Source organism: Eurytemora carolleeae, unplaced genomic scaffold (assembly GCF_000591075.1).
Source record: "Eurytemora carolleeae unplaced genomic scaffold, Eaff_2.0 scaffold450, whole genome shotgun sequence".
Taxonomy (NCBI): domain Eukaryota; kingdom Metazoa; phylum Arthropoda; class Copepoda; order Calanoida; family Temoridae; genus Eurytemora; species Eurytemora carolleeae.
The window spans coordinates 103,616-247,794 of NW_019396352.1; the positions used below are offsets into that span (position 1 = coordinate 103,616).

The 144,179-nt window shown below is 32.7% G+C and overlaps 12 protein-coding genes and 1 long non-coding RNA gene across 19 annotated transcripts; 7 read left to right on the forward strand and 6 right to left on the reverse strand.

Annotated features, from left to right (window-relative positions):
* Positions 1–2,331: 2,331 nt before the first annotated feature.
* On the forward strand, positions 2,332–12,844 carry LOC111701549 (beta-1,3-galactosyltransferase 4). Its single transcript, XM_023472879.1, has 13 exons — positions 2,332–2,620; positions 3,142–3,251; positions 3,820–3,914; positions 4,959–5,050; positions 5,475–5,566; positions 5,928–5,989; positions 6,628–6,753; positions 9,176–9,275; positions 9,798–9,883; positions 10,309–10,381; positions 10,609–10,707; positions 11,317–11,415; positions 12,782–12,844. Exons 1-13 carry the CDS (start codon positions 2,563–2,565, stop codon positions 12,842–12,844), a joined length of 1,155 nt encoding a protein of 384 aa, XP_023328647.1. The 5' UTR covers positions 2,332–2,562.
* A 527-nt stretch (positions 12,845–13,371) lies between these two features.
* On the forward strand, positions 13,372–14,819 carry LOC111701552 (uncharacterized). The gene is made up of 2 exons (XR_002765219.1): positions 13,372–13,407; positions 13,487–14,819. It is a non-coding gene; the product is annotated as an uncharacterized LOC111701552 (long non-coding RNA).
* A 2,416-nt stretch (positions 14,820–17,235) lies between these two features.
* On the reverse strand, positions 17,236–28,116 carry LOC111701541 (glycine receptor subunit beta-type 4). Its single transcript, XM_023472867.1, has 10 exons — positions 27,894–28,116; positions 23,441–23,610; positions 23,084–23,248; positions 22,182–22,338; positions 21,483–21,571; positions 20,892–21,029; positions 19,036–19,195; positions 18,050–18,262; positions 17,503–17,564; positions 17,236–17,337 (listed from the first exon to the last, which is right to left on the reverse strand). Exons 2-10 carry the CDS (start codon positions 23,576–23,578, stop codon positions 17,251–17,253), a joined length of 1,209 nt encoding a protein of 402 aa, XP_023328635.1. The 5' UTR covers positions 23,579–23,610; positions 27,894–28,116; the 3' UTR covers positions 17,236–17,250.
* A 2,196-nt stretch (positions 28,117–30,312) lies between these two features.
* Positions 30,313–37,615, reverse strand: LOC111701556 (aquaporin-11). 3 transcript variants are annotated; one of them, XM_023472887.1, is made up of 5 exons: positions 37,514–37,615; positions 33,451–33,626; positions 31,477–31,612; positions 31,246–31,302; positions 30,313–31,189 (listed from the first exon to the last, which is right to left on the reverse strand). In XM_023472887.1, exons 2-5 carry the CDS (start codon positions 33,623–33,625, stop codon positions 30,769–30,771), a joined length of 789 nt encoding a protein of 262 aa, XP_023328655.1. In that variant the 5' UTR covers position 33,626; positions 37,514–37,615; the 3' UTR covers positions 30,313–30,768. The 3 variants fall into 3 exon arrangements, with proteins under 3 accessions (XP_023328655.1, XP_023328657.1, XP_023328654.1); XM_023472889.1 differs by lacking the exon at positions 37,514–37,615 and adding an exon at positions 36,246–36,316; XM_023472886.1 differs by lacking the exon at positions 37,514–37,615 and adding an exon at positions 35,861–35,966.
* A 4,997-nt stretch (positions 37,616–42,612) lies between these two features.
* Positions 42,613–53,993, reverse strand: LOC111701542 (alpha,alpha-trehalose-phosphate synthase [UDP-forming]). 4 transcript variants are annotated; one of them, XM_023472872.1, is made up of 13 exons: positions 53,809–53,993; positions 50,706–50,854; positions 50,160–50,287; positions 49,347–49,514; positions 48,982–49,053; positions 48,569–48,901; positions 47,980–48,399; positions 47,735–47,918; positions 47,329–47,654; positions 46,519–46,829; positions 45,563–45,788; positions 43,335–43,395; positions 42,613–42,908 (listed from the first exon to the last, which is right to left on the reverse strand). In XM_023472872.1, the coding sequence occupies exons 2-12, from the start codon at positions 50,848–50,850 to the stop codon at positions 43,360–43,362; spliced, it is 2,349 nt and encodes a 782-aa protein (XP_023328640.1). In that variant the 5' UTR covers positions 50,851–50,854; positions 53,809–53,993; the 3' UTR covers positions 42,613–42,908; positions 43,335–43,359. The 4 variants fall into 4 exon arrangements, with proteins under 4 accessions (XP_023328640.1, XP_023328638.1, XP_023328639.1 ...); XM_023472870.1 differs by having other exon boundaries at positions 45,536–45,788; XM_023472871.1 differs by having other exon boundaries at positions 42,616–43,395.
* A 3,212-nt stretch (positions 53,994–57,205) lies between these two features.
* On the forward strand, positions 57,206–59,469 carry LOC111701550 (sporozoite surface protein 2; the record flags this gene model as incomplete). Its single annotated transcript, XM_023472880.1, has 1 exon — positions 57,206–59,469. A coding segment is annotated over one exon (894 nt), but the record flags the coding sequence as incomplete, so codon positions are not given.
* A 1,889-nt stretch (positions 59,470–61,358) lies between these two features.
* Positions 61,359–67,452, forward strand: LOC111701543 (EF-hand domain-containing protein D2 homolog). Its single transcript, XM_023472873.1, has 5 exons — positions 61,359–61,465; positions 62,849–62,983; positions 63,741–63,884; positions 65,662–65,800; positions 66,543–67,452. Exons 1-5 carry the CDS (start codon positions 61,431–61,433, stop codon positions 66,675–66,677), a joined length of 588 nt encoding a protein of 195 aa, XP_023328641.1. The 5' UTR covers positions 61,359–61,430; the 3' UTR covers positions 66,678–67,452.
* A 2,680-nt stretch (positions 67,453–70,132) lies between these two features.
* Positions 70,133–75,755, forward strand: LOC111701544 (arrestin homolog). The gene is made up of 3 exons (XM_023472874.1): positions 70,133–70,234; positions 72,271–72,438; positions 74,872–75,755. Exons 1-3 carry the CDS (start codon positions 70,187–70,189, stop codon positions 75,004–75,006), a joined length of 351 nt encoding a protein of 116 aa, XP_023328642.1. The 5' UTR covers positions 70,133–70,186; the 3' UTR covers positions 75,007–75,755.
* Positions 75,756–76,712: 957 nt separating this feature from the next.
* On the forward strand, positions 76,713–81,576 carry LOC111701545 (arrestin homolog). Of its 2 annotated transcripts, XM_023472876.1 has the most exons (8): positions 76,713–76,949; positions 77,647–77,727; positions 78,243–78,311; positions 78,777–78,859; positions 79,170–79,228; positions 79,547–79,626; positions 80,558–80,670; positions 80,855–81,576. In XM_023472876.1, exons 1-7 carry the CDS (start codon positions 76,842–76,844, stop codon positions 80,627–80,629), a joined length of 552 nt encoding a protein of 183 aa, XP_023328644.1. In that variant the 5' UTR covers positions 76,713–76,841; the 3' UTR covers positions 80,630–80,670; positions 80,855–81,576. The 2 variants fall into 2 exon arrangements, with proteins under 2 accessions (XP_023328644.1, XP_023328643.1); XM_023472875.1 differs by having other exon boundaries at positions 80,558–81,576.
* Positions 81,577–83,931: 2,355 nt separating this feature from the next.
* On the reverse strand, positions 83,932–91,285 carry LOC111701558 (forkhead box protein J3). Its single transcript, XM_023472891.1, has 9 exons — positions 90,528–91,285; positions 89,879–89,962; positions 89,754–89,817; positions 88,757–88,918; positions 87,625–87,708; positions 86,355–86,452; positions 86,108–86,300; positions 85,861–86,042; positions 83,932–84,108 (listed from the first exon to the last, which is right to left on the reverse strand). The coding sequence occupies exons 1-9, from the start codon at positions 90,743–90,745 to the stop codon at positions 84,033–84,035; spliced, it is 1,161 nt and encodes a 386-aa protein (XP_023328659.1). The 5' UTR covers positions 90,746–91,285; the 3' UTR covers positions 83,932–84,032.
* Positions 91,286–94,037: 2,752 nt separating this feature from the next.
* On the reverse strand, positions 94,038–95,366 carry LOC111701554 (uncharacterized). The gene is made up of 3 exons (XM_023472884.1): positions 95,287–95,366; positions 94,723–94,851; positions 94,038–94,315 (listed from the first exon to the last, which is right to left on the reverse strand). The coding sequence occupies exons 1-3, from the start codon at positions 95,335–95,337 to the stop codon at positions 94,142–94,144; spliced, it is 354 nt and encodes a 117-aa protein (XP_023328652.1). The 5' UTR covers positions 95,338–95,366; the 3' UTR covers positions 94,038–94,141.
* A 1,602-nt stretch (positions 95,367–96,968) lies between these two features.
* LOC111701551 (glutamate receptor ionotropic, kainate 2) lies at positions 96,969–120,866 on the reverse strand. The gene is made up of 19 exons (XM_023472882.1): positions 120,768–120,866; positions 120,093–120,139; positions 115,873–115,967; positions 115,107–115,235; positions 112,238–112,350; positions 110,416–110,489; positions 110,031–110,169; positions 109,188–109,658; positions 108,414–108,536; positions 106,524–106,560; positions 106,031–106,302; positions 105,283–105,504; positions 103,058–103,162; positions 102,181–102,290; positions 101,134–101,263; positions 99,911–100,010; positions 98,244–98,383; positions 97,920–98,090; positions 96,969–97,091 (listed from the first exon to the last, which is right to left on the reverse strand). The coding sequence occupies exons 1-19, from the start codon at positions 120,864–120,866 to the stop codon at positions 96,969–96,971; spliced, it is 2,700 nt and encodes an 899-aa protein (XP_023328650.1).
* Positions 120,867–127,487: 6,621 nt separating this feature from the next.
* On the forward strand, positions 127,488–131,690 carry LOC111701557 (uncharacterized). Its single transcript, XM_023472890.1, has 5 exons — positions 127,488–128,474; positions 129,053–129,170; positions 130,255–130,356; positions 130,534–130,610; positions 130,874–131,690. Exons 1-5 carry the CDS (start codon positions 128,248–128,250, stop codon positions 131,664–131,666), a joined length of 1,317 nt encoding a protein of 438 aa, XP_023328658.1. The 5' UTR covers positions 127,488–128,247; the 3' UTR covers positions 131,667–131,690.
* Positions 131,691–144,179: the final 12,489 nt, after the last annotated feature.

A 144,179-nucleotide genomic window follows, 5' to 3' on the forward strand; every position in this document is an offset into this window, starting at 1 on the left:
AAGAATCATGAATTATATTTTAGACAAGGACCATAAATTATATTATAGACAAGAATCACAATTTACACAAGAGACGAGGATCATGAATTGTACAATATAAAAGGATCATGAAATATTCAATCGACAAAGATCATGAATTAAACAAAAAGGATCTTGAATTATACAATAAAAATGATCATGAATTATCCAATAGACAAGGATCATGACTTATACAATAAACGATGATCATGAATTGTACAATAGAAATGAATCAGAATTATACAATCGAGACAAAGATCATACAATAGACAAGGATCGTGAATTATACAAAAGACAAGGATCATGACTAATACAACAGACGAGAATCATGACTTATACATAGACAAGGATCATGAATTATGCAATAAACAAGGATCATGATTTATACAATAGACGATGATCATGAATTGTACAATAGAAAGGGATCATGAAATATTCAATTGACAAAGATCATGAATTATAAAAAAGACATGGTTCATGAAATATACAATGCACAAGGATCATGAATTATAAGTCGAAGATCATGAATTATACAAAAGACAAGAATCGTGCATTTTTTTTCAGTGGTTAGGACTTTAAATTATTTTCACATTTTTCATGCTCTATGGAAACCAACATTTTGTTTGTAACTTTTCATGTAAGGATGGCAATGCCCGATTCACAACGCGCAGAAACCTTGAAACCTTTATCTGATCAATAATGTGGAAGATATTGTCGGTTTATAGTTAATTCTGTTAATTCGTATGTTTCTTCCTGCAGTTTAAATGCGCAAATTATTTTTGTAGAGAAACCACAAATGAAAATAATTATTTTTCAAAATTAAAAACATTGATATCTATTTCAAACTTCACCAGACAAATCTTTTAAGGATATTGTTGTGAATCGGGCATTGCCATCTTTGCGTGGAGGGTTACTTGAAATCATTTCTTTGTTGCCACCTAAGACGCTGGTTCAAATGTCGTCGTAATCATGGTAAATGAAGAGTTTTTGATTTAAAATTACTTTTCAATTGCAGCAAATGTAATTATAAAATATTATTATATTATTGAAACATTTGACGGTTTGATACGTTCTCTCTACTTCCCCAGGAATCCCCGTGATTTATTGAAGAGTTGGAATCTAAGAAATGATTTTTCTGAAAGAGAAAGTCGTCTTTGTATAAACGTGTTAATTTGTTAAATCATGTTTGAGCTGACACATGATGTCATTGAAATATGATAATTTCAGATTTTATCGGTCTGTTGTATACTGAAAAAATGTTTAAATCAGTGTCTATGCAAAGGTATCTTACAGTTCCGCTGGAATTCTAAACGATAAATCGGTTTTTTCTCCGGTCATAGATATCTTTGAAAAGTAAGACTAATACCAATGAATAGCTAAAACCCAAATAAGTGAACGGTCCCGTTAAGTATTGCTATAATAGCGTCTTCCTAATCCAGAGTTTTCTGGTCCTCCCTGAATAGCTAAATGATAATATTGAACCCAGACCTGGAGACAGCCCTTTGAATATTAGTTTAAAACATGTATCTTGTACTTTCTCAAGAAAATAGCTTCAAACCTAGAGTTTCATACCATCAGTATCTAGGCTAAATTTTGGGTGAAAAGAATGGAACTTAAGGATTATCTAAAATTCGTCGGTCCAGTCAGTCCAGTATTTTCTACAGAGAAAGTCCTAATTGTTTTATTTTATAAACAATGGAATTTAGAATTATGAATTTCTAATCTTAGACCTTAGACATTTCAAACTATGAATTCTGTTAGATGAAAAAATCTAAGTTAGAAATATCAAAGGTTTACACCATCAGGTGGAAAAATATATGTATTAGAAAATCAGAGTTTGTTACGAGAGTTACGAAGACTCAATTCCTTTCACAAATTCTTCATCTAAGCAATAACCTTAATACTAAACATAATGATCAACTTTTAAACATGGTTTTATCGGAACAATCTAAATGACAATGAAGATGTCTTTTTTTATATCTTAAGAATAAAATTTTGATTCAGTATTTCCAGAATCTTTTTCATTTTTCACAATGATTTTACTCATCTTTTCAAACTATAAACTTCATAAACCTATTTTTCTGAGGCATTTTGAAAGTCTTGATTCTGTTCAGGCGCACTAAGTTTCATTTCAAATATAATTAAACGAAAGTAGAAAACCATTAGTATATTGGAGTAGTGTAAAGTAAAATAATAAGAAAACAATTTAAAAAAATATATATTTAAGATTAAACATATTTTTAAACAGCTTAGCATCTGGATACGATCTGGCCTAAATACTGTACACCTGTGTTTTCTATAGGTAATCTTCATTTTCTTCAGATTAGTTGAAAAATATTCTCATCTGTTTAATACCGTCTGTTGAATCTCTAGATTCAGAAGAATCTGGAGAATATGTAGAATCTGGAGAATCTGGAGAATCTGTAGAATCTGGAGAATCTGTAGATTCAGTAGAATCTGTAGAATCTGGAGAATCTGTAGATTCAGTAGAATCTGTAGATTCAGTAGAATCTGTAGATTCAGTAGAATCTGTAGACTAAGTTTATGATAAAGAATTCAGTTTTGAATTATTATCCTGAAGAAAACATGAAGAAAAGCAGCGGTATTATATTTATATTATTATATTTAAATATTGTAATATCTCTTAAAGGGACTATCGACGTAATTTCAAGGGACTCGTTGTTTAAAGTGGGACATGTTCATTAACCTTTATCTGAGCAAATATGATGAAGATATCATTTGGAATCTATCTAAAAATTGATAATTCTCAGACAGTGACTTGAGGAAGGTAAGGGAGGAAGTTTTAATCTTTTAATGGTAGAAAAACGATATCTTTCTCCAAAGAACGAAATTGTTAACATTCTTTTTTTTTTCGTCATCGCAAAGTTTTCTCTCCCATAAAACAATCTTGATGATATGAGACCCATTAACAGTTCAAGATTAAGAGAGTTTTTAAATGTTTTAAGAGTTTCCGCCATAATAATAAAGAAAAGGACGACGAATAGTCGACAGTAAAAAAATATGTGCATTACATTTTTATGCCTAAATGAAATGAAATTATCATCACACTTACTATCACTTTATATTATCTTTAATCTCTGATTACGTATACTTACATTACAGGATCTCTGTTTTTAAATCGGAAGAACAGGAAAATAGTGAAACCTATTCTGGCTTTTTTTGTTCTTTTAATGCTGATATATTGGACTCGTGTTGAGAGGAACACATCTCAGGTATACCTATATCACTTTATGCTTAATTCATAAAAAGCCGAGGTAAGGACCTGGGGGGGTCACGGAAAAATTTGAAAGAGTGTAAAACTTTAATAACTTAAGCTACGAGTTTATAGTTAACATTTTTGAAAAACCCTTAAAAAAGTGAGATTCATTTTTTTTATTTCTCTGCTAACCAAAGAGAATAGAATATATATTAGAGTGGAATTTAGACAATCCCTCGGTATTTTCAGGTTTCTTGGTTTTATTTTATTTTAGGATACTGTAACATTCTGTCCTTGTCATTCGAAAATTTAAGATTGTCGGCCATTTTGAAAACTATCTTTACTTTGAAATTAAGTTTTTTGAAGTAAAAGAGATTTTACCGTCTCATTGCTCCGAATTTACAAACCAATTTTGTATTCTCATCTTTTATTGTTGGGATGCAAGTTCTGAATATTAAACAATAAAAGATCTATAATAAGCTTAAATTCCGATACAACTACTTACCTCGGATTCAAGGAATAAAAATGTTGATGATATTTATTGTAAAACGTAAAGATTTTTTTCAAACCTTGTATATATTTAGACAACCGTCTCCACCGGAGAAAATCCTTTTATACGAGGAAGATGCGGAGCTGGATTCTTAACTCCCACTGGAGCTGTTCCTGCCTGCGACAAACGGTATTAAATACTTTTTCACTTTTACTGAGCAAAACCTATTACTAAGAATATCTACCAGTATTGATGTTACACCAGGTTACTAAAAATATCTACCAGTATTGATGTTACACCGGATTACTAAGAATATCTACCAGTATTAATGTCAAACCAGATTTATTGATCAATATTTGATCCAAACCAGGGTTTCACTAGAATATCACTAGTGTTGAATGATTTGAAACCGGTTTATCTAGAATATCTAAATTTCTAAATGATTTTAAACAGGTTTCTCTAGAATATCTCTTATACTATTGAACGATTTAAACTGGGTTTTCTAGAATACCTCTATTATTGAATGATTTAAAACCGGGTTTTCTAGAATATCTCTATTATTGAATGATTTAAAACCGGGTTTTCTCTATTATTGAAAGATTTAAAATCGGGTTATCTAGAATATCTATGATATTGAATGATTTAAAACCGGCTTCTCTAAAATAACTTTAATATTGAATGATTTAAAAACCGATGTTTCTAGAATATCTCCATTTTTGAATGATTTAAATCCGGATATCTTAGAATATACATATATCAATTTAAAACCGCTTTCTATAGAATATCTCCAATATTGAATGATTTCAACCCGGTTTATCTAGAATATCTCCAATATTGAATGGTTTAAAACCGGTCTCTCTAGAATATCTCCAATGTTGAATGATTTAAAACCGGTTTCTTTAGAATATCTCCAATATTGAATGATTTCAAACCGGTTTATCTAGAATATCTCCCAATATTGAATGATTTCAAACCGGTTTATCTGGAATATCTCCCAATATTGAATGATTTCAAACCGGTTTATCTGGAATATCTCCAATATTGAATGATTTCAAACCGATTTATCTAGAATATCTCCAATATTGAATGATTTAAAACCGGTTTATCTAGAATATCTCCAATATTGAATGATTTAAAACCGGTTTATCTAGAATATCTCCAATATTGAATGATTTAAAACCGGTTTATCTAGAATATCTCTAATATTGAATGATTTAAAACCGGTTTATCTAGAATATCTACCTGCTGTTCCCCACGTGGTTGGTGCTCCAACTCTCCTGAAGATTGCTTGTGTGATGAATGTGAATACTATGAATGGGATGCAGGTAATATTTTTAATTCCATCTTTTAGAGACAGAAATTAAAATCCATGATTCCTTTATAGAATTTTCATTTAAACTTAAACTTAACATCGATTTGAGTTTAAAATTCTAATTTTTCTTTTTACGGGAAACTTCTGGGAGTAAATTTTAATGAAAAACATAACATTTAAATCAAGTAACATTTAAATCTTTGCCCCAATCTAAAATTTTTAAATTCCTATATCTTTGTCACCTGATAGTGTAAGTCTTGATATTAAAACCTTATCCAACAAAATGTGAAATATCTAAGGTCTACGACATTTTGTTGTAAAGATATAGGGATTAGAAAATCGGAGTTTGTGGCAAAGACTCAATTACTTAGATTATGGACAGATATTATATTTGATGTGTATTGATTGAACATTAAGAAAAATGTAAAATATTCTAGTTAGTCCGTCAATGCCAGAAAATGGGGTACAAGAAGATGATAATAGTGTTTTTGAGCTACAGGGATATAAAAATATTATTATTTCACCTCAGGTAAGATCACAAATTATTGTATTTTAACAATTTAGAAATATCTCTAAACATTAAAGGGAGTGTTCGCAACGAATAAATGTATAGGCTAAATCAGAATTAAATTTGGAGAAGATCACTCCACTTTGAAGTGTCGCAACTCCTTGGGCTCTGATTTTACTGCTTTAACTCACTCCTGCCTTTTTGAAGCCATATACTATACATATTCAACCTTTAAAACACTTGTTTTAAGCTTTAATTTTTAAGAAGTAATTGGCAAAATTCTTATTGTTTTTTTTTGTGTGAGAGTTTGCAACCTTTAACTCACAGGGATTAGAAGTAGAAAAGTTCTGAGTTGAGATTATTTATAACTATATTGGTTTAGGCTGATTGTAACGCGAACACTTTAATTGTGGTTTATTCAGCAATGGCTAACTTTGCTTACAGGTTAGTTCAGGAAAGGAAAAGGGACTGTAAGCGTAATTTCAATTGACCCTTTATGCAAAGATGGGAATGCCTTTGTGGAGAAACCACAATTGAAAATAATTAGTTTACAAAATTATAAACATTGATATCTAATTCATAATTCTGAATCGGACATTGGTTCATTGATAGTACGTTTATAATAGTCCATTTAAACTGCAAAGATAACGTCAAAGTACACTCCAAAGATAACGTCAAGGTAAACTCCAAAGATAACGTCAAGGTAAACTCCAAAAAGAAAAGAAAGTTGAAATGTAAGAAAAGGGCGAATAATTCCTTACTTTTAGTTTCATATATTGGCTAAATAAACATTTCAGTGTTTGGTAAAATTTGGTAAAAAGAATTAATTTTTTTCCAAATTTTTTTTCAAATCCACATATCTTTGCAACCTGTTGGTGTAAACCTTTGACATTTCAAACTTAGATTGTTTAATCTATTAGAATTCATAGTTTGAAATATCTATTGAAATATTTCCTTAGTAGAAAAATGTTAAACATTCTGTCCAAATTTTTTTTTTTTTTCTAGTTTAATGTTTCACATAGCTATTACTAAACAACAAAAATTTTTTACTTTCATAAGATCTTGAATTTTTTGTTGTTTAGACAATTAGTTCGGTTGACCTGGGGGAACAGAAAATATTTAAAACAGATGAACGCAACCTTGATCTTTGCACTGGGTCGGTTTCCAAATCTCAAGCTTCAATGGAGAGTGGAAAGAGAAGCTGAAAGGTGAGAAGTATTGTTTAGTAAAAGGGCCTAATTACAGATCGTATTTAGATAGTTCACAAAATTTACTGTTCTGTCGTTTCAGATTTTTCTTCTTGTACCTCCATTTTCGGACATAAACGAACTAACTAGAAAATTATATATTTTTCTGAGTTTCTAAATGTTCAATTAAAACAAATCAAATCAAATATCTGTGTCCGTAACCAACGGAATTGAGTTTTTTTCTTTATCGTTTGATCTTTCAATTCTGTCTGATAATTAACATTAACAGAAGAAATTGTATTTATCCATGGAACAACTAGACAGGAAGCAGGGTTGACGCGTACCGGTGTCCGACAATCCGGTACGCGTCGTTTGAAAGTGATCAATGCCGGAACCTTTTTTACAGGATAAACAGTGGGTGTATACAGTGCAGAGCGGTATCTCAATCTTTTTTGAAAATTAAAAACTAAGTTTGTGCCAGGCGCGTAGCTAGGAATTAAAGAAGGATGGGGCACAAACAGAAAAAAATAGCATAGATAGATAAGTAGTGGGCATGCCGCAGGCGAAAACTTTTTTGACCTGAAAAACTTAAAAAGGGTCAACATTAATGAATGAAGAATAAAAACTAGATTTTAACCTATCACAAATTATAGTTTATTAAGATAGATATTTTTCCTGTTTTCTTTCCCTTGTGCTATTGAGAAGCTATTTGCATCAAAACTGGAAGTATCAGATGTAGAAATTTAAGTTTAACTATAAATTGATGTACTACTGAAATTTTTGAATTATGAATGGCCAAGACTTATTCTTAATAAAGGGAAAGTAAAGGATGTAAATGCCTGTAAAGATCAAGAAAAGCTCAAGCATGAACATCTTCAGTTTTCTTAAAACTAAAATTCGAAAAAAGACTCACCTGCTAGCTTGAGGATGAGTACAAATTGGGATGGGCAAAAACCAGATTTGTTTTACAGAAACTTATGCTTTTAGACTTTTAAAATGTTTTACAGCAATATGAGAATATAGAAGAAAAAAGCAGGCAAAAACTAACGATTTAAAACGATAGTTTTTGGTTTGTTTTTGCATTATATTTTCACGTAGGATATAACAAATTTGCATGTTTGATATAAGCAAACGTCTACAGAATTTTAAATCGTTTGAACCCTCACAGATAGTCGTAAACCTTAATCTTAAAAAAGTCTAAAAATATAATTTTTAAGTTTCTCTAAAACGAATCTAGCTATTTGCCACAATTATAAATTTTCTAATTTATATATCTCTGCATCCGAAAAGTTTAAACCTTTAATATTTCAAATTTAGTTTATTTGATCTAACAGAATTCATAGTTGAAAAGATATAGGGATCGGAAAATCTGATTTTGTGGCAAAAACTCAATTTCTTTATTTAAACCCTATTATTTCATAAGACAGAATTGAAATAAACATTCCCAAATAATTTATTTCAGAAAGCACTAAGTTTTCCTTTAATTTGAAGAAAAAATATTCCTTTCCAAAAACTGTGTAAATTCAGAACATTTGTTTTGAATCTCAGGCATATGTTTAGAACACTTTAAATGCACACGCGTAGAACAATTAACTTGCACTTGCCACTTAATCTTCCACTTAAACGATAAAAAAAAACATTTTCTAAAAAAAATTTCTATTCAATTTAATTCAATTCAATAAAATAAACACATTTTGAAAATGAATAACTCATCTTAAACTTTAAATCTTTGAAGTCAAAAACTATTAAATTTTTCACTGTGCATTAAAAACTGCAGTTGTCTAAACGGCGGCTGTGCTATGCATGAAGTAAAAATTATAAATTATAAATTCAAGGCCTGTTTCTTTCTTAGTTCTTGACAAAGAGAAAGGAAACGAAGAGGTAAGGCTTACTTCATATGACACAACCGACCACCCTATTAATTAATTTAAAGGGTGGTCATTTGTGTACACCACGATATGTTGATGTTTTTTTTCTGTATGGTAAACTTAGGAAGCTTTATACATTGTACATAAATATACAAAGGGGGGGCGGGGGAGGGAGAAGGCCTTTTCCTCCTGATGTATTTCTGAATCTCAGAAAAAAAACAGAAAAAAATTGTCAAATCCTCATCCTCGAATTCTCTTTATATAAAGAAAGAAAATCTAAAATTTATTAATTCCATAAAATCCCCCCCAGATATAGGGTGGTCGGTTGTGTACATCTGAAGTAAGCTTTGCCTTTTCGGTTTCTTTCTCTATGGTTCTTGAGTTTAAAGTAAAGATATCTAAGTTCTAGGGGGTGGAGGCCCACCCCCATGCCCTTCAAAATTCTTGAAGGGGGAGGGAGTGACTTCCTTGCCCCCTACCCCTCCCGGTATAAGCTCTGTCAGTTAAAACTACAATGGAGAGAATGTCAGTTTTTTATTTGAAGTTAAGTTCTCCAAAGATTTTATTTATTTTAGGTATAAGGATATTTTACAAGGAGATTTCTTTGAGGATTATTTCCTGCTGGCGTACAAGTCTCTCACTTGGATGGATTGGAGTAGAGAACACTGCTCTAAGGTAAAGTTTTAGCTGGGAGTCTGAACTGGTCTGAAATCCTTGTTGTGCGAAGACCGCACATGCCAACATAAAATTGGCGCATTTCGACACGAACACTAGCTTATATAGTAATGCAAACAAATCCCCTGACTGTTAAAAATAAAATACTCAGTCCTAAGGAACAGGCAAATAATGTTTTTTTTTATAATTGTTGTTAATTATTGATATATTTATTTTCATATACAAATACAAAATATACAAATATAAATTTTAACAACAAATAATGTCCATATATAACCCTAAATTACAATAAGGAACCACTCCCTCTAATACGGAATATCGCCCATCTCCCTTAGATTACAAAATATAGACCACCCCCTTTAGTTACAAATATTGTTCAGATTCTTTAGATTGTAAATTGGACTACTCCCTTTAGTTTTAATATCAAATATTGTGGAGGTCCCATATATATACAAACATGAACCCCTCCCTTTATAAAATATTGTCAATGTATCACTCCCTTTAAAACCGAATATTATTTAGGTTCCCTGGATAGTGAAAACTGATGACGATATGGTAAACAACATTTGGAGGCTTGGGGCTTACATTAACTCACTCCCAAAAGAAATGTAAAATATTAAATTTAACCATTAATTTTAGTAAAATTTAGTTTAAAAGGGACTGTGGGCTGTATTCTAAGTGACCCTCCTTCTACAAAATAGTATACCCGATTCGCAAAGATACCGTTTATACATTTTTAGAGTAATTTTGAGGAAGATATCGTCGTATTTCGGACATTTTTCTGAATCGTTTCTGCCGTAAAAATCCGAAAACACATTTTTTTAGATAAACCACAATTAAAAATAATAAACTTTTAGCAAGAAAAGCAAGAATATCTCGTGAACTCCTGCTGAAGGTTGGAAAACTCGAACATGCCACCCTTCAGGAAGAGCTCGCTTAAAATTACGCCCAATTGGTCCCTTTAACCTTGTTTTCCAGATGTTTGGAACTTTGAATAATTTGACAGGATAATAACGGAGTAAATATGTTTAAGGGATGCTATTTCATGTTCGACAAAAACTGAGAAAGTGATTCGTCAGAAGGTCGGCGGAAGACAAGATAAGTGGGTAATGTTATTATTAACATGTTCTCTACAACAAACCAACCAAATAACAAGTGCGGGCAATAGATGTCTTATTATTAACATGTTCTCTACAACAAACCAAACAAATAACAAGTGCGGGCAATAGATGTCTTTTATTAAGGAACAAGTGTGGCGTTAACTTTTCTACATTTAAACTTAAATTATTTTTAATTTTAGAAATAACAATTAAATACTAAGAATTAAATGTAGGTTATTCCATTTGATGAATGGCCTGAGGAGTACTTTCCAACCAACTGCTGGGGAGTTGTTTATATTTTTAATTCTCAAGTTAGAAACCGTCTTCTCAAGGTTAGTTTATATATAAAGGGTGTTCCATTGAACTAGGAAGTTAACAGACGAGTTTGGAATCGTCTTTGTTAATAGTTAACGTTGTATAATACCAAATTTTCAACTATCAAAATAAGTTACGTCGGCTAGTGTATATTTTATGTAAGCGATTAAATTAAACGGTTAGCTAAACGTTGCATGATGTTCTGTAACATAAGAAGATCTGTACTGTGTTTGTATAAGGTAATTCTGAATTTTACCAAGTACAACAGAATGCAAGATAAGCAAAAACAAATAAATTCTTAACTATATAGCTGACGAAATATCTACGGATTATATCCTCTCCATGACTAAATCAAAAATCATTTACAAAGACGATATCAAAATCGTCACTAAATTCCTAGCTGTTATAACTCTCAAATGAACCCTGACATGAGACTATTGTGTGGTAAATATCCGGATTAAGCATTGATCTTAATCTTATTCAGATCTACGGATTTATACAAATAACAAGTGCGGGCAATAGATGTCTTTTATTAAGGAACAAGTGTGGCGTTAACTTTTCTACATTTAAACTTAAATTATTTTTAATTTTAGAAATAACAATTAAATACTAAGAATTAAATGTAGGTTATTCCATTTGATGAATGGCCTGAGGAGTACTTTCCAACCAACTGCTGGGGAGTTGTTTATATTTTTAATTCTCAAGTTAGAAACCGTCTTCTCAAGGTTAGTTTATATATAAAGGGTGTTCCATTGAACTAGGAAGTTAACAGACGAGTTTGGAATCGTCTTTGTTAAGAGTTAACGTTGTATAATACCAAATTTTCAACTATCAAAATAAGTTACGTCGGCTAGTGTATATTTTATGTAAGCGATTAAATTAAACGGTTAGCTAAACGTTGCATGATGTTCTGTAACATAAGAAGATCTGTACTGTGTTTGTATAAGGTAATTCTGAATTTTACCAAGTACAACAGAATGCAAGATAAGCAAAAACAAATAAATTCTTAACTATATAGCTGACGAAATATCTACGGATTATATCCTCTCCATGACTAAATCAAAAATCATTTACAAAGACGATATCAAAATCGTCACTAAATTCCTAGCTGTTATAACTCTCAAATGAACCCTGACATGAGACTATTGTGTGGTAAATATCCGGATTAAGCATTGATCTTAATCTTATTCAGATCTACGGATTTATTTTATTCCTTTCCGATATATTGTGATGTTCATACCCTGCACAACTTTAATCGAGAGATAAAGCACTGATCATAAAATTGAAAAGTGTCCACATCGGATATTCAGATCTCAAGATTAATAATATCCATTATTCACAAAAAGTTCCGATCTCCATGCTAACATTCAGAGATATATCAGTTCAATTTTAATTTACAAATATTTAGAGATGTTTCAAAACAGAAGATTTAACGTAATTATTACTTAATCATCAATAATATATAATGTTTCTGCATCAGACTATACATACAGTTTTTCTATTTTGTTTTTTAGATTTTATGTTTAGTTTGTTTAGATTTTATGTTTAGTTTGTTCAGGTTTTATATTTAGTTTGTTTAGGTTTTATATTTAGTTTGTTTAGGTTTTATATTTAGTTTGTTTAAGTTTTATATTTAGTATGTCTAAGTTTTATATTTAGTATGTCTAGGTTTTATATTTAGTATATTTAGCTTGTTTAGGTTTTATATTTAGTTTGTTTAGGTTTTATATTTAGTTTGTTTAGGTTTTATATTTAGTTTGTTTAGGTTTTATATTCATTGTTTAGGTTTTATATTTAGTTTGTTTAGGTTTTATATTTTGTTTGTTAGGTTTTATATTTAGTTTGTTTAGGTTTTATATTTAGTATGTCTAAGTTTTATATTCAGTATGTCTAGGTTTTATATTTAGTTTGTTTAGGTTTTATATTTAGTTTATTTAGGTTTTATATTTAGTTTGTTTAGGTTTTATATTTAGTTTGTTAGGCTTTATATTTAGTTTGTTTAGGTTTTATATTTAGTATGTCTAAGTTTTATATTTAGTATGTCTAGGTTTTATATTTAGTTTGTTTAGGTTTTATATTTAGTTTGTTTAGGTTTTATATTTAGTTTGTTTAGNAGGAATACTAGCAGATAAAGCAAATATAACACACAGGTAATAGGAATACTAGCAGATAAAGCAAATATAACACACAGGTAAATGGAATACTAGCAGATAAAGCAAATATAACTCACAGGTAAAAGGAATAATAGTAGATAAATCAACTATAACACACAGGTAAAAGGAATACTAGCAGATAAAGCAAATATAACACACAGGTAAATGGAATACTAGCAGATAAATCAAATATAACTCACAGGTAAAAGGAATACTAGTAGCAACTATAACACACAGGTAATAGAAATACTAGCAGATAGAGCTAATATAACACACAGGTAAAAGGAATACTAGCAGATAAAGCTAATATAACGCACAGGTAAAAGGAATACTAGCAAATAAAGCAAATATAACACACAGGTAAATGGAATACTAGCAGATAAAGCAAATATAACACACAGGTAAATGGAATACTAGCAGATAAAGCAAATATAACACACAGGTAAAAGGAATACTAGTAGATAAAGCTAATATAACACACAGGTAAAATAATACTAGCAGATAAAGCAAATATAACACACAGGTAAAAGGAATACTAGCAGATAAAGCAAATATAACACACATGTAAATGGAATGCCAGCAGGTAAATAATCAATTGATATTATTCTGGACTGGATATCATACTAAAATTATCCTAATTCAGAGATATCAGTGACTGGATATCTAAATATGAAGAGTGGGATGAGGAGGAGATATTGACTGGAAATGTTTGGTTTGGCCATATTCCCCCTGACCTAGAGAACTTGCGCAAGAAGAGATACTGGCTCTGGCGTAGACTGGTAGAACATGAATTTATGGAAAACTGGGAATCCGTTTCAGAAATAGACACCTCGTATTTATAGTTGTACAATGGTGTACAATTATGGACAATGTTGTACTCAATATTGTACATAATTGTACTATATTGTTTAGAGTTGTAGAATATGGTACAATATTGTACACTACTGTAAAATATTGTACTTTATTATTTAGGGTTGTACAATATAGTACAATGTTGTACAATATTGTACTTTATTGTTTAGAGTCGTACAATATGATACTGATTCAATGTTGTACAATGATGTATAATGCTGAAAAAAGTGAACAATGTTCCACAATGCTGTACAATGTTGTACAACATTGTACAATATGTACAATATTTAAAGATGTTGTACAAACCACATTTACAAATACGGGTGTATACAATACATAGAAAACTAGGACATTTAACTTGCCAGTGCTCAGTGCTATATGTCTATAACTGAACATGATAATTTATTTTTAAAAGCTTAAACCCGAGTAAAAACCTGGCTTTATTGTCTGTTTACCCCAAGTGAAGACTGAATACTCGAGTTTTAGTTAATCTTATTTTAAATCTCTACTTGGACTTAAAGCCGCAGATTGTGAATTTCTTAAAAGCTTTTTATATTAAAAATCATAATTGTCTAGATTTTAAAAATAATTTATCTATATGAAGTTTGAATTTTCGAAATTTACATTTGGTAAATCTACCTTTTTACAGACAGCAATCGCTCATTGGTGGATTCAGAACCAATCAGAAACCATCAAATGTAGCTTTATACTTGACTTTAAGGTCTTGATGTTTCAGAAGGTCGAGCCTTACTTTTAAAATCTCAGCTCAGTTATGAAGCAACATTTAATATGCCTTGCTATTGCTTTCATTTTCTGAGTATTTATTAAAATTATAAAACAAAATGCAACCTGTAGGGACCCTTCTTTTAAAAAATAAAAGATGAATTTTAAAATTATTGAAGATGACATATAAAAGTTTTACAAATTATCATGTTTGGTGGAATTCACTGCAGCACTTGCTCATTTTTTATCTCTTTATTTTTCCCAGTCACGTAGATTTAGACGAATAGACTTTAAGACGGGGTCGACTTCAAGGTGTCGCTACGCCAAGACCTTTGATTTTACCTTACTAACTCATTTATACTTTTTTGTATCCCTGGACAATTAAATTTTAAAACGTTAAAGCTTCAGTATTTAACTTAAATTTTTCAGTAGTGATTTTTTCATATGTTTTTACAACCTTTGTGTAACTGGTATTACTGCGCAGTTTATTACATTTGTTCTACAATTATGACTTAAGTGTCTTTAATGTGTTTTTTTGAAGGAAGTGCTCGCAAAAAATTAAAGGGGGTACCCAAGAACGTAGTCTATACAAATTCAGAAAGTTTCAACATTCGACTCAGATCGTAAAAAATATATTTAATTCCAAACAAATCATTCAGATATTATACAACCTATAATCGTCGATTATTTTCGACACATTCGTATATAGTTGATATTTCAGAATATTTTTTACTTGTTTCATATATACTTCATACTTTATACTTTATAGGACGTTTATTTGGACGCTATAGGTGTCTCTGTCTCGATGCTTCTTAAGTTCCACGTGGAATTGAGATGATCCAACGAAACCTAGCGACAAAAAAATAGTCGTTTAAAGTACATTGTTTATGAAACAAGTAAAAAATATTGTGAAATATTAACTATATACGAATGCGTCGAAAAATTGTCGATGATTATAGGTTGTAATATCTTTAATATCTGAATGATTTGTTTGGAATTAAATTGATTTTTTACGATCCTTGTCGAATTTTTAAACTTTCTGAATTTGCATGAACGCTACGTTCTTCGGTATGAGTCGTTTTTAACAAATTTCTCCTTAACATTCCCTTTAAGTAGAACATGACTAAACCTATACGTAATACAAAATAAAAAAATATAAAGATTTTAAAAAAATGTTCGCACTTTTATTTCTGAGTTTTAAGTCTAGGCTTGAAAGTTATTGTTTAGGCATTTTAAAATACTTCTTTACTTTTAAAAGAAGGCACACATTCGTTCCCACAGGCCGAAATTTAAACCTTTTGTTTTGAAAGTTTGCTCTGACAACGACGACATTTGAAAATTGGTCAAAAAATTTCTGGTTTTCTAATTTTTTGGGACGAAAAACTCGGCAAATCGAAAAAAATAGCAAATAATCGATTTTCACAATCGTGACTTGAATTCGGAAACATAAAATGCTCCACGCTAAATCGTGTTTTTATTGTCCAAATAAATATATAAATTTTCAAGTAACTACACAATTCCCTTCTACTTTAACATATTTTGTACAGTGAAACCCTTAATAATGAATACATCGGAAGAACTTATCAAATGTCGTCTTGATAATTTTTCAATGAGTTTTATACTCTATTTGGTAAATTTCCGTATTTGCGAAAATAAATGAATAGCCATGAATATGTGGGAACAGTTTTAAAGAGTTTCATGTAATCATTTAATTAAAAAACTAAATATCTGCAACATTCCATTATCAGAAAGTGAAGAATACGACATTTGATGAATTCTTTCGATGTATTCGTTATTAAGGGTTTCACTGTATTTATTTGATATATCAATTTAAAACCACAAAAAGTTCATAAATAAAAATAGTTAGAAACAGTTTTGTTTCTATTGAACCATAGCTCATCTAAAATAGTTTCAACTGTAAATTCTATTTTTTTCATGAGTAGCATGGTAGCAAAAATATTTTAATAGGAGGATAAATTATACATGCTATCACAAATATTATAAAACATGGTTCTTAAACCCCAGCGACTGTTTGATACTTAGATTTGAGCTAAGGAATTTTTGTTATAATGTATAAAAACAGCACTCTGGGGCCTGGACTTACCAGAGCTAGATCCGTTCGGTTTCTTCAAAATTGAATTCATTCGCGTGTTGCATGTGGTTTATAATTCAACAATCTTAAAACTTTTATATTTGTCTTTTTATTCTTTTCATACTTTTTTATTTACAACGCATCCACTAACAATACACGAGAAAAGGCTAAAAATCTTGATTCAATATGTCAAATTGTGATCGAAAGACACTGATTGGTATGACAAAGACCAAACTGTTAAAGAAAAATGAAAGGGGGTACAGGCTGAAACCTAAGAACTTCAGGAGTTGATCGAGATCTAAAAGAGATCTGATGTTCATGTCTCGAGAAATTGACATAAAACTGTTTCAAAATCACACCAAAACTTAAATATATATATATTTGGTTTAGTATGTCTAAGTGTTAAAGAGATCATATTCAGTTAATCAGTTTTTCGGGCTCCTTTGGGATATCGTCGTTTTGAGATTGGTTGCGTATTTGCTTAATATGATCTGTTCTTAGGTTTCAGCCTATAGCCCTTTTCATTTTTCCTTGACAGTCCCTTTAAATCAGTGTGACTATATAAAACGTCATTTTTTCTAAATGGAATTTAAGCCTCTAAGCAGTCTACAAAAGGAGCGATGTGATAGGAGCAGGCTAGGGACGTTTAATAGAATGTAAACAATTATAAAGCAAGAATGACGATAAGTAATTAAAATAAATTGTTCTGAACTGAATGTTCCAAAAATAAATATTTTTGTTTATTTTGAAACCAAAAAATGAACCCAATATCCAGTATTAAAGAGAAGACAGACAATAGGGAACACTATCAAGGATCTTCTATCCACCTGAATTCATGATAATAATGATAAAAATATTAATAATAATAATAATAATAATGATAAAAATATTAATAATAATAATAATAAATATCACAGTTAAAATCATAATGATGGTATTGATAAAAATAATAATAGAGATGATAATTATGATAAAAACAGCAATGATAATACCTTAATGATAATTTCTTTTAACTCTTTTCGTTTAGCTTGAACAGCCTGATGACGAAGGGAAACTAAAATATTTCTTTTTTAGTGAAAATTTCATAGATATAGGACATGATTTTGTTATCATGGTATAATTATACGAGAATGGAAGTATCAGCAGAAAAAGAGATTTTTAGAATAGTGATAAGCATTACTTAGTATTTGATCTAAAAGCCTGCAGTTCTTAAACTTAAAAACTGCTAAATCAATTGTTTTGGTAAGATTCCGAGGGTTTCTTGACTTTTAAAAAGTTACACAAAAATCTGAGAAGTTTTACAAATCTGCGTTTCTTACACTTATACCAAATAATATGACCCTAAGAAAAATATATGCCAAAAACGAACCCCAAAAAAATATTGTTTTTTTTCCGTTCTATATTCTGTTAGAATAAAGATATTTCAAAGTAAAATTAAAACACAGTTTTGAAATGTTGGAAGTCTTGATAAAAGTTTATTTTTTTTAAATGAGCAAAAATAATTAACAAGTTTAAAAAAAATGATATTTGTTAAAAAACCTGAATCTACAGTAGAACTTCCAGGTAAAGACTGTAGGGAGAGGGGTAAACCCCGCCCCCTTTCCTCCTTCACCTTCTCCTCCTGCGCCATAGTAAAGAGCAGGAAGGAGAACTGGAGAAGGTTGAGAAGGATCTGAATATGACAGCCCAGGAGCCAGATATGTGCAGCTGTCATGTTAGAACAGATCGGAATATCTTTCTCAACAGAGATTCCTAGATTTAAAATGTTAATTGCAGATACAATTGCTGAAACATGATTTATAGAGATGGAGTTACTAGAAACNCTGTAAAACAGTATTGTAAGGGGTGGGGGGTCGTAATTAAATGCATTTAAAATTAAATATTTGGTTGGTGTTAACTGAATTATGTTCAGTATTTATTGTTTTTCTTTTGTTAAAACATTTAAGCAACTAATGGAGCTAATAAATGTTTAAATAAATCTTCTCAAGGCTCTTTTGAACTTCTTCATATGTGAATGTATTAAAGAGCATGTAAAGAAAATATCTGATTCAATGACTGTGATTGCTTATATTCAATATGAAACCAGGCTGTCACAAAAATCTAAGTATCTAAGTATCCAAGGTACTAATGCAAGGAAAGTTATTTCAGAGGAGTGCGCATTTTTTTTATGTCTTTTNCCTCTAAATATCAAGAACCCGGTTTTCAGATGTAGTGAAAACAATAAATGCTCTATTTTCCCAGTGAATGCATATGAAAAAGTAGAAAACTATTATGTGAATTATCAAAATTTAATGCTTTTAACCTTCTCGGATACTAAACGAACACTGATGCATCTATTCTTGTTTACAAATTCCGCCCAGAGAGAACTGGTTTCAATAGGTACGCAGAGTATACGTGACCGCAATTAACTTTCCTTGCATTAATCCCTTGGGTTGGTCCAACTTCAATCTAGTGCAGGATATTTCGAAGTAAAAATTCTAAAAATTGGACGGGCACGGTATTCCAGACAGTATTTAATTATTTACCTATATTTATAATCATGAGGAAGAGAGTGACGAGGAGAACCATTCGTCCTGATACAACCTCAGGAGGGACAAAGAAGGCCAGCCAGGACGTGAAGACTAGAAGCTGGGTTGGAATATACATTCTTGTCAGCATTGGAGCTAATCTTCGGTCCAACCGAACCTAGATATTTTAAAATTTCTTAGATGGGATTTCAATATAGAGTTTCCCATTAAAAACTGTACTTTACTGTAACTATGAAACCCATAATCCCGATGGCTTGATCTCGATATCCACAGTGGGAGCTTTTGAATTTTTCGCATGTGACACTCTGATTGGTTGAATTTTAGGCCTTAGCTTTCCCTAGCTGGCACCTTCAGCTGAGGGGAGAGGAACCAGTTTTCCCTCTCTCTTCATCCTACCTGTTACCTAGCTGGCACCTTCAGCTGTTGCCATGGCTGGAAATTTTACACCTAACCTGCAGCTTCAACTCATCATACAGTGAGGTTTAAACATAAACTCCTAGGACTGTACTAGTAGGAGGAGGAGGAGGTAATGAGTGTTTTATCTTTTCAACCCTCAAGAAACCATGCTCCCAGTCCTGGAAGCCACGAAGAAGGAGGAGAAACAGAAAGAGGTTTCGGAGAGGCAAGCCAGATGAGAGGTCTGCTAAAAACCATGCTTTAACCCCCCAGGCTGATGAGAGGTCTGCTTTAACCCTCCAGACAGAGGTGAAGTCTGCTGTAACCCCCCCAGTCCGAGGAGAGGTCTGCCACTTCAGTTTCAGTAGAATTAAATATTTCCATTTACTGTTATAGCGCCGATATAAGGATTCATCTCTAATTGAATGATAAGTATAGATAGAAAAATAGATGTTACCGCCATACTATTTCTATTGGTTCAGAATAGACACCAAACACATGACTGAACCCTGATTGGATTAGGCGCTTATGGACTCGACAAACAGGAGTGCTACTGTAACCCCCCAGTCCAAGGAGAGGTCTACTGTAACCCCCAAGTCCGAGGAGAGGTCTAATGTAACCCCCCAGTCCAAAGAGAGGTCTAATGTAACCCCCCATGAGAGGTCTAATGTAACCCCTGAGTCTGAGTCTGCGGAGAGGTCTGTTAGAACACTCAAGACCATTTCTGTGATTCCTTCAAATGAAAAAGTGAACTCTTTGTCCCCGAGAAAAAGAGAAAAACACAATTTTTAGCTGCATCGCCTATTCCTCAACTGGACGGTAACAATGTCTTCAAGTCTGAACCTGAACCAAATCCTGTAACCGAACCAGATCCTGATCAAACCGAACCAGACCCCTGCCCCACTTCTACTGCCCCTCTAAATATCAAGAACCCGGTTTTCAGATGTAGTGAAAACAATAAATGCTCTATTTTCCCAGTGAATGCATATGAAAAAGTAGAAAACTATTATGCATGTTACGCAGCACCAAATTATATATCTATACACACTGGCATGCAAAAGCAGAAATCTGTTTCTCATATAATGATATAATAAATATAAAAGATTAAATTGTAATACGTAATTCATGCTATAGTTGTAATATAAATGTAATGTGTAATCAATGATTATTTTTTTTGGAATCTTGATTTGATGTATTTTTACAATCTATACGTATTTTAAACAAACGTTTGAATCTTAAATTAATATGTAGATTAACAAACGATCGACACCAATCTCGATATCAGCAATTTAAAAATTCCGAGTTTATCTAAAATCTGATTGGTCTAGATTGGCGAGATTGGCCGAATCCTGAAACTTAAAGTTATACAACCAAAAAGGGACAATTCATTTAAACAGCTTGTGGCTTAAATTTATCTGCCAACCTAAAGTTCTAGATGAAGCATTTAATCTATTTACCTCAAACCCTTGAACCGAGTACATTGCATCCTCCATAACCATAAATGTATAATTATCAGGTAGATGTCTCAGCTCCAGCTTGTACTGCAGAGGACGCTGAAACTCAGTGTTGTAGGAGATAGAACCACGGAGTACAACCAACAAATAATATATTATTAGTAAATAAATAAGTTTTAGATCAAAAAATATAAATCATTAATTTTAACATGATTGTCTTGAATCTTGCACTCTTAGAACACTCTTCAGACGAATGTAGAATTCCAAGTGATCCTCCATTTTCTAAAGATAAATTCTCAACAACTATCGTTTAAAGAAACCTTCGTCTGAGCAAACACAATTTAATTAGATAACCTCGTTTTTAGATCTGAAAATTTAAAATTTCCGATTTCTCTAAAAAACTGAAGAAAATTGTCAAAATTTAGCAGTTAGAAAAAAGACAATGTCTACACCATTGTTTCTCAGATTAAGGTTTAAAACTACCAGAGAGAATCTGACATGCAGCTCTGTGAATGGGGGCTGTCTGTAATTACAATGTCAATGAGAGTCTTCAGTTTAAGTTTTCCTGGATGATATCTGCTAGAATTTCTATACCTCGTGAATAGAATTCGAATGAGAGACGGACAGAACCCGACACAGTTGAGAATCCATTGGATAATTCTGGTAGGACATCACACAGGTACCTGAGATGTAATGACGACTTTAAATAAGTAATTGAGTCTTAGCCACAAACTCTTATTTTCTAATCACTATATCTTTGCAACCCAATGTTGCAGTTAGATTATGTTGGGTCAAATTATTTTAGTTTAAAATATCAAAGGTTTACATCATCAAGTTGAAAATATAAAGGGATTAGAAAATTTGAGTTTGTGGCAAGGATTCAATTTCTTTAGCAGGATTGTAGATAGACTTCTATTTCAGTTTTTTCTAAGGACTACTGTATTGATATTGAAGGGGTTGTATACTTTGATGACTTTCAAGACTTTTTATAAAAGAGATTCACCGATCTTATACCCTCTTTCATCTTTCGGGAATAACCCCATTTAATAAAACGTTTTGAACGTTTTAGGAACATTTAATATGATAAGTAAGAATCTTAAAGTTTGAGCAAGAATTGATCAAGTTTGAATAAAATATCAATGTTTATAATTTTGAAAACTGATTATTTTCAAATGTGGTTTCTTTACAAAATTGACTTGCGCAAATCTACTGCAGTTGTGAATCGAGCATTGACATCTTCACATGGTGCAGGTTCCTTACAGTCGCTTGATGTCTAGAGTTTTAAATACTTACCGACTGTAAGTCTAATAGAACTGTCGTAGATAACAGTTCCGTTACGGAATATAGTAACAGTTCCAGTATTCTTCAAGGTGGAGATCTTCTCCATTCTTTCTGTAGAAAGGAAATGGAGGTTTGGAGCCCAAAGATGTTGGATCAGCTGATCGCTTGTCTAAATATAGTTAAACCATTTTATTAATTAGATAAAAGCTGACATTTTTAATATAATGAAATAAATACAGTAATAACCAGAAAACCCTGAATTAGGAAGACGACTTTTAGACTTTAAATAGTCCAATGAGCATGGGACACTTAAATAGTCCAATGAGCATGGGACACTTAAATAGTCCAATGAGCAAGGGACACTGAAATCTTGCCGTGTAAACAGACCCATTCCAATTAATTAGTGATTTAATTAGGGTCTAGTAAAACTATTTGCATAGTAACAACATCAAATACAATTAAGTATGGCTGTAATGTCGTCTTTCTATTCGAATTTTTTGTTATTTTGTACAAATGCACAAATGTTTTAGATAAAATATTTTTGGAAAATTTCTTCAGCGCTTGTATTGCTTGATTTTTAAAGAGGGGGGGGGTGTGTCTTGTTTTTTTTTATTTGGGAGTATAGGGCAGGCATTAAAATTCTTTTCATAGCTTATATTTTTTCCAACTTATTTCCAAATTCCGAACAATCAGAACGCTAATGAGATATTCGGAAAATCTGAGAGAATCAAAATAATTTTTTCCGCCCTCCAAAATTTAGAAAGTAAAAATTATTCTTATTTTCTTTATCTTTATTTTCTGGTAAATCCTTTTGTCATTTACATCTTGGGTTGGTTGGTTTTATAATTGGCATATCTGGCAATTAAGATAAATATTGAATCTTTTTTCTTTCAAACACATCTTTTAGCTCCTACCTTTATTAATTTTCTTGACTCCCAGTCAAAAATATTGTTGAATAAAAGTCTTGGTTCGGTCCAAGTTAGCCCCACTGACATCTCTACAGTCATAGTTTGAGAGTTGTCATTAATCTCTGCAATCTGGAGAACTCGCAACCTCAGATCTACTGGCACTGGTCCGCCCTGGACATAATTTATTATCAAATTTAAATATCCCTGTTGAACGTTTTAGGTTCTGACCTTTAATCATTTTGGCAGACTTCTATTCTTTTTTTCTTAACCAGTTAGATGATGAAAAAATTTGATTAAGTCATAAGGAAAGCACAGAAATAAAGCGGAGAAATTTGAATTAGAAGTGTAAATGAAATAGCTTACCTGTGCAGGAGGTAGGTCTGAGTTGTAATCATCGGGAAGATAAACTCCTCGGTCATTCATTGAATGGTAAATTGTTTCCCTTGTAAATTGAGCGGAGATGAGCACAATGCCGCTGAACCAGACAAACAGAAAAAGCATTGTTCATCCTGTCGTCTTCATTACATCCTCGCCTGAACACGTGGAAAGTAATGGAGTCGTTGCCAAAACCTCAAATTTTCTAATCCCTAAATTTTTGCGACTCGTTTTCAATTTCAAACTTAGATGTCATAGAATAGCAAACACAACTAAGCTAGCTAATAATATGAAATCTAATATTTCGCTTCAAAAGTTTCTTCAATTTAAAAAAAATGGGAATCATGGGGATTGTAACAATCAAAATAACGTGAAATTATAAATATCTTAACCAACACTACAACATTGATGTCCATATAAATCTTATAAGTTCAGTATTAATGAGGGGCAAGCGGCAGAATTAACAGAGTGACCCCCAAGCATCTCAAAACGGGCTCCGAGCCCTGAAAAAGGGCTCCATTCTTGCTCCACATGTGGATTTTTAGTCTTTTATTGACATTAGTGGTTTGATAAACCGAATACCACCATATAGCTCTCTACAGTGAAAACCAGAATGGTTTGAAATGCATGAATTTTAAGTATTCATTCAGTCGATTGATTATAAAGTTATAATCAGAAAGACATGGAGTTATTTTACAAATAATCAGACGACTTTACAATCCAGTTTTACAAATATGATTGATGAAATGATATTCACTAAATATCCTTAGTCCTGCAATTTCCAAAATGTGTTCTGCCTTTTTTTGAGCATTTAAAATTGGCAGAGATATATAATTAAAGTCGCCTGATAAATGTCAATCAACTCCGGGTCTTTCTGATTATGACTGTAACATATTTTCCCAAGAAAAACTGGATATTATTGATAAGCCTTAAACAATGAATATATATGAGAATATATATTAAAGATATAATTTATAAAACTAATAAAATAGTTGGGCGATGTTTTCTGGAATTTAAAAAAAAAAACACATCAAAATGTTTAGGTTTTGTGAATCAGTGATAGTATTGCTAAAAACATATGACAGAAAACTTATAAATGATATAAAAAGAATTATCTTTTGATTAAGAACAGTTAAATTTTAGAAATTAACGAAATTTTGAAAAACATAATCGGCATCTTAAGTTAAATAAATATTTAAAAATAAACTTTTGACCCTGGTTGACACTGTAAAGATTTTTGATTTCTTGAGCTACCAAAAAAAATTGTTTGATCTTGGATCTAGCAGTTCATAAATGAGAGGTATTTTCCAATTTGATCATCTGGTAAATCTATATATAAATTTGGCTTGTTTGTCTGTCTGTTTGTTTGTCTGTTTGTTTGTTTGTATCCAATAAACGTCAAAACGGCTGAACCGATCGGGCCCAAATTTTTTGTGGGACATCTAGGGAGCCCAGGGAAGGTTTATGAATCATCAAAATTTCAAATATTTGTCTCTATCAAAATTCGATCATTCCGCCCCGGGCCATGAATATTTCAATATTTTGTACAACATTTAAAAGTGTTCTTTTTTCTATATCAACCAGACTTGTCCTGTGACTGAGCCGGTTTTATACAACTATCTGATGTGTTTAACAGGGTTTAGATCCATTTTTGTGAGGCTCAGAGGTCACTTTGCGAATCCTGAGGCTTAGAGACCATTTCGCGGTGCTCTTGGCAGCCCTGCACCCCCTTCTTTAAGGATAGTTGTGATCTCATTCTCAAAGTTGTGAAAATAAACTTTTAATGAAAAGTCTAATTCTAGACTGGAGACACAGTTGAATAATAAGATAAACTCAAGTATATATCGCTGGATGTGTATCGTATCATCCCGGATAAAAGTGTGAAATGGATGATGACCTAAATCAATCTCAATTGTAGTTAATGCTTTGATATTTGTCAATGATTTAGAAAAAGTCATTAAGACTAACGTTTTGAATTATATTAAAAAATGTATCTTTGAAATGTTTTAACAAATTGAAAAACAAGAAATTTAACCTTTTTTGCTAGAAAACTTTTTATTGTTGCTAGGATATACAAATAGAAATACAAATTTATTAGAAAAAATCTAAAAAGCAATTATGTCTAGTGTAACAACAACTTAGTTTGTATGTATTAATTAAAGATAGAATAAATAACGTACACTAAACATGCAAACTTACTATATTTCATCAAATTTCTTTGAATTGTAGGTTTAAACAAAATATTTAACTCAAAGTATTAAAAAGAACATTTTCAACACTGCAATATTCAAAATTTACACACAAAAAATCATACAAAACATTTTATATATATGTAACATTTTGCACAGAACATTTTACAAAGTACATTTACATACGTAGACATTTTACAAAGAACATTATACAAAATACGTTTATATCTGTAGACATTTTAAAAAGTACATTTACATTTGTAGACATTTTACACAGACATTTTACAAAGTACATTTACATACGTAGACATTTTACAAAGAACATTATACAAAATACGTTTATATCTGTAGACATTTTACACAGACCTTTTACAAAGTATATTTATATCTGTAGACATTTTACACAGACATTTTACAAAGTACATTTGCATTTGTAGACATTTCAAATAGAACATTTTACAAAGTACATTTATATATGTAGATATTTTACACAGAACATTTTACAAAGTACAATTATATATGTAGACATTTTACGCAGAACATTTTACTAAGTATATTTTTTTATGTAGACATTTTGCACAGAACATTTTACTAAGTATATATATATATGTAGACATTTTACACTGAACATTTTACAAAGTACATTTATATATGTAGACATTTTACACACAGCATTTTACAAAGTATATTTATATATGTAGACATTTTACACAGAACATTTTACAAAGTACATTTATATATGTAGACATTTTACACAGAACATTTTACAAAGTACATTTATATATGTAGACATTTTACACAGAATATTTTACAAAATACATTTATATATGTGGACATTTTAAACTTACACAATACATTTACATAGTAATTTTACGCATGAACCTTTTACAAATGATATTTTACCAAATGTATTTTACTGCAGGACATTTTATACAATATATTTTATACAGTACATTTTACACAGAACATTTTACACAGAACATTTTACACAAAACATTTTACACAGAACATTTCACTCAGAACATTTTACACAGAACATTTTAGACAATGAAATATTTACAACTAGAACATTTTAAGCAAAACAGTTTTCACAGAACTTTTTATACAGCACAATACATTTTACGCAATACATTTTGTACAGAACATTTCACACACATGTACATTTTTGAAAAACTTATTTCAAACACTAAGTTTTACACATTAAATTTAACAGGGTACATTTTATGCAGTGTATTTTACACCGTTACCTTTACATTTTACTCAGTATATTTAGTTTACATGGTACATTTTACACAGAACATTTAAAATTGTACACAATACATTTGTATACAGTACATTGAATGCAGTACATTTTACACTGTACATTTTACACGGTACATTTTACACTGTACATTTTACACAATACTTTTAAGCAGTATATTTATTTTACACAGAATATTTACACAATACATTTGATACCGAACATTTTATACAAGACATACAATACATACAGAACATTTTATTCATGTACATTATGCAAAATTAATTTTAAACTGTAAATTTTACTAAGAATATTTTACAGAGTACTTTTTACATAAAACATTTTAAACAGAATATTTTACAGAGTACAGTTTACATAGAACATTTTTCAGAAAATATTTTACACAGAACAGTAACATAAAACATTTTACAGTATACTGTGCACATTTTTTATGAAAAATGTAAAATTTTACACAGTATACATATTTTATACTGAACATTTTACACAGACCATTAAACTTATTTCAAACAGCACATTTTACACAGTACATTTCAAACAGTACATTTTACACAGTACATTTTACACGGTACAGTTACACGGTACATTTTACACAGAACATTTTACACTGTACATTTTATACAGAACATTTTACTCAGTATAGTATTTTACAAGGTACATTTTACACAGAACATTTAAGTACATTTTATACAGTACAATTTATACAGAATTCTTTACACTGTACATTTTACACAGAACATTTTATACAATACATTATACACCTGTACTTTTTGCAAAATTAATTTCAAACTGTACATTTTATACAGAATATTTTATGCACAGTACTATTTACATAAAACATTTTAAACAGAAAACTTTACAAAAAAATATTTTACAGAGTACATTTTACGTACAGAAAATTTGACACAGAACATTTACATAGAACATTTTACAAAAAAACATTGTGTAGAGTATATTTTTTAATTGTGGAAATTGTGAAAAACTAATTACTTACTTTATTCCACATTCTTTTTAATCACTTTATTTCACAAATACAGGAATTTTTAGATATTTTCTACAGCATATTTTACATTTTCACTTTTCACATGTTTTCCTATTATTCAGCTTCAACTCTTCACATGTATACAGTTTTATAGTTTGAAGGTTATATACTGGTAAATGGTTTACAAGATGGTAAGGATATGGTTTTACTCAGTTTCAGAAACAAACTGAACTCTCATCTTACAATTTTCTCATCAGGGGCTTCAAGAATATTAACATTTGATATAAAGACAAGACTGTTTGTCCCTTTAGATATCTATAAAGACAAGACTGTTTGTCCCTTTAGATATCTATAAAGACAAGACTGTTTGTCCCTTTTGTTAAACTGATCAAGCCTATAGTTTGTCTTAACTCCCTTGACAACACAGACATATAATGGCGGTCGAAATAAACATGTTAATTGCCCCAATATACAATTAATGAAATGGTGAATGAGCTAAATCCTAATCAAAATAATTGAGTATTTGCAACAAACTCTGGTTTTCTAATTCCTATATTTTGGCAATCCAATAACGTAGATCTTAGATATTTTAAAATAAGAATTCTGTTGGATCAAATAATCTAAGTTTGAAATTTCAAAGGTTTGCACCATCAGGTTACAACGATATAGGTATTAGAAAATCTGAGCCTGTGACAAAGATTAAATTTCTTTGAGAAGCCTGTTTGTCAGTTTGTAGTTGTTGTTGTGTCCAATAAACGTCCAAACGGTTGAATTAATCAACCACAGACCCCAGGGAAGTTTTACGGCCGGTCAAAATAAAATGTGTTGCCTCAGTCAAAATTGTAGAAAATCTTCCATTAGAAAAATTTGAAAAATTATTTTATTATGCATAATTAAAACGATCGTTGCAATTAAAGGGTGTGTTCTCGTAAAATTAAAGGAGGATAGGCTGTATCCGGATAAAAATTTGATTCGATCACTACTTATTTTTTTAATTTTGCTTGTATTCATAGCGTCTATAAGGATCCAGGAAATGAAAACGCTTAATGTTAAGAGCGGAGAGTCTATGTAAGTTCACAACGTTGCATTATACGGCAATCAAACCGTAAACTATTCAATTCTAGTTATAACTAATTCTTTAAATATGAGGACACAAGTTTGACATTTTAAATTCCAATTTTTTTAATATAAAAGACGACATTTCCAATCAATTCCCTCAAGAGCAGCTGATTGTGTTTTATTGGACTTCCCCGTTCCTAACATTAGCTGGGCGTTTTCAATCATTTCCTCCTTACAGGCGGTAAAGGAAGTAAAATTACTAGTGATCGAACCAGAATTTGATTCTGATCCCCTTTCTCTGCTTTACACCTAACCTTTCTCTGTTTTACATCTAACATTTCTTAACTTATCTGCTTTAAACCAAACCTTTTATGCTTTACATCTAATCGTTCTCTACTTTACATCTAACCTTTCTCTGCTTTACACCTAACCTTTATCTGTTTTACATCTAACATTTCTTAACTTATCTGCTTTAAACCAAACCTTTTATGCTTTACATCTAATCGTTCTCTACTTTACATCTAACCTTTCTCTGCTTTACACCTAACCTTTATCTGTTTTACATCTAACATTTCTTAACTTATCTGCTTTAAACCAAACCTTTTATGCTTTACATCTAATCGTTCTCTACTTTACATCTAACCTTTCTCTGCTTTACACCTAACCTTTCTCTACTTTAAACCTAACCTTTCTCTGCTTTACACCTAATCTTTCTCTACTTTACACCTAACCTTTCTCTGCTTTACACATAACCTTTCTTTGCTTTACATTAAACCCTTCTCTGCATTACACCTAACCTTTCTCTACTTTATACCTATCCTTTCTCTACTTTACATCTATGCTTTACAATAACCTTTCTCGCTTTACACCTAACAATTCTCTGCATTACATATAACCTTTCTCTGCTTTACATCAAGCCCTTCTCTGCTTTACACCTAACCTTTCTCTACTTTACACCTATCCTTTCTCTACTTTACATCTATGCTTTACACCTAACCTTTCTCTTTTTAACATCTAACCTTTCTTTCCTTTACACCTAACCTTTCTCTGCTTTATATTCAACCTTTCTCTACTTTACACTTAATATTTATTTAATTAAAATCTAACCTTTCTCTGCTTTACATCTGACCTTTCTCTGCTTTACACCTAACCTGTCTCTACTTTACATCCAACCCTTCTCTGCTTTACATCTAACCTTTCTCTGATTTACATCTAACCTTTCTTTGCTTTACATCTAACCTTTCTCTACTTAAAATCTAACCTTTCTTTGTTTTACACAAACCTTTCTCTGCTTAACGTTTAATCTTTCTTTCCTCTACACCAAACCTTTCTCTACTTTTCTATTATCTGATTAACACCAAAAATAAAATAATTTTTTTTAATAAATATATATTTAATATGATTTAAGGAAGAAAAAACACACTGGTCTAATGAAATGGGAAGGGGGTAAAAATGATAAATTGTAAAAACAATGTTTTCTGGTCAAATCTTCCTAAACTAATATGAGCAGGGGCTGGGGGAGAGGAACTTCTTTGGGAAGCACGTAACATTAATGAAATAATGAATTTCAATAGTTTTTAAAATTAATTAGCTAATAATTTAAGTCAATTTATAAACATTTGTACAGTTTATGCCTAATATTTTTTTCATAAAGACGGAGTAAGTTATAATTGAAAGCTTGATTTCTAGAAAGCCAACAAGTTGAGATTGGCGAGAATAATAGCTTTGCTTTAAGAAGATTTAAAAATTTATGTGAATATTTAAATGTTCAAAATATTTTGGTAAATAGTGATGGCTGATGAGGGAATTTTAATATCAAGAAAAATATTTATTCAGCTTTTTCTTTAACAGCCAGGGCTTCCTCCACGTGAGGCCAAACCAGAAGAGAACCAATAGATCCAAGTGAAGCTCCGATCCAGTAAACAACAAAATGTTCCATAGGTGTATGTCCTTTGCACCCAAACTTGAGCGATGTTGCAAGAACAGGGTTCAAGTATCCACCGCTCGTCGTGAAAGCGGCGCACACCATCGCCGTCGCTACAAAGCTGTCGATCGCGGTAGCGTATTTGGGTTCCCTTTGAGCGATGAGACGGGACCCCAATCGGCAGATCATAGTTGCTACTCCTTCAATAATAGCGCCGTGGAGAACAGGGACCGTTAGATCGGCGGTACAGACGTTATAAATGGCGGAGTGGGACCGCCCAACATGGGTCTCAGCGATTTCCAATGACCAGAGGATCTGTATTAATCTATAAAAAAAGATAAATTGAACTAATGTCGTCTTCATTGATCGTTTATATTTTACCTAAAAACTCCAACTCCACCAATTATCTCAGCGACAGTTCTGACAATGGTTTCTTGCCTAAATGAAAAATTATGATCAAATCATCATCATTTGCAAAAATATTAATGTTAATAATTATAACTGTAATAATAGTAAAAACAATAATAATAATATAGTAACTATCAATAATAGGAGTAATTATAACTATAATAATGATAATAATAATAATAATAATAATAATACTAGGCCTACCTAGTAAGAGCCCCCTTGTACCACTCCTCGAAGTGGTTGTAAGGACAAGCGGTTGCATCTCCCCAGTGGTCTGACCACCAGATGGTTAACAAGAACAGGACAACAGCATACGCAATCAGACCATAGTTGTCAGCAACTTTAATAAATATAGTTGTCAGCAACTTTACCAAACATAGTTGTCAGCAACTTTACCAAACATAGTTGTCAGCAACTTTAACAAACATAAATTTCAGCAACTTTAACTAAAATAGTTGTCAGCAACTTTAACTAGAATAGTTGTCAGCAACTTTAATAAACATTGTTGTCAGCAACTTTAGCAAACACAAATGCCAGCAACTTTAACAAACATAGTTGTCAGCAACTTTAACAAACATGGTTGTCAGCAACTTTAGCAAACATAAATGTCAGCAACTTTAACAAACATAATTGTCAGAAACTTTAACAAACATAGTTGTCAGCAACCTTAAAAAACATAGTTGTCAGCAACTTTAACAAACATAGTTGTCAGCAACTTTAATAAACATAGTTGTCAGCAACTTTGATAAAATGATAATTAATAGACGTTACAGAAAAAAAGTAAAATAAGTGACCATTGAAACCAAATTTTCAGTACTTCTTCAGAACAAATTTTACAATTTTGACAGGTTATAGTATTATACTGAAAATTCTTGAATTACATGGTTTAAATGCTTTAAAAAACTTAGTTTTTTTTCAATTTACAAAATTGTTAACTTTAAAAACTCTTGTTAAGTCGCATACGTTTAGTTCACGCTGGGTCTAGAAAAAATGATATAATTAAGTAAATATGAATGATTGTTACTATAACCTCTCAAATTATTTAGATTAGATAAATTCATAACATTTTTGGTCTTCTTTAAAGCTCTTCAAAAAGAGTAGGTTTTAGTAAAAACGTGTAAGATTTAAATCTAACGTGCAATTTACTTTAATATGACGTGTATCATAAATCTGTGGAAGCGAATGAAGTTTCTCATAAAACTTTAGACTTTCTCTTTAAAAAAATCATTTAATAATTTCTAAACGAGGAAAATGATTTGGATAAGAATCTTTTACAAGGCATTTAAAATGTATCTTTAAAGGGAGTGACCGGCTATATAAGGTAGTTGAACTGAGTATGCAGTGTTGTGGAAAACTTTTCGGATTCATTTGAGACATATAAAATATAATATATAATATAAATCCTAAGTTTGAACGCAAATTCGACGTTCAAAACTCCTACTTTGGGGGTGGATACGTTTTCAGAATTAGTTTTTTTTTAAATCATTGAATAACGAAATCGAAACATAAAGTAAAAATTATACAGTAATCTAATTAGATGGTTAGGAACATATTTCTCAAAAGAAATTTGTCAATAAATCAATGCTAAGATCGATTATTTCGTTTTCATTATTATATTGAATTTCTTATCTTCTTTGAATTTATTCGCAGATTTCTTCAAATTCTTCAAATGTCGTTTTTTCAATAAAAATTTTAGAAAATCTGCGAAAATCTTTGTGAATAATGAGAAAATAGAAACTAATAATTGAACAAGATTACTTATTTTCGATGATAAAATTCCTATACATGACGTCTGTATAGTTTATTGTAGAACTTTTTTTACATTTTATGCCGTCGTTATTTAATAATTTAAAAAAAACTAATTCTGAAAGTAGGAGTTTTGAACGTCGAATTTGCGCTCAAACTCAGGATTTATAGATCTTTAAAATGTTTTATATGTCTCAAATGAATTCGAGCACTGCACTGCATACTCAGTTCAACTACCTTACATAGCCGGTCACTCCCTTTAACAAAAGAATTGAAACCACCACATTAGGAATTATATGAATTTTTGTTGTAAAACACTTGCCCAAAAATTAGTATTAATTTAAAAGAAGATAAACTGAAAAAAACTGAAAAACTTAATGTGCTCTGATTATTTTAATAATTATACATTTTGTTTCATGTAAGAAAACTTACTGATAATGAGCTCAAAACAAGCTCCACACAGTTCAGCTGATGCAATAGCCTCATGGAGGCCGATCTTAACGAGGCCAGGGTTCAAGGGTGCGACCAGCCTCCTGGCAGCCTCAGCTAGGAAGAGGATGAGGAGGATGTATCCAATAGATACTGCTATACAAGGGACCAGACCCATCCTAGACAGGGAGAAATAACATATTTTGAAACAAATTAAAGCAGAATTTCATTCATAGATTTTTAAACTTCCAAATTTTCTTCAATTCTAAACTTCTCCGTAATCTTTTTTTCTTCTCTTCTCTCCTTATGCTCTTTTCATCCTAGAATCCTTAATTCTGAACTCTCCTCAATACTAAACAAATCAACAATTGTCAACCCCTAACATCTTCTTACCCCTAAAGGAATTGAGTCTTTGTCACAAACTCTGATTTTCTAATCACTATATCTTTGGAACCAAATGTTGTAGACCTTAGATATTTCAAACTATGAATTCTGTTAATTCAAATAATCAGAGTTTGAAATATCAAAGGTTTACAACATCGGGTTCTAAAGATATTGGGAGTTAAATATTTGATTTTGTTACAAAGACTCAATTCCTTTGTATAAACCATAAATATGAACTTGTCTGTAATCCTAAGCTTGTCAAAAATCCTAAATTTCTCTGTAATCATAAACTTCTCTCTGTAATCATAAACTTCTCTCTGTAATCCTAATCTTCTCAGCAATCATAAACTTCTCTGTAATCATAAACTTCCCTGTAATCCTAATCTTCTCAGTAATCATAAACTTCTCTGTAATCATAAACTTCTCTCTGTAATCCTAATCTTCCCTGTAATCCTAAAATTTTCTGTAAACATAAACTTCTCTGTAATCCTAAACTTCTCTATAATCCTAAACTTCTCTGTAATCCTAAGCTTATCAAAAATCATAAGCTTCTCTGTAATCATAAACTTCTCTCTGTAATCCTAAACTTCTCTGCAATCATAAACTTCTCTCTGTAATCCTAATCTTCTCTGCAATCATAAACTTCTTTCTTTAATCCTAATCTTCTCAGTGATCATAAACTTCTCTGTAATCATAAACTTCCCTGTAATCCTAAACTTCTCTGTAATCCTAAACTTCTCTGTAATCCTAAACTTCTCTGTAATCCTAAACTTCTCTGTAATCCCAAACTTCTCTGTAATCCTAAACTTCTCTGTAATCCTAAACTTCTCTGTAATCCTAAACTTCTCTGTAATCCTAAATTTCTCCAAACGAAAATTCAACCTACTAAACTTTTTTGAAACCAAGCTAAAAACATTCCCGTGGTTATTCCAAGTTCCCCCATCAAAATTTGCAGATACAAATCGGTTAAGGGGTTCATGAGTTGTGATCGGACATACAAAAAGAAAGACAAACAGAGATTAAAACTTTATATATAAAGATAGAAGATATCTAGCTTGAGAACCCTGCTATGTCTGCATTACAAACTGTTTCTATTAAAGTCAACCCAAATTGATTTAGAATTGTTAAACCAAGCTCAGAACATTCCCGTGGTTATACCGAGTTCCCCAATCAAAATTTGAGTCACATCGGTCAAGGGGTTCATGAGTTGTGATCGGACATACAAACAAACAGAGATTTCTACTATATATATAAAAGTATACAGTGGCTTAATGAATTTAAGCCACGTCTCAAATCTCCCAAACACCGGTTTTAATTTACAGCCGGCTTAAATATTGAAAAATTTAATACAAAGGAATTGAGTCTTTGCCACAAATTCTGCTTTTCTATAGCCCTATATCTTTGGATTCCAATGTCGTAGACCTCAGATATTTCAAATTCTATGAATTCTGTTAGATCAAATAATATAAGTTTGAAATATCAAAGATTTATGACATTGGGTTCCAAAGAAATAGGGATTATAAATTCCGAGTTTGTGACAAAGACTCAATTCCTTTAAGTGGAACCAACCATATTTAAACCGCGACTTAAATTCAAACCGCGGCTTTAATTCTTTAAATTCGGCCTCAGAGCTTATTAAATAATTCCGTTATTATAAACAATAAATATACCGGTGTTGCCAAGCAGCTCCTAGACATAGAAAACTAGGCTTTTAGACCACATCGCGCATATCTCCTATTTCAAATATTAATTGTGGCCTAGTCCCTGAGTATTTTTTCTTTGTACAGTATAAAAAATAACAAAAAAAATAGATATTTTTTTTCGTGGTTTTTCAGAATTTTACCAAAATCAAATTTTTTTGTAATTTTGAGCATTCATAAACATTCCCTGGGATTATTTAGGGGCCACAAAAGATTTGGGCCCGATCGGTACAGCCGTTTTGACGTTTATTGGATACAGACAAACAAACTATGTAGATAGATTATATAATATACTATCTAGAAAATAGATAGATATATTCAATTCTTACTTTTTCAAATCTATTTTATAAAAACATTTCACCAGGATTTACTCCGGTGTTTGAGTCCACCGGGTTGGTTCCTATAGTATTTAACTAGAACTACAGTATAGCTAACTATGAATTCGTGTATGAACTGACTTGAACTTGAAAACTAGAGAACTCAGCCCACATTAATAATTCTTGCTTTCAAACCAGTTCTACAAGCAGTTTTAGTCGGAAATCTAGAGAACCAAGGATAAAGGAGTACAAGATAAAAGGAGCGGCTATGTGTATAACCACGGAGTATTATAAAAGGAACAGTGATTTGACATTCTTGGTATATCTATATATATAAAGTAGTAATCTATTTTGTTGTTTTTCTGTCTGTTTGTTTGGATTCTGATCATAACTTCACCTATTTGCTTCAAAATGTGATTGGGGAACTCGGTAGAACCACGGGGATGTTCTTAGTTCGGTTTAAAAATTCTAAATTGAGTAAGTTTACTTTTATAGAGAAAACTACAGACGAGCTGGGTTCTCAGGCTAGGAGCTGATCTCTGTAGTGTATATGTCTAGGGTGTATTAATATGAAGAAGTTCTAGCTTTATAAACAGGAGTGTTTCTATATTAAACCAGAGACTAGATTTAATGAATCGCAAAAAGTGGTTCAACTTTGTCTCTTCAACTACTTCTCGCTTTTCATAAAGTCTGGGTCCAAGTAAAGTCAAGTTTTAACGAAGTTTTCCCTGAACTTTGCTAAATACTTATTTAAAGTTTTGCCTAAACTTTAAATAAGTATTTAGCAAAGTTCTGAGCGATTATCACGTAAAAAATGTTGTATTGCCATGGATTATAATTTATATGTTATAATTTTTGCAAGAATTCTCATGTACATTTGCTATTTCTCCCTCAAAAATGTAAATAAACTTAGTGCCCATACAATCTCTAACCTATAGGCTCAAGTGGATTTTATGCAAACAAAATGTTGTGGGTTTCTCAATCATTCTTGCATAAGAAGAATTTGCATTGAAACTAAAGAATTCAAGTATATTCTACTCAGCAAAGCATTTTCAGATTCAATACGATTTCAAAAAGGGCTTTTTCTAAAATGGACAAATCTGAAAACACAAAAGTATTAGACTTGTGAGAAAGCAGCAAGAAGTGTGTTTATATATTGAAATCAGACAATGGAATTAAGTCTTTGCAATAAACTCAACATTTATAATCCGTATATCTTTGCAACCCAATGTCGTAGACCTAAGAAATTTCAAGCTAAGAATTCTGTTGAATCAACTAATCTAAGTTTAAAATATCAGAGGTTTACACCATTAGGTTACAGTTATACGGGGATTAGAAATTTGAGTTTGTGTCAAAGGCTCAATTCCTTTATTCGAAAATGTAATACAAAGTAAAAACTCTCACGAAAAAGACGACGAAAGGATGTAAGTTAATTTTTTACAATCTTTAATCTTTCTTGACAAAGTACAGAATCTAACATATTTTAAGAATACATTCGAGGATATCTCAAAATGAAAAATCAATCGTATATTTTGAACATTTCCTTATTCGATTAGGATTAAGATTCTAGTTGCCGAAAAAAAATTAGAATGATGATCGGACTCACGATCAGAATGTTTTTATGTTTCTGCGACATTGAATACGTTGTTGTTGAGCAGGATGTACCTGGCTAGCCGGTGAGCTGTGTCGGTCAACTGGAGTGTGTGACCGGTTCAACACTATACCTCCAGCTTCTAGCTTTCCTTTCAATATCCAGCGTAATGTTTCCATTTTTATTTTATATTTTAAAATCAAGGAAGAGATATGTTGATAAAAATTCATTTGATTTATTTACAGTTCTTTAAAAGTTTTGAATATAATGGAATAAATGTTAATGAAAACCCAATTTTCCTGAGAAGCAAGGAATCTGAAAATAAATGATTGTGATCTGAGTAGTTGTTGATTGGGGGAAACCCTGACAATTCCATCTTCAGTGGTTCGTCTAGGGTACCTGATCTCGCCCCCCCCCCCTGCCCCTCTACTGCTGACGATCAGCAAATGATGTCAATCAAGAAAAAAGCTCAGCGCATCATAATTATTAAATTATCACTATTTTGTGTAATTTGAGGGTAAACTAAATAACCTATTAGCTATTCATTGGTATTAGTTTTACTTTTCAAAGACAACTATGGCCTGAGAAAATTTTAATTATCATTCAGAATTCCAGAATACCTTTGCATTTATAAAATTTGATGCTTTTTGTCATACTCATGAATTTTTAAACATTTTCAAATATTGAGTTAAATTCTAAAATCTAATAGTTAATTGTAGATATCTTTAGTTTTTTTAAAGATTATTTTAAAATTGTCTATTTTTAAAATAAAACTTATTTCAAACATGTGATACGTTTTCCCGTTTTCCCTGAGGAATCCCCGTGATTTATTGAAGAGTTGGAATCTAGGAACCGGGTTGTTTGAGAGAGAAAGTCATCTTTGTATGAATGTGTTACATCATTTTTTAAAACGAAATTAGTTAATTCTAAAATCAAATTTCTTGCTAATAATTCAAATTTATATTTTATTATATAATGACTGACACATGATATCATTGAAATATGATAATTTTAGAATTTATTGGACTGCTGTTATTGAAAAAACGTTTAAATTTTAAACGCTCAGTCGGGTTTTTCTCCGGTAAGTTTAGAAAGTAAGACTAATACTGCAATGATCATAGCTTATAGGCTAATTAGTTTACCATGAATTACTAATTACCCGAATAAGTGAACGGTCCCTTTAATTAAAGGATTTACTTTCAGGGACTATAAAGAACTTGATTTCTCCTCTCTTTTATAGTTACTTCGGATTAGGTTAACTATGGGGCTTTACATTAGAAGGTTACAGAAAACAGAGAACAAAAGAAACAGATTAATATTAAGAATATTAAGGACTAATAAGAATTATGACGGACTTTTCTACGCTACTGGCATCCTAACGAAATGCATCCTATCTGTGTAACAAAAATTTGGTTCAGGATATAGAATTTTTTTGATTTTGATTCACAATGCAGAACTTATCAGATTTATGTTCAAAATACAAAAGTATCAAGAGAGTATCAGAAATTAATAGGTCATAACACAAAAATTATATGGTTAGGTTTAGAACATAGAAATCTCAGGTTAGGTTCAGGAAACAGATATTATCAGGTGTAGGCTCAGAATAAGAAATTTCAGGTTAGGTTCAGGAAACAGATACTATCAGGTTTAGGTTCATGACACAGAAATTATCAGGATAGAGAAATATTATCCAGGTTTAGGATCAGGATACAGAAATTATCAGGTTAGGATCAGGTTAGAGAAATATTATCAAGCTAAGTTTAGGGCAAAGAATTATCATAAGATTAGGTTAAGGATAGGGAAACATTATCAGGTTAGGTTTAGGATAAAGACATATTACCAGGTTAGGTTCAGGAAGCAGATACTATATCAGGTTCATGATACAGAAATTATCAGGATAAAGAAATATTATCAGGTTTAGGATCAGGATACAGAAATTATCAGGTTAGGAAATATTATCAAGTTATGGTTTAGGATATCGAGAGATATCATCAGATTAGGTTAAGGATAGAGAAATATTATCAGGTTAGGTTTACGATAGATAAATATTATCAGGTTAGGTTTAGGATAGAGAAATATTACTAGGTTAGGTTTTGGATAGAGAAATATTATCAGGTTAGGTTTAGGATAGAGAAATATTATCAGGTTAGGTTTAGGATAGAGAAATATTATCAGGTTAGATTCGCTAAAACTCCGTGTCAGTACAGCAATTCACTGCAGTACGCACCGAAAGATTAAATTATGGTAAAATGATCAGTTTTTTAAATTTATTTCGATATATTTCATATTCTTCTTAATTCTTAAGTTTTACAGGATCAAGAAACAATTAACAACTGTACAATTTTACAAAAAGAACAATTAGTTGAGACATCTTTATTTTTAAAACTGGAAATTGATCTTTTGCGAGAAACGGTCAGATCTACATATTCAATGGGGTACTGCCGGCAACAAATAAAAAATATATTAGAAATGAAAAACCGACGATAAATGAGATATAAGTTTAAAGGGTGCAGGCGAGAAGCAGTAAAATTTGTAATTGTAAAATTGTAAACTTTAGGAAATGCGCGAAAAAATATTGTTAAATCCGGAAACTTTTTTTATTGTTTTATATTGTACAAAGAGAAGATGCTCACAGATAACGCCAAAATTAAAAGTTGAAACAGAAAAAGTCTAGTATCAGAAATCACAGACTATGTCTGTGCACAATATCAAAAAAGTTACAAATATCAATTTCTGATTATCAATCTGATAAACTTGGTACTGACTACGATAAAATGCTAAACTAGAATATCCGCAGCCTCGCCCATATCCGCCCAGTTCCCCATTCTCTTCTCATCCTCCGTATTATTACCAGACAAGAAAATCTACCAAAATTTTACAAATATTTGATCAATCCTTATTAAAAGAAATAATCTGTATTTCTAATGATGCATTATAGATATTTTGGTTAAAATTTCGGAGAAACTGAAATTTAAAGAAAGAATGCAGGTAAGCAGTGGTCTAATTGTTACCAAGGCTCCAGAAAAAATATAAAAAGTTAAGTCCCCTCCTGCTGATATTTTCTGCATGGTTTTAAATTTTATATAATTAAACTGTGGAATAGAAGACGACTGTTAAACTCAAATTTTAACTTTTAAATAGTCCAATGAACATGAACATCAATTCTCCATTTCTCTTAAAAAGTTGATTTTCAAACTACATATGGTGAAACAATTTTTCCTTTAAAAAACATCAAATACAAATTAGATTGCTTAAATGTCGTCTTGATGTTCCAACATTTTATGGGTTCCACTGTACACCATGATTTTCATTGTTAGAAAGGAATTCTCTCCGATCCAGTAGATTATTAAACATTCCAGAGAAGCATATCTAATGTGCATCAAACATACGAATATAGACAAGAAATTAAATATGAATAAATAAAGTCGTAAAATTTTATCATTAATTAGAAGTTTTTTATCATTCAGATGTATTGAATTGGTTGGTCTTAATATTAAAGTTTTTTTGTAGTTATTCTAATTTTGTAGTTTTAAAATTACAATAAAATATATGTAGACGTAAAGGAATTGAGTCTTGGCCACCAACTCTGCTTTTAAAATAACTATATCTTTGGAACCCAATGTCTTAAATCTTTAACATTTCAAACTCATATTATTTGATCTAACAGAATTCATAGTTTGAAATATCTAAGGTCTACGGCATTAAAATCTAAAGATATAGTGGTTAGAAAATCAGAGTTGGTGGCCAAGACTCAATTCCTTTAAGTGACCCTCCATTTAAAAAATAGTAGAATGCCCGATTCACAGTGGCACACTTTAAATCTTCATCTGACAACAAAGATATTTCGTTTTTCCTTCTAAAAATGATTAAATTACGTTGCTGCATAAAATCTGCAAAATTCCTTAATAAAAAAACCACATTTACTTTCAACTTTAATAATTTTTTATTCTAATTAAATTTTACAATATTTTTAAATTTCTATATGATATCAGATTGAAATATTTTGAGACTTCTATATTTCTTGTTTTTCATTCTTTCTTCTTGATCGTCCATTCCTCGGCCATCCTTCAATTATACTTCGGCTAATTTTGAAAATAAAAATAAATGCATTTTTTGGATGATCCTTGTTTAGTTTCCTATTTTGCTTGAATCAGTTGTAACACATTTAGCTTGCGTAAGTTGCTGTTCTACATACTTTCCACGATATTTTCTTGGAGGCAGGAAAGAGGGGTTACACATTTTTCAGTTTTTTATTTCGAGTAGGACATATAAGGGGGGGGGGGAATAGGATGTCTGCCATCCTGTGTATTTGTATTTTCTATCTGTGAACAAAATTAGATAGTGCAAAGCTCAAATCCCCTAGTAACTTTCCTGTTCAAAGTTTTCTTCTTCTTTCTTGTTTATTTTGTTTTAAACCCCCATCTCTACTGTAAAGAGATTTCCTTCCACAGTTTCTGTTCTATTTCTTTTTTCTTCTAGCTTCTTGTTTCTTGTTTTTACACTTTAAGGCCTTTCCCATAGTTATTTTGACATTGAGTTGTGGAGCAGGTAGGAGAGAGATAAGGAGGTTTGTAGGAATAAGGGTATAGGAGATGTCTCCCTGTGTTCCTTCATTTTATGCTGTTTCCCAGTTAAAGGGGATTAAGAAAACACATAATTGCACCCCTTATGCAAAATGGGGAGTTGTGAGTCCGGAAAGCTCTCTTGAGAGGAATCTTCCATAGCAGTCCAGTCCTCACATTTGGTCGAGTAAAAAAACTGGTTTGATTGTGTATGGCTTGTACGAGGGGTCAAACTTCTTCTTTCAGTGCACCAAGCGCTAGCTAAAGATGAAGTTTTGTTTTAATCTATGTACAATCCTTGCTTCCCCTGTAGGATACAAGATGCGTAACTAAACTCAGCGCTTCTTCAGTTGTAATTCTGGGACCACATAGGATAGGTCCGCTCTGCTTGAAGCAGTCAGACAACTGAACAACCCACACTTATAGATTACAAACTTTTAAAAAGAAAAGAGAAGATATTTTTATTTTTTTTCCTCCGACAAAGGTTTACTGAGTCCTATTGTGAATCAGGTATGCCCCTTTTTTAAAATGAAATGTCACTAAAAATTATGTCTCATACACTTTACTTAAAAGTCCTAATAAGGAGGAAAAACCAAACATAAAATTTCATCTTCTAACGCGTAAAATGTTTATTGTCATGCTATACATAATACTATTATTACATAAAGTCCAAAATGTACATAATATCACATGTTTAGGTAAACAAATGAACTTGTATATATAAATACATTTTACAATGTACGTATATACATATTTTGTATATATATTATACATTATTCCAGTCATTTTCAACATTTTTGTTTTTTACAATTATTCTTTAGGGAATGTTTTCCAGTTTTCCAGTGTTCCCTCACAAGACATAGGACAGGGGGGTGGTTAAAGGCCAAATTGTCCAAGTTCTTCCAAACTAGAAATTGTCCAAATAAAACAAAATCGTTTACATAGGAATTGATCACTTGTCTCAAACTCTAATTTTCTAATCCCCAAATTTGTGCAACCTAATGGTGTTAACCTTTGATATTTATCAACTATGAGAATTGACAGAATTCATAGTTTGAACAAGCAGACGTCTATAACGCCACCAAGGTTGCAAGATATAAGGATGATATATTAGATTATGAAAAGAGGTATCAGATCTTTTGTCGTCCTTTGAATGATTAAATCCACGAATTCATTTCTAGAATTAAAATCTCCGCAAGATGTTGTATTTCACAACTATTCTAAAGGACAGTAAAATAATATAATATCCCGCCACTGCACTGCAGGGCAAGAAAGTTAATCCTGGATCAATAATATCTCTCGGATGATGGTAAATATATTTATATATTCTAACCATGTTTAGGAATATATCAGTTGGATTATGAAGGGATGTGGCAGATAGAGCTGGTCGGGGCCTGAAACAGAGAATTTATCATGAAATATATTTGTTATCAGTACAATGGTCCCCGAAATAATATAATTACGTTCTAAACTGTATATCCATGTGAATGAAGTCGATGTACACCGTACACTGTACAATTTTTACTTCAACACCCTGTATTATTAACATGATAACTTAAAGTCCCGAGGTATAGTGATAACCAGAAAGCTCTGACAAGTATGAGGTGTGATCAATAAGTTTCGCTAAATTATCTATATCGGATACATTTTTGGCTAGGTTGGCGTCAAGTAGATTGTTGTTGTGATGTAAGGACTGTTCTCCTGAAGGTGGATAAAAGGGAATAGGAATAAAGGGAAAGGAAATGGCGCTGGTCTGGTTTGAGAAAGCCAGTCGCACCGCTATGCAGACCAGTACGGTAACCTTACACACACTCTTCTGGTACAGACACACAACATGATTACAGTCAAGGAAATTGCTGAACAATGTTGTCAATTATAATTAAACTTGAATAACGACTTTATTTGTTGTAAACTTTAATCAAGTTATATTCTTTGCATGAACATTTGGCTTATAGTGTTGACTTAAATATATAAATAATATGCTACATGTACATTAAACTTATTTCTAAGTAAACAATTAACAATAAACAAATGTACTCTCCTAGACTGTACACATACCGAGATTCGTATGTACTCTATATACCTACAGTGCACACCTTTGGTACTTTAAACTAACACATACTCTTTTAGAATACAGACACACCCCCATGACGTTTCCGCTGATGGATAAGCCTTCGTTGTCACAGCATAGGAATATCTGGAAAATTAACCAGAGAAAGGGGACATTTTGGAGGCTCGGTTACCAAAAAATATATTTTTTAGAGGATGCAAAAACCAAGCAGAACCCTGAAACATGACCCAGAACTCATTTAAAAATGATTTATGAACTTTAATGGTGGTTTAATGGTGATTAAAAAGGAAAAAATGAATATTTGAAGACTTATAACATGTCCGGGCAGGAAAAGACCAACAACACCCCAAAAATGGCCGAAAATAATTAAAACTGTTTAAACAATATTAGCAGGGGTTCAGGAAGTATGTTTGCCAGACAGCTTGATAATGCTTCTACACTGTAAACAAAGTTGTAAAGAAATATTTAAAAATGACAAAGATCTGGGTTAGTCCAAAAGTCTCTGACATAGGACCATAGAGAATAGAATATATATTAGAGGGGAATTTAAAGAATCTCTTGGTATGAATCTTTTCAGTCCCTTTCAGCCTGAAAGAGAGTTCAAAGTGTACAAATCATGTAAACGTTTACAAATTATATGCAGTAGAGTACATTAATACAGTATGTTCCCTAGACTATTCATTTCAATTTCGAATTTTTTAACTGTTAAATAAACTTTATAATGAATTAGGTGAATAAAAAACATCATTTGATTTATAGTTATAACGGAAAATCATCGTTTGTAAAGTGGAAGGCATAGACTCTATGTGAAATGATCATTGGTCAATTATGAAACCAGCCTATTTCATAATTTGGTTTTCTTTTAACATAATTTTAGATTTTCTATAAAATGTTATTCCAGGGCCCAAAAGGGTATATAGCATAAATATGTGAAGTACACCTGCAGTATGGAAACAGTACAACAAAATGGCAGTTTTACACTTTTTTGTAGTAAATATATATTCTATTCTCTATGCATAGGACCCAAGGGGTGACATTGATTATGAATCTCAAATGTAAATCAAAGCCAGAAAAATCCTCAAAAGTCTTTCCTTTTGATCGCTCTGAGAGGGTTTAAAACAAGTTTCAAGTGGATTAAGTTTGAGATCATTTTGAAAATTTTCTTGCTGTGACGAACCAAGCGATTTACTTTCGGAAGAACGCTTCTAACATTTACATCGCTGACACTGCAACAAGTACCACTATTTTTTTATCGAAACTTATGGATCACACCTAGTATTACAAATTTTAGACTCACGTTATGTCTTAAATAGTCCATAGAGCATGGGACCCTGCGCAATCGTGATTTAGAAAGTGTATAGTAAAACTATTTGCTTTGTAACAACATCAAATAAATGAAGTTTTGCTAAAAAGTCGTCTTCCTGTTTCAGAGTTTTCTGGTTATCACTGTATTATAAACAAACCTCAAACAAACCAGTTCCAGGCTCTACCTGACTTCTGTTTTCTCTGCTCTCCGAGCTCCTTGGTTTCCTCTCCGACATATGTTTCTCCACCCAGCGGAGCAGGGTTAGGACGGAGTCAGTACTAGGGAGCCGCTTGTCAGCTCCGGTCTGAGTTAGGTTGGAGTTGGAGATACGGAATGTAAAAGACATTCCCTTGAGCGCAGATATTGCGTCTTCATCCGTAACATCATCTCCAGCGTAGATTATTCGAATTCTAAACATAAAGAATATGATCTAGGTACATTGTACATTGTAACAGGAATCTAATTTTAGAGATATTTAAGTCAAAGAACAGTTTAACCCTAAACGACCCATACATAGAAAGAACTTATCAAATGCCGCCCTGAAAATTTTTCAATGGGTTTTATACTATTATACTATAGCAATAAATAAATAGCCATGAATATGCGGGAACAGTTTAAGAAAGCTCCATATAATCATTTAATTAAAAACTAAACATCTGCAACATTCCATTATCAGAAAGTGAAGAATACGACATTTGATGAATTCTTTCGATGTATGGCTTATTTAGGGTTTAACTGTATGAGCACTGTATGAACATATTTTGTGCTTTTTATTTGTTTAAGACTCATCAAAAATGTAACTAACCTACCCACCAGTAACTAACCTGTCCAACTAGTCTACTAAGAACTAACTTATCCACCAATTAGTCTACTAGTAGCTAACCTGTTTATCTAGTCTACTAGTACCTAACCTGTCCAACTAATCTACTAGTACCTAACCTGTCCAACTACCCTACTAGCCTAATTTACCTGTCCAACTAGTCTACTAGTAACTAACTTGTCCAACTAGCCATACTAGCTTAATTTACCTGTCCAACTAGTCTACTAGTAACTAACCTGTCCGACTAGTCTACTAGTAACTAACCTGTCCAACTAGTCTACTAGTAACTAACCTGTCCAACTAGTCTATTAGTAACTAACCTGTCCGACCAGTCTACTCCGAATGCTGTTCTAAGAATATAAATGGAAGCTCTCCCCTTGTCCCAAGCTACTGGAGGTTTACTCTCTAGAGCACAGTGAGCTGACCCAATCTTAAACCCAGCTGCGCTGATTAACTCCCGAGCCCGCTGTACAAGTGGTTCCTGTTTACTCCTCTCAACGTTTCTATAATGATATGTGAGGAGAACACCTTTATTCTCAACCCAAGCTCCGTCCCGACAACATTCTTCTTGAAGTTGCTGTAATAGTACTCCAACCTTCCCTTCCAGCTCACAGGGCATAGGATGAGTAAACTAAATATATTTGGATGAGTAAACTGAATACATTTGGATGAGTAAATTAAATACATTTGGATGAATAAGCTGAACATATTTGGTTGAGTAAACTAAATATATTCAGAAAAGTTAACTGAATATATTCAGAAAAGTTAACTGAATATATTCAGAAAAGTTAACTGAATATATTCAGAAAAGTTAACTGAATATATTTGGATGAGTGAACTGAATATATTTGGATGAGTAAACTGAATACATTTGGATGAGTAAACTAAATATATTTGGTTGAGTAAACTGAATATATTTGGATGAGTAAACTGAATAAATTTGGATGAGTAAACTGAGTACATTTGGATGAGTGAACAAAATATATTTGGATGAGGGAACTGAATACATTTGGATGAGTAAACTATATATATTCGGATGACTTAACTGAATATATTTGGATGAGTAAACTGAGTACAGTTGGATGAGTGAACTATGAATAGAAACAAACAATAAGATTAGTTTAGTATACCTTGCTACCGTCAGGATGAATAATCTCTAATCCATGGTTTCCAGCATACGTAATCCCTTCGATCCCAACCATCTCCTTCACGTTATTAACTCCACGACCACTAATTACTCCAATAAACACATCTGGAATAGTAGCTAACCTCTGCAGTACCTTCTTAGTCTCAGCAGGGATTGTTGCTAGATCTGGGTGAGAAGCTATAGGGCTCAAGGTCCCGTCATAGTCCAGGAGAAGAGCAAGGATGGAATTGTCTCCGACATACTTACCAAGATACTCCTCAAAATCCTGGATCCCTACCGGCTGCATCTGGGTTGGAAGGATTTCTTCTCCTGAAGCAAAAAAATCTTAGCAATATTATTTAAGTATCTGAAAGTCATGAAAAGAAAATGTTATGAATGAATTACAGTACCGTCTTCCTCTAGAAGAGCACCAATAGCTTTCAGAAAACTGTGCATCCAGAAATTAACATCATGTTTGCGTTCCCGGTTTCGTAAAGAATTCATCCTCAGTTCCCGTTCATCTCCGGGCATACACAGAGCTCGGTGGAGAACTTTAGCTACGTTCCCAATCTCATACGGGTTTACTAAAAGTGCCTTGACAAAAATAAAACTCAAAATAAGTTTTAATCATAACAATTAAACTTTTGAAGCTTACCTCATTCATCATTTCTCCGGCTCCAGCGAAAGGAGAGAGAACAAGAACTCCAGGTTCTTTTGTTCTACAGGCAACAAATTCCTTGGCCACCAAGTTCATCCCGTCCCGGAGTGGAGTAATCAGCGCCACGTCAGCATCCCTATAGAACCCTGCCAGTGCAGACTGTGGTAGACAACCATAAATATACCGGATTGGAGACCATTGAGCTGTTGAGAACCTACCGTTGATATTTCCAACTAATTGATCCATCTGCTCCTTCAGCTCCTGGTACTCCCGGACATCCGTCCTACTCGGGACTGCAACCTGGAATAGCATAACCTTCCCCAGGTATTCAGGGTGATCAGAGAGAAGACGTTCGAAGGATTTGAATCTGTTTACTAATCCCTTGGTATAATCTAATCTGTCCACACCAAGGATAACCTGGAAACAAATTAATTTATACATTTTTCTAATGAGATTATATGAAAAGACAATGTTTCTTTCTTCAAAAACAATGTATAACCTAAACCTTGTAAAAAGTGGTTATAACTGTAAAATATTCAAATATTCACCAAAAAAAACTGTTGTGTTAAAACAATGCTTAATCAACCTGAAGACTGGTCCATTGTGAGTCTGGAGCTTTGTTAGCCAACTCCTCGAACCTGAGATACGGAATACTGATCGGGAGAGGACGAACCCGAACCGTTCTCCCTCCATGCTCCACCAGGAACCCTATCCTGTCTATTCTGCATCCCAACCCTCTCTGGCAGCATTCAATAAAGTTGATACAATAATCCTCAATATGGAACCCGACCAGATCGCACCCCAGGATTCCCTGGAGTATATGATCGTGCCAGGGAAAGATCTTGATCATATCCCAAGGTGGGAAGGGTATGTGGAGAAAGAATCCAATTTTACAGAGCAGGTTTTCCTCCTCTGCAACCTACCAAAATATATAAAGTAATTTTCAAAGAAGACGACATTTTCAAACCGCAATTGTTGAAAATGTGAAAAAGATCATACCTGACGTATGGTTGTAGCTGCAATCATAAGATGATAATCGTGAATCCAAATTACAGGAATATTATCTGGATCCTAAACATTTATATTAATTCTCTTTATTCTTAGAACAGCTAAATAATATAAATATACTACATATATTTAAAATCTTATGATGACGTTTTCAAGTTAATTTTCAATTTAAAGAATTTGAAATTACGAGACGACATTGTGATCGTCTTTTAATTGGTTGTAGCTGATATATCAATCATTTATTTATCATCTTATCATTTATATGACATCTTTTTTTTACAATTTTATTTCAATTTATTGCTGATTCTAAATTTCAATTTATGATAATTTAAAAAAAGGAATTTTTCCATTTTAACCTTTTTAATATTTCTAAGAGCTTGAAGAGTGGAGGTCGCAAACTTGAGATTAACAAGCTTGTAAGCTTCCCAATAGGATTCATCAAATACAGCTCTGTCAGGCATACTGTGGAATAGAGGCCAGAAGGTTGCGTTGCAGCAACCATTGTAGTACAACTGGAACTCATCCTGCAAACATAAACTTTAAAAAATGTTTGGGAAGATCAGACAAAAGGAGAATGTAAAACTTATGCAATATTACTGGTTCGACGTTGTGACCTTTTAGCTCCTTAAGTTTTAATTTACACACATGTAGGAAGATAGGAGAAAAGCTAAATTATTCGGTTAAATAAAAAAAGATATGTTGTTAACAGCCACATTTATCCGTTCGATCAAACTTTTTTTTTTAAATAGGCCCAATTAGATAGCTGCGGGTTTCCTCATTGGAATTAAGCATTTTGATCCCTTTGGTTCAAAAAAGAAGAAAAAAAATTCAACATATCGGTTTCCTGTCTAAGGTTACAATTGAAAATTCATAACAGATGTTTGTACAGTGAGACTCATAAAACTGTGGAATAAGCGGAGGACTTTTAAACTCAAGTGATGGTTTTAAATAGTTCAATAAACACTGAGTAAGTTGATTAAGATACTAGTAAAACAACTAGCTTTACAGCAGCATAAAATGTCGTCAGAGGTATTCCAAAGTGTTATAGCTCAACTGTATATGTGTAGTTTTCCTACATTTTTTAAATCGAAATTATTCAAAAGTATTTTTTTGAATTTTGATCGGCTATGAACACTTTTAATTTTTTATCTGAAAGACTTGTAATTAACCTTTGTAAGATGTATTGGAATAATCTGATTACTGGTGAGTAGAGCTGCAGGACTAGTATCTGATATCTCAGATTCAGGAATACTATCTTCAGGAGATAAATCCAACCCAGGCCAACCCAACCATAAACCTACAGGTAGTCAGAGTACAGACGCTGTATTTAAGCTGGTTTTCAAAATTATTAGTTTTGACCATGTTTCAAAAGCTCACTGAAAGGGACTGTAACCCTCCATGTAAAGTTGGCAATGCCCGATTCACAGAGGTACTCTTGAAAACTTTAACTGATCAAAAATGTGGAAGATATTTTTGTTTTTCAAGGTTTTAAAGTGTTTAGTTCTTAGAATTCCTATATATGTTTTCCAGCAGTCACTTTTGTCGAGAAATCAAAATTAAAAATAATAGTTTTTTAGAATTTAAAACATCGATACCTAATTCATATTTGATCAGACAAAGCTTTTAAGGGTACCGTTGTGAATCAGGCATTGTCATCTTTGAATGGAGGGTAACTTGAAATTACGCTTACAGTCCCTTTGAAACCACAAACTAACCTTTACTTTGCACAACTACTGGAGCTACTGCTGTAACTAGACCACCTGCAGCCGGGACACGGAGAAGAGATCCGTCCGAGCCACGAGTTAGTGTGAATGGAAGACGGTTGGAGACGACAAGTAAACTAGAACTGGTCACCTTCATTCTTCTATACAATACACAATAGTATATTAAACAGTTTAAATAGAATAAATATAGTTACAAGCTGCTTTCTTTTAGATAATACTACCTTGCAAACCTAGCTTTGCCTAGAAAATAAACTTTAAATTAAAATCTAAATAAGAACACTCCCGTGGTTCTACCGAGTTCTCTAATCAAAGGAATAGAGCCTTTGTTACAAACTCAAATGTTCTAATACCTGATCGTGTGAAACTTCGATATTTCAAACTTAGAGTGTGTGGCAAAGACTCAATTCTTTTGAGACAAAATAGTCAAGATGTTTCTAATTTGTGATCGGGCATACAAACAAACAGACAAACAGACAAACAGATTACTACTTTATATATAGTTAGAATCAAATAGATTCTAGCACAATATAGATAGTAACGTAGAATTTGTACACTCTCAGTACAGCTTTATTCTGATGTCATGCACAAGTGTCAATTCAGTTTTTGTGTCCGACAAAATTATCAATGATGGCGATAATTTTAGAATAAATTGCTTATATTACAATAATATAAGTGCTATTTTATGTGTTCTTTAGTTTCTGCTTTTACCTTATTTTATTTAATCTTGAAAAACATGTCAACCAATGTGAGAACATTTCGTTTTCCTTGTAATATTTGACACTTGTAATGTCGTGTATAATTGGTCCATTGTAATATTTGACACTTGTGACGTTATGTAATTGGTCCATTTCTCTGTTGCCACCTATTGTACTTGGTTTGAACTAAATCAATAAATGAGACTTTGACATGGTGGAAATATTGACAGTCTACCCACATGGTTCAGATATCATAAAAAAGCCCATAATTGGTAATAACTGCATCAGCGTTTCGTGGTACGAGGAACGCAAATTCCAAAATGTTTTTCAGTTTTAATAACTCTAGGATAACACAAGTGGATTGGAGAGTTCGTATCAAAAGGTTTTAGACCGGTAGAAAATTTATTTCGAGGATTTCTAAAATGAATAAAATTTTGCTCATTCTATACAGAAAACTATAGAAGGGGAACTGTTGTGAATATCACTTATGCCTTTTTAAAAATAAAAATTTAACCCCGTTAACATACAGTGATAACCAGAAAACACTGGAATAAGAAAACGACAGTTCATGCTCATCAGACTTTTTAAAGTAATAACTTGATTCTAATAGTCGTCTTCCTACTCCAGAGTTTTCTGGTATCTGCACTGTATAATAAGACAATCTCGACAAAATAGCGATCTATCTTGCAGTTTTTATAAAGATTTTTAAAAATCGCGTTCAGATTAAAATAGATTTCTATTTAAAGCACAATCCCGCAATCCAGCTGTTAGATTCACTGTAATCTATAGTTTTGTATATTATGATGGAAGACAGATGGTAAACTGAACAAGATTTCATCTCAGCAACAGATTTTACAGAATTTTACAAGATTGTTAGTTTAATAGAAATAAAAAATAATTTTACCATGGTCTGGTTAAAGGATTATTTAATAGATAAAAATTGATAAGTTGTGTGAAATACATCCAACCCTGTTTACACAAGTTTTCAATTAAATCTTCTCGAAATAAAAAGGTCTGAAATTTGAACATGGACGAGCAATCGTTTCATCTTCATCCCTGGACAACAATTATTAGATTACAATCTCAGGTTCTCTTCATTGGCCTGGTTCTAGTTCAACGCAGTATATTATAACTATAATGTATTACCAAAGATAATATATATATAGATATGCAGGCAGGTATAAATTTTGAGGTCTTGAGAAAAGGTGCAAACAGCACCATCTCTGTAAATTCTAAAATTAATAATCGCAAAAAAAGTGTAGTTTTGCTTTCAATATTACCGGATATCTAAAGAATTTATTTTTGTGGTTTAATTAAATAAAATTAAAATCAAAATTCTTAATTTCTCCGGAAATACTGACAGCACAAAAAAGGCAGACCACATTTTGGAAATTTCTGGACCAGGAGAATTTTGTTGTTATTGTTTGAAAAATCATACATGATAAAGTAGGCTAAACGTCACAAATAAAATAAAGATCAAAGACGACTTTCAAGGGGTTTCAAGTCGTTTTGATATATTTCGTGTTTCGTGGAACACCCTGTACCTACAAATTGTTGAAATCTCCTGAGTAAATTAATAATAAAAAATAATGTAACTTTGCGATAATATCATCTCTCAGTTGTTTTTTCTTTGTTTTAAACTATTTAGCGGTTTATTACTTATCTAAATCATCGCAAGGGTCGATAGGGACAATATTTAAAAATAACAAATTGTAGAAATTTAGAAATTAAGGATAAAAAATGTAATGTGTAATGATAGTTATTGCAAAATGATATAATGCCCTAAAAAAGGAGTGGTTTTTGATCTAATCTGAAATTAGCTATTTTTAAACTAGTTTTAATGAAACATATTATATATTGAGGAAAAAGTCAATTTAATGAAACAGTTTCCATTTTCATGATTTTGTTTAGTTAAGAACATTCCCGTGGTTCTACCGAGATACCCAATCAAAATTTGAAGCCAAGGGGTTCATGATTGGAGATACAAACAGACATAAAAACAGATAATACTACTTTTTACAGTGAGATCCCTAAAAATGTGGAAAAGGAAGACGACTGTTAGACTCCAACACAGCAGTTATACAGTTTACACAGACCCATTTATAGACTACAAGTAAAACAATTTGCTTCATAACAATTTAAAATGCAAATTTCATTGCTAAAATGTCGTCTTCCTAATCCACAGTTTTAAGGGTCCCACTGCATGTTAAAGGGACAGACCGGCTATGTAAGGTAGTTAAACTGAGTATGAAGTGTTGTAGACAAATTCTTCAGGATTCATTTGAGACATATAAAACTGTTTAAAGATCTGTATATCCGGAGTCTGTCCCTTTAAGATGCAGCCCAGGAATAAACCTTGGCTTGAATAAAGATTAAGTTTAGGATAAATATTAACTTACCTTTTCTTTAATCAGTGTCTAGACTTCTGAGATTTCTGAACAATCTTTAAGTTTTACAGAATTTCGTAGCAAATAGTGTAAAACAGAATCACAAAAATCAGGTCTCTCATGTTCTCTAAAACTTTCTGTATGATCAGCAGTTTACAGGGGGAGGTGTTCTAGATAACAATTCTTGATAAATCATTTTTTCTGAAATCAAGCATTGTAGATTGTAGAAGTTTAAAAAGACGCTAAATAATGAATAAACCAAAAAATATTGATACTAACTATTCAATAAGAATATAAAGGGTGTCCTACAGAATAGGATTATCTTTTATATAATTAGCGGCCATTATTCGTAAACCAAAATTTGGAGGTAAATAGAGTTAATAGTCACAAAATACCCCTGGTTCTGGCAATTCCAAAATGTGATCTGTCTTTTTGGTGCTATATACTGGAGTTTTGTCCTTATTTCGACAGTTTTGGTTTTATTCAAATTGAAATCTGAACTAGATTCTCAATATTTCAGGTAACATTGACAGCACAAAAAAGGCAGACCAAATTTGGAAATCCCATGAATTGGAGAATTTTTTTAATCATACATGTGGAAGAAAGTTTAAGACTAACTTCATGAATCAAAGACCACTTTTAAATTGTCTATATTGTAATGATTTTATGCTATACTACTAGTATAAACTAGTGCAAAGTAACCCCTGAATGTACGCAAATTGTACTGTACTGTATGTGACACAAACAAAAATTTAGTGTTTCCAAAACCTGCGTAGGTGAAGAATCTCATCTTTGTCTAACAATTTAAACATATTTAAATACTTAAAACTTATGTTGTGACAGTGAATATCGAAACATAAGATTTCTGTCTTTTTGCTAATAATTCCTATTTATCGGATAAACTATCATTTTACATGGCACAATACTATCTCTGATCTACTACTGATTCGAATACAATTGTCATTTTTTAAGGGAATTAAGCGAAATTTTAAGTTGACCTTCATGTAAAGTTGACGATGCCCTGATTTACAAAGGTATTCTTAAGCTTTGTCTGATCAAGTATGAATTAGTTATTAATGTTTATAATTTAAAAACTGATAATATTAAATTGTGATTTCTCTTCAAAAGTGCGCATTTCTACTGTTGGAAAACATATATAGGAATTAGCAAAATTTAACACTAAAATTGTCTAGAAAATCGACAATATCTTCCATGTTATTGATCAAATTGATTCAAGGGTACCGTTGTTAATCGGGCATTGGTGCCTGTCAATGGAGGGTCACTTGAAATTACGCTTGCAGTCCCTTTAAGTAAAACAGTTGCTTATACTGTATACAACACACTTTTTTACAATTAAACAAATTGAAAAAAATGCAAGTTGTATAAAATCATTTAGTTAGCCACTTTTTAGCTTTCAAAATGCAAAAGGTCGAAAAAAAACTGTTTCAAAAACAGTTGCATAATTTTTCTTTTTGCTTTTTGCTTTTAACTTTTAACTTTTTATTAAGATACCAGTGTGCTTAAAAATGCGTATTTTACATATAATATTCACATTTAGTGTTGCGTAGGAAGGCAGCTAGACGAGGTGTATATGTATACTGTATACTATCTGTCAGCTGTTGAATAACTAGTCCTGGATCAGGGTATTCACTAGAACTGAGTATATTCAAGTATTATTGTAGAATTTATATATTCTCCATCTTCATAATATTATACAGAATACAACTACACACTAGACAATTAAAGCTTTCTCAGCTTTCATTACACTTCATTTTAAGGAGTGTAAAAACATTTTTAAGAATTATAGGATCAACGAAAAAGTTCTTAACTGGCTAAATGTAATATTTAGCTTGTCTAGCTGTTTGTTTGTTTTCATGTCTGTCATGGTGAATGCATGCAGTAAACACCTACTCCATAAAAAGTTCTCGAACGTATCTATCCAGGTACAATCCGTCCGCGATCAAACTCAAACAGGACTGAATCCCAGGCTCTAAATGCCGCACAAGGACAGAAGTGTAGCTATCAAAATGCAGCTACTAATACAGTGTTCAACCAGGACTGAATCCCAGGCTCTAAATGCCACACAGGGACAGAAGTGTAGCTATCAAAATGCAGCTACTAATACAGTGTTCATCCAGGACTGAATCCCAGGCTCTAAATGCCACACAAGGACAGAAGTGTAGCTATCAAAATGCAGCTACTAATACAGTGTTCAACCAGGACTGAAACCCAGGCTCTAAATGCCACACAGGGACAGAAGAGTAGCTATCAAAATGCAGCTACTAATAACCAGGACTGAAACCCAGGCTCTAAATGCCACACAGGGACAGAAGAGTAGCTATCAAAATGCAGCTACTAATACAGTGTTCAACCAGGACTGAATCCCAGGCTCTAAATGCCACACAAGCGTAGATATCAAACCCAGCTATTTATCCAATGCTTCAAATGCTACACAGGGATCCACAAGCTTAACTGTAAGCTATCTTTATAACAATCCCACATGATGGGGACGATCAGCTCTAAATGTCTAACAAGGACTCAAGCCTAGCTATATGTCAATTCCCAAATAATGGGGACGATCCGACCTGGTTTTATCAATGCACGGGTTCAGTGCTATAAATGCCACACAACGACACAAGCCTACCTATACAACAAGCTATATATCGATCCCAAATTGATTATAAAAACAGGACTTCAGGTTTACTCTCACACAGCAAACAGTCAAAAAGTTAACAGAAATTGACGTAGTTACAATTCCTACGATGTTATCTAAATTACGATTAAGACCATTGTATTATGTATTTATCGCACAGTTAAACATTTAGAGAAAATAGATATAACATAGTTAAGCTATCGCACATATTTTATAGTGTAATTTAAATATGTTACATGACTTAAGCTAATCATGTTATATTCAATTGAAACACAGTTTCAATGAATAATGTCATTGTGTCTAAGTTTACAACATAAAATCATTTATTATGTAAAACATACTGCAAGTCTACAGAATATCATGTTTACATGATTATGCTACATGCATGCCTGTATCATGCAAACCTGACCTCTATCAACCACCAATCAACCACACCATCCTGTTCTATACCTCTGCATTCAATGTGCCATCCAGGAGAATAACATCAGGACACTTTCAGTTCTCAACCATATGTACATCAAAAACATGAAAACGGAGTCGGATTTTTCCCTTCTTAAAGCTCCAACCTCCATGAAACCCAACAGACCACCATGAACATCCTCAAATCCCACCTCCAACCACCAGGTAATATCAATGACCTTCTCCTCAATGTGGCTTTCCAACACGCTATTAAGGAGAACGACATATGATACTATGAACTTTCGACAAGCTTTTCATCCTAAACAGGAAATCCAATTTAGACCTTTCCCTGTATGACTACTCCAAGCTCATGAAACCAGATATACTGCAGTGGACATCCTCAACTACATCCACAGCTCATATATTCCGGTCCCTTTCTGGGATTTCTACGACTTTCAGGAATTTACACCAAAATTTCCAACCAAACCAGACCCTTCAAACAAGCCTGATCCTTTAACAGAACCTGATTCTGCAACTGATTCAGGTCCTATAACCAAATCAGATCCTTCAACCAAACCAGATCCCCCAATCGAACCAGATTCTCCAACCAATCCAGATCCTCAAACCAATCCAGTTCCTCCAATCGAACCAAATTCTCTAACTAATTCAGATCCTCCAATTGAACCAGATCCATATACCAATCCAGAACCTCTGACCAATTCAGATCCTCCTACAACTCCAGATCCTCCAACCAGTCCAGAACCTCGGACTGATTCCGATTCTCCAATCAATATAGACCTTCCAGCCAAGCCTGATTCATCTACCAAACCAGATCCTCCAACCCATCCAGACCCTCCAATTGAACCAAATCCTCCTACCATTCTTGATCCTCCAATCGTACGAGATCCTCCAACCAATCTAGTTCCTGCAACCAATCCAGAGCCTCCATCCACTCCAGATCCTCCAATTAAACCTAATCATCCAATCAACCCAGAGTCTCCATCCCATCCAGACCCTTCATTTGGACCAGATCCTCTAATCGAACCAGATCCTCATTTTAAATATCTGGTATACAAACCCTTTCCAGTTCATTCCAGTCTTAATTTAAGATCTGGTATACAAACCCTTTCAGATTTAATCCAGTCTAAATACATGGATCTGGTAAACAAACCATTTCAGTATCGTTCCCAGTTTAATTACAAGATCTGGTTTACATACCCTTCATGTCAATTACAGTTTAAGTTCTGGTAAACTAATAATTTCTGGTCCGAATTAGAAAGAAAAGATTTAAAATTCGGTGTTAATGATGCTCAAATCCCCACAGAGTAAAAAAAATAGGCGATAGTACCAAATATTGTTGAAAATATTTCGATCTGGGTTGAACCTCTTCCGTTCTTGAGATTCAAACCAAAAAGGAAAGCTCTTGTCTGGTATCCAAATTTTATCAGGTTAATACTGGTCGGATTTCTTCACCCTTTAGGTTGAAACTGGTTTTGAAACTTGTCTGGTCTGCACCAGACCCTTCAAGTTCATTCCAGGCTGATCAAAATTTTGAAACTCATCTTTTTTAATAATAAATCGATTGAAAGTAATATATAAAATACAAGGCCATAAAGTTAATATTTTTGAAGAAATTAATAAAAAATTCCTTCGTTAAAATCCGCACCAACATTGAAATTAAAAATTGTTAAAATTGAAAACAAAATTATGTAAAAATTGATGAAAAAAAGATTCTTAAGATTCAAAATGAAACTGTGCCATCCTTTTATCCTTAACCTTGACAGATGCCTTATGCATCTAAATTATGAATTCAATAGAACATGTGCGAGCACTGCGCAGTTAATCCTTGCGCGCTCCCGGTAGCAAAACAATATAAAGATTCTACTTAAATATTTTGCTCGTTATCTTAATTATACATTCTATACCATCTCAGCATGAGGAAGCCTGGTTGCAAAAGTTCCCGCGGAAGCCAGTTAATAAGCTTGTTTTTCAATTCAATAGAAGAAATTTTATTCCAGGTTTCCTCTTTAAAAGCAAGAAATAAGCCAGGTTTCCTCTTTTGAGCAGGAATTAATCCAGGTTTTCCACTTAAAAGCAGGAATTGATCCAGGTTTTCCCTTAAAAAGTAGGAATTGTAATCCAGTTTTCCTCTTCAAAAGCAGGAATTAATCCAGGATTCTATTTAAAATCAGGAATTAAGATACAGGTTTCCCATTTAAAAGAAGGAATTAATCAAGGTTTTATTTTTAAAATCAGGAATTAAAATATAGGTTTCCCCTGTTGAAGTAGGAATTTAAGGAGGTTTTTTCCCTTTAAAAGCAGGAATTAATCCAGGTTTCCAGTTTAATAGAAAGAATTCCGGGTTTTGACTATTTAAGTAAAAGGAATCCTACATGCAGCCATGTATCTAATGTAATAAAAGTAAACCCATGTTTACATTCATATTTACCTAAGGGATGGGAATAATAAGGTTTTCAAAGCAGTAGCAATTGAAATTCAAGTTTAAACTCCTGTAGTAGATAGAACCCAAGGTTATCCTTTCGTAGAAGTTATTAAAATTATTGATTTTGTGAAATAACTGCTTATTAATAATTGTCAATATTCAGTTAAAAGGAATTGAATCTTTGGAACAAAATCAAATATTTAAACCTCAATATCTTTAGCATTAGATGTTGTAAACTTTTGATATTTCAAACTCAGATTATTTGATCTAACAGAATTCATAGTTTGAAATATTTAAGGTCTGCAAAGATATAGTTCCAAAGATATAGTGATTAGAAAATCAGAGTTTGTGGCAAAGACTCAATTCCTTTCATCGAGTATTCGTATTATGTATACTTGGAAGATAGATAGATTGCGAGTGAGCCCGGGATATTGATAGATAGATAGTTCTGGATCCAGAGGGCAGAGACCCTTGCAGTGTTTGAGTGTACACTCACTAGTCACAAGTTCCCGCGCTCCTGTTTCAAGTTTAATATCCTAGTTGGTTTGGTTGGTTACCAGTATCCTTCTTACCTTGTATATACTAAGCCTGATCCATTGATAGTTCTTATGTATAGTATAAATAAGGACTCCTAGAGCTAGTTATACAGATACTGGGGGATCTAATCAAGATAGAGTTCTTTCATAAGATACATAAGCATTTGTTTTATATCCTTTGTATAGACTTCTTATCTTATAAGATCACTATTGATAAAAATGTATAAGTGAATTCATCATAAGCCAAAACCAGTTTTTCATCCTTTCAAGTACTCCTTCAATATCATTTAGGACAAGTGATTTTGTGAACTCTGTTCGTTACAGTCATCTCTATAGAGTAGTGACGGTCTGCCGTTCATTTAATTGAAGCTGTTGCTGCAACATAGATTTGTTTATCTGAACGTAATCCCACAGAACTTTTCTGAACCTAATCCAACAGAGCTTTTCTGAACCTAATCCCACAGAACTTTTCTGAACCTAATCAAAAAGATTTTTTCTGAACCCAAACCTAATCAAACAGATTTTTTCTGAACCCAATCCCACAGAACTTTTCTGAACCTAATCGCACAGAACTTTTCTGAACCCAATCCCACAGAACTTTTCTGAACCCAATGAATTATAATGTAAAGATAGTTATTTCAGAGGTGTACGCATTTGTTGTACTGCAGTGTACTGTCTCTGGGCTGTAAAGTAAACTCTCCTGAACTCATCCTTCAGTGCTCTTCTCGACTCACCCTACAGAACTCTTTTCAATCCATCTCTACAGAATTCCTCTGAATTTAACTCTACGGAAATCTCCTCAACCCGACCCTTCATAACTCTCCTGAAACTATCCCTACAGAACCTCCTGAACCTTTCTCTACAGAGCTCTCCTGAACCCATCTCTGCAGAACTCGCTTGAAAACATTTCTACAGAACTCGCTTGAACCCAACTTTAGAGAACTCACCTGAACCCAATCCTATAGAAATCTCACGAACCCACACCTACAGAACTCTCCTGAGTCCTTCTTTTCGGAACTCTCCCGAACACTATCTCTACAGCTAACTCTTCTGAACCCAACCTGCCAGAACTATCCTGAATCCAGCTCTACAGAACTCTTCTGAACCCAACTCTACAAAACTCTCCTGCACCTAACTCTACTGAACTTTCTTAACCCCAATCCTACAGAACTCTCCTAAACTCATCTTTACAGAACTCTCAAAAATCTCCTAAACCCGACTCTACAAAACCTCTCCTCTCCAAAACCCAACTCTACATAACCTTCCTAAACCCAACTCTGCCAAATTACAGGATTCCTGAGCTTGACTAAAACAGGGCTTCTTCGCGTGTTTTTGTTAATTAGTATTAATAATGAGAACTTGAGTGATACAACACCTTAAACAGAGTTTTGCTCGTTTCGTGACAAACAATTGCAGTTATTACTCAGGAACCACAAATATTTAACAAAGGGATAATTATCAGCACCTAATCTCATTTGTCTGTAGTATTGACTTGTCAATTTAATTTTATCATTCTATGTACTTTTTAGTCATAGTTTTTATTCATTGAAGCATAATTTAAACCCTAAAAATTTTCAGAGAATTTCCAAGAAGGAGCACTAATATGCCGGCAGATAATGAACTCTCAGCTATTCTAAGGTACGAAAGGTCCAAGGGAAGGAAAAGTGTGAATATTTTATAAAATCTGTAATTTTTTACGATTAGAGCTTAATGAAAGGGAAAACTCTAGATTGAACCGAAGGTTAGAGATAGAATGGTTTGGGTCTCTAGGAAGAGGGTTTAAGATTTAGCAGGTTTTTAAGAAAGTACAGAAAAGGCATGGGTGTCGAAGAAAATGCAGGTTTTGCGAAGATTAAGAGATGAGTGCAAGAAAGGGAAAAGGGTGGAAGAATAGGAAGTTTTCTAAAATTAGTAGATACAATAAGTTGATTTAATTATCAAGTCGTTGCATAATACTTGAGGGATTAAATTATCCATTAAATACAGGGGAGGATAATAATTATTCACAACTGCTTTACAGGCAGGATTTTAAAGGAAAGGAATAGAGTTTTTGCCACAAAATACAAATTTGTAATACCTATATCTCTGCAATAGGATGGTGGAAACAAACACAGACTATTTGATCTATCAAAATTCATAGTTTGAAATATTAAATGACTCCGACATTGGGTTGCACAAGATAAAGGGATAAGAAAATTTGAGTTTGTGACAAAAACTCAGTTTCTTTATAATTTTCTTACTATTCGCAACTTTTGCTTTAAAATTACAGATCTGAATATTTCAATAGTTAAATAATGAATATATAAATATCAAACATTCTTCTTTTTACGGTTTTTTTTTCTCAAATTCATAATTCATTCCTCGTTCACGTAAACAAAGCACAATGTTTAGGTTTATATTTAATAATATATTATGTGTTAAGAAATGTAATATTACTAAGCGGTTATTGATATAAAAAAATCTAACCCTGATAAGAGAGGAATTTAGCTGATTCATTACAATTAATGAACAGTTCATAATCTTGAATTTTATTACCTTGACTTTGAGTTTTTGATAAATGAACTCAGAAAATAACAAATATATCTTAAAATTTAAAGAGCTCTTATCTCTGTGTTTATTTTTGTCACACACTGTCATTTGTTTTTAATGAATGTGAATTATCATTCAAAGCATTTTAAATTAAAGAAATAAAATATTAATATCAAAACGGAATCAATTTCGTTATTATTGGATTTTAATGATGTTGGGTTTTTCTGATTTTTTGTGTGGATTTTTATACTTTTTTCTGGTTAATTATATTGACTAAGAAATAGTTAAAGACTAGCAGAAAACTTGTTTGTATCCCATAAGCGTCAAAACGGCTGAACCGATCGAGCGCAACATTTTTGAGGCAACTCACATGACCCCAGAAAAGGTTTATGGATGTTCAGACATAAAAAATTGCATTTGCAAATTTTGAAGCCTATTTATAACTCTTTTAGTTTTTTTCGTTTTCCTTAATAATTTTTATAATATTTTTAGTCGTAGAAATGAGAGAAATGATGCGCTCGATTCTGGCCAGGATGTTAAGCCTAGGTTTGTCAAGACCTCCATCTATACAGACTTCACAGACTTCACCAGGAAGGAGATCAAGGAGTTCGAGGAAAAATTTAAACTGTAAGATTTTAATAGTTTTACTTAATTTTGAGGGGGCAGTTCCAGATTTAAACACAAGTTATATAAAAAAGTTTTAAAATTTATTTTAAAATCAGAGCATCTGTTAACAACGATTTAGTTATTTATCAACAAATTCTGTTGAAATCTAAAGCTAATAAACCATCAGCGTATAATTAGAACATTTTAGTTTGTATGAGGACAATTTCTGAAATCATCTTGATGTTTTTTCTTCTTTTTTGTAGAGGAATTAAGTCTTTGCCACACACTTTGATTTTCTAATCCCTGTTTCTTTGCAACGTGATGTCGTAGACCTTAACTTTTTCCACAAACTTTGATTTTCTAATCCCTGTATCTTTGCAACGTTATGTCGTAGACCTTAACTTTTTCAAAATTGAATACTGTTAGATTACATAATCTAGGCTTAAAAAAAACCGTTTTTATTCACCAGGTTGCAAATATAAAGAGATTATGAAATTATGAAGTTTGTGACAATGCAAAGATTCAATTCCTTTGCGGGCGAAAGTTATAAATTTTCAAATACATTGACAAACTAAGCCATACTCATCAAACTTGCCTTTTAATCATGATATAAAATTTAAACTTTTTGATAGATATTTTTTTCAATTAAATTCTGTATTTCTTTTTGCATATTTTTCCTTTACAAATGTCGAAGAAAATGAAGCAAATGTGTTTGGCCTGTATGTTTAATACTGTATAAAGTATAGAATATGGAGACGGAATCCAACTCTATATCTAGGTATAATATCTCCGGGAGTGGATCTATATCCTTGTCTGAGCTGAAGATGATGATGGAGAAATTAGGAGCACCACAAACCCATCTCGGACTCAAGAGTATGCTCCAGGATGCGGATGAGGACAAGGACGGAGCAATCTCTTTCAGGTTGGTTTAGGAAAGATAAACTGGGTTCATTTAGGTTTCTGTAGATAACTCCATGTTATTTAACCCTTTAAAAGTTTAAAAATGAAACTGATTTTTTACAGAAAATAAATTGCAGTGTCTGACTCAAACACTAGAGTTTTCTGAGTTTGAAACCTTATATTTTCAACTATTATCGAAAGTATTTTGTAACACTAGATTTTAATAAACCTTCAATCTTCTTAGTTCGGTTGATTTTTGTAACAAAACACTTGAAAGAGGATTTTCCTGTTAATGGATCCTCTGTTCTCTCAACTTTTTATTATACTTCATATTCGACAGATAGAAGGGGGTAGGGGGGAGGGGAGGGTCAGCAAATGTTGGAAGAGGAAAGGAAGAAATGGGAGGTGAGAGGAAGAACAAGGGGAAGGGTAAAGGATAAAATGGGAGGTGAGAGGAAGAACAAGGGGAATGGTAAAGGAAGAAATGGGAGGTGAGAGGAAGAACAAGGGGAAGGGTAAAGGAAGAAATGGGAGGTGAGAGGAAAAACAAGGGGAAGAATAAAGGAAGTAATGGGAGGTGAGAGGAAGAACAAGGGGAAAGGGAAAGGAAGAAGAAGTGGGAGGGGAAAGGAGAAAGAAGGGGAAAGGAGAAAGAAGGGGAAAGGGAAAAGAGAAAGAAGGGACAGGAAGAATAAGAGGGAGGGTGAAGGGAAAGGAAGAAGGGGAGGGAAAAGGAAGAAGAAGAGGGAGGGGTAGGAGTAGTGGAAAGGAAGAAGGGGGAAGAGAAAGGAGGGGGAAGAGAAAGGAGGAAGATGGGGGAGGGGGAAGAAGGAAAGAAGGAGGAGGGGAATGGAAGTCGACTTTTAAACTCAAGTTTAAATAGTCCAATAAACATGAGACACAGTAATTGTACATGTTAAAAAGACCCATTTCACTTAACAAGTGATTAAATAAGTTACGAGTAAAACTCTTTGTTTCATCATCAAATGCACTTCAGAATTGCTTCAATGTCGTCTTTCTATTTCGGGTTATCACTGTAGTAATGAGGAGGTGGAGTAGTTAACCTAATCCTCCTTCCTTAGTTTTTTTTTATTTATTTTTCAAGAACTTGGTATTTTTATTGATTGCCTGAAAACCTGTAAAAATTTCCGCTGGTTTTCCACATGACTGCTAAACAGGAGAGAATACCATGACGGAATATAAAAACAAATATTTCAGCCGGATAACTATTCATAGACAAGGGTGGGGCGGGGGTTTGAAACAACAATTTTTTAATTCATCAAAATCAGTAAGTAATTTGTCTTTCAAAATCGAAATATGAAAAACAAATGTTTCAATCTTTTATTAAATTTTACGAGACAGAAACCCAAAAAAATACAATTGACTAAAAAGCATTAACTCGATTGTGTATTATCTCTGGTGGGACCTGCCTAAGGAGTTCTGAGATAATCCAGGGAAAGGGGTCAGAGTATTGTATTGTAAAGTTTTTGACTAATTCTTAAAGGGACTGTTCACTTAATGTCTAGTGACCCTCCATTGATAGCTATGAACACAATTCACAACGGTGCCCTTAAACCCCATTTTCTTATCATACACGATTGAGAAATCCAATTTTCAGTTTATATTTCTTGCGCATTCATGCAGAAGAGACATGGAAGTAAAATATTGGCAGAATTTATCTCTCTTTGAAGATAGAAAAAAGATATCTTCCTAGTTGTCGCTCTGATCAAGATTTACAGGGTAGCGTTGTGAATCAGGCCTTTAACTTTAAACTCTTCAGTTCATTCGTAATATTTTAGAGAGTTCTTGACAATATTCCGAAAGGCTCGGGCCGGAGAACTTGACATAGAGTCAGGGTTGGGTCAGCTCGCCCAGCTGTCGGAGGTAGATGTCGACCAGGTCGGAGTTAACGGAGCTAAAACATTCTTCGAAGCGAAGGTATAAAACTGAGTAAATAAATTTGAAGAAAAGGCCCAGGAAGAGATGTAGGATATGAATTAAAGGATAAGGAAAAGATGTAGGATATGAATTAAAGGATAAGGAAGAGATGTAGGACATGAATTAAAGGATATATTTCCTGATTGTAAGAAACAATGGAGAAATTCACAGAAATAAACTGACAAACGACATTTCTGATCTAAGGCTCCAAGGGCACCGATGTAAATCGGGTATTGATCGCTACCTTTACATAGAGAGTCATTTAAAATTACATTTGCAGTCCTTTTAAGACAAATATTTTGAGGAAGAAACCAAAAAAACGAAATTGTCGGAAAGAAGGGAAAATGAAGAAATCAGATGAGAACTTGTAGCAAGAAAAAAGATCTGAAGTAATCCAAATAAGTTAAAATGAATAAAAAGAAAGATTTTTCTTAACTCTAATTTTTTATGTGGGATTTCTGTAACTGAATAGAAGGGAAGAAGGGGAACGGTTGAAAAATCTAGGGGCGGAACTTTTTGAGACTCCGCTAATCCAAGTACAACGCCTGCTTAATCAGCTGATTCGTATTTTTGCGATCTCTCATTGACCATGAGCATTATTGTGTGCTTCTGATTAGTCTGACATGAAAAGTTAATCATTTAAACTTAATCCGTCGGACATAAAAAGACTCTGGAAAGGATTAACTTTAAAAAGTTTTGTCCTCTAGAATATAAAAGATGAAAATAAGATTTTTTGTTTCAGATTGCTCAAGTACACAAGGGAAGTAGGTTCGAGGAGGAGATGAAGGAGGAGAAGAAGGAGAGAATCAGGATGGAGCAGGAGCAGAGAGAACGAACCCAAGCATTTAAAGATCGAGCAAAGATATTTTCATCCTAGTGCTTCTGGACTTTTAGATCTGTTTAGAATATTCTTAAGATCAGACTTCTTTTCACAGACTAGTGCTGTTCAAAACTAATGTCTAGAAGCGAACTAATCGCTCTGAGAACTCTGTTACCGGGATGACCTTCTCTCAGATCTTGAACTTTTTGGAAATCTTTTTTCATTTCAAGGGATGTTCAAAGATCTTCTTGTAGAAAAAGGTTGTGTAAGGATTTTTTCTCCGATTTATTTCTTGAAGATCTTAGTTGCAGTCTAGGATTGTATAAAGATTTATCAGTTTAAATATGCAATTTTAAAAAATATCCCCCCCCCTCATCCAATAGAAATCGTTTCAGAAAAAAAAGAACATATGCTTTTTCACAACATATAATCTTGCAATATTTCCCTTTAAATTCTAACAAGGCCTATTTTTCTATGATTAGAATTTATTGGTTTAAAAAGTATTCAATTAATTTTTCTAAACTGGTTTTAGCACTGTAAGAACTTGTGTCAGTGGGAATACAATAAATCTGTGAGGTGGAGAAACCAGACAGTGACCATATCTTGTATTAGAACTGATAAAGGATCTGGCCTTAAACCGTAATGATTTTTATTACTCCTAGTGTACAGGGTTAGTCAATTAACATGAGAGTTAAACCCGGGATTTACTATTTATATAATATACTGCATTTATGTCACAAATAATTAATCAGTTAGTCTTATATGTATTAATATGGCATTTAACTAAAAGTTTATATATTTTTTATGATGAAATAAAATGAGTTTGATATTTTGTGCACTGTATAAAATTAAACTATACTAATTTTTGATATTTCTTATGTATAATATCTTGCAAACAAACAGATTTCTCCCCAGATTTCCAGGTAGAGTTAATATTTCTCTAGATTGCTAAGTAGAGCTGATATTTCTCAAGATTGGCGGGTAAAACTGAAATTTCTCCAGATTGCCAGCATGGGCTGATATTTCTCCAGATTACCAGGATGAGCTGATATTTCTCCAGATTACCAGGATGAGCTGATATTTCTCCAGATTTCCAGGATGAGCTGATATTTCTCCAGATTACCAGGATGAGCTGATATTTCTCCAGATTTCCAGGATGAGCTGATATTTCTTCAGATTACCAGGATGAGCTGATATTTCTCCAGATTGCCAGGATGAGCTAATATTTCTCCAGATTGCCAGGATGAGCTGATATTTCTCCAGATTACCAGGATGAGCTAATTTTTCTCCAGATTTCCAGAATGAGCTGATATTTCTCCAGATTACCAGGATGAGGTGATATTTCTCCAGATTGCCAGGATGAGCTGATATTTTTCCAGATCACCAGGATGAGCTGATAATTCTCCAAATTGCTAGAATGAGCTGATAATTCTCCAGATACCAGATTGCCAGGATGAGCTGATAATTCACATGAATGCAAGAAAATATCCTGAATGCCAACCATAATGTCGTCTTTGAAATCTGATTGTTATGCCTGTAACCCTAAAGTTTTAAAATCGTCCGTATTACCAGGTTTTATTAGAAAACATTGATTTGTTAGAGGTGTAATTAATGGTTGAAAGGTGTTTTTCTAGAGGAGAAAATATTGATCAAGGAGATTTCTCGTAAAGATTTCTATCTATCTATCCATCCTTCTCTGCTCTGTCCTCTTTTCTCTCATCTCACCTAACCTCCCTCCTCCATCCCCTCGTTTTAAGCTGTTTAGTTCCAATTTAAAACCTTAACTCAAAAGTTGTCGATTTTACGGTCTTGACCTTAAATTGACATATGTATAGTGTTAAGGGGTTTATAGGGTGAGACAGGGACATTAGTTAAGTTTATGGACATTAAAATATAAAATACTCTACGTTGGTAGGTAATTGTATCAATATAATGAAGACGACTTTTTTTTATTTTTTTATTGTTAAAAAAGCTTTTTTTTCGAATTACAGGTTTAAATGTAATTAAAGAGATGTTTTTTTAATTAACATCTTCTTTTTGTTTTCATGTTTTTGTGTATCTAGGCTGTTTAAAAGTATGATATAAATTAAATTTTAACCGAAAGTCGTCTTTATTATATTGACATAATCGTCTACTTCTGTATATATAGAAACAAAGAAAATTTATGTGATTTCACATTTAGGATTTCAGCGTTGAGTAGCGACTTGATCTTTGATGCAATTGAAGCATCATTCGTCAACTTACTTTTATCAATATCATTCTTGAAACAAACAAATATGTGTTTGAAGATCCACACAGATTTAGACCATTTTAGCTTTTTTTTATTACTTTTTATTTTTCCGCCTTTTGATATTTGAAAATCGAGTTTGAGCAATTATAAACTTTAAACATTCTCCGCTCAACTATCATACGATGGTAGGCGATTATATAAATGTAATGAAGACGACATTTTTCTTTAAGTTTTAATTGTTAACAAACTCTTTTTGAATCACAAACTTACGAGTAATTAAAGAGAAGCTTTTTTAATTGATATCTTCTCTTTGTTCCTATTTTTTGTGTGTCCACGCTGTTTTTAAGCTTGATATAAATCAAAATTGAAATCGAAAATTAATCAAAATCTTTATGAACTTCTTTGAATCTGGTAATTTTGAAATTTTGAAAAAAAACACTGAACCCAATTAGGAAGTTTTAGGATTTTGTGATAATTAACTTGTTAAGTTTAGGTTGACGAACGAATGCCGCAATTTATTTTAACGGAGGATCTTAAAGTCGTCGCTATATAGTCTCAAATGTCATGTATCACATGGGACAAACTGATATCAACAAACCAATTTTTTACCTGACATAATTCTCGAAAAAAAAGTTTTTACAGTCTTCTGTTTTTTCCTTGAGAACTGTTAAACCAAGAAATAAAGAAATATATAGTTTTTGGGGTTACCCAAGACTGTACTTATTTGCATTTTCTTTTTGGTTATTTAAGGGTGGGGGGTGGGGGATGGGGATGGAAGAAAAAGAAAATCCAGCCTGAAACCGTAAGTAACACAATCATCTCTCATGACGGATCTTGAGTGTTCTAATCCAATCATATATCTAATTATTTTATAATTTTTCTCATTTTCTATGATTATTATAACCTGTACCTATGTATATATAAGATACACTAAAGAAGTATTCTCGCTCTTTATATATTCTGGTAAACAATGAACCATATCTAGATAGATTTATTTGAATATTATGGTAAACAATGAACCATATCCAGATAGATTTATTTGAATATTATAGTAAACAATGAACCATATCTAGATAGATTTATTTGAATATTATGGTAAACAATGAACCATATCTAGATAGATTTAGTGGAATATATGGTAAACAATGAACCATATCTAGATAGATTTATTTGTATATTATGGTAAACAATGAACCATATCTAGATAGATTTATTTGAATATTATGGTATACAATGAACCATATCTAGATAGATTTATTTGAATATTATGGTAAACAATGAAATATAAGTAGATATATATAATATATTTTAGTTTAGATATATATTCTTGTAAAGAATGAACGAAAAATCGACTGGAAGCAAACCCAAACAAACTAGGCAAAAGGTATTGATACTTGATAGATAATATATCTTTAATAAAATATTTAATATTTTATCTCTAATTCGTTCAAACATTTAAAACGAAGTTTAGGTTTTGGATGGGTTTAAGTTATTATTTATTAACAGAAAGATGAGCAAACTGTCCCACGACATTAGCAAGACGAATTGAAGGTCGTCTTTGATCTTTGAAACAATTTCCAGTATTTATTCGTAAACCTAATTATAGAAGTAAAATTCTAGAGTCAATCCTAGTCTTGGCATTTCCAAAATGGGTTCTGCCTATTTTATGAAGAATTTCGTTCAGATTTCGGTTTTATTTCATAAAATTGAAATCTGAACGAAATTCTCAAAGGGAGTGACCGGCAATGGTATGGTTATAGTTGAACTGAGATTGCAGTATTATTGAGAAATGTTTTAGGATTCATCAGACGTTTTTACCATGGATATATTTTCGCAAGAGCGCAAATGAAATCTTTAAAATCCTCCCTCATATAGATTGTCAATTTTGGAAGGATGGTTTTGAGATCCGGTTTTATATAAATTATTCAATGACGGCCACCAAAAATATAATAATAAATTCTACAGTAAACTAATTAGTTGTTTAGGAACAGGTTCAGAAAATAAAAATTAAATCTTATCATTGAAAATAAGTAATCTTATTCAGTTATTGGTTTCTGTAATGATTCAATGCCCAAAACCATTTTCTGTAGATTTCCTGGATTTTTTTAATGTTAAGACGGCATTTGAAGAATTTTAAGAAATCTGAGAACAAATTCATAAAGAATAAGAAATCAATATAATGATGAAAAAACTTATTGATTCTTACATTGATTTATTGACAAATTTCTAATGAGAAATATGTTCCTAAACATCTAATAAGCTTACTTTAGAAATTTTGTTACATTTTTCTTCGTCGTTTTTGAATAATTAAAAAAAACCGATTCTCAAAATCATCTCTCCATAATGGACAATTAATGAGGATTTTAAATATTACATTTGCGTTCTTGCTAAACAAATATGCACCATAAACACGTCTGATAGGTCTCAACTGAATCCTAAAAAATTCTCAATAATACTGCGATCTCAATTCAACTACAGGGTGTCCCAAAAAACATGGGAATTCAGTGACGAATTCGATATCGTCTTTTTAAATAATTCTTTGATTTAGTATAGTGATACCAACTGAGAAAGCTTTAATCTGTAAGAGTTTCGTCTGCTATATGTTTACATTTTGTTTGTTTATGTTTTGACTGCATACGGTTGTACTTAGTAAAACAAGAAAATTGCAGTATACAAACAGAGTAAACTTGTCCGTCTTCACTGTTCATCTTGCGGAGACATTATAGACACATCTTTACAGTCTTTTACCCTTTTCATAAAATAAACTCTAGCAGACATAATAATATTATGGCTTTTGAAATTAGGTATTACAATGCTAATTCATAGCAAAGACGATATACTATTCGTCACTGAATTCCCATGTTTTTTGGGACACCCTGTACCATACAGTGCCGGTCACTACCTTTAATATCTCCGGTAATGTATTCAGTACAGAAAAGGCATTCCACATTTTGGAAATGCCAGGACTAGTAGAATTTCGTGGTTATTGTTTTAGGTATCATACATGGGAAAGTAGATAAGCGAATTCAAAGTTCAAAGACGGCTTTCAAGTCGTCTTGTTACTGTTATATTTCGTGGGACACCCTGTATATAATGAGAGTTAGGCTCTCTCTCAAACATTGATTTTATACTATTTCCATAAAAGAAAAGAGTTTTGCCACAAACATAATTTCTTTATCTCTTTATCTTTGCAACCTGATGATGTTTATCTTTGATATTTTACATTTAGACTATTTGATCTAACAGAAGTTTGATCTAGAAGGTTTGCGACATCGGGTTGTGAAGATAAAGATATAGGGATTAGTAAATCTGAGTTTGTGGCAAGATCCATGGTTCCTTCAGTTTATAATCAAATTGATTACGAAGGTTTATGAAGGTTTATTAAAGGTTTATTGAAAATTTATTGAGGGTTTATTTAAGGTTTCCCGGTTGTATAAAAAGTGTTCTACGGATGGGGATCTAACAATATTCCTACCAAAACGAGAACTCAAGATGGACGGGGAGACAGGGCAGATAGGAAACCTGGAGGGGATTGTAATAATCTCGGAGAACCTGGCTAAGAAAGATAAAGTCAATGTGTTTATTCAGGTTAGGACACAGGTCGAAACTTTTGAATCTGTGACTTCAGCACTTGCGTCCTATCGATTTACCGGTAATAGTACAAATTACGCATTTACTTGTACAAGCTCTTCTAGTCTAACCAGTTCGTTATTGACTCAGTGAGTATTATGTAACAAATTTAAGCTAGCGCCATTTGCAGACGGTTCAATTCCCTTCGACGCGCGGTTCAATCTTTAACGTTGGATATTTCTTAATTTATTTCATGGAGGTCAGCGTCCTCATTATAGTACCCAATTTAAGGTAAACCACTCAATTTAATAGTGGATATCAATTAGCTGAACACTGTCACGTAGGAAGGTTCGGCCCTTAGGTTATTTTTGGATTTTATCCGGTCGAATTCATTCATTTACTATTGAGAGAGTGTAACTCGACAATTAAAACTAAATTTTCAAAAATGAATTCAGACTTTGCAAAAATAAATAGAATAGAAATAGAAAAAGAATATCTTTGCAACTTTATATTTTAGACCTTTCATATTCCAAACTTAGATTATTAATTTGATCTAACAGAATCGATAGTTTGAAATAAAGTTCTACAACATTGGGTTGCAAAGTTATAAAATTAGAAAATCAGAGTTTGTGGCAAAGACTCAATTCAATTGTTCATATAGATACAATGTTTTATTTAGTTTTCAGATGTAGAAATCAACCGATCACATTATTGACTAATCAAATTATTGGCCCAATTTAAGCGTCTTTAAACAAAGATGAAACAAAATTGAAACTGAGGAAGAAAAGTTGGAAAACACAAAATTTCTTTTTCAATTTACATTTTAATAACTTTAAAAATATTGATTATACTGTAGAGGAAGACATCCCCGAACCAGGATTAAATGGAATCCGCAAATCAGTAGTGTCAGTTCCTGGAACCAGAGAATACCTACTCAACTTGCTCTCATTTTATACACTCATTATTTATAATGTATATACATCTAGAAGCAATAAATTTACTTATAAAGTGGTGACCCCAGACAACAAACGAACCATGGCCGAAAACACAGCCTCCTGGTCGGAAACAGCTTAAGAATTGGACGAGGATAACAATCTCGAATCTTATCCACAAATTCAGCTACTCCTTGAGCTAATAAACTAAACCTTAGCTATCCTGGAGCTACTCAGCTACTCCTAAAGCTAACAAGCTAAACCTCAGTTACTTCTGGAGCTAATAAGCTAAACCTCAGCTACTCCTAGAGCTAATAAGCTAAACTTCAACCGTCCAGAAGCTAATCAGCTACACTACTAGCTACTCCTGGAGCTAATTAGTTACACATCTACTCCTGGAGCTAATTAGTTACACAGCTATTCCCGGAGCTAATCAGCTAAACAGCTACTTCTGGAGCTATCAAGCAACCCAGCTACCATCTTTAACCTACTCGATCCTTAGATATTCTGGACGCCAGTTCTCTACAGGTTGAATATATGCCGGCTAGCCTTCACTTAACTGATCTGAGCTGAAACCTTTAGAATGGATAAACTTTAATCCTGACTTCTTGATCCGAATATCCACGGTGGAAACTTTTCATTTTAGTCCTTAATCCACTCTTTTTCTCTCTCCTTGGATATCCGTTAATTGTTTTCTCATTGGTTGCCCGCTTTTCTCTGATTGGCTGCTACAGTTTCTCAGATGATTAAATATTAATTTGAATTTTATCGTTTTTCATACACTTTTAAGATAATCTTGCAAGATTATGTTAATCCTGAGATTAAGAAAAAGAGTGGATTAAGCCTTAATCCCAATATCCACCATTCAAAAGTTCCCAGCTCTGTTCAAATGGCCACTGGCCAGCCAATTCCACAAGGTTGATCATGGCGGGGGGGGGGGGGGGGGGCAGATCAAAAATTCACAAACAACTAGTTGTGCATAATGATCAATCATTCCCAGAACTCCTTCTACTCCTTTTCCGTAAACACTTACAAGGAGATAAGTATCAGTCTCGACTCTCTCTATGGTGGAGACTTATGGGGTAGTTCTGTAGAGAAAGAAATCCCCGAAAGAGGATTATGAAATCCGCAAATCAGTAGTGTCGGATCCTGGAACCAGAGAAAACCTTTTATATACTCGTTATTTATCATGTATTTACAACTAGAGGCAAAAAATGTACTTCTAAAATACCATATTATTATACCGTCATCTTCTTTAAACTATTTTGAATTTTTTTTAATTCTTAGCATCATTAAATAATACTTGATAAAGAGGAACTGAACACTCGCATAAAACTCTGATTTTCATATTTCTATATTTATGCAGCCTGATAGTTTAACCCTCTGCTATTTCAAACTTAGACTACATGATCTAGTAGAGTTCATAGTTTAAAATATCAAAAGTCTACACCATTGAGTTGCAAAGATATAAGAATTATAAAGTTAGAGTTTGAGTCCAATGCATAGAGCTGTGTTGCAGTTTAGTCTAGAGCTGAGGTATGGAAGAGAGGACGAGGAACTCATGGGTTTACAGTTCTGTAATGAGATGATAATTGCAAACCAGAGAATATATCCAGTTGATCCGGAACAGGTTGGGTATATATGTATATACTAGCTGAAGTGCCCGGCGTTGTCCGTGGAATTCAAAAGAAATTCGACTTTTGAAAGAAAGAAAAATTTTTCGAATTTATGTTATATGTTACCTCCGGGTTCCTTCAACAAATTTCAGCCAATTTTATCCATCCGTTGGGCCTGCTATAGCTAACATTTAAATATATATATACTTATATGAGCAAAGAGCTTTATTATAATGCTAGTTATAAATAGAGGAGAAGAAAGATAGATTGGAAAGATGAGGATAGGATATATAGACGACAAGGATCAGGATATATGAGTAGGATCAGGATAGATTAAGAGGATCAGGAAAGATGAGAAGGATCAGAATAGATGAGAAGGATCAGGATAGATGAGAAGTATCAGGATAGATTGGAAAAATAGGATCTGAATGGATGAGAAGGATCAGAATGAATGAGAAGGATCTGGATAGATGAGAAGTATCAGGATAAATTGGAAAAATCAGGATAGATGACAAGGATCTGGATGGATGAGAAGGATCAGAAAGAATGAGAAGGATCAGGATAGATGAGAAGGATCAGGATAGATGAGAACAATAAGGATAGATGAGAATGATAAGGATAGATGAGAAGGATCAGGATAGATGAGATGGATCAGGATAGATGACAAGGATCTGGATAGATGACAAGGATCTGGATAGATGAGAAGGATCAGGATAGATGAGAAGGATCAGGATAGATGAGAAGTATCAGGATAAATTGGAAAAATCAGGATAGATGAAAAGGATAAGGATAGATGAATTTAACATTATACCTCTTATACCTCAATATTGAAGTATTTATAGATGTTTATTTATCATATTTTTCTCAACGAAAGAAAAGAAAAACGCCTTTATTGTATTTATCCAAATAATCTACCCTTCTATTCCTATACTTCTCAGCTTCTCTTTAACCATATTTACTATGTGTTTATCAATTTTTATAAACACATAATTAATGATCACAATTATAGAATAAAAAATTTATCAGTTTATGGGTAATGTTCGTACTGCAATGTTTTTAGCTTGCAATGTGCACCATATTCTTATCACTTTTCATGCCACCATCTGACACTGTGTCATGGTCTACTGCAGTGAAGTACCCATGAACAAATCCTCGGTGTGCAACACATTTTTTCTGATGGACGGATGAAGGCAAACAAAGCAGAAATTCTATTTTTATTTTTGATCATCACTGCATGACATCTTTTTGTTAACGGCAATCTTCATATATCTGGAAGAGGGACAAAACTTACAAAATGCAAAACTATTTTGTACGCTTTTTCCCTCTTCCAGATTTATCAATCTTTTTTACATAAAAACCACCTACCGGCATCATGGTTTAAGGAATCATCAAATGCATTGGCTTTTGATTTTTGACCCAATGTGAAGGTGATATTTAAATGCTATACATCGCCAAAGTAAAAAAATGTTCTAAGCTGTTAAATTAGCATTTCAATCTGGGATTATGTTCACGCTGCCGTGGTTAGATCAAATTGAAGCGACAACTGTGTAAGACATTAATAAGAGAGAATGTACATTTAAGTGTTATTGACTCCATTGCTAAAATTTAGCATTCATATTTGGGATTATGTTTAGAAGTTATACCTTACGCTACCGTGGTTAGATCAAATTGAAGCGACAACTGTGTAAGACATTACTGAGATAGAATGTACATTCTTGACTCCTCTGCTAAAATATTATCCTGTCTGCAAAAACTTTGATTTTTATTTAGAAGCTACACCGGTAGTCCGATAGGAACTAGCTACACTGTTTCCGTTTATCCAACGGAATCTGCAACGGATAAAAGACCTCCCTCTAAATCTAGTGTGATCTGTATGGCGGTTTGGTTGAGTGAGACATTGCCACAGCTCCAAGAAATCCGTCCTAGGGTTACAATTCATAAACCCTGTAATAGAATTCGAAATGAAGAAATTAAGATTCAGGTAAAGGATTTGAGTCTTTGGCACAAACCCTGATTTTCCTATCTTTGCAACACATTGTCGTAGACCATAGATATTTCTAACTATCAAATTTAAAATATCAATATCTACACCTTCAAGTGGTTGCAATGCTATAGGAATTAGAAAATTTGAGTTTGTGGCAAAACCTCAATTCGTTTTATGGTTCATTTCATCCTGGATTCAAACTTTTAAATCTAAGATTATTTTCTTGTTTAATTTCTTCTTTTGTTTGCCTATTTATTGAAATCAGAATTTTTGCTTATATCAGGGTATACTGGATAAGAAAGTATATCAGAATATTTGCTTACATCAGAGTTTACTGGATAAGAACTTATATCATAATATTTACTTATATCAGAGTATACTGGATAAGAACGTATATCAGAATATTTGCTTATATCAGAGTATACTGGATAAGAACGTATATAAGAATATTTGCTTATATCAGAGTATACTGGATAAGAAAGTATATCAGAATATTTGCTTATATCAGAGTATATACTGTATAAGAACTTATATCAGAATATCTACTTATATCAGGGTATACTGGATAAGAACGTATATATCAGAATATTTGCTTATATCAGGGTATACTGGATAAGAACGTATATATCAGAATATTTGTTTATATCAGGGTATACTGGATAAGAACGTATATCAGAATATTTACTTATATCAGGGTATACTGGATAAGAACGTATATCAGAACGGAGACACTGTAAAAGTTGATATCACAATAGAGCTTCATCCCGCCAGAAAGGTGAGAAAGGAACAAAATAGCCGCAAACTCTAATTTTATACGATTTGAGGTTACATAAGTAAAGGAATAAGAAAATTAGATTTATGGGTTACTGTTCAGTTCCTTTATTAAAATTGAATAACTATTAATTATAATCAAAATGTTAAGTTTAAAATAAACAGGGTTTAAATATTTTTCATAAAATTTATCGTTGAAGAAAGGAATCGAGTTGTTTGCTACAAACTAATATTTTCTAATCCTAATATCTTTGCAACTTGATAGTTTGAACCTTTGATATTTCAAACTTAGATTATTTGATCTAACAGCATTCATAATTAGAAAATAAGGTCTAAAACATTGATATAGAGCTCTTAGAAAATCATAGTTTGTGGCAAAGACTCATATCTTTGGACGACTAACTTAAGGACAAATGGTATTTTCACTCAAACACTTCATATTTAGCTAAAATAGAATTGATGTTACAATTTGACATAAATCAATGGCACTTAGATTAAAAAAATTCTACCATGTTTTAGATAAAATCTGTAACTGCTGTTGCTGTTCAATCAGTCGATGTTGCAATGTTCTCCAGCGGATTTTTCAAAGTAACATATTTTTTTATAACAGATGAAAAGAGATTTAAATTTCAAGCTTTTAGTGCGGTTCGCCTCCACTTTCCTAGTTCTAATTTCAGCTCTTTAAATGTCCTTTTTAAGCCACCATTTTCATCGTTAAGCTAAAAATAAGGTGGACTTTCCGTTAGGTTTGGCAGACAAAAAGACAGTCCGGAAACTTGCTGAGCCCTAATAATATGCACTCTTGTTTGTTTACAATAAAAATTAAGTACCTTGTTTTTTAACGTTCGTTAACGAAATAAATACATACGATATATGCTTGAAATCTTAATTACAGTTATCCGTACAGGGCATGACCGTGATATCAAAGAGGAATTAAATTAAAACCTTAGGTTTGCATAAGGTGAAGATTAATGCATGAAGCACAGACTAGATATAGCTTAAACCCCTGATTCACAAGATAAAAGTTCTGCCTCCTGGTTGTTTTTATCCTAGAATGAGGTTGGAGCGGAGATGCTGAAAGATCTTGGAGTTTGTTCTTCCTTCTCACATCAGTTCCTTCTCAAACCTCAATACAGGTTAATATCTCTTTATATCTCTTTACTTTATTACTTTATTTACCTTTTAATAAATAAATAGCAACGCCGAGCACGTCAGCCAATTAATAATAATGATAATTAATAAATAATAATAATAAATTGATTAATTTCCTAAGGGTATTTCCGATTTGAAACTTCTCAATTAAAAAACACCCTAATTGTATCAAGTTTGATTTTCCCTATTAAACTTTATACATAAGACGTCTCTGTACTATTTTGTATTATAACTATTATTTAGATTTGTTAAAGAAAAACTGTCTAATAATGTTGTATTATTTAAAATATGAAGTCCTGGGCGGCATTGGGTGGCAGTTAAAGACTGGGGGCCATCAGTTACCAGTATACCAGGTTAAAAAATAAACAAAACATAGAAAAATGATGAGTAAAAAGTCGTCCCTTGTCTATGCGGGATTTCCTGAAATGTCTCGAAGATATCCTTCGTTTTCAAGAATTAAAAAATAAGTTTGAATACGAAACGAAAAATTTTTAGGTCTTTTATAATTTCCACATTATTTTTGTAAAAAAGTGCAATTTTATAGATTTGAATCTCCTGGTAAACTAATAAGAGAAAAATTATTATTTATATGACAATTGGTAAGAAGGGGGGAGGCTAATGCATGGGCGGGAGAGGGGGGGGAATGTTGAATAAAGAATTATAATTTATAGATGAAAATCAACCTCTCTCTGCATCTGTAATTCTGAAAGATCGAAGTCTTTTCGTGATCCGGGTACTCTATTATGTACAGGTAATATGATCCGGGTACTCTATTATGTACAGGTAATATGATCCGGGTACTCTATTATGCACAGGTAATATGATCCGGGTACTCTATTATGTACAGGTAATATGATCCGGGTACTCTATTATGCACAGGTAATATGATCCGGGTACTCTATTATGTACAGATAATATGATCCGGATACTCTATTATGTACAGATAATATGATCCGGGTACTCTATTATGTACATATAATATGATCCGGGTACTCTATTATGTACCGGGTACACTATTATGTACAGGTAATATGATCCGGGTACTCTATTATGTACAGGTAATATGATCCGGGTACTCTATTATGGGGGTAATAAAAAACTAGAAATGGGTTTACGCAAATTAAATATGCTGAAATATTTTAAGTAAAAGTTTCAATGCGAAGAAAAAGAAGCAGCACTTCTACTCCTTGTTAAGTTATCGCTTTTGATTTACGATCGTTGATGAATAACAAAAAAGTATACAAGAAGATTTTGAACTCTCCAAATTTTACTGGTTTTTTTGGAAAAGAAACCTTGAAATGGAAAATATAAACGGTTTTGGGTTTCTCAAATAAATTGAAAGGATTTTCTAGCTCTTGTCGTCATAATTCCTTTATGTTTTTTTCATCTGATGGTATAAACATTGGATATCTTTTAACATTGACAATTTCATCGAGCATGGAGCAAAGTTAAAAATATCTGCGGCCGACGACCTCAGGTTGCAAAGATGTAATGATGAGAAAAGGCACATTTTGGAAATCCTTGATAAAAAAGTTTTGATATTTACGAAAGGGTAGATTAATGACAATTTAAAAGTTGTAATTTTATCTTTCTTGTTGGAACACTTTGTTCAAAATAAATGATTTTCTCAGTAAAAATGGCGACCGATCACTCTTGTAGATATTTTTTAATTTGTTTTCTAGGTTCAAGTTAGGTTGAGCAAGAACAGGAAAGATCTAGAGTTAAAACTTCCATTCGTTATGCTGGCAGCATAGATATTATACATATAGTTGATAAAACATATTTATATGGAATAGTACAGGGTTATCCACAAAGGATGAGATTATAATGACGACCTAAACTATTTAAGTATAACGACATCGCTCCTCTACAGGGTAAATGCTAAATGATTTGGCAATGAAACTAAGATTGCTAGAAAAAATGCTGAACAAGTTCCATCAGCGTCTCTGAAATCTCATTCTTGGTGGGTCCCCCTGTAGATATGTTGTATTTTGAAAATAACTAGCTCTTCACGACCCTTAAGTCTTTCAAGGGTCCAAAATATCTCGACCTTAGGGCGATATGTTTATGTTAATATATGTTGTTCGTCAACTATTCTTAAAGGAACTGTATTTCATTTTTATAGTTATGTACAGAGGGTCGTATTCACATCGGTTACCCTTTAAACCTTTGTCTGTCACTTGAAATCACATTTTTATTTTGCAAAATCATCTTTACCTAGATACAGTTGTGCCTGCACAGTAAATTAAATTGATAAAAACTTTGAATTTTGCCATCTTTCTTTGTTTCAAGAGCATTGAATAAAGGGAAAAATACGTGAAGATATATTTGTTAAAGTATTTATGTTGTAATATCGTTGATAGCTTTCCTTTTTATTTAGATCTTATAAAAAAAATCGAAAATTATTTTAGAATAAAATCTTTTCAAAAAGTTTTAACAAAAGTTTGGACATAGATTAAAGAAATTTAAAGGAAGGGAAAAATTCAAACTCTTTCTTTACGCGTGGAAATTAATCTGTCTGTAATTAGTCAAACCCCCAATCTCCCAACGAGAGGTGAATATTGTCCAGCTCTTGACCTGGACTTTGACAGAGATGTTGTTTGGAGAAGGAATAGGTTGCATTTAAACTTATATATTGTATCGTTTATATTTATTTGTTTTAACCTGATAATTAATAAAAAAAACTTTTTTTTCCATCTAACATTTTTTTTTATTATTGGGTAAATGCAGCTGACTATAGCGCCAATCAGGAGAATTTATTTATAGTTCGCGAATTGACCCAGGTATAATATCGAGTAAAAACAGCTGATTGCGTTTCTTCTAAACACCAGATGACATCTTCGACTGTGTACGTTCTAGTAATCTATCAATAAAGGCTGAATAAAGTCGTCTCTTAATCATTATGTTTATTCATATTCACGCCTCTGACTTTTACTCAAATTTGGTTAAAACGTTGATATGATGCTTCAATGTCAACCTTAAACGTTGTAAATTGAATATGCAATTCGACGTCCGCAAAAATAGTAAATTTATATTAGAGGTATTTTTAATGATTTAACAATAAGAAATATTAGATTTAACGCCACAAGAAAGTCGCTTCTATAGTCTCATCCTGTTAATAGATATTGGGTAACTCTAGTAGTATGCCAACTTAACATTTTTATCGATTTCTAATGAAGTGAATGTTGGTCTTATGCCATGTAGGAAATTACTAATGCGGAAAATTGTTTCTTTTTAGGCAAACACATTGATCTTTTAAACCTTCAGATTATTGGTCACTCCTAGTCTAAAATGTCGTCTGTGTTAAATCACTAATTAAGTCAGGGACCAGGGTTTGTTTACACCATGCACAATTGCTGTGTCCCATGCTCTTTCAATATTTAAAGTCTTAATTAAAGTCTAAAAGTCGTCTTCCTATTTTTTGATTATCACTGTATATAGAGGCGTAAATAAGGACTCTATAGTGGGGGGGGTAAAATTTTTGAATTTCTATTAAAAAAATCATCTAATTGTAATGACATTGACTTTGGAATTTAGAATCATTTAGAATATATTGACTTAAAATCTGAAATATATCAAGTATCTGCACATTTAAATTATTTTCGTGAAAATTTAAAAGATATTCAATTTTAAAATCAAATTTTTAAATTCTAGGGGGGGGGCTAATTAATTACCCCAGGATTCTATGGGCTAAATAACCCCAATAACCCCCCTTATTTACGCCACTGACTGTATATAGATTTTAAAGCAATAAACCTGTTTTTATAAACTAACCTACAACATATAAATGTTTATCATATAAAAGAATGAGACCAGAGAAACGACTTAATTCTTGAGAATCTTGTTTTTTACAAATTCTTGGTTCGGTGTAGCTGCAAACTTGTTTCTGTTTTTGTCAAATAGTTACACGGCTAGGGTTAACGACAAACACTTGAGATGAAAGTACGATGTGTACAGATTTCATTCAGTCCTAAATCTTAGTTTTCTAACTCGTACAAAAGTAAATGTTTTAATTCGTTGTCAAATCATTTATTAGCATCTAGCACGAACAAGATTATACAGATTAAGACTCAATGTTGGATTTAATAGATTTAAATCTCAATCAGATGTTCGAATGAATAACAGAATGAGTCGGAAGAAGACGACATATCTTTCTCTACAATGTTTTAAATGAAACTCTCGGTATTTAGACTGGTACATAGCGTACATCTAATCCCAACTTGATGCATAGTAAATACAGCGTCCTCAAGTCAAAAATGCCAAATCCTATTTATGTTATTTTAAAACAAGACTAGAAACAGTTCAGAATAAGTAAATATCATCAAACAAAAGAAAAACAGAATGAATTTAGATTGATACAATTCCTAGATAGTTTTTGTAGATGTATTTATGTAGTACATATGCTTCTATCTATGTTTTTATATGTATAATATATACAAAAATGTATTTAACATAATTATTTTTTCAGCTCTTTTAACTTATTATTATTATTGAATATTTTTTAACACTTTTTAAACAGATTAGTGTAATAAGAATAATTAATCATCGGTGGTTTTGGCCAGGATGTATATTGAGTTAGATATAACTATAAAGTTCCAGGATATATATTTAGTTAGACATAATGATAAANAGTTAGATAGAAGGATATAGTAACTACAGGATATATATTGAGTTAGATAGAAGGATATAGTAACTACAGGATATATATTGAGTTAGATAGAAGGATATAGTAACTACAGGATATATATTTTGTTAGATAGAAGGATATAGTAATTACAGGATATATATTAAGTTAGATAGAAGGATATATAGTAGTTACAGGATATATATTGAGTTAAATAGAAGGATACAGTAGTTACAGGATATATATAGAGTTAGATGGAAGGATATAGTAATTAAAGGATATATATTTGGTTAGATAGAAGGATTTAGTAATTACAGGAAATATATTGAGTTAGATGAAAGGATATAGTAATTAAAGGATATATATTTGGTTAGATAGAAGGATATAGTAATTACAGGATATATTGAGTTAAATAGAAGGATATATAGGATATATATTGAGTTCAATAGAAGGATATAATAGTTACAGGATATATTGAATAGAAGGATATAGTAATTACAGGATATATATGATGATGAATAATAGTCTGAGGTTTAGAGAAGTTTATCATAATCTATCTGCATGTCCTCTTCTTGAAACTGTGGAACCAGTCTCCAGTTTTCATCCCACCTGGAGTAAATATTATTAGGTTTTTTGACAATATATCAAAATATCAAAAAAGTAGAAGTACTTGGATCAAGACGGAATTATGTGTACCTGGATCATAAGGGAATAATGTATACCTGGATTAGGACGGAATAATGTGTACCTTAATCAAGACGGAGTAATTTTTACTTGGATCAAGACAAAAGTAATGTGTACCTGGATCAAGACAGAATAATGAGTACCTTGATCAAGACGGAGTAATGTGTACCTGGATCAAGATGGAATAATGTGTACCTGGATCAAGACGGAGTATTTTGTACCTGGATCAGGACGGAGTAATGTGTACCTGGATCAAGACGGAATATATGTACCTGGATCAAGACGGAATAATGTGTACCTGGATCAAGACGGAGTATTTTGTACCTGGATCAGGACGGAGTAATGTGTACCTGGATCAAGACGGAATATATGTACCTGGATCAAGACGGAATAATGTGTACCTGGATCAGGACGGAGTAATGTGTACCTGGATCAAGACAGAATAATGTGTACCTTGATCAAGACGGAGTAATGTGTACCTGGATCAAGATGGAATAATGTGTACCTGGATCAAGACGGAGTATTTTGTACCTGGATCAGGACGGAGTAATGTGTACCTGGATCAAGACGGAATATATGTACCTGGATCAAGATAATGTGTACCTGGATCAAGATGGAATAATGTGTACCTGGATCAAGACGGAGTATTTTGTACCTGGATCAGGACGGAGTAATGTGTACCTGGATCAAGACGGAATATATGTACCTGGATCAAGACGGAATAATGTGTACCTGGATCAGGACGGAGTAATGTGTACCTGGATCAAGACAGAATAATGTGTACCTGGTTCATAACGGAATACTGTGTTCCTGGATCAGGACGGAGTATTTTGTACCTGGATCAGGACGGAGTAATGTGTACCTGGATCAAGACGGAATAATGTGTACCTGGATCAGGACGGAGTAATGTGTACCTGGATCAAGACAGTATAATGTGTACCTGGATCAAGACAGAATAATGTGTACCTGGATCAAGACAGAATATTGTGTACCTGAATCATGACAGAATTATGTATACCTGGATTAAGGCGGAGTAATGTATATTCTGGTTCAGGACGGAGTAATATATGTACCTGGATAAAAACAGAGTAATGTGTACCTGGATCAAGACAGAATAATGTGTACAGGGATCAAGACAGAATAATGTGTACCTGGATCAAGACGGAATAATGTGTACCTGGATCAGGACGGAGTAATGTGTACCTGGATCAAGACAGTATAATGTGTACCTGGATCAAGACAGAATAATGTGTACCTGGATCAAGACAGAATATTGTGTACCTGAATCATGACAGAATTATGTATACCTGGATTAAGGCGGAGTAATGTATATTCTGGTTCAGGACGGAGTAATATATGTACCTGGATAAAAACAGAGTAATGTGTACCTGGATCAAGACAGAATAATGTGTACAGGGATCAAGACAGAATAATGTGTACCTGGATTAAGACGGAATAATGTGTACCTGGATCAGGACGGAGTAATATGTACTTGGATAAAGACGGAGTAATGTATATTCTAGTTCAGGACGGAGTAATGTGTACCTGGATCAGGACGGAGCAATATGTACCTGGATAAAGACGGAGTAATGTATATTCTGGTTCAGGACGGAGTAATGTATATTCTGGTTCAGGACGGAGTAATGTGTACCTGTGACAAGATGGAGATATATATACCTGGGTCGAGACGGAGACCATATACTTGGCAACCTCTGCTGACCGAGAACCTCTGATGGATCCACACACTGGAAAATATCTGCTTGAGATTGGGACGGAGAAGAAGCTGTTTGATCGGAGAGGTTTGAATCTGTAAAGATTAACTCTTCCTTGATTTTTGGACGGGAGTCTTGGCATTCATTCTAGGATTAAAACTCGGTTATTTGTTTAATTAATCAATGAATAATTATATTTCTTAAAACTGTACCTTTCCTAGTTTAACCATATCATTTATATCTGCGGGTAGTAGTCCTTCGAAAAAGTTCCAATCTAACCCTGCAGTTGGAGTTATATTCTCCAAACTTCGAAAATCCAGCTTTTCTCGAACCTTCTCCTGGGACCGCTCAACTTGGCTAGGAATAAGCCAATCTTCCAAAGAATATCCAGGAATTGACTTTGGTCTGAAATATATTTTTTAAATATCTAATATAATTAAAGTTTTATTAAGGATTTACCTATCTAATTGTTGAGTGAATGTTGGTTGAACTGCTTTCCCTTGTAATCCTACAATCTGATCTGCTAATATCCTTTTCCATTGACGGATATGCTCCTCCTGTATTAGAATATCTTATTTTTCGTCTTCCGTAGATTTGCTCTTTTATAATATTATGATATTTTTAATGTGTAAGTGATGGTTAATGAAAGGTTTAATTATAATTAATCAATAATCAGTAAACACCCATATTTTCATTGTCTGTATATATATAGTAAGGTCTATAACCTCTAGAATTGGAAGAACAAATTTAATGGAAAATTACTTTTAAAAAGGAACTGATCACCAACCTCAAAATATAATCTTATAATCCCCATATCCTTGAAACCTAATGGAGACGCATTAGATAATTCAAATTCTGATTATTTGACATGCAGAATTTATAGTTTAAAATATAAATATATGGTGTACAACATCGGAGGGCAAAAATGTAGTGATTATTATGTTATAATGTGTACGTTTACATTGAAATTGTTTATTGATCAGAATAAGAAGGTCAATTTGTAAAAATACGCCCGAACCCCAATAAAAGATTAAATTGTACTTTTACAGAATATTCTCTTGGAATTGATTATTATTATATTTTATTAATTGATGCATTTCTGGAATTGATCTCTGTATTTTGTATTTCTGGAATTGATCTCTGTATTTTGTATTTCTGGAATTGAACTCTGTATTCTGTATTTCTGGAATTGATCTCAGTATTCTGTATTTCTGGAATTGATCTCTGTATTCTGTATTTATGGAATTGATCTCTGTATTCTGTATTTCTGGAATTGATCTCAGTATTCTGTATTTCTGGAATTGATCTCTGTATTCTTTATTTCTGGAATTGATCTCAGTATCCTGTATTTCTGGAATTGATCTCTTTATTCTGTATTTCTGGAATTGATCTTAGTATTCTGTATTTCTGGAATTGATCTCAGCTCAGTATCCTGTATTTCTGGAATTGATCTCAGTATTCTGTATTTCTAGAATTGATCTCAGCTCAGTATCCTGTATGTCTGGAATTGATCTCAGTATTCTGTATTTCTCGAATTAATTTCAAGTATTCCGAATTTCTGAAATTAATTTTAAATATTCTGTATTTATGGAATAGATTTCAGTATTATGTATTTCTAGAATTAATTTTAATTATTCTGTATTTCTGGAATTAATTTCAAGTATTCTGTATATCTGAAATCAACATTAAATATTCTATATTTCTGGAATTTGTTTCAAGTATTCTATTCCTGAATTATCTTAAGATCTGGAACTAAGCTGTTCTCGTACATACTCGTGGAAAGATTCAAACTCTTCTTCTTCTTTTCAAAAACCTGAAGATATATAATTCATACTTTTTTAATAAGACGAGTCTAGGATAGGGTAGGAAGCAGATTACTGTGGGAGAGGGTAGGAGGAAGATTACTCTAGGACAGGGTAGGATGAAGATTACTCTAGGACAGGGTAGGAGGAAATTACTCTAGGACAGGGTAGGAGGAAGATTACTTTAGGACAGGGTAGGAGGAAGATTACTCTAGGGCAGGGTAGGAGGAAGATTACTCTAGGACAGGATAGGAGGAAGATTTCTTCAGGGCAGGGTAGAAGGAAGATTAATCTAGGACTGGGTAGGAGGAAGATTTCTCTAGGGCAGGGTAGGAGGAAGATTACTCTAGGGCAGGGTAGGAGGAAGATTACTCTAGGACAGGGTAGGAGGAAGATTAATCTAGGGTAGGGTAGAAAGAAGATACTCTAGGACAGAGTAGGAGGAAGATTATTCTAGGGCAGGGTAGGAAGAAGATTACTCTAGAACAGGGTAGGAGGAAGATTACTCTAGGATAGGGTAGGAGGAAGATTACTCTAGGACAGGGTAGGAGGAATATTAATCTAAGACAGGGTAGGAGGAAGATTATTCTAAGGCAGGGTAGGAGGAAGATTAATCCAGGACAGGGTAGGAGGAAGATTACTCTAGGGCAGGGTAGGAGGAAGATTACTCTAGGACAGGGTAGGAGGAAGATTACTCTAGGGCAGGGTAGGAGGGATATTACTCTAGGACAGAAAATTCAAGAACCGGAGTGAAGAATAAATACAATATATATGAAGACTATCTGCGTTATTAATGTGAAAGAATGCAAAAGTCCAAAGAGATTATTTATTTATTTTAATGTTGATGTTTGATAAAATTGCTAGCAACAGTAGGTTTGGAATTGTTGAAATATTTTTTCCAAATTATAAAACTACCAAGGTGATTTGTCCCTCATGATGTTGTGTTTTGTGTAGATCGCGTAACTTTAACTATTTAAAGTTTAAAATATAATTGAAAGAAATTGTATGATTTGAAATTACTTTATCTACTATTATTCTATTAAACATATACTGCAAAACCTGTTGTTGCTCGAAGATAGGATTAATTGTCCAGTAGCAACCTTTCCCTGGATCCTGCCTAGTTCGTGCCATCTTTAGAAAACATTTATTCAAGGAGAGATTATGCCGGATGGAGTTCTTCCAACCAGGATGAGAGAGATGTCGGTAGTAAGTAAACTGATCCTAGGAATACAGTATAGATGTTTAATCATAGAATATAGAGATAGGACAATACAGGTAGCAGTTAAACTGATCCTAGGAATACAGGATAGATGTTTAATCATAGAATATAGAGATAGGACAATACATGTAGTAGGTAAACTGATCCTAGGAATACAGTATAGATGTTTAATCATAGAATATAGAGAAAGGACAATACATGTAGTAGGTAAACTGATCCTAGGAATAAAGGATAGATGTTTAATCATAGAATATAGAGATAGGACAATACAGGTGGTAGGTAATCTGATCCTAGGAATACAGTATAGATGTTTAATCATTGATTATAGAGATAGGACAATACAGGTAGTAGGTAAACTGATCCTAGGAATACAGAATAGATGTTTAATCATAGAATATAGAGAAAGGACAATATAGGTAATAGGTAAACTGATCCTAGGAATACAGTTTATATGTTTAATCATAGAATATAGAGATAGGACAATACATGTAGTAGGTAAACTGATCCTAGGAATACAGTTTATATGTTTAATCATAGAATATAGAGATAGGACAATAGGTAAACTGATCCTAGGAATACAGTTTATATGTTTAATCATAGAATATAGAGATAGGACAATACATGTAGTAGGTAAACTGATTCTAGGAATATAGTATAGATGTTTAATTATAGAATATAGAGATAGGAGAATACAGGTAGCAGGTAAACTGATCCTAGGAATACAGTGTAGATGTTTAATCATAGAATATAGAGATAGGAAAATAGAGGTAGAAGGAAAGCTGATGTGGGGATTTCTTTTATATTCATTGAGACTTGGCAGAGTGCTTAAGTATCTACCTGAATCCATCGATATATTTCTGCCAGGGTTGCCTTCTCTCCCTCAGAATTGAGAATTGCAAGTCTACAATAAACATGGTACAGTAAAATTTAATTTCAAGATTTATGTTTTGTTGATAAACTACCTAATCAGGGTTGCATAACTATACGGAGGTTTTCTCTCCTCCTCCGATGGTTCTTCTTCAACTAAACCTGCTTTTGCATTTAACCTGAAGAAAACATTATGGTTCGATCTTTTTAAATAATTAACCATGTTTTGCATAATTTCCCAAATTATTATTAATTATAATCAGATATTATAATACAGATATTTTTTATTCATCATTGTATAAATTCAAATGTAGAATATGTATTTCCCTTTTGGCCAGATTTTTCGATTACTCGGAGCTTAGATTTTGCCATATCTCTTTAACCTGATGTTTTAACTTGGATTATTTGATCTTACATAATTTAAAGCTTGAAATTTCTAAGGTCTACGGAAAAGATATAAAGTTTAGATTATATCTATTCTTTTTTTTAAATATAGCATGGTGTTAGAACCAGAAGTACACTTTTTCAAATGAAATAAGGGTTTAAATTTTAGATTAGCATGGGACAAGGGACAAGATTTAAGAAATAGCGAAAAGAACGCAGACAGTTCAAATTAAGAAGAATCGGTTCAAATTAAGAAGAATCGGTTCATCTCAGTCTATGAAGTTCAACTAGGTCTTGCTTACCATTAAATATGGTCTACGTTCATCTTTCTCTTCTGAGTTCTTGATATCAATTCAATACCTGGGCAACCAGTCCATTGGTGTTAGAGAACTGTTTAGAATATCTTCCTCTTCGTCCTCTTCTCCTTCTCCTCCCTCCTCCCCCTCCTCTCTCTCTCCTCCATCCTCCCCTTCCTCCTCAATATCTGCTGAGAAGTTCATGCTCTCCTCTGCTATTGTAAGGGGGATAAGAGGACTCTGACTCCTGCTCTCCTCGGGATCAACAACAGATCCGTCCATCTTCAACCTCGTAGCAGTTCTTGAGGTTGTTGTAGATCTTTAGCTGTTACAGATGTTGCAGTAGTTGCAATAAGAGCCGTTGCAATTTCCACTTTGTTGTTGAAAGTTGCAGTAATTAGTTTAAGTTGTTTATTTTATTGACGTTGTTGCGGTAGAATCGTAAAATGTGTAGTAATTGCAGTGGTTGCAATAAGTAAAGTTGTTGTTTTTGTTGTAATTTACTTAGATTCAGTAGTTCCTAAATATATCGTCTAACAGTTCTCTTGGAGCTAAATCTGCAATGTCTAGCACTATTGGTTTTATTGTTTCACAAGCTTTACCATTGCAAAATTATTTTCCTCTCTCAAATTTTGTTTAGATTTCAGACGCAACTGTTTGGATGCAAATGTGGAGCCTTTCCAAGCGAAACATATATTAACAGAAAAAAATATATTTCCGTGGAATATACGAATATACGAATATACGAATGTATGTTTTAATGCGTAAAACGTATAGGCCTACTGCCCACAAATGATAAAACATTCAGCGGCCTCAGCCGAGACCAACTGTCCAACAAATCAATTATTTATACAACATTTTTTACTCAGGGGAAATCCCACCATTAAACTTATCTTTGGCCCTGTCACCTTATCGTGATAAGTCTCAATTTTCAGAAGATTAAATTAATTTCCTTCTCCGGGCTTGATCTTGAATCTGTGCTTTGTTGAATCCTGGCTCCGGTATATAGGTTCACCTTCCGTAGACTTTCATAACCTTGAGAGGATTGACCTCAGGCTCACCTCGGTATGAAATAAATCAAATATATTAGTGTCTTGGATGAATTATAAACCTGGACGAGTGTGGTTTAAGGAAGGTTTAAACCCTAACCTTTTCTTTCTTTCTCGATATAAAAAAGCCGTTAACCAAATAAAATTTGAATTTATTTTTTAGTATCTCCGTTTCTAGCAAAAATGCTGCAATTTACGTATTTTTTATGGAAACTCTAAATATCAAAATCTAATTTTCCTCTTATGCCTCAGGTTGCAGGTTCAATACTTAATTCAGCAGATTTCTCCGATATTAGTTCTACTTTTCTTTCAACCCTTTTCCCTGCAGCAGCAATTTTCAAAGGTTTCAAGGGAAAAACGTCTTAGACTTGAAAAAATAAGCAAAATACAGGCAAATATTTAGACAGTAATACAAGGGAAACATTTCTAGATCATTTTAAAACTATTTCATAAAAAAACAATTTTCGAAATTTTGGGGGAAAGGATGACAAACCATTAATTATTTTGTCAATTAAAATTCATAATTTGATCTTTTCAGTGAGAAACCTACAAAGAAGTAAAGAACAAATTATTTTGTTTGATGAAATACATATTATCATCATTATGCTGTAACGTTAACACTAAGCTGAATTAAGAACACTGAATTTTCATGAGATTTAAAAGAGGGCGCGAAGCGTTGTAAATACTTCCCTTAATACAAATTTTCGACATAAAACTAAGTACATGAGATAAATATGTTTTACCATTGATTCTTCACCCTTTTGATCTTAACCTTGAGGGTTGAAGGTTGTTGAATAGTACAATTAACCTAGTTTATAATATATTCATGGCTAAACTATCTATCTATCTACTTGGAGGGTAGACACCTTATAGACCTTTCTATTCCCCCTCCTCTCCCTATTTTTATTGAATGACCCTGAAAGAATAATAATCCCCCTGTATGCTATATTTCAAGTGTGTGATATTGATTTAACCCGTAATTACTGGAGAACGTCCTTACAGTGCCATTTTTATACATTTCTAAATATAAATATATATATATTATATATATTATACATTTATATATATACTATATATATATGTTAGAGAAAATGCCTGCATAAAGTGAGTGTTCATGAAAAATCAAAAGTGTTTGAATTATGAATTGATTGAATTGGCCGGTAATATTTTTACTTTAATTTGTTAAAGGGACGGTCTTGAAAATAAAAAGGTGCTGTTGGAAATGAATTATTGACTGTACTTTTTTTATCTCCATACATTGTTTCTGAAAAAGATGAATGTACGTTTTTCCCAAAACTTCAATTATCTCGTTCCACATTATTTGTTAAATTATATCTGAACTTATAGATTCATTTGATTTTATAAATACACTACTATTTCTATTTCGTTGATGATAAAATGTTTTATAATTTCTTTTTAAATTTACTGATTTCAAAATAAGATGTTTTAGTCTTTGCAATCTCAAGTAAACCAATGATATTTCAAACTTATACTGTTTAATCTAACAAAATTCATAGTTTGAAATATCAAAGGTTTATGACATTGGGTTGCATAGATATAGAGATAAGAAAGCTTGTGGCAAAACGTAATTCCTTTTGGAAAAAGCTGGTTAGTTTCCATGTCAATAATATAAAGAGATTTCGTGAAAATATGGAAAACAGTTTGCACCCATTTCACCACAATTACAATTTATTCTTAACTTCAATTATCTGAAAATATGTTTAGTTTCTTCATGAATTCAAAAATTCATATATATTACCATGTATCAGTGTACAGAGTTTCATTCTCATTCTGGATATTTTACCAAAACATTTACCCCGTTTCCTTCAAACTGTTTTAACATAAAGATTTGACTATTGTTTTTTTATTGTATTTTGTAAACCCAGATAAGAAAAAAAAGTTTCCATAAGAAAATACTTATTTAAAAAAAGCGAAAAACTGATTTTTGGTTTTATAAACAATCATAAATATCATAACCACAAAATAGAGTATTTTTGCTAATATAAATAATTGATCATTTTGTTTTTTAAGCAGATTATTTTTCGATTGTTTTTTGTTCCTTAAACCGATTATAACTGGAGCTCAAAACTTTAATGTTGTGAAAATCCTGGGATAAACCAATTATCCATGTCCTTTCCCATCCTACAGATTAATAAAATTGAGTTTTTGACACAAACTCAAATTTTCATCTTTGCTACCTTGTGGTGTAAACCTTTGATATTAATATTTATTGTGACAAAATTTATTGTCTGAAATATCAAAGATCTAGAAAATCGAATAGAGCTATAATAAATAGATTCCTCTTGGTTATCCAGGCAGTGTTAAATGAAATTGAGGGATCAAGCAGAAACAGTTGTCCCTAAATTTCAAAAAATGTCACACTGGATATTGGTATCAATCGTTCTAAATTGGAACTTTTTACACAACGATTTGATTTATTTGCTATATATTAAAAATCAATTAATTTGTTCAGATTTTTTATCATTCACTGTTTTTTTTCTTCCGCTCTTGGTTTTAAAATGAAATAAAATAATCAATTTTATTGTAAAAAGGGTAGTGCTTCAACGTACAATGATATGCATAGAAAAAAGAAAATTCTTAAATAAAGCTTTGTTTTACATCCTGTGAATTAATCATCATCGATGGTTTCAAAAGGGTTTCCGTTTCCGTTGATTTCTCCGTCCTCGTGTTCGGTTTCTCCTCCTTTGGATTTAGATTGGTTGGATTGTTGTGAATGAGCACTAGGAGCACTAGTTCCTCCAGACTTTAAGCTCCCAGCAGGTTTACTCCCATACACGGACTCCTCATAAAAAAATATAAAACTTTTATTCTTCCAATCATCTAAAGGAATTAAGTCTTTTCAACCTTTGATATTTCAAACTTAGATTATTTTTTCTAACAGGATTCAGAGTTTGAAATATCTAAGGTCTATGCTATTAGACTGCAAAGATATAGGGATTAGAAAATTAGAGTTTGTGGAAAAGACTCACTTTCTTTCTAATCTTTTTTCTTCCAAAGTCTAATTGTAGAACGTGGAATTATTATGATATTGAATAAAGTTGTTCTGTACCAACAGAAAATTAGAATTATGCTAACTTAAGGTTTTATCCATAATTAAAAAAGTACAACAACAGAATTTTGAATTTAAAAATTTATCTTATTTTTTTGTTGATTTTTATCATAAATTGATTAGAATATGAGTAAACTTACAACTTTTCCATTGGAGGACAGGTAATGGGACTCCGGACCCGACTTTTTCCTCATATAAGGCGGACTCTCAGGTTCCAAACTTAGATGGGAAGAATGAGAACCAGACTCAGACTCAGGGGGCTTCTCAATCTAGATCATAGTAGCTCAGTAAAGTAAATATTTTTATATGAAAAATATGAAAAAACGTTTCTTATTTAAATAATTGATTATTTACCAATACACTTCATCCTAATTTTTTTATTAGAAATACAAACAAAGCAAATGTTATCGCTCAAAGAGGCCAGATTTGTCCGATAAGTAAACGCATTTATTTGAAAGAAACCAAATTTAGAAATTTTTCAATTTCTAATTTTTCTATAAATATTTCCCGCAAATATAAAAATAGCCCAAGGTGTACAATTTTGAACTGATTAACAAGTATACATATCTGAAACTTATCATATCAAATAAATAATCTGTATGTTTTATATACCGGATATTAAAATCCACGCTAGGGTTTATAACACAATAATAAAGGGTTATTTTGATAAAACTTTAGTATTATGTTTCTAATATTTATTTTACCTCCTTTGTGTTCCCGTGACATTTTAGAATAAATTTGAGTTCTCTGCTCATCTCCTGGAGCCAAGGTTTCCCAACCTCCTGAACAAAAATATTTTAAATAGATCATGATTTTTTTTTAGAAATTGATATGAAGTAAGGACACTCCTGTATGCCGAGTCTATTAGCGCCTGATCCAATCAGGGTTAAGTCATGTGTTTGATGTCTATTCTGAACCAATAGTACAGTATGGCGGTAACATCTATTTTTCTATCTATCTCATTATCCAATCAGAGTTATGAATCCTTCAATCGGCGCTATCAGTAACTTTGTAGAAGAAAGGAAATTAAAAGATTACAAAATATTTAAAGTTAAATTTTTATGAAAACGGATCTGATTATACACAAACAATTAGATTATTTTGTCCAAATATTGAAATATTTAAGAAAAATTTTAATAAATGAAGACGATCTGTTGAGTGAGGGATAGGTTTGAATGATGAGATGAATAGATATCAGCATATAATAGTACAACCAAGAAAGAAGGAATCTCAATGTCTTTATTTTCAAAAATGCAATTTGTGGGCTCACTAACATTATGCCTAGTTTGTGAATGTCCAGTTCATTATGCCTAGATAACATTATGCCTAGATAACATTATGCCTATATAACAATATGCCTAGATAACATTATGCCTATATTTCTGGATGCCTAGATAACATTAGACCTAGATTTCATAATGTCAGATGCATAGATAACATTAAAGCGACTTGAATGCCTTAAACATATTCAAGCAAGAAAGAAAAGCTACTAGAAAATTGATATTTAATTGTATCTCACTAGAAATCAGTAAATCACATTTATTATATTTGATAAATATAATAAATGACCTTATATATAGTAAATATATTTGATAGACTGACCTTAAAACTTATATTTTTATTGATGGATTAATTGTATTATCGTTTGTTTTTTGTCTAAACTTTACCGTTTCCACGTATTGAAAGTCATCCGGACCATAAAGAAAAAAGAAAAGAAAAAATGAATGCTGGATATCTAGCATATCTATCTCGCTCAGGTCTATCGGAGAAGACCGGAGTAAAAAATATTCATTATATTATCTAGAAATTATGTTATCTTGGCATTATGTTATCTAGACATTATGTTTTCTAGGCATAATGTTATCTAGGCATTATGTTATCTAGGCATTATGTTATCTAGGCATTATGTTATCTAGGCATTATGTTATCTAGGCATTATGTTATCTAGACATTATGTTTTCTAGGCATAATGTTATCTAGACATTCTTTAAACTAGGCATAATGTTATCTAGGCATTATGTTATCTAGACATTATGTTATCAAGGCATTATGTTATCTAGGCATTATGGACTAGGCATTCAGAAATCTACTGCATAATGTTATCTAGGCATTCAGAAATGTAATTATAATGTTGTCTAGGCATTCACGAACTAGGCATTAACGAACTAGGCATTTACGAACTATGCATTTACGAACTAGGCATTTACGAACTAGTCATTTACGAACTAGGCATTTACGAACTAGGCATTTACGAACTGGGCATTTACGAACTAGGCATTCATGAACTAGGCATTTACGAACTAGGCATTTACGAACTAGGCATTTAACAACTGGCATTTAACAACTAGGCATTTAACAACTAGGCATTCGCGAACTAGGCACAATATTACTTAGACGATTTTTGTAAAAGGATTGCAAAGACGGATGCTATGAGACAACCGAATATTGTGACAACAAATACTCCAGCAACGTTGTCTAGACCCAGAGGAGATACTCCTCCTCCCTCACCCTAAACAAGTTTAAGTACAGGGTGTCCCATTAAACAAGTTTAAATACAGGGTGTCCCATTAAACAAGTTTATGTACAGGGTGTCCCATTAAACAAGCTTAAATACAGGTTGTCCCATTAAACAATTTTAAATACACGGTGTCCCATTAAACAAGTTTAAATACATGGTGTCCCATTAAACAAGTTTAAATACATGGCGTCTAATTAAACAAGTTTAAATACAAGGTGTCCCATTAAACAAGTTTATGTACAGGGTGTCCCATTAAACAATTTTAAATACAGGGTGTCCCATTAAACAAGTTTAAATACACGGTGTCCCATTAAACAAGTTTAAATACAGGGTGTCCCATTAAAAAAGTTTAAATACATGGTGTCCCATTAAACAAGTTTAAATACAGGGTGTCCAATTAAAAAAGTTTATGTACAGGGTGTCCCATTTAACAAGTTTAATTACAGGGTGTCCCATCTAACAAGTGTATGTACAGAGTGTCCCATTAAACAAGGATAACCAAAAAAATGGTTGTGGGTGAACAAACGCATGTAGTTTTTTGAGGTATAGGGGGTATATAGTCAAGGTTTAAGATATTTGAAAAATATTAATTAAATGTTTGATACTGAGAATCTCAAAACCCAAGTTTGTATTCAACCTCAAATTCAGATGCAGATTAACTTTTTAAGACAATATAATGGTAACCTCTATGAATACCAAGATATGAAGGTGAATTTATTATTAATTATAGCTCTCAAAGATCAATGTCGTCTTTTAATTATCATGTTTTGTTAATACACCTTGTATTTTAATCAAGAAAAAAAAACTAATATTTTTAACCTTAGATTCACAAGCACCCCCTCCACGTTTCTGCTTCCACCATTTAACTCTGAGTTTATGTAATGTTCCTCCTTCCATCAGTTTAAGAATTGCATTATCCAGGAGATGTTTATACGGAGTAGATGGATGAGTCGCAATACCATATCCCTTGCTATCTAGCAATCCACCAACCTGCAGCAATGAAAACCTTTAAAGAGATGAGACGGAGAGGAGGGGGGGGGGGGGGGGGGGGGGGGGGGGTGAGGGGGGTCCTCAAGGTTAATGAGGGTTAACTAATTAAGAATAAATCTAAAACGGTGTCAGGGTTCTATTGATGAATGATACCTGAGCAAGTTTACATCTTCTCTCTACTAGATATTCTATCCCTGATGATTCCATGAAGAAAGCATATTTTCCATTGCTTGCCTCAACCTTATCCACTCCTTCAGGACTAGACCCAACCATTACATCTGCTCTGTCAATTCCTGAACATAGATATAAATTTATTTTAATATTATTTATCTTCTAATAATTTTATTACGCAATAAATTAAAAGCTCTATTTCTGATCCCCTCACCCCTTTCATCCATCCACTCCCTAACTCCATTTCCGTTCCCTCCCCCTCCTCCATCCACTCTCTAACTCTATTTCTGTTTTTCTCACCCCTTTCTCTATCAACTCCCTAAATTCGTTCCTGTTTCTCCTCCCACGCCTTCTCTATTCACTTACTTCTCCATTTCTATTGCTCCCCCTCCTTCTCCATCCACTCGCTATCTATACTTCTGTTGCTCCTCCCACGCCTTCTCTATTCACTTACTTCTCCATTTCTATTGCTCCCCCTCCTTCTCCATCCACTCACTAACTATATTTCTGTTGCTCCCCCCTCTCTCTTCTCCATCACGTTACTAACTTTTACTTCTGAGCAGAGCACCCTCCCCTCCCTCCTCCTCCATCCACTCGCTAATTCTATTATTGTTGCTCCCTCTTTTCTCCAATAACTCACAATACTATTTTTGCGAAACCCCCACGCAAATATGCCCCTTTAGTAAAAGTAAATTCAACCTTTATGAATCATAATGTCTGACCGCGTCAACCTTGTTGCACCGGCTAGTCCTGTCATTAGAGCTAGGTACAGTACAAACTGGGACCGGAAAGGTTGACCCAGCTCGGAAATTGAAATATGCTATGGCTGCCCGTGCCCCGCCCCCCACCCTCTCCATTTGAATCCACTCACAAGTAATTTGTTGATTGATGATCCCCCACTCCCTTCCAATCACTAATTCTACCAAGAAACCTTTTTTACTGCCCCCTTCCCCCCGCCCTTCCTTACATTCACTTACTAGATAAATTCTACCTTCTCTTCTGACCATCTCTATTTCTATCTCTTTTTCTATCTCTATCTCTATCTCTATTTCTATCTCTATCTCTATTTCTATCTCTATTTCTATCTCTATCTCTATCTTTATTTCTCTCTGTATTTCTATCTATCTCTAATATTTCTGACCAGTGGAAAATGTTTTTCTTCTATCTGAAACCAGTAACAACCGAAGCTTCGGATTCAGTTAATTGATTCTTTTGTTCTAAAGAAACCACATATTTGTAGATAAAAAAGAATACAAGTACAAATATATATATATATATATATATATATATATATATGTGTATGTATGTATGTATGTATAGACATGATTAGTAAAGAACACGTAAACAGAAAAATAAAATATGCCGGCTTACATAAATTGTAATACTTTGTGATATTTACACCGATTAGATCTTAAGATTAATCACTTCAGTGCAACTTTTCAATTTTTTTTATAAAAATGATTTTTTTATTATTGCGGGAAAATACTTTATCAAAAGAATATAATTTTCGACCTAATATTCACAGAATCAATTAATTAAATATAAACACTATTTTTCCAAATTAAACCTCTGTTATCATTGATGGAATATCTCGGAGAATCACGTGACGGTTTGCGCTTCATTTATCCTGGTCCTATTAACAAACGAACCTGACATCCCCTGCCACAGTCTCTGATAAGTATCCATACTAGATGTTTCGAAGAATCCTGCAGTTGAACCTCCTGTCACAGCTCCGTATTTAATCACATTCTGAACAAATTATCTTAAACTAATCACACTCGTTTCCGTCGGATTTTTAAATGCAAATTTTCTAAGGTTAAAGTGATTTATGTGTAATTTCAAGCGACTCTATATGCAAAGAAAGTAATTGCCCGATTCACAATAGTACTCATTCTCATTAATCTACAAAAACGCTTTAATTGTGGAAGCAGTTTCAGAAATATTAATATTCATATCCTAGAATTGGCAAGAAATAAATATTTCTGTAGAATTTTTGGAAACCGCTTTCAATGTAAAATATTCGGTAATGTCAACGCATCAGCTGTTCACACTGTCCAACAGTGTACACCGCGTTTTAGATGAATTCAAGTGGTTTCACGATTTTTTTTTCACTTGATGAACAATTAAAGATTTAAAGGGTACCATTGTAGATAGGGCATTGCCCTCTTTGCACCTTTGGACCTTTGGACCTTTGCACCTTTGCAACTTTGCAACTTTGCACTCTTTGCCCTTAGTAAGCGTAGTTAAAGACTGTCGTTGTAATTTCAAGTGAACCTTCCTTTACGCCTTCAGGGTTAACAATTATTTTACCTTGTTGGCCAATAAAAAAAAAATTAAAAAATATTTTGCCAAAAAGAAAAAGGAAGTTCATTTGGAACTAGATTATCAGGAGATAATTTGCAAAGTAATAACTTGTTAGAATCAGAAAATTTGACCAAGAATGAAAAATAAGATTGGCAAAAGTTTTTTTTTCTCCAAAACTGACCTGACTAAATTGTGATAGTTTTTAACATAAAAAATGGGCAATTAGGGGGGAAAGTACTGGGAAAAGAAAAGAGGGAATCAGGAGAAGGAGCCGGGGGGGGGGAGGGGGGGAGGAAAGAAAGCTCGGGGAGAAATATGGTGGTTAGCGGGTAGTGAGGATATTATATAGTTTTAAATACAAAATGGAATTTAATCTTTTTAAACATAGTTCAAACAATATGTAATGCAAAAACATGACAAAAATGCTTTAACTTGTTTGAAATAGCTTGAGTTCTTAACGTTTCAGCGTAAACGTTTTTGAGGATTTCTAGAGTTTTGAATATTTGGTTTTTTAAGGCTATGTTTCTTTTGCTCATTATAGTTTAAAAAGTTTAAGAAATTTATCTCCCTGGAAAGAAAGATCCTCTGCAGATTCTATTGGTCTCTCCAGGGTCTCAACTGTCAAGAACGCCGCCAGATTTGCTGTGTAGGAGGAGATCATGATAAGAGCAAAAAAGAACCACATCCCAGCTGCAAACCTTTACAGAGGTTTCAAACATATCACAGATAAACATTTTTATAAAAAGATTAATAAAAAACAGATACTGGTTCTTAAACTAACCTACCAAAGTTTGCTTAATCCTTGAAACTAACCTAACATAGAGTGTTTTATCCTTAAAACTAACTCAACACAGAAGCTCTATCTCAAGGATAACCTAACCTAACACACAAAGTGTTCTCATGATCCTTAAAACTAACCTAACACAGAGTACTATTAATTTGAACTAAGCAAACACAGAGTGCTCTATATTTGAACAAACCTAACACAGAGTGCTCTATCATTGAACTGTATCATTGAACTGACCAAAAACAGAGTACTCTATCCTTGAACTAACCTAACCCAGAGTGCTCTATCGTTGAACTAACCTAATACAGAGTGCTTTTTCCATAACTAACCTAACACAGAGACTCTATCCTTGAACTAACCTAACACAGAGTGCTCTATTTTTGAACTAACCTAACACAGAGTGCTCTATATTTGAACTAACCTAACACAGAGTACTATTTTCTTGAACTATCCTAACACAGACTGCTCTATATTTGAACAAACCTATAAGCACAGAGTGCTCTATCCTTAAACTAACCTAACACAGAGTGCTCTATCCTTGAGGTAACCTAACACAGAGTGCTCTATCCTTGAACTAACCTAACACAGAGTGCTCTATCCTTGAACTAACCTAACACAGAGTGCTCAATCCTTGAGGTAACCTAACACAGAGTGCTCTATCCTTGATCTAACCTAACACAGAGTGCACTATCCTTGAACTAATCTAACACAGAGTGCTCTATCCTTGAACTAACCTAACACAGAGTGCTCTATCCTTGAGGTAACCTAACACAGAGTGCTCTATACTTGAACTAATCTAACACAGAGTGCTCTATCCTTGAAACTAACCTAACACAGAGTGCTATCGGAGCAACATCTGAACCCTGCTGCATGAGAGCTCCCATTGTAAACCAGAATGAATTAAGAAGTGTGTACTGGTTCTCATATTCTTCAGGATCCTGGAATACAATTTATCAAAATATCATCAGACAATACAACCATAGAAATCATAAACATTTTGATATCTAATCTGTTTTTTTTCAATTCAGTTTTATTTCTCAATAAGTAAATCTTTATTTTGAAAACTTTCCCGTGCTTAAAAATTTGCAAACACAAATTACATTTTTTTTAAATGATTTTTTGTCAAACACCTCACAACCCCTTTTATATAGATCCATTCCATGTGGATAGTATGAGATTAATGCAATTATTTTCTTCCGGCATATTATTATTTTCCAGCTGATTACATATATGTAACTATTTTATTATGTACAATCTATCATCATACTATTTTTATTAAAATATTATGGTTTTATTTTCTTAAGTTATATTCATATGTCATTCCTTTTTGTTAGTTTAAAATATTGTTTATGTTTGCCAACTAGATTCCTTTTAAAAATATTAAATATCTTATCAAAGCTGGAAACTCTTGTGTTGTGAATATCGAGATCAATGCATGCTTGATCTCCTCTTTTTGCTAATCTGCAGATTAATTAAATCTTTATTTGATATCCAGGATAATTCAACCAATCAGAGTGTCGTTTGCAAGAACCTAAGAGGCAATCTGAAGCCGGGAAATTTTGTTCAGAACCCAGAAGGGATATCCATGAAAAGAGAGGATTAAGCATAAAATCAAAACTGTCCCCAGTGGATATCAAAAGTTAAATATCTAAAAAAAAATTCCAGGTCAGGTTAAATTTTTGTTAGTTTGTATTAAAAAGTGTACCTTGATACAGTTTGAAGGTTCCTCCCACTGGTTTGGGGAAAACCTGGCGAGGACGTATATAATCAGGGTTACAAATACAAACACTAGGATAGTGTACAGGTAAACCTGAAATATAAACAATAGTATAGTGTACAGGTAAACCTGAAATATATACACTAGGATAGTGTACAGGTAAACCTGAAATATAAACACTAGGATAATGTACAAGTAAACCTGAAATATATACACTAGGAAAGTGTACAGGTAAACCTGAAATAAAAACACTAGTATAGTGTACAGGTAAACCTGAAATACAAACACTAGGATAGTGCACAGGTAAACCTGAAATATAAACACTAGGATAGTGTACAGGTAAACCTGAAATATAAACACTAGGAAAGTGTACAGGTAAACCTGAAATACAAACACTAGTATAGTGTACAGGTAAACCTGAAATACAAACACTAGGATAGTGTACAGGTAAACCTGAAATATAAACACTAGGAAAGTGTACAGGTAAACCTGAAATACAAACACTAGGATAGTGTACAGGTAAACCTGAAATACAAACACTAGGATACTGTACAGGTAAACCTGAAATATAAACACTAGTATGATGTACCTAGGTAAACCTGTAATATCAAATGATTGAAAATATATTCTATTTCTATGTCGTAGACATGTAATATTCCAAACTATGAATTCTGTGTTAGATCAAATAATCAAAGTTTGAAATATCAAAAGGTTTACATCATCGGGTTGCAAAGAATAATCAGTTTATTTGTAGATTTAATATCAAAATAGAGAAAAAAAAGAAAATAACACTTCGATCATTTAGAGCTAAGTTTAAATTAAACTTTTATTCTTTAAAATATTTAATCATTGACCAATCTTGATTCTAAAGGAATTGAGTCTTTGCCACAAACTAAAATTTTTCTATCGTTATAACTTTGCAGCCCAATATCGTAGACCTTAGATATTTCAAACTGTGAATACTGGTAGATCAAATAATTTGAGTTTTAAATATCATAGTTTTACACTATCCAGTTGCAGAGATATTGGGTTTAGAAAATCTGAGTTTGTGACAAAACTAAACTCCTTTATCGTAAATTATTGATTCAATATATTTCTAAACAAATATTTTGTAGTCTTAAGACCAGACGTTCTAGATATAAATCATAAGTCTCAATTGTTAATATAATATAAAAATGAGAATGGGAAAATTCAAAATATCAATTTTACTAAAACCTAAAAATAAAGTTAAATTTTGTATGAAGTTTGCCTGAAGTTTTATTTAGAAGATGATTAACATTTTACCAAGATTTACAAGGTTTCATTTTAAAAAAGCAACAACAAAAACTACATCACAATATATAGTTTACATCCAGGGAAATCTCCAGTTGTTTATATAAGTTTACCCCCCCCCCCCACCTACTTTTTAAAACCTTTTAAGCACTCACATTAACACAATCAATAAAAATTTATTTGTAATTTTCCTTTAGTATAAATCTATCCAGAAAATACTTTTTGATTTAAAGAGTTTATATATTAGAACATTTGAAATCTTGATTTCTCAGTCTTACAGAAAGGAAATATTTTGTACTTTCTTCTGTTATAAAAGGAAACAATAAGAATATATTATGTACTTACATCTGTTATAAAAGGAAACAATAAGAATATATTATGTACTTACATCTGTTATAAAAGGAAACAAAAAGAATATATTATGTACTTACATCTGTTATAAAAGGAAACAATAAGAATATATTATGTACTTACATCTAGTATGAAAGGAAACAGAAAGAAAATATTATGTACTTACATCTGTTATAAAAGGAAACAATAAGAATATATTATGTACTTACATCTAGTATGAAAGGAAACAGAAAGAAAATATTATGTACTTACATCTGTTATAAAAGGAAACAGAAAGAAAATATTATTTACTTACATCTTTAATGAAAGGAAACAAAAGAAAATATTATAAACTACATCTGGTATGAAAGGAAACAGAAAGAAAATATAATGAACTACATCTGGTATGAAAGGAAACAGAAAGAAAATATTATGAACTACATCTGGTTTGAAAGGAAACAGAAAGAAAATATTATGAACTACATCTGTTATGAAAGAAAACAGAAAGAAAATATTATGAACTACATCTGTAATGAAAGAATACAGAAAGAAAATATTATGTACTTGCATCTGTTATGAAAGGAAAGAGAAAGAAAACATCATGTACTTACATCTGTTGTGAAAGGATCCAGAAATGCCAACATAGATGGCGGTGCAGGGCGTGGTTGAACATAGAGGATAGATATCCCTAGATTCATCCAGGGCATTGTAAACTTAACAGCGGATGCACGTTGGCTCGTAATAGATATATCAGCGATGATAAAATCTGCTTTTCCGTCCAGAACCTCACCCATCATTCCGTTCCAATTACCAGGACTTATCTCTTTACCATACTATGATAATATATTTTGTATTCAATTATTTAATTATAATTATATTCATAACAAGAAGTTACAATGATTTATGATATTAGCTGTGTAGAAATACGACTTTAACCTGAAATATTTAATACTTTGAATTTTGAACAATGGAAGAGTAAAAAACTTAGCTGTAAATTAAATTAGGAAAAATTTGAAATGAAGATTTAATATCTTAAATAAACTTTGTTCATGATATTTGATCAAAATTTGGAACCCATTTTTACCCTTTAAATAAATGCTTTTATGCTCTTTTCAGCATATTTAAAATGAGGTATCAAAATAACTAATAAGACAGAAAATATTTCAATACAATACTTTGTCGTTTATTCCAATACAATGAAGACGAATTTCGATCTCAATATTTTATTTTTCCCAAGCTTTTAGACAGCATTGATGAACATAAACATGAAAACAAAGAGAATCTGTCTATTAACAGCTTCTCTTTGTTTATTTGTAAACCTGTAATTTGAAAAAACTGTACTGTACTGTATATTCTTACCGAGCCATCATCAACAAGTTTGAATGTAAAGTTGAAATGCAAGATCTTGGACAGCTCCAGAGCCAGATCCAAGGTAAACCCTTCAAACCTAGAAAAGTTCAAAATACATGTATACTGATCGAGGGTCAAACTTGTTGAACTATATCTCATAAAGCGATTAAAAGAAAAAAGAAAAAACAATCTCATCTCGCCCTGGTTATTCCAGGGTGATATCCGATACGTAAACCTCGCCCTGGTTAGTCCATGGTGATATCCGATACGTAAACCTCGCCCTGGTTATTCCAGGGTGATATCCGATATGTAAACCTTGCCCTGCTTAGTCCAGGGTGATATCCGATATGTAAACCTTGCCCTGGTTAGTCCAGGGTGATATCCGATACGTAAACCTCGCCCTGGTAAGTACACCGGGTGATATCCGATACGTAAACCTCGCCCTTGTTAGTCCAGGGTGATATCCGATACGTAAACTTTAAAATCGAGGAGTGACTTGAACCTTGGTCATCCCTGGCGCCAATTAGCACACTTGATCTCTAAAAGAAATGAGGTGCCAAAAGACTATGATAGAACGCAATTGAACGTTCAAGAGGGAAAGGAACCATCTATGCGTTGAATTCGGATGTCAAAGATACCAAAGTTAGGTCCCCTCATTCATATTTTACAGCTGAGTGGGTAGACAGATTGGACACAGTCTAAAGAAAATTAGTCTTTTAAACATTGAATATACACTGCAGCAATCCTCATAATATCTTTGTTCACAAGAGTTTATATCAGTTTTTAGTAGGAATGTAAACATTGAATATACACTGCAGCAACCCTAATAATATCTTTGATTACAAGAGTTTAAATCAGTTTTTGGTAGGAATGTAAACATGGAGTATACACTACAGCAACCCTTATAATATCTTTGTTCACAAGAGATTATATAAGTTTTTGGTATGAATGTAAACATTGAATATACATTGCAGCAACCCTTATAATATCTTTGTTTGCAAGAGTTTATATCAGTTTTTTTCGTAGGAATGTAAACATTGAATATACATTGCAGCATCCCTTATAACATCTTTGTTTACAAGAGTTTATATCAGTTTTTGGTAGGAATGTAAACATTGAATATACACTGCAGCAACCCTTATAATATATTTCTTTACAACAGTTTATATTGTTTTTGGTAGAAATGTAAACATGGAAAATACACTGCAGCAACCCTTATAATATCTTTGTTTACAACAGTTTATATTGTTTTTGGTAGGAATGTAAACATTGAATTTACACTGCAGCAACCCTCATAATATCTTTGTTTACAACAGTTTATATTGTTTTTTGGTAGGAATGTAAACATTGAATATACACTGCAGCAACCCTTATAATATCTTTCTTTACAACAGTTTATATTGTTTTTGGTAGGAATGTAAACATGGAATATACACTGCAGCAACCCTTATAATATCTTTGTTTACAACAGTATATATTGTTTTTGGTAGGAATGTAAACATTGAATTTACACTGCAGCAACCCTTATAATATCTTTCTTTACAACAGTTTATATTGTTTTTGGTAGGAATGTAAACATGGAATATACACTGCAACAACCCTTATAATATCTTTCTTTACTACAGTTTACACCATTTTTTAGTAGGAATGTAAACATGGAATATACACTGCAGCAACCCTTATAATATCTTTGTTTACAAGAGTTTATATTGTTTTTGGTAGGAATGTAAACATGGAATATACACTGCAGCATCACTTATAATATCTTTGTTTACAACAATTTATAACAGTTCTTGGTAGGAATGTAAAAAAGAGCTTGAAATGTTGAAGCAAATAAAACATCAAAACATTTTTAATCCTATCACGGTTTATGTTAGAATTTTCATCAACCCTGCTCAGTTCTCATTTGGTTAGAAAGTGATGATCATTTAACAGCAATAACAAGCTTAATTGGTTTAAACAAAGAATTTGCTTTGCTAACTAGCAAGGTCTTTGGGTACGTTTAAATACAAGCTTTAACACATCTGTGTATGATGATATTCCCACAGTTTTTATTAAATATAATGCAGTTATAAAACGTATCCTGCTTCTACAAAACACCTGAATTGTTTTTACATAATTTTACCCTCCCCCCCCCCGTTCATAACCTTCTTGTTGCACGTTTGATAACTAGAGTATTTAACTTAATGTTTGTAAAAGCTTGAACTTTTTCAAACTTGAACATATTTTAAAAACAAACAAATATCAGCATTAGAGAGTTTAATTGGGAAAAAACGTTAGTAGAGTAAAAGGGGAAACTGGACGGATTATTATTATCATCATTATCAATATTATCATTATAAGATTGATTGAATGTTCAATTTTAATTAAAAAAATTTTAATAAATGATTACAATGATAGTTGTGATGACAAACGTTTTGTTTGCCATCGGATGAACATCTCCCATGTTTCCTTCTCCCTTCTCCTCCCGAGCAAGGTTGAGTCTATCAATACTATTCCAGGTCCCAACACACACCTAGACAAGGTGGGGTCTATATACTGCTATTCCAGGTCCCAACACACACCTAGACAAGGTGGAGTCTATATACTACTATTCCAAGTCCCAACACATACCTAGACAAGGTTGAACTTATGATGAAACCCAGTATCCGTAACATTCTTTTTTTTGTTTGTTTTTTCTCATATCTTAAATTAAAATCTATGCAAATAGACCCGAAAAGGAAACTTTGGAGTTTTGTGCTTTGGGAGCAATGTAAAAAAACTTGCAGTACTCCCACAACCTGTGAAAGGGTTGGATTGAAGATTTATGAAACGCCCGCAATTTTCTTAAATTTGTGTTGTGAACGCTAGTAAATATCCAAGAAATCATTATAAACTCATCTATCCAGCAGCTATTTTCTATGCTTTTACAGAAAGTGCAAATAATTCAAGAATATTGAACTATTATACAATAGTGCATAGAATCAATTATTTTTTCTCATAAAAGAAAAACACGTTACAAAAACAGCTTTTCTGGTTATTATTGATTAGTAAATATATATTAATCCTTTTTGGACTTAATAAATATTTACAAAACATAGATTGGGTCGGATCTGGATTTGATATTTGTCCGAGAAAAGTTTTTATATATTTGTTTATAGATTTATAATATTATATTCATTGTTACCAGTCCTGGATACTGGAGTTCCATCAGAGAAAGAGCGAAATGAGTTCTTAAACCAGACTCGTCAAACTTAATTGGTCCGCTCAACCCTTGGAACTCAACCATCTTCATGTAGTTGATCAAGGAGTTGCCATGGGGCCAGGAGTTCCTTCCAGAGCAGTCTAATGGACGCTGTCGAACCTGCTGAACAGCGCTGAGCTCGTGCAGCGCTATTGCAAAGGCGTTGACGGAATCGTAGATTAGCGCGGTTGCAGTATCAAGGTTCCCACTAATCTGTATATCCGGTTGCCCTCGGGACTCCAGAACTGCTGTGTGAGCAATACTGTAGAGCACGTTCTGAACCTCGGGTTTATCAATATCAATCATCCGGAGCGCGGAGAAGTTGGTTCCACCGTGCTTGAAATCATCCAGGTTGACTGTATGGGAGTCAAGGCTGGTTAACAGGAAGAAATATCCATGACTGATCAAACCAACCTAAATATTTTCACAACTATTTTAATAAGCATACTAGATACTTGATACTATGTATATTATATATACATGTATCTTCTGTATTTATAAAGAACTGATCTCTGTTTGTATGTTTGTATGTCTGTTTGTATGTCTGTTTGTATGTCTGTTTGTATGTCTGTTTGTATGTCTGATCATAACTCAGGGTTAAATTTTGATTGCAGAACTCGTTAGGAACACAGAAATGTTCTTAGCTTGGTTGAAAAGTTTGAAGTTGAGAATTTCGACTTTTGTGAAGAAAAAAAAGTTTTCAGGTAAAGCTGGGTTCTTGCGCTAGTACTATATATATACATATTACATATACTAATACAATGGACGCTAACATAAATGTTGAACCTGCTGACATTGCTTCAAGACCTCCGCTAGAATAAACTTTTCACACTCCAGGACGATAAAGTTTGACTCCGACTGAAATATCTCTTTTAGAACGTCTCTGTATCCGTTCTCATTATTTATTAGTTGTTTTACCACAATCCTATTTCAAAAATCAGTTTTACAGAACTCAAAATTGTCAGTTAATGAAACTGATTTTTTGCCATAAACTCTAATTTCCTAGTTCCTAAATATTTTCAACCCGATGTCGTAGACCATAGTTTACACCATCAGGTTTCGAAGAGAAAGGGATAAGAAAATTTTAGTTTGAGGCAAGTCTTAATTTTTTTCTGAAGGATTAATATTGTTTGAGAAAAAGAAAAAAAGTCTGCATAAAAAAATGATTTTCCTAAATTCGTTTGGAGATGCTACTGTTGCAGTTTTAGCAAATATTTCCTTCAGAGTCATCATTGAATCATTATCCTAGAATTATACTAACATAGAAATATAAATTAGTATAACTAGTAATATAGATTACTAGCTAGAAATATAGATTACTAGCTAGTAATATAGATTACTAGCTAGAAATATAGATTACTAGCTAGAAATATAGATTACTAGCTAGAAATATAGATTACTAGCTAGAAATATAGATTACTAGCTAGAAATATAGGTTACTAGCTAGAAATATGGATTACTAGCTAGAAATATAGATTAACAGCTAGTAATATAGATTACTAGCTAGTAATATAGATTACTAGCTAGTAATATAGATTACTAGCTAGAAATATAGATTACTAGCTAGAAATATAAATTAACAGCTAGAAATATAGATGAACAGCTAGAAATATAGATTACTAGCTAGAAATATAGATTACTAGCTAGAAATATAGATTAACAGCTAGAAATATAGATTACTAGCAAGAAATATAGATTACTATAGCTAGAAATATGGATTACTAGCTAGAAATATAGATTACTATAGCTTGAAATATAGATTACTAGCTAGAAATATAGATTAACAGCTAGAAATATAGATTACTAGCTAGAAATATAGATTAACAGCTAGAAATATAGATTACTAGCTAGAAATATAGATTACTATAGCTAGAAATATAGATTACTAGCTAGAAATATAGATTAATAGCTAGATATATAGATTAACAGCTAGAAATATAGATTACTGTAGCTAGAAATATGGATTACTAGCTAGAAATATAGATTACTAGCTAGAAACATAGATTAACAGCTAGAAATATAGATTACTAGTTAGAAATATAGGCAAACAGCTATAAATATAGATTACTAGCTAGAAATATAGATTAACAGCTAGAAATATAGATTACTAGCTAGAAATATAGATTACTATAGCTAGAAATATAGATTCTAGCTAGAAACAAATATTAGTATATTGAGAAATAAAAAGTTCTAGTTAAAAATATTGTTGTGTTAACCTTGCTATCTTAAAAACAAAAGAATCAGAAATATATTTGTATCTGATTTATTTTTACAAATTGGCGAACAAAGAATCTGATAAAAGGAACCTGATAAAAGAAGGAACCTGATAAAAGAAGGAACCTGATAAAAGAAGGAACCTGATAAAAGAAGGAACCTGTTTAAAGAAAGAACCTGATAAAAGAAGGAATTCCTGATAAAAGATTAAACCAGAAAGTAGAAGGAACCTAATAAGAAAATAAACCTGATATAAGAAGGAATCTGATAAAAGAAGAAACCTGATAAAAGAAGAAACCTGATAATAGAAGGAACCTAATAAAAGAAGGAACCTGATGAAAGAAGGAACCTGTTTAAAGAAAGAACCTGATAAAAGAAGACATCTGATAAAAGAAGGAACCTGATAAAAAAGGAACCTAATAAGAAAATGAACCTGATAAAGGAAGAAACCTGATAAAAGAAGGAACCTGATGAAAGAAGGAACCTGATAAAAGATGAAATTTGATAGAAGAAGAAACCTGATAGAAGAAGAAACCTAATAAGAAAAGGAATCTGATAAAAGAAGGAACCTGAAACTTGATAGAAAAGGAAACCTAATAAGAAAAGGAACCTGATAAAAGAAGAAACCTGATAAAAGAAGGAACCTGATAAAAGATGAAACCTGATAAAAGAAGAAACCTTATGAAAGAAGGAACCTTATGAAAGAAGGAACCTGATAAAAGAAGGAACCTGATAAAAGAAGGAACCTGATATAAAAGGAACCTAATAAGAAAAGGAACCTGATAAAGAATTGTGATAGTTTTCCAAGAGTACGCCTCCAAAATATCAAGGTATGCTGAACCAAGGGTAGTGATGTCAGGATGCAAATTAAACGCATATTCTCCTGCTGAACCTTTACAATATATTTTTTTCATGTACTTCTCTGTAAACATAGAGTCCATTGAATTCAATTGAACAGTTTAATGATATTTACCTATTTGTTATGCATTTAAAAATTGCATTTTTAACAAAAACTATTTTTGAATAATTGTCAACTTATTACCGATTTTGATTTTTCAAAGGTTCAAATGTTCAAACTCGATATCACTAGTTGTTTGTGCGTTTTGTTTAAGCGGAACTTTGTTCTACAATGTTGGTATTTTTTTTCCGAGAAAATACGATTTTTCAAATTTAAAGCTAAATTTTTTTGTTGAAAATTTTCAATAAAAGAGGTTTTAATTAAATTGAAATTTAATCTTCTAGAATTAGAATAAAAACCAGTAGAAAAAATTCATTTTAATAATTTAATTTAGTAAAAGTTCAAACTTTTAGAAAAGTACCAGACTTAATTCTTTTATCTGAAAGCTAATTGTTCAAGAACATTTTTTAAAGAAATTGGTTTAAATTTTCATCTTCTGAAAAAGTGAACATATCTAATAAGAAACTATTGAACCCTTATTTAATAAAATCTTACACATGATCTAATTTTTCCTTTAAAACGATATATTTTAAACGAATTTAATTTATTAAGAGTAACTTTCGTGAAAATATATAATTATGGTTATTAAACTATCCGCCTTGGAACACTTCATTTAAAAGTGTTAAAATCGTAAAAATCTGTCAAAAATAAAACAAAATTTAGATAAAAAAATACGGTTTTGGTAAAGAAAATTTGTTTAGCTCTTTACCTAAAAAATTTTGCAAATATTAAAAAACAAACAAATGAACGGTATTCAGCGGTACAAGGCATATCTTTTGATTCTCATAATTACATGTTATGATAAAACTAAAAAATCTTAGGATATTTAAAGGAATTGAGTCTTTGCCACAAACTCTGATTTTCTAATCACTATATCTTCGGAACCAAATTTCGCAGACCTTAGATATTCCAAAATATGAATGCTATTAAATCAAATGAAAAATAAAAGATTCACAACATCGGGTTCTAAAGATATTGAGGTTTAAACATTTTATTTTGTTCAAATGACTTTGTTAATTTCTGAAATAATTTGTTTTATTTCTTCCAGGTTTAGTCCACGTTTAAATACAGGATGACGACAGAGCACCCGGAACTACCCCAGAGCAAGATGCGTGTTCAGTTTCTTCAATTTTATTACAACCCCGTTTTGGTCTATAATCAAAGAGAAAAGAATATATATTAGAGGGGAATTTAGACAATCTCTCGGTATGAATTTTTTCAGTCCCTTTCAGCCTAAAAGGGAGTTCAAAATGTACGAATCATGTAAATGTTCACAAATTATATGCAGTAGAGTACATTAATACAGTATGTTCCCTAGACTATCCATTTCAATTTCGATTTTTTTAAAGCTGTTAAATAAACTTTATAAAATGAATAAGGTGAATAAAAAACATCATTTCATTTATAGTTATAACGAAAAATCATCGTTTGTAAAGTGAAAGGCATAGAGTCTATGTAAAATGATCTTTGGTCAATTATGAAACCAGCCTATTTCATAATTTGGTTTTCTTTCAATGTTAATTTTAGATTTTCTTTAAAATTATGTTCCAGGGACTTTAAGAAACGCAAATATGTGAAGTACACCTGAGCCCAAAACTTAAAACAGGGTATCGTTCTTAAAACCAGTTTTAAAACCCGGGTTTCACGAATGGGGTTAGGTATTTTTGTGAATATAAATATTTTTGCAATGAAATATTATTTTTATAGTTTGTTTATATTCTCCATTTTTTTCCGAATCTCTTAAATCAAAATCTACGCAAATAAGACCCCAAAAAAGGAAACTCGGGAGTTTCGTTCAACTATACTAATTTAAATTTCGGGCTCTGCAGGATGGAAACAGTACAACAAAATGGCCGTTTTACAATTTTTTCTAGTAAATTCCCTTCTAGTATATATTCTTTTCTCTTTGTCCATAATTCACCAATCTGTAAACTGACGGAGTTGTCTTTTTTTACTTTTCCAATCAAAACGCATCCGTCAACAAAAATAAAGAAAATCGAAAAATTCAAAAGAATATACTTTTGTTTATGTAAATTTTGTTCATGATAACCTTGGACAGTACAAACTTTCATACTATACGGTTACCCAAAGAAATATTGAATAGAAGGAAGGGGCGATAGGGTTTCTGTACACTTTGCTGTGACGTTTTTGGATTGCTGCAGGACTAGCTTTTGTGTAACAACAATAATAAAGATTGTAAACAATAAAACAAATGATAAACAGACATCTTGTGGGGGGGGGGGGGCAGGATAACCTTGAATTTTATTGAAAATGTCTCTGTAAAAAGGTCATTTTCGTTTATAACTAAAATCCTTAACTTTAACCAATCTTTTTTAACAAGAAAATACTACTTTCACAGTTTACTATAAACTCATGTTTGTTTACATTAGATCGGCTGCCTTTGTTATTGTTGTTACGCAAAAACTAGTTCTTCAGAAGTCCAAAAACGTCACAGAAAAGTGTACGGAAACCCTTCTATTCAAACTCTCCTTGGTTAACACTATGTTTTAATGGTGAACAGTTTAAACTTTAAAGTAGGTTATAATGTTGTACGGTGTTCGACCAGAATACAGTGATCTACCAAAATAAATAGTTTGAAATATTCAAGGCCTACGATATTGGGTTGCAAAGATATAGAAGAAGATAAAAACTCAATTCTATGAACCTATGTGAATGCATCTGAAGTTTACCTATCACATCCTGGGATCTGTAGTTCCAACGGGTTTCAATATACGGTATCTCCATGCTATCAGTTATTGATTTAATATGCTCAGAGTTAGGTTTAGATCTTGGTCCAAATATTCCAACTGTTCCTTTCTCTAAACAACAATATAATATCAGAATCTGCTACTGACTGCAACCGAGAACACCCTTCCCTCTCGTCTCTATTTTCTTATTGTCTTTTTTGGAAAGCACTTTGTATTTTCTTAAATAATATTTGAAAAAATAACAAATTTTCAACAATCTATTTTTTATTCTAAAATTTAGCAAAAATTTTTTTATTTAAAGTATGTGAGAGGCATTTATCGGAAAAGTAAAAAAATATTCTAGGTGACCAATGCCAATTGGAATAGGGTTAAAATATTGAAGATGTTTTTTTAACATGTAGATTGTAATTGTAAAGATTAGTTTACATTGTCTAAAAAAGAAAAGTTGTTTCATTCATGAATTTTATCGGACATACAAACAAACATACATACACCCAAACACACGTTCAAACAAAGAAAATTTATTTGGGAGAACCCGGGTCTGCCTAGTTTTCTTTATGAAAGTCAACCTATAAAATCAAGCAAAAACATTCTCAGTCAAAGTTTGAGGCAAATAAGTCAAATTGTTCTTTGACAAACGATTTTGAATTGTTTTTGTATATATGTGTTGTCAGAACCAATATTTTGCATATAATTTTATTTTCGATATTTTAAATTTTTCAGATTTTTGAAAAGGAATTTTATTTACCAAGAAGAGAACAGGTTTTCTTTTCTGCTTCAAATGTATCTCCAGGTTTTACTTTCTCTATTAGCGCTCTTAGTTCAACTCCAGGTAGGATATCCCTGCAATATTACAGTATAATTGGAGTGTAGAGTAAGTTGGAGTGGAGAGTATAGTTGGAGTGTAGAGTGTAGCTGGGGTGTAGAGTATAGTTGGGGTGTAAAGTATAGCTGGAGTGTAGAGTAAAGTTGGAGTGTAGAGTATAGTTGGGGTGTAGAGTATAGTTGGAGTGTAGAGTATAGATGGAGTGTAGAGTATAGTTGGGGTGTAGAGTATAGTTGGAGTGTAGAGTGTAGTTGGAGTGTAGAGTATAGTTGGAGTGTAGAGTATAGTTGGAGTGTAGAGTATAGTTGGGGTGTAGAGTATAGTTTGAGTGTAGAGTATAGTTGGAGTGTAGAGTATAGTTGGGGTGTAGAGTATAGTTGGGGTGTAGAGTATAGTTGGGGTGTAGAGAGTATAGTTGGGGTGTAGAGTATAGTTTGAGTGTAGAGTATAGTTGGAGTGTAGAGTATAGTTGGGGTGTAGAGTATAGTTGGGGTGTAGAGTATAGTTGGGGTGTAGAGATTAGTTGGAGTGTACAGTATAGTTGGGGTGTAGAGTATAGTTGGAGTGTAGAGTATAGTTGGAGAGTGGAGTGTAGAGTATAGTTGGAGTGTAGAGTATAGTTGGAGAGTGGAGTGTAGAGTATAGTTGGAGTGTAGAGTATAGTTGGAGTGTAGAGTATAGTTGGAGTGTAGAGTGTAGAGTATAGTTTGAGTATAATGAAAGGATGTATGTATTGATTGGAATGTTAGGAAGGAAACTAGAAGTATCCTGGGTCTAATCATTCGCAGTAATTTCGTAGTGGTGATATGGATTCATTACTCCACGTATCTCTGTGAAAGGGTTCCATTAAAAAATAGAATCATTACTTACACTCACTCTACCGGAATGGTTTAGCTTAACGTTTATATATCTAATATATATTATAGGTGGCTGTATATATATATATATTCATTATGAACTGAGAGTTGATCTGTAGTTTCATTAAAATATACTTAACACACAATGTATTGATATCATATGATAAAATGGTGTATTTAAATAATGTTTTTAAAGTGTCCAAAAATACAACTAGATTGTATATTATTAGTCAATACATAACATATGTACGAAATTAAAATTTCTTGAGAAGTTGAACCTTTTCATGCAGGCTTGCCTTTTCGTACTTCAAAATATTTCAATTGTTGTTGAACTAACGTTTTACTTAGGATGATGGTAAAGGAGGGATCAAGAAGAGAAGAGATCAATATGAAGATGGGTACTGGAGGGAGGAGGGTTTAGGATAGAGACGGGTTCAGGATGGAGACGGGGTCAGGATGAGGAGGAATGGGGAGGGATCTGGGTTGAGGAGGGATCAAGATGAAGGAGGGATCAGAATATAGGAGGGATCAGGAGGGAGGAGGGATCAGGGCGGAGAAGGGATCACAGGGTGGAGGAGGATCAGGGTTGAGAAGGGATCAGGGCGAAGGTGTGATTAGAAGTGAGGAGGAATCAATATCGAGGAAGGATAAAGAGTGGGGGGATCAGGATAAGGAGGGATCAGAATGGAGAAGGGATAAGGAGGGATCTGGATGGAGGAGGGATCAGGATGGAGAATGAATATGGATGAAGGAGGGATCAGGATGTAAAAGGGATCAGGAAAGAGTAAAGAAGTGTTGAGGTTGAATGAGCAGGATTATAAACATTGCTCGAAGATTCTAATGTTTACCAAAATATGTTTACATATACTCTGTTAAATATTATAGATTAATTTGTTTGCGTAGTTTAGTGTTTAGTCACCAAAATACAAACAATTATGTTAAACATATTTAAAATATATGTTAATAAAGATTAAACAATAAGAAAGAAGGAAAAAATAGTTAAAGTAATCAATTATATAAATTATGTAAACTTTAACTAATGTGCGATAACGTTTGTAATCAGTTACTCCTACTATTCCAGTTTTTGTTCTTTTTCTAGTTCTTGTTCCTGTTCTAGTTACAGTTGCTGTTCTAGATCCAGTTCCTGTCATAGTTTCAGTTACTGTTCTAGATCCAGTTCCTGTTCTAGTTTCAGTTACTGTTCTAGATCCAGTTCCTGTTTTAGTTTCAGTTACTGTTCTAGATCCAGTTCATGTTCTAGTTTCAGTTACTGTTCTAGATCCAGTTCCTGTTCTAGTTTCAGTTACTGTTCTAGATCCAGTTCCTGTTTTAGTTTCAGTTACTGTTCTAGATCCAGTTCATGTTCTAGTTTCAGTTACTGTTCTAAATCCAGTTCCTGTTCTAGTTTCAGTTACTGTTCTAGATCCAGTTCCTGTTATAGTTACAGTTACTGTTATAGATCCAGTTCCTGTTATAGTTTCAGCTACTATTCTAGATCCAGTTACTGTTCTAGTTTCAGTTGCTGTTCTAGATCCAGTTCCTGATCTAGTTTCAGTTACAGTTCTAAATCTAGTTCCTGTTCTAGTTTCAGTTACTGTTCTAGATCCAGTTCCTATTCTAGTTTCAGTTCCTGTTCTAGTTTCAGTTACTGTTCTAGTTTCAGTTCCTGTTCTAGTTTAAGTTTCTTTTCTAATTCATTTTCTAGTCCCAGTTTCTGTTCTAGTTCCTGTTTCTTTTCTAGTTTCTGTCCCAGTTCCTTCTTTAGTTCCTGTTTATTTTCAGTTTCTGTTCTAGTTCCAGTTCCTGTTTTAGTTCCAGTTCCTGTTCTAGTTTCAAAGTGTCAGTTACTGTTTTAGTTCCAGTTCCTGTTCTAGTTCCAGTTCCTGTTCTAGTTCTAGTTTCCGTTCTAGTTCCAGTTCCTGTTCTAGTTCCAGTTCCTGTTCTAGTTCCAGTTCCTGGTCTTGTTTCAGTTTCTGTTCTAGTTCCAGTTCCTGTTCCAGTTTCAGTTACTGTTTCAGTTCCAGTTCCAGTTCTAGTTCCAGTTCCTGTTTTAGTTCTAGTTCATGTTCTTATAGTTCATTTTAAATTTCATGTTCTAGTTCATATTCTAGTTCATGTTCTTATAGTTCATTTTAAATTTCATGTTCTAGTTCATATTCTAGTTCATGTTCTAGTTCTAGTTCCACTTTCTATTCCGGTTCCTGTTCCAGTTCCTGTTCCAGTTCCTGTTCCAGTTCCTGTTCCAATTCCTTTCATCATGTGCAGATTTATAACAGCTCACAGTTCACTGAAAAAGTTGCGGAAACTGTCGGCCCAGGGATTTGAGAATCAGTATTTAATCAAAACCCGACTTAAAGGATCAATATTCAATAGAATATCAGAAACCGGCTGGAGAAAACCAACTTCACAACCATTTCTATTCATTGTACAAAGTACGTATGTACACATGGTAAACTGCATGTATGTACCATGTACCAAATATCAGATTTCTGGTTGTTCTTGATATTATATACCATGTACCAAATATCAGATTTCTGGTTGTTCTTGATTTTATATACCATGTACCAAATATCAGATTTCTGGTTGTTCTTCTTGATTTTATATGCATGTACCAAATATCAGATTTCTGGTTGTTCTTGATTTTATATACCATGTACCAAATATCAGATTTCTGGTTGTTCTTGATTTTATATACCATATGTAACCAAATATCAGATTTCTGGTTGTTCAAAGTTTGGCATAACTGTACACCCTTAGGTTGCAAAGATTTAATGATAATAAATTTAGAGTTTGAGGCAAGTGTTCAGTTCCTTTCTATGCTGTTAAAGCACGAACACACACACATCCCACGTACATATATATAAAGGCACAAACAGATTATTCATTTCTTCTTTTGTTCCTTTCTTCAGAGTCTTTAGAGGATGACAAAAGAGGTACGTATTTATCATTCTCGACATTTTTATTTAATTATAATTATCTTTAATTCGTATTTTTGTTCTGTCTATTTAACCTTCTAGTCTGAAATAAATTAGAGTGTGTCTAGAAAATAAATCAAACTAAAAATTTTCATCGATATTTTTATTTTTATCTGAACTGAAACAGCAGGTTAGCCCACTTGACAGCATCAGTAGAGATTTTTTCTGTAGTTCCAGACAAGACGGTTCAAATTTCAAACTATCCTTTTACCAAAATATCGGAAGGAAATGAAAGTGGTAGCGATAGGTTGTCTTTGATTCTTCCTTATACGTCCCCAATAAATTTGTAATTAAGCAATAGTTTTTAAACCTGAGATTTTCTGTTCTCTGTAGTTTATAGTTGCGATGTGTCACTGTCTGTTATACAACTAAGTTCTTACTGTTTCTACAGATCATTCTTTAAATTACTTTTATTGGTTCTTAGGCTAAAACTTGATTTTTCTTCGTAAAGGAAAGGAGTTTTTTCTAAAAGTGTTTTACTGGACTGTTAGCATAATTTCTAGTGACCCTTCATGCAAAGATAGCGAAGCTCGATTTACAACGGTACTCTAGACACGACACGAAAAGTGTTTATTTCATTGAATTTCTTCATACATAGATTTAGACCCCCCAGCCTTGATAGGGTTAATGCATTCTTGATCAGACAAAGTTTTTAGGGGTACCGTTGTAAATCGGGCATCTCTGCATGGAGTGTTACTTGAAATTATATTTACAATGCCGAATTGTATTTAAGAATATGAAAGGCCTATATGAAGCCCGACTGTTTAGAGGTCAGCTGGAAACAAAGAAACTAAATAAATGGTTCACGGCCTCGTTACGGATCCACATAAAATTAAGATCGATCATCTTTATTTTTTAGTCTTTTACCTACTTTTAAAAACCACGAACCCTATCCCCCAAAAATATATATTTGATTAAGTTTGTTGTTTCCTAATTGTGTCCAGGTATCATGTTTTGTTCTCAGCTCTTTCTTCAACCAGAATACATCTATACAGCAGAACACAATAAACCCGGTCAAACAGCAACACAGGCCTACAGTCAGCAGTCCTGCTCCAGACTCAAAGAACGGGACGGAGCCAGACATTCTCCGAGATGGTGGTTTAACAGGGAGGAGAAGCTTTAAACTAAGCCCATTGTTAAAGGGGGCTTAGTTTGATTCACAAAGTTTGTTCGTCCGAGGAATTTCAACTTTTAAAATTATTTCTTTGAAATTAAAAGTAGATTAAGTGGGTAGACTCGTAGATAAAGTTCTCAGATTTCACCAAATTCATATTTCTTTCTTTTCATCTGAAAGCTTTAAAATTGTTCAAACTTTTCTTTAAAAGTTTAATTAGGAAAAAGATAAAATGTTAAAACTTGGATAAAATTAACAAAGATGACGTTATTATATTTATTTTAATAACTACTTAAGAAATATAGAGATTGTGTTTAATGCTAAAAATGCCAGGACGAAAAGTTTTGCATATCATATACATGTTGTTCATGTTTAATGTGTACATCATACCGTTAAAAATTCGATTTTTGAAAATTTTTAAAATTCACTACAATTTATTTTTATAAAATCCGCAAAATCTTTGTTTTGTTTTTGTTTTACAATGTATTCAAAGAGAAAATGCTTACGATCAAAATAGTTAATGGTTGCAAAGTGCCCTAAGACTAGTTTCGTAAACAAAAACGCGATAATGAGAATTAAAAATAATAAAATATAAACTATGAAATATGTCAGTAAAATATAAACTTATATTCTGAAGACCCAGAGAGAACTAACGTCTCTTGCATCCCGTCGAAGAGAGATGGAGACTGGATGGATCTAGCGAGAGATGGAGAATAAACCAAACTTCAGATATTTCTTAACTTCTCTTTTCTCTAACCGTCAACCACACTAACAGATTACTCACTGATATTCTCAAACAAACCTAATTTGGTGCAATATACCCTTATACCAGTACACCAGTATACCAGTATACTAGTATACCAGTATTCCAGTACACCAGTATACTAGTATACCAGTATACCCGTATACCAGTATACCAGTATACAAGTATATTCTAGAACACCAGTTTACCAGTTTACCAGTATACCCTAAATAGAATAGGACCTCAACTATATAATCCTTCAACGTCTCTCAAAAGATTACTAAGCTTACTGGAGTCAAGTACAGGAGAAGAGAGATGAAAAATGTTTTTTTAAAAGTACAATTGAGAATTATATAGAAAGAAAAAAGTATATTTTGTGTTTTACTTTTTTACGTTTTACTACTTTTTTGGGGTCAATCCAAAACTAATGTAACAATTATCTGACAATTATGGAAGTCTGATTTGGATGCAATATTAAACAAGGATAAAGATGTGTATAAAGAAAATGTTTTTTTTTAACAATTTTTTATCTCAGGCCAGTTTTAGTAGACTCAAAAGATTTGAAATATTTCAGTAGGGATTTTTTTTTGCTTTTTTAAACTTTGTATGCATTTTTTTATTTCTAAATCTACTTTAAACCATGTTTTTCTCTGAAGTTAAATTAAGCACTCGTATAGAAATGTTAAACTGAATTAAAAAATGAACCCAATAACTTTTCCATAAGAGACGTCGCAAATTTCAAACTCCTTAAATAACCTGAAATTTTGAAAGAAAAATAAGTGTACAACATGAGCAAAAAGTTTGCTTTTCATTAACATAAATTTTAACTCATTTTAATAGAAAAATATTGTGAAAATCAAATCCGTTTAAATCTTTACGAATAGAAAGCAAAATGAATTCATTTATTGATTTAAAACTCCGAAAAAAAATAATTATTTTTATCAAAAAACGCCATATAGTCTTACTGTAGACTCCTTTAAGAGAACAGAAGGTACCAGTACAAACGTCGGACCCACAAACGTCGGACGGTACAAACATAAGACTTACAAACGTCGGACAGTACAAACGTCGGACCAGTACAAACGTCGGCCCAGTACAAAATTTGTACTGTCCGACGTTTGTGGCGTCTGACGTTTGTGCGTCCGACGTTTGTACTGGTACCGAACAGAAAAATAATAAGAAGAGGACGGTCAAAAGACCACATAGATCCGTTTTTTAGTTATTGGTTCTAAAACCAAATAAAATAATTTAGATCTAAAACTAAATAAAATCTAAAATTCACACATAATTATTTTTTGCATTTTTCCGCCGTACTTTATAAAATAGTTGTCTAACCTCCTTGCACCTCCATCAAGCTTAATTAAGTTTACTTAGATTTACTTATTTTGTAAACGCTATTCGTGTTCATATTTGAATGAAATAACATGGGTTGTTTTGATTTTTTTTTCAGCGTGTTTTTAAACATTTCTGTCAAAAACACAATATTTTATATATATTTAACTGCAAAGCAAGCTAGGAACTTAAAATGGTTCTCCACGAATAAAACTTATCCTTTACGATATTAAGATGTTTCTATGCAAAGTTCTATCACAATTTTTAGCAAACTTCTTAAAATTAAAGAAAGAAACAATCGTTTTTAGTTTTAAAATAAGCGTGTTTAATGCTACAACGTAAGTATTGTAAAGATTAAAACTTTAAAATTAAGAGTGTGTGAACCTTAAAAAAGAAAGAAATTAGATTCATAATCAAACAAGAACAGTTGGATAGATGTAAATTAAATGCATTTAAAATCCTAAAGGATCTAATTATATAAAAGGTTCTTCAAACTAAACCAATCTATTTTGTAGAAAAGCTTTTCGAAAATACGCAATACCGCTCCGCTCAGCGATGTTGGTGAATATCCCTAGAGCTCTGTATTTGTTGAGAAGGTACTCGGAGAAGAGAAATTAGACCAGACAGAAAATTATAAAAAGTGAAGTTGAAATAACTGTATTGTCAACATAGTTTAATATACGTCGTAGCATTGGACAACAGTTCTTTTCTGTAAAATTGGGGGGGGGGCGTATTTTCTGTAAAATTAGGGGGGGGATATTTACTTTAAAATGGGGTGGGGGGTGTTTTCTGTGAAATGGGGGACGGATATTTTCTGTAAAATACAGAGTGGATATCTATTGTAAAATGGGGTGGGGGCGTATTTTCTATAAAATTAAAGGCGAATATTTTCTGTAAAATGTGATGCGGGTATTTTCTGTAAAATAGAGGTGTGAGTCGGAACTTTTGTCTTTAAATATGGAACCAATCATCATGCAGCCACTTAACCCTATTCTTTAAAACCCCTCCTGCATTTTATACTCCTACAAAATACTAAATCTTTGTTTTGACCCACTTTCAGTAGTCAGATTTTAAAAGTTTTTAGCTTTTTGGAAAGCCTATGACTAAGGAAACGGATTGCACGCGATTTGCAAAGAAATTTTGCAAGTATTTGCATACAACCCGTCAAAAATTTGAACATTTTTAAATTTTCTTAATTACACATCAGGTTATTTAAATTTTGCACAAATTTTGGCATATTTTAAATGGCATGGTCAAGGGCTTTTTAAAAATGTATATTTTATCATTTTTTGGAAATTCTTTTTGGAAACAATTTTACTATTTCTACACGATTTTTTTTGTAAATTTGCAATTTTTTGCAGATTCTCAAAGTAGATCATAAAAGCTTTCCAATGATGTATCATTTGTCATATTTGGACATCAAACACATGGGATTTAGAAGGGGTTCAAAATTGACACCCCCACCCCAGTGTATCCTGGTTTTCAAGTACCACAGGGATTATTGCACTCCTGTATGCCGAGTCCATTAGCACTTGATCCAATCAGGGTTCAGTCATGTGTTTGATGTCTATTCTGAACCAAAAGAAATAGTAATGGCGGTAACATCTATATTTCTATCTATCTCATTATCCAATCAGAGTTATGAATCCTTCAATTGGCGCTATCAGTAAATGGAAATATTTACTTCTACTGAAACTATAGTGATTCATGAGATAAAGGATGAAGGGTGTTGAAATTACGTCTACAGTCCAGTTAAGGCCAAATGCAACTCCAGGTCTTAATTACGGAAATAGATAGTCAAGCTACCTTATAAACCCGCCAATCCATATGACAACCCCCCCTCCCTCCTCCCTCCCTATTAATAAACAATTGAATTATTGTCAAATGTCGGTTTTGATAATTATGTTAAAATAAAAGAAACTAGAAGAAGCGTGATAACGTTTTACCAAAGAGCCTGCTTAAAGCTCTTCGCAGATTTATCCGGCTTCAAGATAGAATTTGGAGAAATGATAGATTTCCAAATTAATCTAAAACATGTTGACGGAATCAAGGAATGCAGGAATTTTAATTAAATTATCAAATTAAAGGATAAAATTATATTTTAGAAAATATTGCGAATTTTACAATTATTTTTGGCGCATTTCTTTTGTGCAGAAATAAAAGATTCCTAAAATCAATTATCTTCAATTGAATATAAAACTAAAATTTAAACAATTTTACATAACGTCACTTTTATTTCGTTTACCAAATTGTCACTGTTATGACGTTACCAAATTTTTATTACCAAATGGTCACTTTTTTGTTGTAACCAATTTGTCATTACCAAATTGTCATTACCAAATTGTCGTTACCAAATTGTCACCTTACCAAATTGTCATTACCAAATTGTCTTAACCAAATTGTCATTACCAAATTGGCATTACCAAAAATCCGCCCATCCGGTCCTTTCTAAACCATTCAAATAAAAAGCTGATTTCTTGCCTCAACCACTAATTTTTTTACACCTTTTTCTTTGAAACCTGATTATGCAATCCAATGATATTTAAAATTTTGACTATTTGATCCAGCAGAAATCACAGTTTGATAAATATATAAGGTCTACGACATCAGGTTGCAAAGATTAGAACCACTGACTAACTCAGACTGCTCATACGCTAGTACACGACCAATCCCTGTATCAGGGATATTTAAGGCTCCTTTGGAAACGAAATACAAACTCCTTCAATAGATTCATAAATTTTATTTTTTATGTTAAAAATTGGAGTATTTCTTTAAAGTTGTAAAACTTAAACCCTGAATGGGTATTATGTGCAATAAGTGGCCATTAGATAGCAGTCAAAAACTCTCGTGGAAACGTAGCATAGCGTGCCGGGACAACAATAGGCCTGCTAGGTTATCCTGTGAGTATGTATGAGCAGTGTGTTAGTCTGTGGTTAGAACATTAGAGTTTGAGTAGTCAGTCACTTTCTGAGTATAAAGGGAAGAAACTAATCGCGCGGAGATTATTAAATTAAAACAATTATCAATAATTAAATTACAAAAAAAAACTTTTCTAAGTTCCCGCGTTTCTAAAGTGACTTTCTAAGAAATTGAGCGCCAAAAGAAAAGTAAATACAGAAACTCACAAAAGTGTCGGTAGGAAATATTTAGGAAATATAACATGACAGTTATTTTCTCGCAAAATATAAAATATCCATCAAACACATCATAACGATAAAACTTTTATAAAACATCACCGCGTCATGCTTTGCGAAATAATAAAGAAAAAAGTTTGATATTTTTAAATCAGATTTAAAGGGACTAAGAACGTAATTTTAAGTGATCCTCCATTTATAAATAGGCATGTCAAATTTACAAGGGGACATTTAAAGTTAAAATACGAATATGTTATTCATTTTTTTTAAGAATCGTTTTCCTGAATCGTGGTTTATCTCAATAAGTGACTTGCACATTTCTTCTGCTGAAAAAAATGGGAGGAAATTATTTTAAGTTAAAAATGTGATATTTTATAAAGTTGTTTAAATTGATTTTTTGCCACAAGGTCCAATTTTCTAATCCCTATATCTTTGTAACCTGATGGTTTCACTCGTTTAAATTTCAAACTATGATAGATTCATAGTTTGAAATATCTAAGGTCTACGACATTGGGTTGCAAAGATATAATGATTAGAAGATCAGAGGTTGTGGAAAAGACTCCTTTTTACTTTTTCCTACCTAAATTTTGTTGCCACTGTTTTAGTGGAAAATCACGGTATAACCAAACACTTCACTTATTCACATTTTTATACTTTAATTAGGACCGTTACTAGGTTTAAACATCAGAAATAGGACCGTTACTAGGTTTAAACATCAGAAATAGGACCGTTACTAGGTTTAAACATCAGATTCCCTATAAAGGACCATTACTAGGTTTAAACATCAGATTCCATACATAATAAAAATGATCTCGTTAAACTGAAATACTCGATATTTTTGGAGTATATTTTAAATCCAAGCAGTATCAGTTCATTAAATTCAATTACATCATAGTTCAGACTGAGCTTTAGGGAATTATTTTGAAATAAATTTGAATAGGATATTTTATCCCTTTGAGACACCTAGGTTACTGTATGTATGTTACTGCATGCATGCGGGTCAACTTCGTGAACTAGACTGGGCAGAAAGCTCGGCTTTCTCACAATACAGTTTGTTTGTGTGAACTGAACCGAGACCCAGGACCCACATACTACTAGCCACTGTTCCACGATAATTAACATTCTTTACCTATGCATACAAGACAGAATGTTTTACAACATTTTAAGATTGTTCTGAAGCCTCTAGGACTAGAAAATGTCATATTTATTAACATTTCTATATTGTATAATTAACTAGAATCATGAGTCTTTTTATCCCTAACCTGGAAAATATTCAGCTAAATCTAGAGTTTTGAAAACTACTAAACACTTCCAGGTTAAGGTTTAGTTATTAAAGTAGCTCCTTTCTTTTCTCCGTCCTTGGCTGACCAACTCAGTCCTGCTCCGACCGGAGCCTCTTCTAGCAGCTGATCTCAGCTAGTATTTAAACATATGAAAAGTGGAGTGCTAAACCTGCCCCGTGGATAAACAAGATCTAAACCGTATAGTCTAGAAACCAATCTAGTAAAACACTAGCCAGAAACATCACCTGGGTCTAAGTTTTCTTGTGATCTGAACCTGAAACCAATCTAGTAAAACACTAGCCAGAAACATCACCTGGATCTAAGTTTTCTTGTGATCTGAACCTGAAACAGTATTTATCGTAACTTTGTTATTAAATAGAATACCGTATATGAACCTGAATTCTTAAACCTAGAGCTCACATTTTGATCTGGAGCAAAGTATCTTGAAACCTAGACTGGAGCAAAGTATAGTTGATTTTAAACCTGGCTCAACGTATTTTTCAACTGAAACCTGGAGCAAAGTGGCCTTCAACTTAAACCTGGAGCAAAGTGTCCTTCAGCTTAAACCTGGAACAAAGTATCCTTTAACTTAAAAACCTGGAGCAAAGTATCCTTCAACTTTAACCTGGAGCAAAATTTTTCTTCAACTTAAACCTGGAGCAATGTATCCTTTAACTTAAACCTGGAGCAAAGTGTCCGTCAACTTGAACCTGGAGCAAAGTGTCCTTCAACAACCTGGAGCAACCAGTGTTCTTCAACTTTAACTTTACCTAGAGAAAAGTAAAGTTCAGAAAAAGATTATCGTATTCGAAGCAGAAGTGTACTTTTATGTTTGTCACGACTAACCTCTATATTTTAAAATGGTTTACGCTATGACAGGAATATTCTGGATGGTTTTATTAAAAACTTGTTCAGCTCAGTTAAATTCTATCCTTGAGACTAATTCCAATTCCTCAACTACACTTCGTAGACCTGGAGATATCAATTTAGTAATCAGAGCTGGAGAAGTTTTCAATCTTACTCTTCATTCGGATATATTTCTCTGGAACCTGACAGAAGATAATTTCAGAGCCGATTATATAATCAGGTATAGACAGGAAAAATAAAACAATTTTGCCTCCAAAAATTATCGAAACTTTTAAAAATCCACCAGTTAAAAGATATAATTCTGCGAAATCGTAATTTGTTGTTGTTTGAAAGTTCAAGAGAGGAAAATGTTTTCATGTGAGAGAAACAATTTACAATACAACAAAGGAACTGATTACCCTCTTCATATTCTAATTTTCTAATCGTTTTATCTTTGCAACCAGATACACTTTAAACTGATCGCTTAGTCTGACTATCCACTGTGAACACTTTTGATTTGTGTTAAATCCGCTCTTTTTCTCTCTTTTTGAAAATCCCATCTAGGCTACTGGATTCCGACCGTTTAAGAAACTTTCCGGGATACAAACTAAAGATCAGAACAATCTTGAAACTAACAAGAAGCGGAGATCAAACATTGATCTCGATATTCACAATTCTAAAGTTTTCTGCACTGATGAGATTTCAAACTATGAATTATGTTAGATTATATATCATAGACGGCCAGGTTGTAAAGTTTGAGTGTTGAGTTCCATTGACCTTAGAATATTTTATTTCTATTGATAAAGAAATATATTCCAGAGGACGAACCCTTCTCAACCCAGTACTCCCAGCCTGGATAAAGTACACATATGTACAGCAGCACAGTCACGGTCTTCTGTACGGTGTTCCGGTATATCAAGGATTGGAAAATATTGAGGTACAGTTCCGGTATATCAAGGATTGGAAAATATTGAGGTAACAGATCACGATTATACAGATTTATCTTCAGGATATAAGGCTTGAACGAGGTAATAACGGAGTTGTATATTGCCTTATTTGTTACTTTTACAGAAAAGACGCAATAATTATATAATAATATTATATTTAATTATAAGTATTATATTCACAGAGTTGAATAGTCATTAAACCTGTAAAAAAGTTGTTTTTGCTACACTGCCCTGTCTATGAAAGATTATTAACAAAGGCAAAAAAAAATCGCCGTAGATAACAAATTTTTGTTTTTTTTTCTTCTGTTTTTTTTCTGAATAAGTATTTAATTTTATCTACTTCAAACACAGTACATGATTATGTTTTTAACATCTTTACTGTATAGCTTTTAGACTATCATGATTTTCAGAAAAAGACATCGATAAAAAAATTAATTTTCATTTTGTTTACATACAAGAAAAAGATTTGAATATTATATTTTAAGAAAAGAAATATTAATTAAAAATAGATTCTAGTTTTTATGATAATTTTGCTAAAATGATTTTACAAATATGACGAAGACGATAAATATAATTTGAAAAAAATGTCCACCCGAACTTTTTGGAAAACTTGAAATTTGACTGTTGATAAACGTTAAAAATAATTTTATTTAAAAAAGTAAAAGCATTCATATAATCGTATTAAGATTCGAATTTTCATATATTCTTCGCATTTCTCTAAATATAATGAAACTGATTGATTTTTTAAGTAAAACTACATATAAAAACGATGGGCATGCTCAATTCACAACGAAATCCTTGAAAAAATCAGGATTTAAACCTTGATTTTTCTATCTAAAAATTGATAGTTTCCGTTGGTCATATAGTGTGGTGAGTTGCCGATTTATATAGCAGAGACAAAGAACAAAAATTGGCAGAATTATTACTTTTCCAGATAGATTAATGAGGATTTCCTTGTTGTTGCTTATTGTTGTGAATCAGGCATGCAGCACTTTAAACTAAGAAGTTGGAACAAAAGTAAATTATAGTTTGAGCCGCGTACTCAGTTCCGTTTTCTATGTGTTATTTGTCTAGATTGCTGTGATGAATACGCAGACCTTTAATTCCGGAATATTAAGAATAAACCTAACTATTCTACCTCAACCTAGACCTTCAAACTATTCTGTAAGACTCAAGGTAATATTAAAAATAAACCTAACTATTCTACCTCAACCTAGACCTTCAAAGTATTCTGTAAAACTCAAGGTAATATTAAGAATAAACCTAACTATTCTACCTTTATCTAAACCTTCTATATATTCTGTAAGACTAAGTAAGAATACTAAGAGTAAAACAGATTGTATTTTCTCATAGATTGAACATTTGAACCTTGAAGATATCCTTCTAGTTCCTGCAAGATTGGAGAAATTATTAAACGTTTTTAGGAACAGGTAACTCTTATAAATATCTATTTATGAAACTTATGGATGGGGGTGTTCATATTAACTATGCATTACACTATTCATTTGTTTCGCAATGCTACAATGTTTTTGGACAGAGATTTCTCTTTATCGAGAAGATTCAAGTCTGCTAAGATAATATTTTTTCCCTGTCTTTGATTTAAATATAAATATTGATATTTAACAGCACGGAAATGAGAGTAGAACGAATAAAATATAATTTATTGTTGATTATATTTTTTTATTCTGTTTAGTTTGTGGTTGGGAAGTTATGCTGATCTAAGAATTATATTTATTGACTCTGCTCTAAACCTTGGAGCCAGGAATCCAATCGAAGAGAGTTCCAAGGAAGGAGTTGTATTAAAGCTTGGTTCCTCGTCCCCCCACTCTACCAGGCTGGAAGACCTGGAGAGGGAGACAGGACCTCTCCGGAGACTAGCAACCTGCAGCTTCAAGAGGACGAGTGAGGAGAGAATATTCAGATCTGCTGGTTTTATCATAGACTGGTGTTTTTTCAGAATATTCAACGAATCTGAGAGTTCAAACGTTTTCATCCCTAAAATCTATCGGACAGAGAAGAGACGATTCCACGATAGAACTGGAATAAGAAGATCCACTAACTTTTCCATGATCATTTGTGTAACCTTACCATTGGCACTCTTTTTACTAGTTTCTGGTTCGCTAATATATATATTCTGGAGAAAAAGTTCAACTGAAGACCAACATTTCAGTATATTTCTCAAATATCTCCTGCTTGTTGTGCAAAAAAGTGTTTTGAGTAAAGAAACGAAGTTATTTAACCCGAAAGTTGACAATGCCAAAGAAAATTATGGTTCGGATTCCTCAAACCTAAACTTCTCTAGTATTGATCTTCGACACACCAGGGCATCCTCTGTACAGAGACAAACTGATACTCTCAAATCCTTGGGACGAAGACGAGATATTACTCCTAGGTTACAGAGTGGAACGGATACAGGTTCCATTATCTCCAGGTCCAGGACGACTAGTCCAGCTCCTACCCATACGATCCCAGGTCGGATATTTTAATTTTCTCTTGCGTGCTAAAGGTTATTATAGCTAAGCCTTGTCTGGTCAGTGATAATTCCTGTAAGATTTTGAATTTAGAAAGGACTTAAGTCTTTGCCATTCGTCTTTGTTCTTTCTTTTACATAAGACATGAAGCTTTGGGTTGTGTAATTTTTAATTTTTAGAAATAATACCATTACAAGTAATAAAATGTTTATCAAAAGGTCATAAGAAAAGGATAAGAGACAGCAATCCTTTCAATGTTTCCTAAATGTCATTGTACATCGCTCATATCTCTAATTTCTTCGTCTTTCTCGTTAATTCCCTGTCTCTCTAATTCTTTGTCTCTTTAATTCTCCGTCCTTCAAGTTAGCTGCTCCCCAGGTTCTCCGTCTCTCTAATTATATCCGTCCTCCGGTTCTCAGTCTCCTCTAGTAATTCATTCTCCCAGTTATCCGTCTCTCTAATAATCCGTCCCTACGGTTCTTGGTCTCCTCTAGTTATTCAATTTCCCGTTTTCCATCTTTCTAGTTATACTTTCCCTGGGTTCTCCATCTCTCTAGTTATACTTCCCCCTGTTCTCCGTCTCACTAGTTATCCGTTCCTCCGGTTTTCCATCTCTCTAGTCATACTTTCTCCGGTTCTCAATCTCTCTAGTTATACTTCCCCCGGTTCTCTGTCTCTCTAGTTATACTTTCCCTGGTTCTCCATCTCTCTAGTTAATTATCTGCCCCCCGGTTCTTTGTCTCCTATAGTTATTCATTCTCCCAGTTCTCCGTATCTCTAATTATCCATCCCCCCGGTTCTCTGTCTCCTTTAGTTGTTCATTCTCCCAGTTCTCCATCTCTCTAGTTATACTTCCCCCGGTTCTCCGTCTCTCTAGTTATACTTCCCCCGGTTCTCCATCTCTCTAGTTATACTTCCCCTGGTTCTCCGTCTCTCTAGTTATACTTCCCCCGGTTCTCCGTCTCTCTAGTTATACTTCCCCCGGTTCTCCGTCTCTCTAGTTATACTTCCCCTGGTTCACTGTCTCTTTAGTTTTCCATTTAACGGGAATGTTCTAAACTTGGTTTGAAATGTTTAGGCAAAGCTGGTTTGCCAAGCTAGTATGTTTATAAAGATGATTTCTTTAGATTTTGGAAGTTTTTAGTATATACTAGTTAGTAAAGATAAATCAAGCCTGGGCACATATGACTAAATGCATTATCATTTTTTTATCGAGAAGAATAAAGTTACAAACCAGTTTCAATATCAAGGGCAAGCAAGATAGACAGATATTCAGTCAGATAGAAAATATTTGTTATTTTCCTTTAATCAGTCCTTTAATCAGTCCTTTAATCAGTCCTTTAATCAGTCCTTTAATCAGTCCTTTAATCAGTCCTTTAATCAGTCCTTTAATCAGTCTTTTAATCAGTCCTTTAATCAGTCCTTTAATCAGTCCTTTAATCAGTCCTTTAATCTTACAAGAAAAAATCTATAATGCAAGGTGTGAATTTCAAACTGATAAATTCAGATATTCAGATTTACTTTTTGAGGCTTTCAAGTTTTCATTTTCTTTCTGGTCAAAATGTTTCTTTTACTCCTTCAGACTTTCAATTGGTCTCAGAGGATACAATGTGGACCGTGGGTGTCTAGAGACTCCAGGAGTGGGTTCAGGACCTTTGTAACTCCAGGAGCGGCCGTTCAGGAACTTTGGTACTCCGGGAGCGGGTTCAGAAACCTTGGGACACCAGAAGTAGGTTCGCAAACCTTGGGATTCCATGAGTGGGTTCAATAACTTTGTGACTTTAGGAGTGGATTCAGTAACTTTGTGACTCCAAGGGCGGGTTTAGTAACTTTGTGACTCCAGGAGCGGATTCAGGAACTTTGGGACTCCAGGGGCGGGTTCAGAAACCTTAGGAGTCGGTTACTTCTGGGGTTCCTGTTTTTTTAGAAGGTACGGGGGGGAGGGATTTCGATGTTTCCGTATGGAGGGTTTGATAAAGGGTTGACAGTATAAAAAAGGTGTCCAGCCACCCAGACTGCATTGTGCAAACATTAAGGTCACAAGTTCCTTAATGAATGCAATATGCTTGTCATACCAATATATACCTCCAGTCAAACTAATTCATTCTATCAATCTTATCTTATAAATCTCATCAATCTTATCTTATAAATCTCATCAATCTTATCTTATAAATCTCATCAATCTTATCTTATAAATCTCATCAATCTTATAGATCTTATAGATATAATCGCTTATCCAAAACATGCACCGTGTTTGTAAACAATCTCATCCAAAAAAGAAAAAGAAAATTTTATTCGTTTTTTTCAGCAATCTTCATATATTTTGCTTTTCAAGTATAAACTATAATTTACGGCTTGCATACAAAGTTTAATGGTATTTCAAATATGATCGTAAATCATGAACACCTGGGCCGATTTGCCTCAAACTTTGATTGAACACGGTTGAACCACGGTTTAAAAATTCTAAATTGAGTTGTTTGACTTTCTAGGCAAAGCTGGGTTCCAAATCTAGAATTTCTTATGTTAATTATATCCTACGTGTCGCTTCAGTTTAGCCTTCAAGGGACTGCTAAGGTAAAATGAAAGAGGGTATATTCTAAACCCTAGAAATTCTAGGAGTTTATCGCGACCAATAATAGCTCTATCTGATTTCGTTGTCTTGAGAAATTGATATAAAACTGTGTCCGAGTTATTCGAAACGTGACATAGTAATATTTGAATTAAAGTTTAAAGATCATATTAAGCAAATCTGAAAATTACGATAACCCAGGGATGCATAGAAATTTTAGATACGCTCCTATTTTAATTTGAATGTTATAATTTCTTTATTTTTAACGTGTCCTTTAAAATCATACGTTGCACTTTTGATGACGATTTGGCCGCTAGGAGTCTCTTTCTATTGAAATCCCTAAAATATCGAGAGTAGTAAATAAATATAAAATGATATAAATGTATCTTGTAAGGTCAGTCAGTCACAAGGTCTTTCAGTGGCTCTTATCAACCCTTTCAAGCGTCAATTAATTTGAGGTCATTGCATCATAACCTCATTCAAGATCATTCTTATCCGTATTTAGGGTCATTTTTATCCGTACTTAGGGCCATTCTTATCCGTATTTAGGGTCATTCTTATCCGTACTTAGGGTTATTCTTATCCGTATATAGGGTCATTCTTATCCGTATTCAAGGCCATCCACATTTAAGGTCATTCTTAATCGTATGTGCGCTCAATCTTATCCGTATTTAGGGTCATTCTTATCCGTATCAAGGGTTCTTACCAATATTTAGCGTCATACTTACCAACATGAAATACTTTATATTTAAGGTCATTTTTATCCATATGGAATATACCATTCTAGATTGTACTTTAAAAAATAGTTTTTAACCTTAGTTTTTATGGCTAAAAGGTTACGTGTTTTCTCAAAGCAAGTGTACCCTTGAGTTTCACGGACCTCAGCAGCTACATCATCTTTAATCAGACAAAGGTAAAGAGAACCGTCGTGAATCCGACATGCAAAACTAAAAATTTAGAGTCAATTTAAATAAAGTATACAGTCCCTTTTAAATGTCTTAATATTTGTGATTCGTTCAAAATTAATATTGAAAATTTAATGGGATTCATTGACATATATTTGCACATAAATGCGCTGAACTGACGGTAAAAAGGTTTCGTATTATTCGGGTTTTGAATAATCCTCGAATGACAAGATTACAATCAAGAGTGAATACTCCATTAAAATTTTAACAATACTTGCCCGATACAGATCTTTGCAACCCCTTTGTTGCTCCTAATGTAGATAAATAGCTGGACGTAGGGTAAAGGAACATATACACAGAACTGGTATTATTTCAATTGAACAATATATTTATCTATATATCTGAAATAAGCATTTATTTAAATTACGAAGACTTTTACCAAAATGTTCTTTGATTTTATTGTATTTTTAGAGATAAGAATCTAAGTTTGATTAAATCTTAGAATCTGAGTTTGATTACATCTCATAACCTGACTTTGATTACATCACAGAACCTGAGTTTGATTACATCTCAGAACCTGACTTTGATTACATCTCAGAACCTGAGTTTGATTATATCTCAGAACCTGAGTTTGATTATATCTCAGAACCTGACTTTGATTATATCTCAGAACCTGAGTTTGATTATATCTCAGAACCTGAGTTTGATTACATCTTTGAATCTTAGTTTAAATTACATCTAAGAACCTGAGTTTGATTAAATATCAGATTCTAAGTTTGATTACATCTCAGAACCTGAGTTTGATTACATCTTTGAATCTGAGTTTAAATTACATCTCAGAATCCGAGTTCGATTAAATCTGAGAACCCAAATATGATTAGAATCTGAGTCTGATTAAATCTCAAAACCTTAGTTTGACTACATCTGAGAATCTAAATTTAATTACATCTCAGAACCTGAGTTTGATTACATCTTAGAATCTGAGTTTGATTACATCTTAGAATCTGAGTTTGATTACATCTCCAAACCTAAGTTTGATTTCATCTCCAAACCTGAGTTTGATTATATCTGACAACCTAAGTTTGATAACATTCTAGAACCTGAGTTTGACTACATCTCAAAACCTGAGTTTGACTATATCTGAGAATCTTAATTTGTTTTTATCTTAGAATCTGAGTTTAATTAAATCTCAAACCCTGAGTTTGACTACATCTGAGAACCTAAGTTTGATTACATTCTAGAACCTGAGTTTGATTTCCTCTCAGAATCTGATTTTGAATACATCTCTGAATCTGAGTCTGCTTACATTCTAGAACCTGAGTTTGATTACATCTCAGAACCTGAGTTTGATTACATCTCAAAAATTGAGTTTGATTACATCTCAGAACCTAAGTTTGATTTCATCTCAGGTTTGATTACATTCCACAACCTGAGTTTGATTACATCTCAGGTTTGATTAAATCTTGGAACCTGAGTTTGATTACATCTCAGAATCCGAGTTTGATTACATCTCAGAACATAAGTTTGATTACATCTCATTTTGATGAAGGTGAGACCTAGAACTGAGAACCTGAGTTTGATGAAGGTGAGACCTAGAACTGGGAACCTGAGTTTGATGAAGGTGAGACCTAGAACTGAGAACCTGAGTTTGATGAAGGTGAGACCTAGAACTGAGAACCTGAGTTTGATGAAGGTGAGACCTAGAACTGAGAACCTGAGTTTTATGAAGGTGAGACCTAGAACTGAGAACCCGACGTATTTGAGCTGTGAAGCTGTAAACCCTGTCAGACGTGCTGCAGTAAAGCTTGACAAGTTAGTTTTAAAATATTTTTCAAATTTAAGATTTATGATTTAAATTTAACACTATTTATATCCTCATTGTTGCTTACTAAAATCTTTCATAACTAGTAAATGACGGAGACACATGTTATAAATTAATGATGACAAAGAATATTTGAAATGAACATAAAACGTTCTTTATGATCGTCTTCAAATCTAACGAAGTCCAGAAAACAGAACCTGAGGTGTTGCACATTTCACAACCTAAAAAAGTAAGATAATCAGTTCACCGTTTTGTCTAAAACATAATATATTGAACTCTCTGTAAATTTATACCGCCCTGTTATATTTGCTTCTAATTGATATCATGACATGAGATTTATCGGGCTCAAACCTGAAGTAGCAGGCAACAATTATCCAGTATTCAGAATCCAGAATCCAGTATCCAGTATCCAGTATCTTGTATCCAGTATCCAGTATCCAGTATCTTGTATCCAGTATCCAGTATCCAGTATCCAGTATCCAGTATCCAGTATCCAGTATCCATTATCCAGTATCCAGTATCCAGTATCCAGTATCCAGTATCCAGTATCCAGTATCTTGTATTCAGTATCCAGTATCCAGTATCCAATATCTTGTATCCAGTGTCCAGTATCTTGTATCCAGTATCCAGTAATTAGGATCCAGTTTTCCAGTATCCAGTATCCGGTATGCAGTGTCATGTATCAAGTGGCAAAGAAATGGTGAGAAAATGGGACCACTTTATAATACAAAAAATAAGAAAAATGAAAAAAATGAATAAGCTAAACCGAAATGGTTAACATCGGAAAATATCTTAATGTGCAATGAGTTAAAACTTTGAAATTAGTATATACATTGATAACATGTGACTGATGTAATATTTACATATATATAAAATAAATGTTATGTTATAAGCATGTCAATAAAAAGTAATACAACGAATAATCAATGAAATATAAAGATCTGAAGTTTTTTGAGTTGCCAGGACCCTGCAGTCTTGAAAACTTTAAATATGAACTTTATGAGTGTTTAAAGTCTAAAATATAAAGCTCTCATCTTTATCAATCGGAAACCTCAAAAAGATTAAATTGAACTGTTCTAAGAACTAAAGTATTTAAAACACCGTTTTTCAAAACACATTGATGAAAATTGGATTATTCGGTTCGGCCGTTTCAAAGCTAAGGATACGAGTCGAACAAACAGAGAGAAAAAATATTAATATTTACATTATTCAGGTTTATGTATCTAGATTGATAAGATCTTAATATAATAAGATATAATATGGATAATCTAAGTGATAATCAGAATAATAATTATTTTTCATGATTATTAATCAAATAATTAAATCTCAGGACAGAATTATTCTTTTAGACACAAAAACTTGGAGTAACAGTAAGAAATGTGTTTCTATTAAATCTATAGAAACCGTCATGTCTCATTTTATGGATCGTCTCATCGGTCTGAGGCGTGCTTAAAGAACTTTATAAAACCAAAGAGAGTACAGGGAACCGCATCGTGAATAGCTCTAAATCTGGATTTTCGGGACAAAAAAATGTTTTAAAGTGTTTTTAAAACCTTACGGGCAACGCCCGGCCCCTCAGCTAGTTTCAAATCAAACTTGAAACAAAACCTTAATGTAGAAGAGTTTATGTGCACATGAATCAGCATCCATTTTCTTGCCATTCCTGCTTGAGAACTTTTTAATTTATTTACTGATCGTGTTTATTGTCTCAAATATTCTCCAAAATATTTCACTTCACGAACAAAACCCTTGAAATTCTGCAAATGAGTTATATTTGATGCAGTCCGCGACAGCTTTTAAACCACGTTTAACCTAGACATGACAGCTCGTTCTCAAACTTTTCCACAGTCATAGCCATGTTTATTGTTTAATGATTATACTTAAGTAACGAGTAGATGTAACTCGTTTAAATCGTCAATGGCACCATGTAAAAAAAAAATTGAGGAAACAATTCCTTTAAAAGTGAATTTTTGTAAGCAATCGTATCCTTTTTACAGTGAGATGAGGCCCACACAACTGTAGAATAGGAAGACAAGTATTAGATTCAATTTAGAATTTTAAATAGTCCATTGAATATAAAACACGGCAATTGTGCAGTTCACGTGGATTTAACGATTCTGTCAATATTCCAGAAAGCTGTGACTTTTGATCAAAATTTGACCCATTAAACATAATTTGTAAGCCTTTTCTCTTTTATACTTATTTGTGGGCATATACATTTTGAATGAAAATGTATAGAATAAACAAATCCGTAAGGTAAAAGATTGTTGAATTATAGACCAAAACACGTTTGATTTCAAATAGAAGAAACCGAATGCTGCTCACTCATGGTTAGTCCGGGGTGAGTTTCTTCAGATCTTTTGAACTTAATTAATTGATTTTTGAACTACTGGTAAAAGTAACAACATAAAATACACACAACATTTCTTTAAAGTCGTTTTCTTAGGCCACAGTTTTAGTTTCTCACTGTACTTCGCACAGCATAATTTCCATTTAAGACATGGTTTATGTAGGTTAGTTGGGTGTTCAAGTTTATGTTGATGTAAAAAAAGAATAGGGCCGGGATCCATTATAGAGTTCTGATAAGGGATAGTAATCAAACTCATGGTAGGACCTGAATATTATTGGTAAGTCTGGTGGATTTTTAGAATTGCAAGGAATTTAAACTTTAAATCAGATAATATTATACAAACCCGGTGGTGGTGGAGGGGGGGGGGGTAAACTAAATGCAATATGATTTGTTTTACTACTTATCAACCATAAACAGTGTTCAAATGGTACACTACAACTTCTATATATAGAGACGGATAATATTGTTTAGCTCCTGATACAGAGCGGAACACAAACACGAAAATGCAGGAATTTTTAATTGTAATCAACAAAACATTCTCTATTCCAGTAATACAAGAACTTAAATGTACATGGATCAGCAGACCCAGTTTAATTGATTGCAAAGTGAGTAAATGTATCCCCCTGGTGTACAGGGGTGTGTTTAGTGTGTGTACATCAATATATTTGGAACTACATATTCTATTTAGTGACTTATCATTTATTCAAAATAGTTGCACCTGGAGCGCGCGCGCGCAAACCAATTTAAAAACATTAGCAATGAACATTGAACACACCCCTTGGTGAGGGGGGAATACAGGATAAGCTGACAGGGGGGCGGGGATTTGCTACTTACTTCGAATTTTTAAACCAAACTAAAATGTTTCCAAAGCTCTGCTGAGTTCCCTAATCAAGAGAAACCGGTGAAGAGACTCGTGAGTTATGATCAGGCATTTAAACAGACAAACAGAGATTTACTTTAAACTTGAGTTATATAGAAATATATCTTGAATTACAAATTGTTAGATACAAATATATAAACAAGGAAATCAATTCCACAAAATTTAGCGTTTAAATTTTGCTCTTTAAGTCGAAATTTGTCTTCGTTATTAGAAAACTCAATTTTTCGTGTATTATCTCTTTTAAATTAGTGATTTAAAAAATATTAAATGTAATTTTGACGGTCCTTGAACCTTTTTTGGGTCATGTTAGTTGCCACAAAAAAACTGGGCCCTATTAGAGCGATCAGTCGTTTTGACGTTTATTGGATACAGACAGAAAGACACACAAGCAAAGAATATATATATGTATTATATGTTTAACTGTTGCCCGACAATGCATTTCTTAATCGTCCTCCCACGCTCAGAGATTACAGTAGAGAACTAAATTCAAGGTTTAAACACTTTATGCATTATTACTGGGCCCGGTCAAACACTGTAACATTATTACTGGGCCCGGTCAAGCACTGTAACATTATTACTGGGCCCGGTCAAGCACTGCAACATTATTACTGGGCCCGGTCAAACACTGTAACATTATTACTGGGCCCGGTCAAACACTGTAACATTATTACTGGGCCCGGTCAAACACTGTAACATTATTACTGGGCCCGGTCAAGCACTGTAACATTATTACTGGGCCTGGTCAAACACTGTAACATTATTACTGGGCCCGGTCAAACACTGTAACATTTCCAGTGAAACCAACACAGGAACTGATTTTATTCTCCCTATATTTTTAAAACTCGATTTTGCAGACCTTTGATATTTCAAACTATGAATTATGCTGTATCATATAAATTAAGTTTAAAATATCAAAGTTTTGCACCAGCAGATTGAAAATTTAAAGGGATAAGAACATTTGAGTTTGTTGCAAACACGCAGTTGCTTGTCAGCTAAATCTGTAAAGATACTTATTTTTCTTTGCAAGGGTAGATTGATGCCGGGGCCCCCTCCCCTAGAGATTAAAAAAAGAATTTACATGTTTCAAAACGGGTCCAAATCGTAAAAAATGTCATGCTCGATTTTGCTTTAAAATATTCTAAATTCAAGGGTTTTTAAAAAAACTATGTAGAATTTAGCTCTGCTCCAATAAAAAATACGCCTTTATCTATGTCTAAATAATTGAGATCGTATCTATGTTTTTCTATCTGAAAATTGATTATCTGTGGACGCGGTCTTCTAGAAAACGACCAGCATGTGGTTATTCTCCTCTGAGTTGCAAGGAAATGGACGAGCTATAAAATGCAACCAGAAAAAGGCTGAAATAATAATTCTGCGAAATCTTTATTTAAAAAGCGCCATTTAAGAGTACCTTTCTATAACTAAATAGTAAAAGTCGATTTGGCTAATTTTAACTTTAACTATTTGTAAACGACGGTGCTGCATAAAGACTTTATCTATTTATGATTAGAAAACCGTTGGTTTAGCAAGATACATAAATAAGAAATATATCCAGTTCCATCCAATATATTAAAGTCATATTTGTTAACTTTAAAACATATACCTGTGCATTATATAAAAATCTGTCACATGCTTTTATATATATAAATATAAATGTATTTAAAGGACTGTTCTAGAACTAGTATTATTTTAAGCAGTCCCAAAGGCGGCTTGGGGGGTTGGGAGGAGGGACGTCTTCCTCCTGAAAAGAAGAGAGAGCTCCTTAACTATATATACATATATATATGTATGAGCATTGTACCTACTAGAAACGCTTTTTTGTATAATAAAACGACGTTTAATAAGGGGAAAAAGCCAAAACACACTTTTTAAGAGATATATATATATATATATATATTTAAGCCGATAAAACAGATAAGACATCAATACAATACAGGACAATTTGTTGAATTCAAAGATTTAGAAAGATAATTAGACAGAAACACATTTTTTGGTAGTTTACCTCCTCGGAAAACGCTGATTCAGATATTCTGATTCAGTCAGCCTTCACTTTCGAACCCATTTTTAACCATTAAAGGTATACTTTGCCTGATGAATGATATGCTTTAAATATAGGCTGTAATTTCCACTGTAGGCGTAATTTTAAGGGATCTTCCATTTGAGTGGCACGCTCGATTCATAATGGTACCCCTTAAATATTTATATGATAAAACGTATAATACATAATGTCATTTTTTTAGATTAAACGGTGCTTAATTCTCATAATTTCTCCAGTACTTCTATAGCAAGAAACGTGCAAGTCCCTTTGCAGTGAAACCACAAATTAAAATAACCAGTTTTTAATAAACAAACAAATCTAACTTAATTCGTACTTGATTAGAAAAAGCTTTCAAGGGTACTGTTATTAATGTGCCACTCAAATGGAGGGTCACTTGAAATTATGTTTACAGTCCCTTTAAAATAGCTACTGATCTGCAGTATACCACAAAGAATTGGTTTTGAGTGGAGATAAAAAATTCTGCAAAGGAATTTGAATACATAGATAAAAGATACATAGATATAAAGATAGTGCTAGCTAATGAGTTCTCTGCAATCAATATAATATTAAGTATGAAAACAGAATCAGTCATAATAAGGGAATGATAGTGCAAAGTTAATCAGTAAATAAAATGTACTGTAAACGCGCGTGTCTCATGCTTGTGTATTTGGTCCAAGAAGGAAAAGGAAAGAAAATTCTGTAAAACAATTGCAGTCTCTGGGAGGAATGTAAACAAACTTAGCCTGGGCAGCACGGGCAGCATTGCGGGTGTTTACAGTCCTTGATTTGGACTAACTTCAACTCTGAAATTCTTAAATCTAGAGTTTTTCTGATCTCTAAGCCATTTCCGGCATTAAAGTAGATTTCATTTTCAAATCACAAAGATATAGAGTTAGCCAGGTTTAGACTATTCAGACCGTTAGATTGTTGTAAGGGACTGTTGATGTACGGTAAAGGGTGCATCCAACTCTTTAACTTAAGGGGAGTGTTCGCGAAAAATGAAAGGGGTTTAGGCTAACGTCGAATCGAATTCGATGGAGAAAAAGGGTTAAAAACAGCTCATATCGAAGAACGTAGAACCCATACAAATTCACAAAGTTGCATTATTCCACTCAGATCGTAATTGATTCAATTAAACACTCCAGCTTTAATTGAGGAGAGGGGCACTGCCCACTCTGGTTCATTTCAAGTGCCGGGCCAAACGGGACAGGCACCAAGTGAATTATCTCCTTCCAATGAAGCTAATGTAGAGGGGGCACTTGAATTTTAAAACTTTAATAAAAACCTTTGAAACGCCCTTAAAAAGAAGGAAAAAAGTCAGAAACAGTGTCCATTTTAATTATACCCTGTTATAGTCTTTAGATGACGTCTAGACTCCCCCATTCAAACCCCTTCCGTCTTCGTTTCCAAAAACATATGCTTTTACTTTCTTCATGTACTTGACATAAATCTAAGAACACAACCTAGTTTGTATCATTGTATGTAATGTTTATATATGTATATTTCACGCAGACCAGCTGAAGAACTGTAGATTATACAAGGAACATGGGAAATATAGTTTTGTAGAGATCAACATAAAAGATCTAGATATCTAGATATTGAAATAGATTGATAGATACAAAGATAAAAACTTTACAGACCGATAAATGTCTTAAGAGCTTTTAACCTCGCTCTAACAGTGTGCATTAAACAGATTTTGACCAGATAAATAGGATACAAATTCGTCCATAGTGTTTAAGAAGCAGAGCTACGCGTTTTTATCTAGAACATTTGCAAAAGCTAGATTTTAGGTGTTCACTGCCTACATTTCATTTATGACAAGTAGTTAATTAAGGGCTTTAGTAAAAGAAAGTTAACCCTATTCATGCTGGGAGGGGGGGTCAATTTGAACCCCCCTGTTGTAGTTTTTACATAACTCAAAAAGAATTGGTCTAAGGCTGTTGAAATTTTTTGACTTTTCTTAC

Excerpts from the sequence above, each read along its gene's own strand:
- LOC111701541 (XM_023472867.1), bottom strand. The coding sequence starts at position 23,578 with ATGCTTTTTCTGTTTGTCTGGTTCAGCGGCATTGTGCTCATCTCCGCT. Across the intron at positions 21,030-21,482 it reads ATTCGAATTCTATTCACGAG|GTTGTACTCCGTGGTTCTAT; the intron begins GTATAGAAATTC and ends TATTATTTGTTG. Across the intron at positions 17,338-17,502 it reads TAAAAGAAATTATCATTAAG|GTGGATAGAAGATCCTTGAT; the intron begins GTATTATCATTG and ends TCATGAATTCAG.
- LOC111701556 (XM_023472887.1), bottom strand. The coding sequence starts at position 33,625 with ATGGGTCTGGTCCCTTGTATAGCAGTATCTATTGGATACATCCTCCTC. Across the intron at positions 31,303-31,476 it reads TACAAGGGGGCTCTTACTAG|GCAAGAAACCATTGTCAGAA; the intron begins GTAGGCCTAGTA and ends TTTTTCATTTAG. Across the intron at positions 31,190-31,245 it reads GGTGGAGTTGGAGTTTTTAG|ATTAATACAGATCCTCTGGT; the intron begins GTAAAATATAAA and ends CTTTTTTTATAG.
- LOC111701542 (XM_023472870.1), bottom strand. The coding sequence starts at position 50,850 with ATGAAGGTGACCAGTTCTAGTTTACTTGTCGTCTCCAACCGTCTTCCA. Across the intron at positions 50,288-50,705 it reads AGTAGTTGTGCAAAGTAAAG|GTTTATGGTTGGGTTGGCCT; the intron begins GTTAGTTTGTGG and ends GACTACCTGTAG. Across the intron at positions 47,655-47,734 it reads TGCTCTTCTAGAGGAAGACG|GAGAAGAAATCCTTCCAACC; the intron begins GTACTGTAATTC and ends TTTTTGCTTCAG.
- LOC111701543 (XM_023472873.1), top strand. The coding sequence starts at position 61,431 with ATGCCGGCAGATAATGAACTCTCAGCTATTCTAAG. Across the intron at positions 63,885-65,661 it reads GACGGAGCAATCTCTTTCAG|AGAGTTCTTGACAATATTCC; the intron begins GTTGGTTTAGGA and ends GTAATATTTTAG. Across the intron at positions 65,801-66,542 it reads AAACATTCTTCGAAGCGAAG|ATTGCTCAAGTACACAAGGG; the intron begins GTATAAAACTGA and ends TTTTTGTTTCAG.
- LOC111701544 (XM_023472874.1), top strand. The coding sequence starts at position 70,187 with ATGAACGAAAAATCGACTGGAAGCAAACCCAAACAAACTAGGCAAAAG. Across the intron at positions 70,235-72,270 it reads CCAAACAAACTAGGCAAAAG|GTTTCCCGGTTGTATAAAAA; the intron begins GTATTGATACTT and ends GGTTTATTTAAG. Across the intron at positions 72,439-74,871 it reads AAGTCAATGTGTTTATTCAG|TTTAGTCTAGAGCTGAGGTA; the intron begins GTTAGGACACAG and ends GCTGTGTTGCAG.
- LOC111701545 (XM_023472875.1), top strand. The coding sequence starts at position 76,842 with ATGGCGGTTTGGTTGAGTGAGACATTGCCACAGCTCCAAGAAATCCGT. Across the intron at positions 77,728-78,242 it reads AGCTTCATCCCGCCAGAAAG|ATAAAATCTGTAACTGCTGT; the intron begins GTGAGAAAGGAA and ends ACCATGTTTTAG. Across the intron at positions 78,312-78,776 it reads TCTCCAGCGGATTTTTCAAA|AATGAGGTTGGAGCGGAGAT; the intron begins GTAACATATTTT and ends TTTTTATCCTAG.
- LOC111701558 (XM_023472891.1), bottom strand. The coding sequence starts at position 90,745 with ATGGACGGATCTGTTGTTGATCCCGAGGAGAGCAGGAGTCAGAGTCCT. Across the intron at positions 86,453-87,624 it reads CAGATCTTAAGATAATTCAG|GAGGAGCATATCCGTCAATG; the intron begins GAATAGAATACT and ends ATTCTAATACAG. Across the intron at positions 86,301-86,354 it reads TTCACTCAACAATTAGATAG|ACCAAAGTCAATTCCTGGAT; the intron begins GTAAATCCTTAA and ends AATATATTTCAG.
- LOC111701554 (XM_023472884.1), bottom strand. The coding sequence starts at position 95,337 with ATGAGCAGAGAACTCAAATTTATTCTAAAATGTCACGGGAACACAAAG. Across the intron at positions 94,852-95,286 it reads GTCACGGGAACACAAAGGAG|ATTGAGAAGCCCCCTGAGTC; the intron begins GTAAAATAAATA and ends ACTATGATCTAG. Across the intron at positions 94,316-94,722 it reads TGTCCTCCAATGGAAAAGTT|GAGTCCGTGTATGGGAGTAA; the intron begins GTAAGTTTACTC and ends TTTTTTTATGAG.
- LOC111701551 (XM_023472882.1), bottom strand. The coding sequence starts at position 120,866 with ATGTCTGGCTCCGTCCCGTTCTTTGAGTCTGGAGCAGGACTGCTGACT. Across the intron at positions 115,968-120,092 it reads CAGAGAACAGAAAATCTCAG|GGATATCCTACCTGGAGTTG; the intron begins GTTTAAAAACTA and ends GTAATATTGCAG. Across the intron at positions 115,236-115,872 it reads GAAAACCTGTTCTCTTCTTG|AGAAAGGAACAGTTGGAATA; the intron begins GTAAATAAAATT and ends ATTGTTGTTTAG.
- LOC111701557 (XM_023472890.1), top strand. The coding sequence starts at position 128,248 with ATGGTTTACGCTATGACAGGAATATTCTGGATGGTTTTATTAAAAACT. Across the intron at positions 128,475-129,052 it reads AGAGCCGATTATATAATCAG|AGGACGAACCCTTCTCAACC; the intron begins GTATAGACAGGA and ends AATATATTCCAG. Across the intron at positions 130,611-130,873 it reads TTAAACGTTTTTAGGAACAG|TTTGTGGTTGGGAAGTTATG; the intron begins GTAACTCTTATA and ends TATTCTGTTTAG.